The sequence below is a fragment of the Orcinus orca genome, chromosome 18 (assembly GCF_937001465.1).
Source record: "Orcinus orca chromosome 18, mOrcOrc1.1, whole genome shotgun sequence".
NCBI lineage: Eukaryota > Metazoa > Chordata > Mammalia > Artiodactyla > Delphinidae > Orcinus > Orcinus orca.
The window spans coordinates 8,455,441-8,599,619 of record NC_064576.1 but is presented as its reverse complement, the minus strand read 5'-3'; the positions used below and the strand labels follow the sequence as shown (position 1 = coordinate 8,599,619).

Sequence of the window (144,179 nt, the reverse complement as noted above, 5' to 3'; positions counted from 1 at the left end):
GTCCCCTGCATCGGCAGGCGGACTCGCAACCACTGCGCCACCAGGGAAGCCCTATGTTGGTATTTTTTGTATCATGTTTAAGGAATTCTTCCCTACCTCTCTGTCCTAAAAAGATTTCTTATATTCTAAAACTTTTCATACTTGAGTATTTAATTTTGTGAAAGGTATAAAGTAATAATCCAATTTCAGTTTTTCTTTAGATAACCAAGTGTCCAACACAATTTATTAATAGTCAGTTCTTTCCCCAGCAATTCAGAATGCCTGCACAATTATAAAGAAATTTGCATATATACCTTTTCTCATTAGGCCATTTGCCTATGCCTGACCATAATTACATGATACTGATTACCATGGCTTTACAGAAAGTCTTCCAATTTTGTAGAGTAAGCTTCTCTATCTTATTCCTCTTTAGAGGTATTTTAAGTATCCTTGGACCTATGAACTTGAATCTAAATTTTAGAATCAGTTTGTCACCATTCTCAACAAATCCCATTGGGATTATTATTGAAATTTTATTGGATTCTACCTCCATCAATATCTTTATGACAGTAAGTCTTTCCCTCCATGAATGTGAATTATCTTTCCATTTATTTAGTTCTTATCTAGTGTCTCCCAATACAGTTTAACAAATTTGTCCATACAGACCATGCATTAATTGCGTTAGATTTATGCCAATGTACTTTACATTTTTATTGCTTTAAAAATGACCTCTATATTTTGTTTTTAATTAACCTTTCAATTTGGAGATAATTGTACATTCACATGAAGTGAGAAGAAATAATACAGAGAAATATTGTATATGCTTCATCTAGTGTCTCCTAATGGTCACATCTTGAATAGCTATCTTTTTTTTTTTGGCCGCACGGCTTGCGTGATCCCCCATCAGGGATCGAACCCATGCCCCCTTCCGGGGAAGTGCAGAGTCCTAACCATTGGACTGCCAGGGAAGTCCCTTGCATAACTGTTGTATAATAATACAACCAGGAAACTGATGTTGATAAAATCCATGCATCTTATTCAAATTTTGCAAATTTTACATGTGTGTGTATTTAATTCTAAAAAATTTTATCACATGTGTAGATTCACGTGACCACTATCATATTCAAGACAGAACAATTCCACCACCACAGGAACCCCTCGTGCTATCCTTTAGCTGCCACCACTGCCTCCTTCCTACCCACTCTCCAACCCCTCTCTAACCCCTGGCAACAACTAATCTGCTCTCTACAACGTTGCTGTGTCAAAAACGTTACCTGAATGGAATCATATACTATGTAAGCTTCAGGGATTGGTTATTTGAGTCAACACAGTTTCCTTGAGAGCCATCCAAGTTGTTGCACACATCAATAGTTTCCTCCTTTTCATTGCTGAGAAGTGTTCCATGGTATGAATATACATATATTCAACCATTCACCCACTGAAGGACATTTTAGTTGTTCCCAGGGTGGGGCTATTATGAATAAAGGTTTCATTTCTCTGGAGTAATGCCCAAGAGTGCAATTGTTAGGTTTTATTGTAAGCGCACGTATGGCCTTATAAGAAATAGTCAAACTGTTGTCCATAGTATGTCTGCACTACTTTACATTGTGTTTGTGAGATTAACCGAACTTGATCATGTTGTATTCTCATATTCATATGTTACTGGTCATTTTGGATAACCTCTTATTGATTTTTTAAAAAATTTTTACCCTTCATTTTGTTAAACAAATTCCAAATTGATTTTTTTTTTCCAAATTGATATTTATATTCTGTCTCTGATGATGCCAAAATCCAAAATGTTGGAGTCCTAACCTAATTTTTGTTGTTTCTGCTGAATTTCATTCATGGTGATTTATTTCCTGGTGTGTTTGATTTTTTTTTTTTATTAGGGGCTCATATTTAGTTGATCTTAATCTGTGGGGAAACTGGAGGCCATACTTGAGGATGATTTCCCTCCAGAAGGTTTGCATTTGTCTCTGCTGGGAGTCAGAGGTACAACCTGCCTGGGATGCTTTTAGCTCCTTTCCAGTGTCCCAAGTTTAATTTAGGACTCAAATTCCATTCCCCCAAGTTGCACTTATTTCACACCTTGGTCTCCCAATTAAAAGTAGGTATTGATAGGATGAAGTAAGCAGGGAGACAGCAGAGTGGAACCAAGTGCTGAGTGGCTTGGGATCATGGCATGGCACCAACAAAGGAGGGAGACCCAGTTGCAGTCTCTCAAAATGCACATTGAGCCCTGCATAGGAAGAGGCAGAATAAAAAAATAAGTATGAGGATTCAGTGTAAAAAGGCTTCTGTAAGACCCAACTTGGGAATGAAAGGTTTTCAGAGGCAAACTAGTACCTTCTTTCAAATTTTACCTAAGACCAACCCTGGAAAAAGCCCTTTTTGGCAACTTTCAGATATTTGGAAGTCTTCTTTCCAATCTTACTAAGAGTATTAAAATAATGAGACCTCATTTTGCTAGAATCCCAGCCCAACTAAACTGAGTCATGTCAGTTAAACAGCTACTTCAGGTAGTGAAGCTGTAAGTAATGTTCCCTGAGACCAGTGTGAACTAGAGCAGTCTCCATTTATGGGGTTTGTAGCCCAACTTTTCCATGAGGCCACAGTCACTTATCCTGAGCTAGGGGATATTTCCATGCACATAGAGTTAGCCAAACCTGGATACTATATTAAGTGGCCTATTTCCATGTCTAACATTCCTTTTTGTTGCATAAGGATTCTGAAACATAAACAAAAATGTAAACTCTTGGTTATATATCCCTCACCAAGCGGCAGAAGCCTGGGTCTACCAGTGTTTAAATGTTTCTATTTTGAATATTTTCAAACATACATAAAAATAGAACAATATCATAAACTCCCATAGACCCACCACTCAGAGTTAAAATTTTATCAAGATTTCTGTCATACTTAGTTTACCCCTTTTGAGGTTCTCTTGTTTGTTGTGTTTTGTTGTTTTTTTGAAATGGGTTGTTGTTTTTGTTTTAGCTAAAAACTTTTAAAGTTACAGATGCGATATTTCAACACTAAATCATGCAATATTTATTACTAATATTATGAGTCAATAAAATTATCTCCCATAAGTACAATACCATTATTGTACCTAAAAACTTTAACACCATGCAGGCTGCATAGTAAGGATTTTTCATAATTTTTTCAACCTGTCCTCTATAGAGGATCATTTGGGCTATTTCTGGTCTTTTGCTTTTATAAGTAATTATCAGAACTTTCATGACTAAATAATTCCTAAAAGAACACAGAAGTTTAACTTTGCTTTGAGGCTCCTCCTTCGAATATATGCTTGTTTTACACATCCAAGTCCCCCTGTATGTAACCTGCTCTGGATTTTGGCAGGAAGAGTAAATACGTTTATTGAGAGTATTTCTTGAAATGCGCTAATGTGTTTTGGTTTCGTTGGGTGAAGGTGACTGAAGTCAATGTCAGACAGACAAATGTGGCCAAAAAAAACCATGTACTTTACAAATAGAAAGCAAACCCAGCCTCTGGTCATCCTAAAAGAAAACGTAGTTTGGATTGCTTCCCACTGATTTTTAAAAGAACAAATCTTGGAATGTTCTCAATTTCCTTACAATCTAACATTTATTGGCTTCCATTTCCGTGAGTTCTTTTTAATCAAATGAATCTTTTGAATATCTGAGTCAGTGTGAGGTCAAGTGGCAAATTTTTATATTCACCGTTCGTTCAGTGAAATGGAACTTCTAAAAGACAGTCAGTAAATCACTCTGTCATTTGAAAAGTGAGCTAGAAGAAAGATAATGGGAGTGGTAAGGAAGATTATAAAATGCCAAATATATTCATTGCAATTCATTCATGAAACAGAAGAGAACCAATTTCAATCTTTGAAGCATAATTCCAATATAACCTTTCTTTTCTTTCACTCGAGGAGCTCAGAGAACCAACCTCAGCTCAAATGTCTCTAAATATAGAAAATCAGTTTAACTTGGGAATATCGGCTTGTAAAATGCTAGCAGCCTTTTTTAAGGCTTCTGAAGTCCCAGTTTTCACATGTACACTCCATGTCTAGTATGAAAGGTGAATATCATCGACTCTCATTTACCCAGGGCAGGGCCTTCTTGCTCTCCCTGCCCTGCCCTCTAACAGAATCCATCAGAGAGCAGAACAGCTTGTGGAAAAACCCAGGCCCTGGAGTTGGGCAGAGCGGCATTCCAGCCCTTGCTTTGAAACTTACTGGCTGCATGACTACGGATAATTTATTTACCTTCTCAATATTACTTGTGCCACTATATAAATCTGGATTATAATACCTGCCTTCTAAGGTGTGGGGAGAACTGAATTGAGTGGTTCTCAAACTTCACTGTAATTTAGCATCACCTGGGAAGCTTTTAAAAACCAAGATGCTCAAGCCTCATCCTAGACCAATAAAATCAGAATCTCTGGGGGACACCCAGGTATCACTATTCTTTGTTAAGCTCCCCCAGTGACTCCATTGTGCAATCAAGTTCAATAACCCTATTGCTCTGGTATATATAAATATCTAGTATACTACCTGTCCCTCAGCAGACTTTGCATGTGGTGACTATGACTATTATGTCCTATCAAATTTCAAAACGCCTTCTTTCTTTACATTTTCTCATCTGGGATGTCTCCAGACTGTTAAAGTGGGTAAAATTTGATATTAGAGCTTCCTTGCTCTCACCATCATCCTGTTTTTCCCTTTGAGATTTCCCTTTCCTTTCTTATCACCCATTGACTCCTTTAATAAAATAGCCATCTAGGGAACAATATTCAATATCCTGTGATAAACCATAATGGAAAAGAATATGAAAAAGAATGTATGTATATGTATAACTGAGTCACTTTGCTGTACAGTAGAAATTAACACAACATTGTACATCAACTATACTTCAATAAAATAATTTTTTTAAGGCAAAATAAAAATAGCCATCTAATACCCCCAAAATTAAACATGCCAAGAGAGGATAGAAAGTTAATCTCTCCAAGTAGAATTTCTTACAGCCTGGCCTCAAAAAGTGAGATGGAGATCAAGGGGTCATCTTGGTGATATCTCAATAATAATCCTTGTCACCACTTACTGTACTAGGATAAGCATGGGGTTAAAATTTATGATTCACCATTTCCAGCTCTATTCAGTGACACAGTATGGCTGTTTCAGTTCCTTTTTCATACGATTCCATATTTTTATTCCAGTTCTTCTTTGTGCAGTGCAGTAAAAATTGTCGTGGTTAATTTCACATCGCCATTGTCATGGGCACCATGGCACGTGGCCAAACCAACACTGCAAGCATCTGACTTGAGACACATCCATTCCCAGGGCTGCCAGACTGTGATTTGTTTGCTTTTAACTGAAATGAAAATATAAGTTAATTAAGATGAGATGATAAGTGATGAGTCTGTCCTTAGTCAGGGAATTATTGCTTCAAGAAAACAAGCTGTAGTATTGCTGCATGCATGAACCAACTCGTTTTTATACTGACGTGCTTTATAAATGTGTGTCAACCATCCTCAGTAGACTTCTCACACAAAGATGAATAATTTTCTGCAAGGCTTATTAAATCAAGGCGATGATTGAAAATTGACAGATGAAAACTTGAACCTCCCAAGTAAGCCAAACATTTGAACTGAGCAATATGAAATTTCAATCTCTGCCTCTTTAACATGTACAAAGTCTTCTATCAGTTTTTAGCTCAGACTAATAACACGAATCAATGAAAAAGTTTCATTCTTGTTGAGCCATCTCCAAGTCCATGAAGATAAGGTTTTGAGGGAAGGTGTAGAGCAGCACTTAGTTTCCATTGTTCTGTGTTTGCTGTTCAACTGCTTCAAAGAGTAGTCGACATGTACACACTGCTATATTTAAAATATATAACCAACAAGGACCTGCTGTAGAGCACAGGGAACTCTGCTCAATATTCTGTAATAGCCTAAATGGGAAAAGAATTTGAAAAAGAATAGATACATGTATATGTATAACTGAATCACTCTGCTATGCACCTGAAACTAACACAACATTGTTAATCAACTATACTCCAATATAAAATAAAAATTAAATTAAAAAAACATTAAAGTTGCAAAATATCTAAAAAAAAAAAAGTAGTCGACATTCATATCAACCATTTCACAGCTCAGCTCCCTGCAGTAAGTGGATATAAGAGGAAACCAAATTTTAACTCAGTGTCTAAGTACCTTTGTTTTGATTGCCTCCTCTTTACTCCATAGGTGAGGGAGGGAATGTCACCCAACGATTTCAACCCAACTTGCAACACCCAAACTGTACAGGTGGGACTGGCAGTAGTTTATTAGTCACATATACTCCCAGCCCAAAAGAAAAGGACACCGTGCCATGCAGGGCCACCCTGGGGGTGCGCTCTGGAACAGGGTGATCAACTAGAGGCTGGGAGAGGCAGGTTTTGTAGTAACAAGAGGGTGGGTGACCCCTGGTTCCAGGGGGAGGATGAGATTGGCTTGTTTCAATAATTCTGGGGGCTGTCAGAAACCTGCTCCTGAGGGAGAAACAAGCCCCGTGCCTGGCTCCCGCAAGGAGTGAAGTTGTTTGGCTGGGGGACCCCATCCGGGGGAGCAGAGTAGGGAAACTTGCAGTTCTGCCACTCAAGGTCCTCCCAGTTTTCCCCACATGTCAAGCGCACAATACTGAGCTTTAACTTAAGGTCATATTCCAGGACCTTATACATTGAGGGCTGTCCAGTCACTTGATGGGATGATGAGAGGGCGAGGTGACCAGTGGTTGGCATGCTCAACGGGCACTTCCTTGTTTAACTGTGTATCTTTCCTATCAAGTTGGAAACGTCCTGTGGACAAGGGCTGTGTCTCTCTCGCTTCCCACTGTCATCCCAGCTCCGCACAGAGCACAGTACATCCATTCATTAGTTGATTAATGTCTTCATCAGCTCTCAAAGATCCTCTGCACTTCACCATTTTATAAATCTGATTCGAGGGCGCAAGTTCAGCTTCATGTTGACAGAAAGAAAACATATTAACTTCACCACCTTGTCATCTTCAATTTTGCAGCATTGCCTAATCCTATCCTACTTCATAGAGCTTCCGGGAAAACAAATACTAAGTTTCAATCTCTTAATATTGTTTTTTGACATGCCTGTTGAGACTCTAAGGGCTACGAAAGTATAACCTCGGCAGAAACAGAGAACAAAAAGAGCCAGTCTCTAGCCAGCGAAAGTGAGAGTGATTGTGTTGGCTGATATATGCCCAGAATCCTTTCCTTCAGTGCTCACTGCGGATGTCAGGAGTGGTACACTCCTTTGTGCTGCTCTCTTCAATGTGTATAATTCTGGAAAATGAGTCAGCCTGTTTGCTTCCCCCTTACTCCCTCTTTAAAATTCAAAGGCAAGGCCCAGTCCCAAATACTGTTTCTTAAATGTTGACTCAAGAACAAAATATACTGAGAGACCATTGTTTAAAGTGAATCTAGCAAGAGCTGTCCAGAAAAGAAGTAAAGTAATGGACACCAGTATCCAGATGGCTTTTCTGGTGAATCAATTGGATTAAATCCTATCTAGTATCCACAAGCTTCCTTCTCATATATTGTAATTTTTCACTATTTTGGCTGATACAATTTCAATTAACAAAGTACACATGACACAGCAGCCACTTGAAAGTGATATCAGTGAGAAGAAAATGATCTGTAATGAACTGTTTCAACCGAGATTAGAAAATATTTCACTCTTCACAATTTTCCCCCTACTAATTAATCCTTAGTGGAAAGAATTCTGAAGCCTTGAATCTCCATTTTATAAGCTATCTGGGCTTGGAGATCACAATCTCTCCAAGCTTCAATTTCCTCATCTGTGTAAAGTGGGGACAATAATACTTGTCTTGCCAAGTCATCTTGCAAAATAAATGAGATAGCACCCCTGAAAACACTTTGCAAAGTACAGAATGTTATGTACAAATGTAAGATACTATCAGACCAAAAGTTCTTTGGTATTTTCATTTTATGCTTTTTTCCCCCTGAATCCTCCAGTTATTTTTTCTGTCAATAAGTGAAATAAAAACTAAAATGTTGCTATTACTACTGAAGCTGATCTCTGTAATTTCACTACTCCTACATGGGCAGCCCAAGTGCAATCTCAAACTCCAAACCCAGACTCCAAACAGAACTCGTCTATGGAATAATGGTTAGAAGCTTGGTCTCCAGACCCAAGTGCCTGGATTAGATTCTTGTTCTGCTGCCTCCTTGCTGTGTAGCCTAGAGCACATCTTTTAATCTCTCTGAGCTCCGCTCCCTTTACCACAATATTGGAATCATAATGGCTTCTCCTTCATAGTTCTGATGAGCATTAAATGGATTCACATATGTTGTGTATCTAGACAGTGCCAGACATGAGGTAAGCCCTCAGTAGATCTGGTTGTTATTAGCTGTATTACCTCCAGACTCTTTCTATCTGCTTCTCCCCCGACCTGGTGCCCTACTATCCAGCAGCTTTCCTGTTTCCTTGGGGACCCGAGGGCTAGAGCCTCCTACGCTGCCATCTTTCTGATATCATTCCTCATTCCTCGATTTCTAATCCATTTTCTCTTCCGTCTCCTCTTTCTTCTTTTCTTTCTTTTTTCTTTTTTTAATCCCCTCTTCTCTAATCAGTGTCACCTGGCCCCAAGTACTTTTCAATCTAACAATGCTTTGTAAAGATACTCAGATACTTTGGGTGCACAAAAATATTGCTAGTCAAGGTTAAATGGTATTTAGAATTGATATGAAATGAAGGTAGTCAAACTTAAAAGAAAATTAAACTCTTCCAGGGTAGTCTCTTAATATTAGGAATCAATATTTAGAAAAACAGCATCTATTACTGAATGCTTAGCTAGATTTGGAAAGAAACTCTTAGTTTCTTTATGGTTTAATCCAGAGATGTCTCTGTATAACCAGAATACTCAGTAAGTAGTACATGAATAATGACACTAAAGCCAGGGCCAGCTATGTAATCTGCCAGGTCCAATGCGCATTGGAAACGCAGAGTTCCAGCTGAATGAGGGAATCAATCTTCCCTTCCCACTAGGTCCTCTGCCCCAACCCACAGCCGACCACCGACCCTCAGGGACTGCAGCCTCCTCCCAGGACACACTCAGTGCCTTCGTGGGCACTGGGCAGTACCTGGAAGGGGAGGGACCAGAGCACCCACTGCTGCTCCCCTCCCAGACTCCTCATGCGCGTGCGGACACTGTCCACCCAGGTGCCCACATCCAGGCCCCCAGCCAGGGAGAAGGCGATGGCAAAACGGGGGCTTCCTCCCAACCAAGCCGTCCTGTCAGTTGCTGCCTCGACTGAGAGTGAGCAGGGGCGGCCCAGGCACCAGGTAGCCAAGAACCCATCCCAGGAAGGGGGAAGGAGGTGAGACAGGCAGAACCACGTGGGAGCCAATCTCGAAGCCCCCAGCACATGCTCCCTTCAGAACACAGGTTCAAAGATAAAAGTATTAAGAATTTCAAGACAGCAACTACCGAGCATTATACCCCAAGCACAGAGCTTTTCTGAGTGAGTTCAGTGCAACCGCACTTGTCACTGCCGAGGCAATGTAGTTAAACGTCAACTGAAAAGGAAAATAAGTATATTATCCATCAAAGCTAAGGTTCTCACTACTCAGCCATAAAAGAAAGAATGAAAGGAGGCCATTTGAAGCAACATGGATGGACCTAGAGATTATCATAGTAAGTGAAGTAAATCAGACAGAGAAGGACAAATATCACATGATATCACTTATACGGGGAATCTAAAATATGATACAAACTGACTTATTTACAAAACAGAAACAGACTCACAGACATAGAAAACAAACTTACAGTTTCTACAGGGGAAAGAGCGGGGTGGGGATAAATGAGGAGTTTGGGATTAGCATATACAAACTACTACATATAAAATAGATACACAACAAGGACCTACTGTATAGCACAGGGAACTATATTCAAACCATAGTGGAAAAGAATATGAAAAAGACTATATAAAAGAAATGTATAAAAGGAACTGAATCACTTTGCTGTACACCTGAAACTAACACAACATTGTAAATCAACTATACTTCAATAAAAAATTAAAATTAAAATTTTTAAAAAGTTAAGATTCTATTTCTATTCTTATCAGTCATTAACTAGTGTTTACTCAGTACGTACTGAGCCTTGTATTGGAATTAACTAGGACTGCTGCATTTTAGAAAGATGGAATCCAGGTACATACTTAATTGCATGAAACAACCTTTCTCGAATAATATTGGATTATTAGGATACTGATGATGCGAAAAAGGAGGAAGAAGATGAGGTGGGAGAAGAAGGAAGCGAAAGAGGGAGGGAGGAGAGAAAAGTGGAACAAGGTGGGAAGATCAAACAGAGCTCATGTTTTTAGTAAATCCCAACAGTTCCTACTAATGTCTTCTTGCTGATAAAAAAAAATCGTATGTCAATTAGGCATGATTAGACAGAATTCAGACAGAATAATGTCAATTGTTTATGTCATTAGTCACATAACTAGTTTAACTTGCTCTGAGTTTTCCTATTGTAAAGCAAATATAACACAATTTACTGAAAGCATTTTACCAGGCTTTAAGAACACCACGAGCTATTACTTTTGTTTCCTAGGCATGTATTTATGCAATTTTACTTCCACAGTGTGTTTAGCTCGTTTTTTAAAAAAATACTTAACAATGATGTTTCTGCAAATGTTCTTATTTACAGGTTGAGCTGTAGTTATAAAAACTCATTCTGTTTGCATCTGACTTTCAGAATTTGTAGAATGACATTTATATTAGCTACCCCCCAAAATGAGTTATGTTTTACTGTTGCTATTACTATTATTGGTTCTAAGCAAGACAGAAAATCAAAGTTAATCTAAAGAAGTTACAAAGATTTTTTTAAAAAATTTTATTGGAGTATAATGTTGTGTTAGTTTCAGGTGAACAGCAAAGTGAATCAGTTATACATATACATGTATCCACTCTTTTTTAGACTCTTTTCCCATATAGGTCATTACAGAGTATTGAGTAGAGTCCCCTGTGCTATACAGTAGGTCCTTATGAGTTATCTATTTTATATAGAGTAGTGTGTATTTTTAAGGATGTCCATTTTATGTGTTACTTGTAATGATCTTCTTGAATACTATTAAAGTACCAGTCCAGTAGTCTGCTCTGCCTTTCCAGTTTTGATATTAATTTATGACATATAAACACATTATTAAGAGACTTTTTTCCTTACCCTACAAAGAACCGTGACTGTTGGGTATATGGGATGAGCTCTGATGACTGTTTATTGAGTGCCTACCATGAGCTGTATATCTTCTAAATATCATGTAATAATATGACACTCACAAGAGCCATTTGATGTAAATGCTACTCATCCCCACATTTTCTTGTTTAACAGATGAAAAAACTGAGGTTCAGGTAGATTAAGCAATTTGACCAAGGATGAAACAATCCCTAAGTGGATTGAATCCATTCCTGAATGTCTCCAAAACTGTTGCTATTTCCTATCTGCAAGGCTGCCTTCCTTCTCATGGTGGATAACTTTATATTTCATCCTGTGAGACAGTTGTCAAATTTTTAGTGTGAAAAGAGGTGTGGTACACATTTAATAAGCTTCAGCGTTTTCCAAAATAAGCTTCCTAACATCCCTGATTACATATGCATAAGTTTTGACGTTCTTTCATTGAGCTTGAATTTAGGAGCTCTAATAATCAGTACCCTCAACTCAAAAACAACGGTAGTTTAAGCCTTTGAAGTCTCTGACGTTGGTTCTACTTGAGTCACAGTGGGGTAGGGTGGAGGGGGTGTTGGTCTAGGTTCTTCGTAGCCATCTGAGGGGCTGGGACCCTGAAGAGGGGAAGCTTGCCTGGCAATTGAGAGTGTCCTGCTTTATGAAGAAGGATCGGAAAAAGACGGGTGGTGCCGCTTCCACTGTTATCCACCAACAGGACAGTTGGATCTTTTCCCCTTGTTCCATAAGTGCCTGGGAGTGAGTCTTCAGATCTATCGGAGCATGGGAGCCAGTTAAAAGAGAACCAGAACGGGTGGTTTCTGATTCCCTTAGCTAACATAGGAGCCATCCAGAAGAGTTGAAGTTTCTTCATGTATAAAATAAATAATTTGGACTATGATGCCTTTAATTTTCTCTAGTCTAGCGTACGGTGCCTAATACAGCACCCAACAATACACTAGGAATTAGAATTTTGAGCAAGTAAATGTCTGAGATTTTCAATGTTTTGAAACGGAGAAATTTTACTTCCCTACGACTGTTTTTAAATGTTAGAAATGATCAGTATGTTCTACAAATATCTACTCTCCTAAAAAGCTCAGGGAAAAAAATTCTTTTCAGAAAAATCACTTGTATAGTTTATGTATTAAGAAAATCTATTTCGAGGACAAAATTGCCAGTCTTCCATTCCTGGCAACGTGAATGACAGAACCAGATAAACTGCACATACACTCTGACAAATGTTTCAGAGATCTATCACTGTATTATTTAATACAGTTAAACAACAAGGAATCTACCAGGAAATTGTGCAGTCAAAGCTATGAAATGTGTGGATGCAAACCCAGTCAGCTTTAGAGGAAATCTTGAGCTATGAAACTCCAAGTCTTGATCTATGAAACATCAACCACACACCATGAATACACAGAGGTACCATAACTGCCAGAAGACAGAGGATGAAAACATCCAACAGGATTTTTTCATTGTATAAGTGTTTATTACAACACAGATTTTAGGGAAAGACACTTTGTTTTTTAGCAGGAAAAACACGTTTTTCTTAATTATAATAATTCCTGTTAGCATTGTCTGGTAGGTCTCAAGGCATTTAAATACACTCTGTCAGTGTAAAGACTATATAAGCTGTTTTAAATATTTTTTTAATATAGTAATTAACCATCTTTTTTGAATCACAGATCCTTTGAGGGAGGTGATGAAAGCTCTGGATCAAATTTTCAGGAAAATAAGCCAGTTGTGCCCCAAATTGCAGGTGATCCGTGGACCTCCGGTTAACAATCGTGTAGCTGCAAATATCCAGGAGCTACTCAGATCCTTAAATATATGGATATTTACTATATATTATTTCACATAGTATAATATAATATATATTTATCTTCTGCAACAGAATAGTTTGAGGCTATTTTGCAAAGGGCATCACATTATATAATAATTTATTACAAAATTAAAATTACAGGAAATAAAAATGATTTAAACTTTATTATCTAACTAGCAGGGTTTCACTGATCTCTGATGGATAATGCAATAATGTAATAAAAACCAGTAAACCAAGAGAAAAACATTTTCATAATGAGCAAATCTAGAATATATTAGGATTTGAGGAAACTTCTTTTCATGGAGCATAATATATCAAATTACCATGAAACAAGAGAATATAAAAACTTTTTTAAAATTCAGTTTGCTTACTTTAGCAAAAATGACTTCAGGATGGTCACTAGTTTTCCACCCTTTGCTTGACGGTGACATTTGTCTAATTTTAGGGGCAAGGAACCAGTTTTTCGTTCGTTCACTTTGTCAAAAACATCCTGTTCTCTCCCACGAAAATATGGACCGTCCAGTCTCAAGACTCGCTTTGAAACCCGACCTTTACCTTGGTGCCATGTGCTGCTGCAGAAGAGCAAGAAGTCCCGCCGAGAAGAAGAAGCTGAGAGAGGAGGACCACATATCTGGCATGCTTGGGGGTGCAAACACAGGTTCTTCAAGGAGCTGCTTTATCTGCTTCATCTTTCTGTCTTTCCCCCATGACAACTCCATGGTGACTCATTCAGCAAGGAGGCTGACTGAAGACACACGCACACGCACACACACACACACACACAAGGTTCCAGAACTTCAGCCTTGCACACAATGCACACTGTGTATAATGGTCTACAGAAGCCAGTGCTTTTTCCTGCAAAGAGCAGCTGCTCCATGTTTTTGCAGGGAAATGATATTCTTTTCTTGTTCCTTTTTCCCCTGTAAGTTAGAAGCAAACACTTGCCACCTGGACTCTTTCTGGTCTTCAGCTTCTGTCTGATGCTAAAGCAAGCCTGGTAGGTCAATGGGTAAAAAAATATGCTTCTAAGACCCAGACTAAAAATAAGAGTTAGGCTTGTTCATGTTTTACTCATATTACTGAAACAAACCACATTACAGCTTTACAATTTCAGGACCAGCCTTTCAAAATCAGGGAGGACAGCCAATCGAATCGCCTAATCCTGGGTGCATATTTCTTCCTTTGAATTCTTCCAGTAATTGTACATATAGCACTTTAAGGTGCCCTATAACATCAGCGTGTTTGTAGCTGTGTGACTGATTAACCAGATTATATAACGCCTCTCTGATCATTGTACACATCCTTTCCTTCCTCATACATCCAAGGTCCTTAGGAATGTGTCCATCCTTTTGTTGAAATGAGCGTCAAATATGTGATTTGCTTTTAAATCTATTTACAAACAGCATGTAGATCATAGACTCTTTAATTTCTCAAGCTGGTTGAGCGGAATTCTTTATGGTGAGTAAATGAAAGGTCACATAAGACACTCAGCGTAGTGCGTGCAGGTACCCTGCAGGGCCTTGATCAGTTGCTATTTTGGTTGTTACAGTCTATTCATCAAGCTCAGCAATTTGTAAGTTATAGGAGTTCAATGAGCATTTGGCTGGATAGATGAGTCAATGATTGAAGAGAGAGTTATCTCAGCCCTGCAAACAGATCCTTTGAAAATAATTGCCTGGCATCAATAAATTAATTAAGGTTTGCCTGAGAGTTTTCCATACACATTAATATTAGAACAGAGGAAGATTTTATGGACTATACACTCCACTCTAGCGAGGTTTAAAAGTTCACACTAGTCCTGGGACTTCCCTGGTGGCTCAGTGCTTGGGAGTCGCCTGCCAATTCAGGGAACATGGGTTTGAGCCTTGTTCCAGTAAAGACACAACGCAGCCAAAAATAAATACATTAATTAATTTTAAAAAAAAAGTTCACACTAGTCCTGATAGCTATGTGTCTTCTATTAATCCAGACCAAGACCTACTCTTTAAAAATCATTGATTAATATGATAGATGACTCAATAGGAAATGTGATCAATGGAAACTTCACTCCGGATTCTCAAGGGACCATAAGAAGCTCATTCACTAAAGGTGAGGTGACCCTAGACCCTAGTACACTATTTTCTCCAACTGATGAGAACCTGATTTTTAACACAAAAATACATAATATGCCTATGTCTGCATTCATTTAAGTGCAAGAATAAGGAAATATAGAACATATTAAGTATATATTGCTTACATTATAAGGAAAGTTAAGTATAAGAATAAGGAAATATATGCAACCTGGGTTGATGTAGGTCGTGACTAGAGACCAAGCAGTTGATTGGGAAGATGTTGAAAACTTAATTGCTGTTATAAATAAATATTGTTAGTTTTATACTTCATTTGAGAAGGGCAAGCTTTTACCTCACCTCAGGTATTAGAATAATATTGAGTGGGCTTTGATGTCTAGAGAAAAAGATGTTTTCATTTCACTACCATGTGAAATTATAGGTTATTTTCCTTTATTCCCTGATCTATTTATTCGATCGATATTTACTGAGTACCTACTAGTTGATGGGAGGGTAGCTTGTAACCAGCCCCTTATATGTGTGGTTCTTATGTGCTGTGATTATTGAATTGGCAAGATCTTGTTATACCATGGGGGCAGAAAGATGAGCAGTACGTAAAAGGTAAAATTTCCCAGGAAACAGGAAGACATTCATTTTGAGAAAAGGGATCTTTCTGAGCCCAGAAATCAGAAACAAACAGGAGGTTTTAGTTGGGCAGAATTCAGTATAAAATACTATGCCTGGAAGACTAGAAAGGTCCCTTGGCCTGAATGTGCCACAAATCAATACAAAGGGAGAATCTACTTTCTTTCAGCAAATTCGTTGGTCCTGGTTCTACATAAGGATTCAGGATAAATGTTAGGGTCCCGTGTTGTTTATATGTCTGTCTCCTTGGAGACCTCAGCTTATCACTAGCAATCATCAGTTAGTAGGCAATGAGAGGAGACAATGTCTTGCATACAATTTGACCAGTTATATTTGGAATGCTGCTGGAACTCAGAGGAAAAGTAAGTGATACATTGGGTTATGTCGGGATGTCATTACTGAGATGGGATTTGAAGACTGAGCAGAAGAAAGTAAAGACATGCTAGGAAGCAGGAACAGCGTCAGTAAAGGTACAGAGGTGTAAAAATATTTGTTTTATTCGGGGACCGATAGTGAGCAGACTGATGTGGCTAGGAAACAAGGAGAAGAAGTAATAGATTAGCAAAACCATTGTTAATGCCTTTAATAGTGGAAAAACACCTTCCTTAAAACAGAAGTTTTAGATGTGGGACCTTGAACAAGCACCCTAACCATTTACGACCTCAGCATCCTCAACTACAACAGAAACAAAGGAAGGTAGATAATCTCCAAGACTATTCTCAATGTGAAACACTCAATGATTTAGGAGACAATCAAGTGAAAAATGTACCTTAATACAGTGCAGATATTTATTCAACAAGTTTTTGTTATGTCATAAACCACACAGCACAGTGGGGAGAAAAGAAATGAAACCAACACCGAGAATTTTTAGGGCAGTGAAAATGTTCTGTATGATTCTATAATGATGGATACAGGTCATTCATTACACATTTGTCCGAACCCATAGAAGGTACAACACCAAGAGTGAACCCCAGTGTAAACTATGGACTTTCAGGGGATAATCACGTGTTAGTGTAGGTTCATCAGTGTTCTTTGAGGGGCCAATGGAAGGAAGCGCCTATTGTGCCATTTTGCTGATGTCACCCTGTCCAGAGCCCTGCATGGGCCCTTCTCAGGGTCCTTCTACAGCAACTAACATTTGAGTGCCCTTGCTTCTGGAATGGGGCCTATGAAACTGCCTTTTAAGCAAATATCTCAATTTACTCTGAGGCAAATAGCCTGTGAGCCACACGGTGCAAAACATTTCAAACACAAAGCCTTCAAGCCAGACATGTCCCTTCATTTTTGTGTATTTCCTTTTTTGATAGTACAATAATTCCTGCATTAAAGAGGAACACTGAATAACAAAACTACCCCTTATCTAAGATACATTAGGACATCCTGTCTTCAGCCCAAGTCTGAGTCCTCTATCATTAACTGTGATTGCTAAAGCAGAGCGGCCTCAATTAACCGAGAACATGCCAAAGCTATTATCAATACTAGATTGCTAAAATTGTTAACATCATTGGGAAGAGGAAAGAGAAATAAACGGGCCTTTTCAAGCAAAGAATTAATAAGGGGGAATGGCATCACTTGCCAGGAAAATAAAAGCTATTCCTTATGTCAAAAGAGGCTTCACAAAGAGGCCTGAAGCCAAAGCTTGCCAGCGACAATTAGATATCAGCAATTCTACCATTATCCAGTTAGCAATAGGGTAAGTTCTCAAAAATGTGTTCCCCAGGCCAATAGCACTAGCATCATCTAGGACCCTGTTAAAAAAAAAAAAAAGGTAACTTCTTGGACCCCTCCCAGCCCCACTGAGCGAGAAATCCTGGGGATTAAGCCCAGCAATCTGCACGGTAAGAGCCTTCTGACAAACACAATGAGTGCTGGTGAGATTGTGGAGAAATTGGAACCCTTGTGCACTAACAGTGGCAATATAAAATGGTGCAGCCACTATGGAAAACCGTGTGGAGTTCACTCAAAAAGTTAAAAGTATAGCTACCATGTGATCCAGCAATCCCACGTCTGGGTATATATCCAGAAATAGTGGAATCAGGATCTCGAAAAGTTATCAGCACTCCCACGTTCACTGCAGTATTCTGCATAACAGCTGAGATGTGGAAACAACCTAAATGTCCATGGACAGATGAATGGATAAAGAAAACGTGGCATATGCATATAATGGACCACTATTTAGTCTTTAAAAAGAAGGAAATCTCACAATATGCAACACCATGAATGAACCTTGCGGGCACAATGCTAAGTGAAATAAGCCAGTGACAGAAGGACAAATACTGAATGATTCCACTCACGTGAGGGATCTAAAGTAACCAAAGCCAAAGAAGCAGAGAACAGAATGGTGGTTTCCAGGGGGTTGCTGGGAGAGGGGAAAATGGTGAATTACTAATAAATAGGCATAAATTTTCAGTTAAGCAAAACGTGTAAGCCCTAGAGATCTGTTGTACAACATTGTACAACCTATAGTCAACAATGTATTGAATTGTGCTCTTAAAATTTTGTTGAGATTAGATCTCATGTTAAGTGTTCTTACTAATACAAAATAAAAATCCCCTGGTGATTCAGATACAGGCTAAACTTTGAGAACCCCTAGTGTAGAGAGAAGTCAGGAGCCAGCTATTTCGCTATCATGCTATGACTGAGAGTAAAACAAACAAACAAAAAACAAAGCTAAACCCAAGTAGTTACAGGAAAGGATGTAAAAAGCACTAAGAAAATAAATAAATAAATAAAAACTCCAACACAAATCAGATTTACATCAAGGAATCTGGCTGTTTTCAGAGAGCTGAATCAGATGTTTAACATTTTATAACATCCTACACCTACCTCTGGTCTGTGTCTTCCTCCCACTGGAAAAATCTTTCAGTTCAATTTAATTAGCATGACAGTTTACAAAGTGGGTTCATACACATTATCTCATTTGATCCTCATACTAATCCATGCACTAGGCAGGGATTATTCCCATTTTATAAGTGAGACAACTGAAACAAGTTAAGAGATTTCCATGAAATCACACAACTTTTAATCAGCAGAGCCAGAACCTGAATTCCAGACTTTGTCTCATTCCCTAATCCATGCTGCCTTTCTGTCGACTCAACTTACCTACATTCAGGAAATTCCTCCTAAAGGATTTGGTACAGAATTTCTCAACCTTGACACAATGGACATCTGGGGCTGGTGAGTTCTGGGGTGCTGTTTGCTGGGGATGGGGGCTGTCCCGTGCATTGGAAGATGTTGAGCCGCATCCCTGACCTCTAACCACTAGATGGCAGTAGCACTCTTCCCCCAAGTTGTGGAGGGTAAAAATCACTCCTGTTGAGAACACTTGATTTAGTTTAACTAAGCCTCCATCAGAATCAGCTGAGAGCTTCTTGAACTTCAGATGGCTGAGCCCCACCCCCTGAGCTTCTGATTCAGTACGCCTGGTGCAAGACCCGAGGATTTGCATCTCTAACAGTTCCCAGGTGATGCCGATGCTGCCGATTCACGGACCACACTTCGAAAACCACCTGTCTGAACCATTTGTGAGGTCAAAAAGTATATCCCTAAAAAAGATGTTTGCTTTTTTAAATATTTCGTTACAAAACAATGAATAATCAAAACAAGCAAAGATTGCGTTGATCCACAGCCAGCAGTTCTATATACAACATCTTCCTGTACACCCACAAGAGGTTTCCATGATTAATACATGGCCCTTGAATATTATTTAAACAAAAAGTACTCTGATGCTACTGACTGGAAAATCCCTCATACTTCTTACTTCCTACATCTCTATATGAAATTTTAAAATTTATTAGATCTTCAAATCCCTCTTGTGACACAGGAAAGACAGCACTCTAGCTTATTTTTGCCTACAACAGTACTAGAGTTAGCAGGCCAGATCAAGAGATGAAATGAATAATTCTCTCTCAGAATTATGGGAAGGATCATATTTTATAATGAATTTAAAGTGCTCTCTGTGTGTGAGAGAGAGAGAAATTCTGTAGTCCTGGGTGTAGAACTTTTGATAGACGTTATTCAGAAGATAAAGCAAATCTGTTTCTGAGGATAAAAGATTCTTTCACATTGCTTCCTGGATTTTAAGGAACTATTAATATGTCTCATTCAAGATGTCAAAATCTACCCTTTTAGTTTCCTTTAAAAGTAGATTTCATAATTATTTTAAGGAGTTTTTATTTAATAACTCAGATTTATCTTTAGAAATTTGAATCTTAAAGATTTTTAAGAAAGTTTTAAGAGAATAAGTTGGCTTTTATTCAAAAATTTTAGAGTTTTCTAATGATAAGGAAATTGCCCATCGTAAATACTCCTGAAACAGTAGGAAGGCCAGGGAAGGGGAATTATCCCCTATTATGTGCATTTCATGGCCAGTCTACACAGGCAGACCTCAACTCTGTCCAGCAAGTTGGTTTTCAAGGAGTGCTGAGGCAGCTAAAGGTTTGAAAAGAAAACATTTCTCTAAGTCCTTGATGGTTAAAATATAGTCCATCGACCAGGAGCATCAGCATCCCCTGGGAACTTGTTAGCAATGCAGAGTATCAGGCCCCACCCCAGACCCACTGAATCAGAAGCTGCATTTTAACAAGATCCCCAGGGGGACTCACATGCATTAAAATCCGAGAAGCACTGCCTAGCAAAAGCTGGCAATTCTTGAAAATAGAGTTATTAAATGGGGGAAAAAAAAAAGAAATCTTGGAGGTTAGAAAAGGCCAGAATCGAATCCTTTTATAAAGGAGAGAAAACCAGACCTATTCCAGAAGCTCACAAATGTTTAGCTTTAAGCTATATTAGCACTGTTTTATTGAAGATGCAAAACTTCTCTGAATTTTTAGAAACTAAATAATTAATATGGGGGGGTGTCTGTAAATAAAAGAATTTTTCTTTTCATATGTACTCTTTTTAATTAAAAAATATAAAGGCTATAGCTAAGATTCATGGAGAATATCATAGTTAACAGAATTTTTTAATTGGAGTATAGTTGACTTATATTAGTTTCAGGTATACAGCATATGATTCTATATTTTTATAGATATTCCATATAAAATTATTATTATTTTCTATATTCCCCATGCTGTACATTACATCGTTATATCTTATTTATTTTATACCTAGTAGTTTATACCTCTTAATCCCCTTCCCCTATCTTGCCCCTCCTCCCACCCTCTCCTCACTGGTAACCACTAGTTTGTACTCTTCATCTGTGAGTCTGTTTCTGTTTTGTCATATTCATTCATTTCTTTTACTTTTTATATTCCACGTATAAGTGAAAACATACAGTATTTGTCTTTCTCTGTCTGACTTATTTCACTAAGCATAATACCTTCCAGGTCCATCCATCTTGTTGCAAATGGCAAAATTTCATTATTTTTATGGCTGAATAATATTCCATTGTGTGTGTATATATATATATATATATATATACCACATCTTCTTTATCCATTTATCCATATATATACCACATCTTCTTTATCCATTCTTCTTTATTCATTCATAATATTCCATTGTATATATACATACCACATCTTCTTTATCCATTCATGTGGTATATATATATATACCACATCTTCTTTATCCATCCATCTTGTAAATGGAAAAATTTCATTATTTTTATGGCTGAATATTTTTCCATTGTATATATATATATATATATATACCACATCTTCTTTATCCATTCATGTATTGATGGACACCCAGGTTGCTTGGTGCTTGTAAACAGTGCTGCTATGCATGTATCTTCTTGAATTAGTATTTTTGTTTTCTTCAGATGTATACCCAAGGAGTGGAATTGCTGGGTCGTATGGTAGTTCTATTTTTAATTTTTTGAGGAACCTCCATACTGTTCTCCATAGTGGCTGTATCAATTTACATTCCCACCAACAGTCTATGAGGGTTCCCTTTTCTCCATATCCTTGTCAGCACTCGCTATTTGTTGTCTTTTTGACAATAGCCATTCTGACACGTGTGAGGTGATGCCTCGTGGTTCTGATTTACGCTTCCCTGATGGTTAGTGATGTTGAGCATCTTTTCATGTGCCTGTTGGGCATCTGTATGTCTTCTTTGGAAAGATTCCTGTTCAGGTCCTCTGCCCATTTTTTAATTGTGTTGTTTGGTTTTTTGATATTGAGTTGTGTGAGTTCTTTATATATTTTGGATATTAACCCCTTATCAGACATATCATTCACAAATATCTTCTCCCATTCTGTAGGTTGTCTTTTTGTTTTGTTGATGGTTTCCTTCATTGTGCAAAGCTTTTAAGTTTGATTAAGCCCCATTTGTTTATTTTTGCTTTTGTTTCTCTTGCCTGAGGAGATAGATCCAAAAAAATACTACTAAAGGGCTTCCCTGGTGGCACAGTGGTTGGGAGTCTGCCTGCCGATGCAGGGGACACGGGTTCGTGCCCCGGTCGGGGAAGATCCTACATGCCGTGGAGTGGCTGGGCCCGTGAGCCATGGCCGCTGAGCCTGCGCGTCCGGAGCCTGTGCTCCGCAGCGGGAGAGGCCACAGCAGTGAGAGGCCCGCGTACCGCAAAAAAATAAAAAATAAAATAAAAATAAAAAATAAAAAATAAATACTACTAAGACCAATGTCAAAGAGTGTACTACCTATGTTTCCTTCTAGGAATTTTATGGTTTCCAGTCTTACCTTTAGGTGTTTGTTAACAGAGTTCTTAAGAGCTGACGATTTTGAACAAAATTTGCTTTAGAATTTGAGTCTAGGTGATTTTTTGGTTAAATTTGTCTGAACTGAACAGCTAACTGACTGGATTCATTCAAATAGGCACACTGGCCATGTAATTTTTATTTCCTTGTTAAAATATTGTTTCACAGTTTTCTTTCCTTCCTCTTTACTTTAAAAGTGATATTCAGTAGATCAATCACCTATACATAGATTTTGAAACATTTTGAAGTTATTATGAGAATAATTGATGAAGAAACAGTTGCTTATTTCTTCCACCTTAATAGAGAAAAAAAGTGATTTTGTGTAATGTGACTAGAAATTCTTTCGCTGTAATGGTGCTAATTGAAATACAAAAAATACATTTCTGTTGCATATCTTCCTTTTGAAAGCTAACTTGACATTTTAAAACTAAGCATTAACATTTTAACAGCCAATAATCATGTAATTATAGCCTGTATATTTTTAAATGATTGAAAGGGTAATGGCCCAGGACAAATGTCTTATAATTAATTGAATGTTTTATGTGAAAACTAGTAAAATGACTCAAGGCTAAAGCAGTGAAAATTTGCAAAATTATTTCTTTGCAATAAACTCACTGTATATTCCCCAGTATAACTAGGATATACAGGCACAATGGGTAATTCAATCAAATGCGAACTTTCCAAAATAAGAAGTGTGTTTTCATGGTGGTCTTCAATGGTCTGCACTAAAGGAAGTGCTTCAAGCGCCAGCCCCCCAGCTCTTCCCTTGAGTACTCCTCCCTCCCACCAGGCTGGGGCCTGGTTCATACAGACCTGAGCCTCAAACCACTTTGAAGAGCCAAAGAGATTCCTGAACCCCTGATGTTAGGAGGCTCCCGATAACGGCACGATGACCAGTCTCACAACCATTATTTCCACTCAGGAGTTCGACAGCTCCTTTTTCTCCTGAAATGTCTATTGTAGGATTCTCCCCTTATCCCTCAGCTGTTGACCAATTGCTTTCATTATGACTATCATTTAGTCATAGGAAGTGAATCTAATCCTCTGAAACTTATCCATCAGGAAAGGAAACCTAAGACAATTATCCAGGACTTCCCTGGTGGCGCAGTGGTTAAGAATCTGCCTGCCAATGCAGGGGACATGGGTTCGATCCCTGGTCTGGGAAGATCCCACATGCCGTGGAGCAACTAAGCCCGTGCACCACAACTACTGAGCCTGCGCTCTAGAGCCCACGAACCACGACTACTGAGCCCACATGCCACAACTACTAAAGCCCGCGCTCCTAGAGCCCGTGCTCCGCAACTACAGAAGCCACTGCAATGAGAAGCCCGCGCACCGTAATGAAGAGTAGCCCCTGCTCACCGCAGCTAGAGAAAGCCCACACACAGAAACAAAGACCTAACACAGCCAAAAATAAATAAATTAATTAATTTTTTAAAAAAAGACAATTGTCTAGGTGATTCAAACAAACAAATGCTTCAGCTGTATCTTCCTAATAGGAAAAAAAAAACAAAAAAAAACCCAGACTTGGTAATTATTTGATAACAAAATAAAGGAAAATATCTGGGCATTGCAATACCCAAGGTGGATTTTATCTTAAATTAGCCATTTGTGCTGTGTTCAACCTAAACAAATATTTAATCTACATCTCCCCGTAACAGCTTGAATATACTCAGACTCCACTGTCTGAATACTGGAGAGAAACGTGTTTCTGTCTTAAACCATGCACACACTTCCCTTGCTTGCCTACTTCCCAATGGGGTTGTAGATGGACTGAGTGAGGCATTTCCTGCCATCAGTCTCCTTTCCAACACAGAAATTCAGCAAGGAGGAGCCAGCCACATCCCTCGCACTAAAGTAACCTGGAAATCCTGGTACTGTTTAACATGTAAATATTTCAGAGATAACCATGGACATTTTTAAAAGGAAAACTGAGTTAGGAAAAATATGTAATGCCTTCCTTTATTTTGCTTCCTCAATACCATGTGTCATTGTAACCTAGCAGGACCCTTTGGGGCCTTCCCAGGACAGGCCTTCCCCCATATCCTCTGCTTTAGCTCCTCTCTGAAGTACCTAGATAATAGTATCTGATGCACATTTCCTGAGTTGTTTTACAGATGTGAAAAGCCCCCAACAAATGGAAGATGTTAACTACTTGATGACCATGAACACATAGCCCCAGGTCTCCTCCAGTCTAAAGACTGATAATGGTAAGCCCCGTGACACCACCCTGTTACCTCACCATCAGCCAATCAGAGAATTGTGCACGAGATGATCACTTACCCTGAGACCCTCCACTCCCTCACCTGGCTTTTAAAAATGCTTTGCTAAAACCCTTCGGGGAGCTTGGAGCTTTTTGGGGCATGAGACACTTGTCTCCTTGCATGGCCCTGCAATAAACCTTTCTCTGCTCCAAGTTCCCACATTTCAGTTTCTTCGGCCTCACTGTGCGTCGGGCACGTGAACTTGAGCTAACAAACTGTGTTCATGATGGTGGGCATAAAAGTGAGTCAGGTACAGCCTTTGTCTTCAAATATTGCATGCTCCAGTAGGAAAGACAGACAAGAACATCACCAATCATTGTAGATGTTGACGAGAACTATACATAAAAATGTCCCGAGAGATTTAAGAGTAGAGTTCAAGGCCCCTAAAATGCAGGGGTGGTTGAGGGGAGTTAGATTTGTGTAGAGAAGTTGGGAAAGATCTGGGAGACCAGTGGTGTGAGATAGAAACTGTGTAATTAACCGTGAGGCTTTCACAGTAGTGATTACAAAGGGATGTCGCTCATGTACTGACATGGCTAATGCATATTTTAAGAAGGGAAAGTACTCAGTACTCATAAAGTGATTAAAGACAGCCTTAAACCTGAGGGGTGTTTAAACATGTTAATTTTACCCTTTTAATATTTAAAGCCCGAGTCAGCTTTGTTATGTGTTAAGCTTCTGTGTTTATGAATCTCCCAAGGAAGTTTCTATTAAACGCCTTATTTTTGAAATAGCAGATATGCTCCTGTGTTTACATCTCTCAGCCTCTCAAGAGCTCGCTCCCTTTACATATCGTTTCTCTACATTTCTCGGTTCCATGAGGTTAATAATAATGAGTCAATGTGAAATCTTCACAAAACACTTTAAATTGCCCTAGAAATGAAATTCTCAATTATTGTGATTAAATAAGCCCCCTGTGGAAAAATAGAGAATATTTTGGGGCTGCTAACAAATTTAGGCAAAACAATATCTCAAAATATGGTTTTCTTTTACATCTCTTCAATTCCTGTTAATATTGCCTGGCATTTTAACGCTATTCTTCTGAGTGAGATACAGCCACCTCCTTTGTCTCTTTTTATAATAAACAGGGCAACAAAGACCATAACAGCCTTAGGATATAGTCCAAAGAGAGAAAGCCTTGGGGTAGAGGCAATATTGGACCAGAAGCAACAGGAGGAACAATTCTGGACATATTCACACAGTAGAAAACCAAAGCTTGCCGTGAGAGCTTTGTGAGAGAATAAATCCTATTGACATTCTAACGGACCTATAGTGATATATATATACAAATATGGATATACTCTCTCTCTATAGGAATACCTAGATAACTATATATACATTTGTATACTTACATACATAATATACATTTATACAGCTACTATATATAATACCTGTATATATATCTTTATGTATACAAAGTATTTATGTATTATATATCTTATATATGTATATATTATGTATACATATACACACATACATGTATAATACACAATATATACACATTATATATATAGTATATATATGTGCATATCTATGTTTAGTATATGTAGGCATATACATTATATATAGTATATATGTGAGTATAAGTATATGTTTATTTTAAATAAATATATATATAAACGTGTCACCAGTTGCACAGAGGAAATTTTACAGATTTGTAACTTAAACAGTGAGGTTCTTTCATGCAACAGCTATCAAAGCTTTGTGACTACAGTAGTAAGATGTTGTCTCAGTAAGCTCTAAGGTATTTTTAAATCACCTTCTCACATGAAACTTTCTACAGTATATCTTGACCCAAAGAATCTATTTAAAGTTTTGGAAAATACAGCTGTCTTTTTCCATTAAAAAAAAAAAACTTGACTATTAAAATTTTGATTTCAGAAGTTGTATGCTTAGCCACTTGTAAATGTCTAAGTAGAATATTTCCTTTTTGACACGTAGAGGATAACCTGAGAAAGGCTTGAAGCAGTTTCCAGAGGCATTCAATATGAAAAAAAATAATTAACTCTATGATGATCATTGTTGCCTGGCCAGCAGTGATTCCGCCATCCTTCCTCTCTAACAGGTCCCCAAAGAAACTCCTGTGCCCCTCCTTCCCTGGGCAGCCAGGAGCCGGGTCATCTTTGTGAGGCTATTATTCAGCAGAACACAAAAGGACAATCAAGATAAAGAAAAGAAAGATCACAAACCATAAAGGAACCTGGGTAAGACACTTACTACAAATAAACATGCCTGTACTGGTGACTTGGTGGCAGTCAAGGCCTGAAGAAAGTGTGATATATTATGTTAGTTGCAAGAACATGCCCAGAAGCTCAACAATTACAGAAGCAGAATTAATGTGCTTGTTTCTAGTTGCTGCATCCATCAGAGACACCTACATTAAAGGCTAGGATAGGAACTGTAGCTGGACATCAAATTCCCACACCCCATCCTTCCCACCAAGCCACCAGCCCTCTGCCCAGATGGGCCTAGAAACCAGCCACCCCTGGTGCTTCCCAGGCCTGCATGTCTGAGGCATGAAAGGGGAGGGAAGCCAGGGGAGGGTGAGAAGTTGAGCCTCTGTGCACCCCTATTTCCTGGGAAGCCTATTTCCCCTGGGGATCACAGAGGGCCTTGTGGGTCATTCTAACCAGTGAGGGTTTTATGCATAATGCACTGGGAGCCCCTGGAGGGTATAAGCAGAGGAGTGATGTGATCTGACTTATGGTTAACCTTCAACTGGAGAGGGAGGAGGACAGAGCATGAACAGCCAGGAGAAGCCTCCCCCACGCGGTCTCTGCCCTGTGTCACTCTTCTGTGCTTCAGCCCCTTCCTCCCCCATCTCTCTCCGGACCAATGCGACGGTCCTCAAGGTCCAGGTGGCAGATCTCTTCCAACTCTGGTGAGTATCCCGTGTTCCCCGAGGTTTGCCTCACCCACAGACCAAACTCTCCTGTCCCCAGTCTCCTGCTAACGAAGGCTATGAGCTCCATGTCCTATTTCATTAAATCCTAACCTTCCCCTTTGTCATAGAAGGTTGTTTCCAGTCTAAGCTGAAGCCTCATTGCCCCGCGCTCTCTCTCGGAGCGCCACACCTCTGCCCCACTGAATTCTAAGTGTACCAGGCCTTTTCGGGATTATGTTTCTTTATCTTTTCATCTGTTACATAGAAAGATAATCACAGTCTCATATCTTGTTGAAAGGACTCCAAAATGGCAAGATCCCTATGGGGGAAATTTTTTTTTTTTTTTGGCTGCGTTGGGTCTTCGCTGGTGCACGCAGGCTTTCTCTAGTTGCAGCGAGCAGGGGCTACTCTTTGTTGCGGTGCACGGGCTTGACATTGTTGCAGAGCACGGGTTTCTCTTGTTGCAGAGCACGGGCTCTAGGAGCATGGGCTTCAGTAGTTGTGGCACGCGGGCTCAGTAGTCGTGGCACACAGTCTCAGTAGTTGTGGCTCACGGGCTCTAGAGCACAAGCTCAGTAGCTGTGGCGCACGGGCTTAGTTGCTCCGTGGCATGTGAGATCTTCCCGGACCAGGACTCGAACCCATGTCCTCTGCATTGGCAGGCGGATTCTTTTTTTTTTTTTTTTTTTTTTGCGCGAGTAAGTAATGTTTTATTTGTGGCAGAGATGGTGGATTGTCAAGCACAATCTTTTTTTTTTTACATCTTTATTGGAGTATAATTGGTTTACAATGGTGTGTTAGTTTCTGCTTTATAACAAAGTGAATCAGTTATACATATACATATGTTCCCATATCTCTTCCCTCTTGCGTCTCCCTCCCTCCCACCCTCCCTATCCCACCCCTCTAGGTGGTCACAAAGCACCAAGCTGATCTCCCTGTGCTATGCGGCTGCTTCCCACTAGCTATCTATTTTACATTTGATAGTGTATATGTGTCCATGCCACTCTCTCGCTTTGTCACAGCTTACCCTTCCCCCTCCCCGTATCCTCAAGTCCATTCTCTAGTAGGTCTGTGTCTTTATTCCTGTCTTACCCCTAGGTTCTTCATGACATTTATTTTTTCTTAAATTCCACATATATGTGTTAGCATACGGTATTTGTCTTTCTCTTTCTGACTTACTTCACTCTGTATGACAGACTCTAGGTCTATCCACCTCATTACAAATAGCTGAATTTCATTTCTTTTTATGGCTGAGTAATATTCCATTGTATATATGTGCCACATCTTCTTTATCCATTCATCCAATGATGGACACTTAGGTTGTTTCCATCTCTGGGCTATTGTAAATAGAGCTGCAATGAACATTTTGGTACATGACTCTTTTTGAATTATGGTTTTCTCAGGGTATATGCCCAGTAGTGGGATTGCTGGATCATATGGTAGTTCTATTTGTAGTTTTTTAAGGAACCTCCATACTGTTCTCCATAGTGGCTGTACCAATTCACATTCCCACCAGCAGTGCAAGAGTGTTCCCTTTTCTCCACACCCTCTCCAGCATTTATTGTTTGTAGATTTTTTGATGATGGCCATTCTGACTGGTGTGAGGTGATATCTCATTGTAGTTTTGATTTGCATTTCTCTAATGATTAATGATGTTGAGCATTCTTTCATGTGTTTGTTGGCAGTCTGTATATCTTCTTGGGAGAAATGTCTCTTTAGGTCTTCTGCCCATTTTTGGATTGGGTTGTTTGTTTTTTTGTTATTGAGCTGCATGAGCTGCTTATAAATTTTGGAGATGAATCCTTTGTCAGTTGCTTCATTTGCAAATATTTTCTCCCATTCTGAGGGTTGTCTTTTGGTCTTCTTTATGGTTTCCTTTGCTGTGCAAAAGCTTTTAAGTTTCATTAGGTCCCATTTGTTTATTTTTGTTTTTATTTCCATTTCTCTAGGAGGTGGGTCAAAAAGGATCTTGCTGTGATTTATGTCATAGAGTGTTGGCAGGCGGATTCTTAACCACTGCGCCACCAGGGAAGTCCCAGAAATTTTTGTTTTTAACCCAGCAATCCTATGAATAGTAATTCATACCTTACACACATACAAAATAACATATGTACAAGATTACTCAACACTGCGTGTTTTGTGATAACAAAAGATCAGAAGCAACCCAAGTGTTCCTCATTAGAGGATTGTTTAAAACACAAGTTCTCTACAAGGGGTGATTTATTTTTGGCTGTCACAACTGGGGAGGACTCCTAGCATCTAGTGGGTCAAAGTCAGGGGTGCTTGCTAAGCATTCTACACTGCAAAGGACAACATCCACAACCAAAAATTATCCTGCCCCAAATGTCCCTAATGCCAAGGGTGAGAAATCCTGAGTTAAACAAGCATACATATAATGAATATTATGCAGCCATTTAAATAAGAATAGGATAAAAACACTGTCTATGTACATACAGATATAAAAAGACCTTCAGAGTACATAAAGTAGAAATAGCAAGGTAAGGATGGTTTATATGCTAACTTCTGTATAAGAAAAGAAAAATAAGAAAATACATAATATGTGTATTTGCCTGTGTCTGCATGAAGAAGCACTAAAAGGACACGGGATTAATTAATGAAGATGATTACCAACTGAGGATTGATTGCACTTGGAGGGGGGATGTTTACAGTCATAAGTAGGAGCAGCAATTCTCAATGTACATCTCAGTATCTCACTTTAATTGGGAACCATGTGTCTCTATTACCTACTCAAGAAAAGCACAAAGACTTAGGACACAAAGATAAAAAAAGACATGTGAGGTCCTTGAGAATGAAGGGGTTGTATCTTATTTATCTTTGTGTTCTAATTATCTAGCATTATGCCTTTTCTAAAATGGACACAGCCATTAAAAGAATTTAATTCAGTTCAAGCCAATGGCTTTCACATCATTAAGTGCCTACATAAATACATTCATAAGTACAGGGCTAATTACAAAATAAATGATATTGTAACTTGTAGCCTTTGACCTCATGGAGGTTACAGTCAGCTATGAAAACAAACACATAAAACAATTAAAGAACAATAATCCAATTCTTTGGGTTACTTAATGGGGAAAAAAGAATTTTTCACTATAGATTTTCAGAAAAATGAAAATGAGTTAAATAAAGCTGAAAGTCAATTTATCAACTGCTTCTTCATTGAACATGCAAATTTGTCCTCTGTTCATTTACAAAGACATCTGACTTTGATTCATAGGTTTATTATTTTAGTTAATGGACTGAGGCAGAAATTAAAACAATGACATCATAACAAACTAAAATGGAAAAAAAAAACCCAAATAAGCCGACACTGATTCACTTGAAATTTAACATCATCTAGTCTGGGAAAATGTCATAAAGAGCTGAGGGATTGCTGCCCCCAAGAGGTTAATCAAAAAACTCCAAAATAAAAAGGATGACATTTAATTTCAAGAGCCAAGCAGCTGAGAAAGGAAGACATAGGACGGAGCCTTTTAAAAAATATTTATGTATTTATTTATTTGGCTGTGCTGAGTCTTAGTTGCAGCACGCGGGATTCTTTGATGGCATGAGGGATCTAGTTCCCTGACCACGGATTGAACCCGGGTTCCCTGCATTGGGAGCTTGGAGTCTTGACCACTGGACCACCAGGGAAGTCCCAGAGCCTTATTTTATAAGGGAGTGAGACCCAAGCCCACTGATTCTGGAAGATTAAAGAAAGAGAAAGTTATCTGGAGCTTCTAAGCGTGGAGAAGGGTTTGGAGCAAAGGAAAGAGAGTGAGTACCTGCTCATGGCATCCAATGAACATTAGGGGCAACTTCTCTGGGGAGTCTTCTCAACTTGTGAGTTTTTTCTTTTGTCACTTCTGCCCATATTTCTCCGTAGATGCTAGTGATTAATAACCGTGACACATTCCCAAAGGGCTCTGTGCTTATTTCAGTTATCTAAGAAAAGCTGTGAGGTTTTGTCTTACTCAGCAGTAGGCCAGAGGAGGGTAACCCCTATCAGAATTAACTCTTTCATGCAGCGGAAGTGAAAGCCTGCAGACAAAATCTCTACACCACTTTAAGAAGAGTTTAAGAACTCTTCTTAAAGTAACAGGCAGAAGAAAGGGAGCCTGGGGCCCAAAGGTGCGCGCTAGGTGTCTAATCTGGCAAAAGACCATGAGAAACTTTGCATCTCTTTCATGACCTTAAGCATCTACCTCAGCAGAAATCCTACCAAGCCAAGGAGAACTTGGCTGGTTTCCAGTAACCTAGAGTTTTAAATTCCCAAATTCTGCTGCCTCAACTGGGAAGGATATATTCGAAGTAAACTAAATCATAATTCATATGCAAACATTTATCTACGGCTGTACATTTTAGGTTAAGTAAACATATGGGAGGTACTGCTTCTCTGAAAAAAAATATTTAACTTCAAATTACCAACTTAGAGAAATTTATGAAAAAGCAGATTAACCCAGTAGAAAGGCTTTGGACTTTGAGGTCAAAGAGATAGCGAATTTCAGTTATGATTCTGCCCCATATTACCTGTCAGTTCACTTCTTTGAACCTCAGCTTCCTCGTCTATAAAATATAGATAATTCTTACCTTGCAGCATTGCTGGAGGGTTGAGAAATGACATATATTTTTCATAATATATGGCTAAAGAAGATGTGGTACATACATACAAAGGAATATTATTCAGCCATAAAAAAGAATCAAATAATGCCATCTGCAGCAACATGGATGGACCTAGAGATTATCACATGAAGTGAAGTAAGCTAGACAGAGAAAGACAAATATCATATAGTATAACTTATGTGTGGAATCTAAAAAAAATTGATACAAATGAACTTATACACAAAACAGAAACAGACTCACAGACATAGAAAACAAACTTATGGTTACCAAAGGGGAAAGTGGGCGAGGGGAGGGATAAATTAGGAGTTTGGGATTAACATATACACACTACTATATATAAAATAGATAACCAACAAGGACCTACAGCATAGCACAGGGAACTATACTCAATATTTTATAATAACCTATAAGGGAAAAGAATCTGAAAAACTATATATATATATATATTTGAGATTAACAGAAAACAGATGGGTGCTTATGAGGAGGGGGCACAGATGGGCTCCAACAAGCCTGGAAGCGAAGGTAAATTGATTTTAGGACAGATGTACGGGTGGTAACGACGGAGCCAAGACAGTCAGAAGCAACAGCTGAGGACTCTCTAGGGAAAAAGCCCAAAATGAGTTTAAGAAAAAATCAGAACGTTTAAAGGGGTACCTTAAGAACTCACTGGTCCTAACACGGTTATTTGATCCGAACTTCATCTTCATCTGACGGACAGTACCGACAAAGAATACAGCATTGGATGTGTTCTTATACTTAAATTAGTAAATTATCTTTGCCTTGTTGCATGAAGGATTTCACAGTGGTGATAATGCAGGTATCCATGCCAAACAGACATGATGTCTTAAGCTCCATCTTTCTGAGCCTCATAAAGATATGTAATGTATCTTACATAGTTATTTATGGAAATGTCTAACATAGTATTAGACTTACACCTGGCCTTCAATAAATGTTCTTTGTTTTTTGGTTTACAGTAGAAGTTCAGATTATGAATAAAAAGTTAAAATCAGAATGAAAGAAATTTTAATTTAGAAAAGTCTTTGAATACCAGGGGGAAGTTGAATACAGATGTGGAAACCATTGGGTTGTAGTGGACACAATGATACACCATCAAGATCCCACTTCAGTGAAGAACTGGGGCCCAGCTGCTGGCAGTGATGTCACAGGCAGCCTACACATGTCAGCTCTTCAGGAGCAGTCAGCACCGTAGGTGAATGGTCAAAGTCAGGGAGGATGCACAGGAAACCAGAAAGAATAGGTATAGAGGAAGGGTAGTGACCAAAAAGACCCATAGCCTCTGACCACAGCTACTTCGGACAACAATGAGTTTGTGAGATAATGGGATCCGATGGGGTTTCCTTCGGACTTTTGACTGCCTGCCCCCAAAATCCAAATTACCCAGCCCTCTCTGACAGTAAAATCCAAAAGACTTTGGACTTGATACTGGAGAGAGCTAAAGGACAGCCCTTCTCTAGGGGCTGACACCATGAGATGTAAAACTCAAGAATTCAGCATCCGTGTGTCCCACTAAGTGAAGGAAGTGTATGAAATGAGAGACTGAAGCCAACATACTGAGTAAAGCAGGGTCAAGAACTGGAAGGAGGCCCCAGGTGGCATGTGTGTCCCTGGTTCCAGTGGGTCCTCAGGCTCTGCTGCATCTTTTCTTTTCCAGAGTTGTGTATGGGCCTGAAGCTCTCAACTAACCAGTAGAAAACCATTGCATGTTTACCCTAACACATTTCCTAAGTAACCCAGAATCCTGTTGTGCACACCTCCATAAACAGAGGCATATCCTGGGGTATCTCCCATGGTTGTAACACCCGCAGGGTGGCTGAGGAAATCAGGAATGGTCAAAGGCACTGCCCACTGCAAAGGCTGTTTGTGCCCTAGCGCAGCCACACCAGCCAAGGTAACCTTCCTCTGCCGGCTTCTTCCCACAGACCCCAGCCGCTGCTTCCCCTCTTCCTGACACACTCTCCTTCCCCTACCGAAATCATCTGCTTCTGGGCCTGGTTACTGCTGCAAATGGTCCCCACATCTCAACTCTAATAAGTGTGACACTCATCCCGATATTGAGGGAACATAGCTTCTCAAAAGGGGGAAATCATAACTGCCCCAAATCTGGCAGAAATACCAGAAGTGCGTGGAATCACCCACCACACTATGAAATGTAAGTCACAGTTCTATGTCAATGAGTATTTTCTCATGATAGCAAACAAACAAAAATAGAGGACTCTCAGAGCTGTCCTGGAGACATTCCATGGTCAAGATATTCATTATTCCGACACAATTATTTTAGCCACCATTTACACCTACAATGTCACCAGTTACCAGCTCATGGGCACATGGAATAGCCCTCATCTAGCACGAAACTCCAGCATTGCTACTGCAGATACCAATTAGGAGTGAATTCTCATCTATCACTAAAGCATCAAAACATGACCTGTCAATGTTCCCTTATCACAACAGGGTTACACATGCTAACTAAATGAGGGAATTAGTTACTTTATGAATACATGAAGAGCTTGGATTACCTTCCATTGTTTAGAAGTAAACTTTCAGCTTATTGTCAAAAACGAGCTATAAAAATCCTCCTTTTGGGTTCAACTTTGTTAGCTTATTTTTGGCTTATGGTAGAAGGTGATTTTTCTGCTAAACTAATGTACCCATGTGTCCTCATGATTTCTATCTCAGCGGTAAATTTTTTCAGATGTTTAGGTAAAACACTCTCCTCTCTGATCATTTCGCATTTTAATTAAAACAATGACTATTTTTAGCTAGCAAAAACACATCCTCGGGCTTCCCTGGTGACGCAGTGGTTGGGAGTCCGCCTGCCGATGCAGGGGACACGGGTTTGTGCCCCGGTCCGGGAAGATCCCACATGCCGTGGAGCGGCTGGGCCTGTGAGCCATGGCCGCTGAGCCTGCGCTTCCGGAGCCTGTGCTCCGCAATGGGAGAGGCCACAACAGTGAGAGGCCTGCATAACGCAAAAAAAAAGAAAAAAAAAAGAAAAAAAACCCACATCCTCACCTTTGTATTTAAAGTCCCTGGATCCTCCAGAAATAGATTGTAAATGTGAAATACTTTACTAAAAAAAGAGAAGTAAGAAGCGTCTAGTTTTGGAGTGTACATGTTCCAATAAACTGATTTAATGCCAAAGTGAAGACATTTTTAGCATGCTCTCCCAGCTGAATCCAAACAGACACCTTCCCATTTGAGGGGGTGGCACAGGGAATCGTCTGAGCAGTCGTCGCGTATGTATGCTCAACAGAATTCATCATAAGCAATGGGAAACTGCATTCTGGTAGGGAATTTACGATATTAGATTGTTTCCTTAGGGAGATTCATACTTAGAAATACAGGGCTGGCTTGTTTTCTCAAAATTTCCATTTCTCCAGTCGGAATGGTGGGCTGCAAAGACGGCATCCATAATGCCAGTCCTAGAAACCATTAATCCTAAATATCTATGAAGCACCTATTGTGCGCAAGACACTTTGCTCAGAAAACCTAAGAGGCTATTATATCAAAGACTTCTTGCAAGTCACCCAGCTCTTAAGGCAGTGCCTGGCTTTGCCTAGCAGCCAGGAAGAGTCTGGCACCACCACCCCAGGTTGGGGGCCTGCCTCAATCCTCAACTAAGGAGGTTGTATATCCTGGGGAATTCACTGAGATGTCAAATTTGGGGGAGAGGGAGGGCAGTCCCTCAGCGATGAAGGGCAGTAGAAGACGGAAAAGACACAGGAACTGTGGATGACAGTCTACAAAGGAGCATGTGCCAAAGCTCCACATGCAAGTTTCACTGCAGGGTCACCCTTCTGTGGTTCCAGGATGGTTCGTCCAGCTGTTCCTGACACTGAGCGCCTCCCCTCTGCTCAGGCGTGTGGGTACCACACGGCAGCGTTCTCATGATGGCTGGCCTCCCATCTAGGTCAGTCATCCCCATCACCAAACTTGTGAAATACTAAAATGAAAAGAGAGTTGCTCTGTCTCCTGCTTTCATGACTTCTCCCCCATCTCTCAGCCCCTAACTCTCACCTATATACCTGCTTTACAAGCGTCGGAGTGTCTTATTTTCAAAAGGAATAAAGTCCGTGTAAATAACACTTTTCCAGCCTATTTGCTGTATCAGAAAAAAGCACCTCCTCCAATCTGCACTCCCATTGAGCCTTGGAGCTAATTTCGCCAGAAATATTACCCATTCCTTTTTCTTTGACAGTCGTGCAAGGGAATCATTATACACATGGCATATATATTTTTCAGTCTAAAGATATAAGCAGTCTTCATAGTAGGGAACGGTTACTGTAGAGGCATGGCTGCCTCTATTCCATGATACTCAACCACTGAGTCTGTTGAGATGGTGTATTGAAAGCCCTTTCTAAACTGAACATTTTATTTGATTTGCATTTCCAGGGGGCTTTTCAGTGCCAAATCTGTGAAGTATCTGTCGACTGGCAGAATAAATACAATGGGAGTAGTGACTTTTGAGGAAATTGTAAACAGGTTAATATAGAAATTAAATTAAGGCAAACCCCATGGCTGGCTGTGAAGTGGAATTAGAGTGCAGGCATAGATAGCAAAACTGACATTCTTCTGCTGCTGTCTTTGGCTGATAACAGGGAAAGGATGCTAAAAGAGACCTGCTGGAGACAGGATTGGAGGGAGTGGGCGGAAGACAAGCTGGCTTTGCTACAGCCAGAGCTGGAGACCAGGACATGACAGCCAGAGGTGGAGATGGAAACCAACCAACAGAATCCACGATGTTTTGGGGGGTGAGGGTGCCCTGGGAGGACTCAGCAAAGAGCCATAGATGGGATGGTTCACTTTACCAGCAAAAAAATTGTGGATCATATAAATATTCATGAGAAATCGTGAAGAAAATATTGGCAGAGGCAATATTTGAGGATAACAATGCAAGATAGGGAAACCAGATTTTCAGTTACAGAAAAGGATTCCACGTTAGTCACATGGAGCATTTCTAACAGCAAGTCAGAGTCACATGGAAGCCAAGGGACTAGCTCAAACCCTAAATCCCTTTTTAGGATAAAATTTATAGAGTGATTTTACTTGAAGCTGAAATGCAATTATATTAAATATAGCTCTTTGTTTTACAGTAAGCTAGGGCTTAGCACCAAATCTCTGCTCCTGTAGAAATGATTTATCTAACTGAATGAATTAAATGGTAGTTCTCAGTTTCAAAACGTAGAGTTTATGGGTTTTCAAAAGGTCAGAGAGGCCATATTGAGGTCAAAAGCCTAAACCTATTACCCCTCACTTTCCCCTCACTCTTAGTTGATGATGCTATGCTGTATATCATCTGCTCTGGTGATGCTTTCCAGAGACTTCCAAAGAAAGATCTCTTTAAGTCTATTAATTCACTTTTAATAGCTACGTGAAGTCAGTTCATTGAAAACAGTTAAAGGAGGGTAAATAAGGAACTTGCTTTTCTTTCTTTTAATTGACATATAACATTGTGTAACTTTAAGGTGTACAACGTGTTGATTTGAGACACTTAAATCTTGCAAAATGATTACTACCTTAGCTTTGGCTAACATCTTTATCATGTCACATAATTACTGTTTTGTTTTGGTGGTGAGAACACTTAAAATGTTCTCTCTCAGCAACTTTCAAGTATGTACTATATGGTATTATTAACTATAATCTATTATAATCAATATTATAAAATATATATTTACTATTATCAACTCATTTTTCTTAAATAAAAATGTCTTGGCTAACTTGAGCATCTGGGAAGCTATCAATTGAGAGCAATAAAGATTGATCAACCTTAACGCCTACAGACTTGGAAATACTTTAGTGTAGGAGTTGAAGAATATGGCTAACTAATGAGCTCACAAGCCCAAATATAACTGGTGAACCAGAGACGTCTACAGGCTCTTCCTTGTTGGGAACACTGCTCAGCTCCTAGCTCCTTAAGGGAAATCAATATTTATGATCCACCATATCTGGTCTGTCAGGTCGATTTTTAGTTGTGGTGATTGATGGTCCAGATAACATGAATAGGTTTTACAAGTGAATATATAAATACATCTGTGAGATTTAAGGGCTTTGCTTGCCATCAGATTTAGAGAGGGAATAAAAGGAAATCATCAGATCAAATTCTCAATACTCACATATCAATTCAAGACTAAGTTTTGGGTTGTTGGCTGCAAAAGTGATCAACAGGCACTTCGTCCGCTTTATTTTGTGTTGAGAAGCTCGGCAACTTCAGAAACCAAAACAAAAGAAGCCAGTTAACCTTTTTAGGTGCCCATTTTTATCTTAGAAAAGACCCCTGTATTATTTTCCATGACTGAGAATTAGGAGTATATGTCTTTTGCTTAAAAGTATCACTGTATGGGGACTTCCCTGGCTGTCCAGTGGTTAAGACTTCGCTTTCCAATGCAGGGGGTACGGGTTCAATCCCTGGTAGGGGAGCTAAGAGCTCACATGCCTCATGGCCAAAAAACAAAACAGAAAACAGAAGCAATATTGTAACAAATTCAATAAAGACTTTAAAAATGGTCCACATCAAAAAAAAATCTTTAAAAAGTATCACTGTAAGACAAGAATTTCATGCATCTGGATATCCATTTAGTAAGATGTTAGTGGCCTTGGCTGTAAGAAGGTTTTGCTTTAAGCACATTCTGAAAGGTTGAATAAGTGAGAATAAATAGTGCACCCATAGTCATTCAATTTGGGACATTTAGGTGGGAGATTCTCAGCCTGACAGTCTTAACATAAGTTGTCCTGATCATGCATGTGGTTTGTCTCAAGTTAATTCTTGCTACTTACAAAGTGCCCCTTTTGTGGTAATCAGGGGCCGTTTGAAAGGTGCGGGTTTTCTTATCTTGACACTGGATCCAAGTGGCTAGTCCTTGAGCTTTATACACAGGAGGGAATTCATGATTTTTCCTATAATGGTGATCCTCACTCGCACCTACAAGCTTCCCTGAGTGAGAAAGTGAACAGTGGAACTGGGGAACTCTCTGTATCCTGGACCCTAATTTAGCAGGAAATTTAGCATCTTTACTACTGACTCTGAATAGTTGTGTTGAATACAAATTGCTGTAATGCATTATTTTTACCAAAATAAAAGAGGGAACAGCTTTTGTGAAAATCTGGGTATGCCTACGGCAGTTGTCTCAAATTTTAACTTCATACTTTAAACGGAAAAAGGTGAGGGGGCGGGGCTTAGGGTCTATCACTTTAGATGAATTCAAATGGCTACATTCAAAGGCTTAGATGAAAGATAAGCAGAAGCCCTTGTAGCCCAAAGACCCACCTTGGACAGCTCCTGATCCACGTATACCCACATTTTTCATTTGACTTTTTCTGCGACGTACACAGTTCCACTGTATCTTTCTAAAAGAGAATGAGTCAATTACAAGCAAAGAACATTGCAAGTTTACATGGTTTGTTTGTTTATATGCTTGGCATAACTTCTTAGTTCTCTCTATTTTTCCTGCATTCCCTATGCTTTTTGTCCTCTAGCACCTAGCAGACCAGCATCTTTAGGGTTGTAGTCTGCTGAGATTGATTTACCACAGTTCACTCACTGGAACAAAATCACAATTTACCGAGCCCCGTGGGATCGTCTGGACAACACACCAGCTTGTAAAGGCAAATTCCAACCAGAAGGCGGCACTATTACAAAGCCAATGCTGAGTGAAAAAAACCTAAATGAATTGCTTTTGATAAAGAACATTTTCCAGGGTTTACACACACACACACACACACACACACACACACACAGAGAGAGATATTGAATGAAATTTTATGTGAATAAAAGAATTGAGAAATTTTTACTCCTGTTAAGAATAATTATAATGGAATTATAATCGTATTTTAAGCTTGTGACCACAGCAGCATACTTTCCTACAATGTGTAGATTTGCAGTTCACTTTCTTCTATAGCCAGTTTTCAGTTGTAAATATTACAACCATTTAATTACTTAGAAACTATTTAAATGTTCAGAAATTGGGAATGTTTCAAAAAATTTTGGTATATCCATTGAACTATATACAAATCATGTTTATAAAATAAGTTTTTAAACTCTGAAAATGAGAACAATATAATGCTAAATGAAAAGTTTGTACATGACATTCTAATCCACAGAAAAAGTCTAATTTTGGCTGTTGGTCTCTATTTCAGAGCAGTGGAATTACAGAGCTTTTAATTATAATCAAAAGTGCAATGAGGTATCACCTCACACCTGTGAGGATGACTACTATAAGAAAAAACACGGTAAGTGTTGGCAAGGATGTGGGGAAATAGAAGCCCTTGTACACTCTTGATGGGAATGTTTGACGATGCAGCTGCTATGGAAGACAGTATGAAGTTCACTCAAAAATTAAAAACAGAACTACCAAATGCTCCAGCAATCCCACTTCTGGATATATACTGGAAGAATCAAAATCAGGATCTTGAAGAGATATCTGCACCCCCATGTTCACTGCAGCATTACTCATAATAGCCAGGATATGGAAACAATCCAAATGTCCATCAACAGATGAATGGATAAAGAAAAGGTAGTACATACATACAATAGAATATTATTCAGCCTTTAAAAAAAGAAGGGAATTACCATTTTCAACAACAGGGATGGAACTGGAAGGGATGCTAAGTGAAGTACATCCCTCAGAAGGACCAACAGTGCCTGAGTTCTCTCATAGGAGGCACTTAAATGTCAAAGGTATAGAAGTAGACAATAGAACGGTGGCTCCCAGGGTGGGGGAGGGGAGGATGTGAGGTGGTGTTGTTCAAGGGGTATAAAGTTACAGTTATACAAGGTGAGTTCCAGACATCTGCTGTACACCAGCAGATATAGTTAACAATAAGGTACTGGTACTTGTAAGTTTGTGAAGAGGGTAGATCTCATGTTAAGTGTTCTTACCCTCCCCCCACCCCACCCTCACACACAAAGTGATATTTATAAGTTGTCCTCCAGTTGTCATTCTTTTGTTAAGGGAAAAAAAAATAGTTCTACGAAATTGGAGATGTATTTATTACAGTTAAAAAAACCCATTAAGTTCTAGAAACAGTAAAATCATATCTGCCCATGTTATGTTTCACCACTAATGGAGTAAATTGTTTGATCTATTTACCTCAAGGAAACAGGTTTATAAGGTCTCTGTACTACATGCCTAAGTTGATTTTTAAAAACGATTTCTTGCAAACTGAATAATCCTTTAAAAAAAAATCAATTTGCCTGCTCTACGGAAGTCTTAACTTTAGATAGTGGGATCCAAATGATATGACCAGCCTCAGCGCATTGAATCGCTGCTGCATCCCAGCCACGATATAATAATAGCAATTACTTACTGCCACTGCGGAAGGTACCTTTTCTCATTTAACTCTGACGAAACCCTCAGACTTGTAGTTGAGGACGCTGAGGCTTTGTTAAAGATTGCGAGGCGAATTAGTGACAGACCCAGTCCCAGAGGCAAGAACCCTTAACTTCTAAGTGCTTTTACTCGCATATTCTCTGCCTCTCTCTCCATCAAGTCAGGATACTCAGGATCATCACCAGTATTAGGCTTTCACTGGAATCCAAAGCCTAACATGTTTTTCTGGCACTCCAAGTTCACGCAGGTGGATGGGACTTAGGAAATCCCACGCAGGTACTGCAAGTAGAAACAGCCACAGTGGCTGGGCAGATCCCGGCCTGTGCCCATCTCGTGGAGAGTCCCACAGTGCTGAGATGCTTCCTACAGTGAAACCACAGAGGGCAGGAACTACCTGGGGACAATTCCTGCATTGTACAATTTAATTCATGTCTGTCCACATAAGTGTGATTTACTGTCACGGAATTCAGTGGGAGTATGTGTTTGCTAACTAATACATATCAGGAATGGGTGAAACAAAATAAGCACCATATGCTCTGTTCTAGGTAAAGCTCTTTTGATTAAGGAAGAGAAAATTCCAAAGCTTATCAAATAAGAATGTTTCATATAAGGATACGGAGGGATCACAAATCAAACCAAAAGCAGCAGCTCGGTGCGCCGGGGCTTGTCTGAGAATAGAGCGGTTCTGGATTAAAGAGGGCTCTCAGTCCCCCAGCAGCGGGCCCCGAGGATCCAGCTTTCAAGAACCTCACTCAAACGCTCCATCACACACTACATGCTCATGGGCTCTTTCATCTGCCTCAGGATAAGAACCACTCCTGGTCCCATCACCTACGGCCAGAAAGGAGGTGGGGTATATCCTTCCTGCCCACTTAGCAGGGACTGGGGGCTGAAGTCCTCCAAGGATAGGAGTGAGACTTCTATAGTTATGCATGGAAATTTGACTTTGTCAGAACTAAAGGAACTGAAGATTTTTAAAAATTTTTTTTATTGGAGTAGAGTTGCTTTACAATGTTGTGTTAGTTTCTACTGTACAGCTGAGTGAATCAGCTATACGTATACGTATATCCCCTCCTTTTTGGATTTCCTTCCCATTTAGGTCACCACAGAACATTGAGTAGTTCCCTGTGCTATACAGCAGGTTCTCATTAGTTATCTATTTTATACATAGTAGTATATATGTCAGTCCCAATCTCCCAATTCATCCCACCCCCCTTGAAGATTTTTATGGCCTGAAACGTTTACATTTTAGAAACAATTGTACTGGCAAGGAAGTACCCATTTCCAATTTCAAAAACAAGAGATTTAAAAACTAACTTACTTGGGACTTCCCTGGTGGCGCAGTGGTTAAGAATCTGCCTGCCAATGCAAGGGACATGGGTTCGAGCCCTCGTCCAGGAAGATCCCACATGCCGTGAAGCAACTAAGCTCGTGTGGCACAACTACTGAGCCTGCGCTCTAGAGCCCGCAAGCCGCAACTAGAGAAAGAAGAAGCCACCGCAATGAGAAGAAGCCCACGCACCGCAATGAAGAGTAGCCCCTGCTCGCCACAACTAGAGAAAGCCCGCATGCAGCAACAAGGACCCAAGGCAGCCAAAAGTAAAAAATAAAACTAACTCACATGTTAAATAAATGATGACACAAGCAAAGGAATAGTATGAAGCTATTAAGAAGAAAGAGAAATAATTCTCTGTACTAATATTCATCAGGAAATAGTGTAAAATGAAAAAAAAACCAAGGTACAGGACAGTGCAGTATGTTACCATTTATATAAAAAAGGAGAGAGGAATCATATATTTTTTCACACACATTTACACATTTATGTATGCATACATACATATGTATACAGAGTCATAGAGTATATGTACACATACATACACACATACATACACACATATTCTTTCTATGCATGCAACATTTCTGCAAAGATACACAATACAAAGAAGTCTAGAGAATTTTACACTCTTCAAGTTGAGATGTTTCTTGGGCATTCCTATTTATCCATGGTAGTAGAAACCATAAGGTTACTCTAGCTTTCTATTATTTTCTTTTCTCACTTATCAGAACCAAAAAAAAAAAAAAATAGAGCCTGAGAGACAATGCAATCAGTAATAACCAAATAGTGTGCATACTTGAAGATTAAATTAGGCTAATACACAAAGGTTGAGAACTTATTCTGTATTAGAAGCCATGTAAGAAGCAATTGGCTATTTCAGAACAATTCTTTACCCAAGGAGGACCTGGTGTAGTTTAACTATTTATCGAGCACTCCTGTGGTAGGTGGTATGTAGTTGGAGGGATAGAACCATCTGAGCTTAGCAGTCATAATCTACCCCTTCTATTTCTTTTTTTTTTAACTTTTTATTTTATATCGGAGTATCGTTGACTAACAACGTTGTGTGAGTTTCAGGTGTACAGCAAAGTGATTCAGTTATACATATACATATATCTATTCTTTTTCAAATTCTTTTCCCATCTGGATTATTACAGAGTACTGAGCAGAGTTCCCTGTGCTATACAGTAGGTCCTTGTTGGTTATCCATTTTAAATATAGCAGTGTGTACCTGTCAATCCCAAACTCCCTAACTGAATGTTCTATTTCCGAACCCTAAGATGTATTTCTAGCTCCCCTGAGACGACCTGGAGTATTTGCCATCCTGTACCTCCCCCTAGGTGGCCATCCAGGAATAGGTGTCCTCACTGTCTGGCTGGGAGTTCATATGGGATGCTGACCTTGGGAGAGAGGAGCACCTCTGTTTGGGGTTTCACATAACCAATCTTTCACTACAGTGAAAACGTCTTGAACGTCAATGAGGTTCTGGTAGTAATTAAGACACTTCAAATATCCCAGTTATTGTTCCCTTGGGCCCACGATAGAACTGCGTTTCTCTTCCCCCTTGAACGTGGCCATGACCCTGGGATTTGCCGTAGCCGGTGGTGTGTGAGCAGAGTGATGGAAGCTTTAAGATCAAGTGCACGTTTCCCCATGTTCTCATTTTCCTGCTGTGGTGACCAGGAACATTCCAGAGACTGCCAGCTCTTCCAGCCTGACTCCAAGATTGGGTGGAACTTGGAGCAGAGCCCGCCGTGGAGCTGGAGTGGAGACGGAGCACGGCTGAAAACCGTCTTTATACCACTGAAATGTGGGCTTTCATGCTGCCACAGCAGAGCCTGGACTGACAGGTGTTCGGCAATCGGTGTTTTACTGAAGATGGCAGTGAACGCAGCTGGGGAAGGCTGCAGAGAGGGGCACGGACTTGCGCCTGTGGCCACCCACGGCTGAGCCCCTCATCTGCTTGTGCTTTGCGTGGAGGGCAGCCTCTCTGCCTAAGCCCCATCCACCACGTTTTTCATGTGTCTGTAAGTCTACCAGCTCCAATGTCCTCTGGAAGCCAATGGATTTGCTATTCTGCCCACTTTCTACGGATTCTGTAGAAGGAAGGGATGGCCTCTGCTCCTAAGGAAAGCTGGTCAGAGCTGTCAGGAAGGAAGAAAGGGCAGCTCTGGTCCCACAGACGAGAGGAAAGCAGTGAGAGACTTCTACTGTGGCTTGGGAGGCACCTATCTTTGCTATGTGAAAAATTCACACTTCTCCTATTTATATAACATTGACTCTATTTCTCGTGAACTGACAACCCTAGCCTTAGTATGCTAAGCGCACATGACCTTTCTCTGCCCTGGGGGATATTTTGAAACTTTTTTAATATTAACTGACCATAAAACGTGCTGTTTTGAAATTGATTCAAATCCCTCCCCCACCCCCCATAGCTACCAAAGAAGTTCCATTAACTCTTTGCGATGCAAACAAGGAAACAGAGGTCCAGAGAGGTTCACTGCCTTGTTTAAAAATGACAAACCAAGAGAACTAGGACTAAAGCTCAGATCTCCGGATTTCTAAAGCCAGCTCTCATCCACCTGCCAGTACCAACTTTTGCAATGGTTAGACATGAATGGCCATCTGACAAGGCCCACCTCACTGGCTCATGACCTTCACTTTTTTATTTTTATTTTTTTTATTGGAGTATAGTTGCTTTACAAAGTTGTGTTAGTTTCTGCTGTACAGCAAAGTGAATCAGCTATACGTATACATATGTCCCCTCTTTTTTGGATTTCCTTCCCATTTAGGTAAAAAATATGGAACACTTCAAGAATTTGTGTGTCATCCTTGCACAGGGGCCGTGCTAACCTTCTCTGTATCATTCCAATTTTAGTTTGTGTGCTGAAGTGAGCACTGGCCTTCACTTTTCTAATTTTTCAGGATTTTCTCCCCACTTCCCTTTGCCCTGAAAGGCAAGGCTGTCCTAAACATTAGGCTCAAGTTTCTGAGTTTACATCCACTCCAGAAATTCTTCACCACACTGTTAGCCCTCTTTTGCCGATGAGTATACTTTTTCATGTGTTGTCCAGTTTTTCTGATTACTGTCAGCAGGAGTCTTGGTCCAAATTGCCTAGTTTATCATTTTATTATTGAAGGTTCAAGGACCTGGAACTGTGTTATAATGCTTAATTTAGTTTGGAGGTAGAAAGAACAGAAAGTGAGAGGATAGCAAGCATAATCTAAAGTATTTAGAATCATGTAAGTCTTAAGGTTAAATGGATATATTATAGATATATATATGTTGGCAAAGTGGCTATTCGGTACAATTAACAAATCTTTTGAATTAAGAGGCATCTTTTGAAAGGCCTTTCTATGTTTATAGAATTTCCCACATTATCAGTCCTGCCTACCCATGCAAGAAGTCAGAAGTTAATCTCCCAGCCTCTTTTACAGCTAAACGCAGGCATGTGATTTAAGCTTTGCTAAATACCTTTGTCCATCTGGCTTTGCATTGGAGAATGTCTAGGAAGCAGGCATATTCGATAGGAATGGTAATAACGGCCTTGGCCTCCAGGGGGAAGCAGTGGTGAAGTTTGAAGCACCTGAATCTCAGTTTGGTGTGAGCTAGTTTAGTCCGGGTCCTCCGACAAGCAAGTGCCAAGACTGGCTTAAAGAAGCAAGGATTCTATCGGGGGAAATGCCTCTGTAAGGTAAAATAGTGAAGGGTCCACCAAAAGCTGGGAGGGCCATCAGGCCGCGAGGCAAGTTAGACCCTGAGAAAAGAAGAGAAAAGCAAAGGGGAGTCTTGGCAAAGCCGGAGGGGAGTCTGCCAGCCCAAATCTGCTGTCACGGAAGTACCTCATCTCCCAGGAACGGCCCGGCCCTAGCGTTCCTACTTCCCTCCATCACCGCCTGGGAGCCGCCACGGGAGGAGTGGCCTCGCTGCTAACGCTGCGCAGGATTTCTACGCCCGGCATCTGGGACACGATGACGCTTTCACAATCTCTGCGCAGTTTCGGATACTTGATTAAAGAATATTCTCTAAATGATACGGTGCCGCAATAGCTACAAAGAAAGTGACTCATGGGAAGCGATACCTTTGCCCACACCTCTGCACTGGCGCGCAGCCTCCCACCCGGCAGGTGACGGGGAAGGGAGGTGGCCCTCGGGAACACCCTGCTCTGCCCTTTCCGCTCCGAACAATGCTGTGTGGGAGGGTGCCTGCGTCCAGCCTGTTACTTTACCCCACATAGGATGCCCCGGTCCGCTGACCCCGTTGTGTCCTGACACCCCTTCCTCCCCCTCCTCCCCATTCCTAAGCCCTAGTTGTATTTATCTGTATCTTCATTGTTTTCTTCTTAAAGCCAATGAACTGTCAAACTGTTTGTCAAGTTGCACAAACGGACTTGGCATTGAGAGCGTTCCCTTAGCTGGCAATGTCATTAAATCCAGAGAGGAGGAGGTGTAAACGCAGAATGTGGAGAATACTGTGGCTTGAAGACAAAGAGTAAACGACTTCTTATTGACTTAAAGTGATTTCGGGGGTTTTATAAAACAGTGGTCTTCAAACTGTGATTTAAAGCCATGGATAATTTCAATATGATCAATTTCCAGAGGCTTACATGTCCTATCTACTCTTTTCCAAACTTATCTGCTTGAAGACGTGCCTGTGATGGGAGGACATATCGCCTCCCCTTCGCACCTGTTTCACAGCTGGGTCTCCAGCTTCCTAGAAAAAGGCATCTTACTATCGTGCATCACCTTCAGGTGAAATAGCTTCTTGGACATCAAATAAAGGGACGATTTGAAAAACTGTCAGCAAAACCTTTCATCAAAGCCCCGAAACATGCCTCTCATGCATCTTTTTAAGAACTGCATTTTCAATAAAAATTTTCTTTTTGTTCTGTAATTTTTATCTTAATCAAATATTTATCAAAGCTTAAGATTTATTTATGTCCTTTTGATCAACTTTCCAGTAATTGAAAGATAATCCAAAAGGAAAATTTTAACACTTTGATCCCAGGAAAAAATTTTAAATTAAATATTAACATACATATTTTTGTTGCAGATAATAATAAATGATCAATAGGACTTTCCATCATAGATGTAAATTACATTAGGATAAAATTCTGTGTAGAATGTTAATAAAATTTCAAGAAGAAATAGTGATGTCAAATATCTGATTTTAAATGGAATAAGTTCAGGTATATAAATAGAATGGCAGATATCAAAGAGTAACATTCAACTGGCTATATTTAAATGAATGATGTAGAGGTTTCATTAAAGAATGTCAATATTTATAAAATGCCAGATATCACATCCTTTATAATTTCTTGAACGTATGATGACAAATTTCAAAAGTTATATTAAAACTATACAAGAGGGTACCTAAGTTTTCTAAAACATTTTTATGGGAGCCGTAAGAAAAAAAAAATTTTTTTTAAAGAACATTGTTATAGGAGTCTAATAAAAAGTCTGCCACTTTGGTTTCACAATGAACAATTCATTCACCATCCATTCACTGGGTGACACTCTGGTCGGAGAGCACAACAGGTGTGGTAGAAAATACTGGGGGCAGACTATGAGAACAGAAATCCAGCTTTTTCACTAACTCCATTTCATAACCCGTGGCAGCCAGTAAACCTGTCTACCTTTGCTCCTCATTTGTAAAATGAAGCAACTGGACTACCGGTTCCTTTGAAACTGGAAGCTATTCCATTCTGTCACTACATGTTCTATTTGGATATCTTCTGTATGTCTTTTCTTTACCATTAATTTTAAGCCCTTTTCTAGAGGTAACATAAACACAGTTGGGAGTAGGAAAGAAAACATTAACTATTCTCCATTTCCTCTCCACTAAAGAGAACATGCTTCTCTAAGATTTATGGAATAGAAGAAATGGACAAGTAATCAATTCAAAGAAATTGCACAGCCATTACAGTAATTTTTGAGATTTAGTGGAGAATCTCCCAATCCTATGGATTGGAAACTGGTGTACATAGAATTTCCCTTTACACCAAGCATTCTTAACCTGGAGTCCATAATAGAATCTGATGGGGTTCAAAAACTTGAGTAGGAAAAAAAAAATACATCCTTACTTCCACTAACCTTTTAATTAAATATTTCCTTCAATTATAGATGTAGGTAATAACCAGAGTGGTATCAGCTGTTACTGTTTGTTACTGTTTCACCAATAAAAATGTTTATCACAGTACGTTACAGGTGTGTCAAAATACTATTTATGCTCTTTACTATTTTGAAATTATGGGAGCTTATTAGATTTGGTGCTAGCTCCTGTTATTTCATGCACAGAAGCATACATATAATTATATGTATAAAACTTGCTATATAATAAAGTTGGTTTTCATATTTTGATAACTATTTCAACATAATTTCCGGAGTAATTCTATATATTAAATTTTATGAGTTTAAAATTGTTCTGAGGTGTCCATAAGCCCAGCCAGATTGCCAAAGGGGTCGCTGGCACATCCACACAAAACACTAAGATTACCCTGGCAAGAACACGGACAGAAAGATCATTAAGGGCCACTAGTGCAGCACGGAGCAATTGATAGTCGCCACTGTTAATCTGAAAAACTGCAAATTTTGGCTCGATAATTGAGTGGAGAACCTTCAGGACCAACCAGAAACATCAATTTAAAGAGAGAGTGACAAAAAAAAAAAAGAATGTTTTTCAGAAATCCCGGAAGCCCAGGGTGAGCAATGAGGATAGGAGGGGCCCACTTCAGCCTGGTATTTGTTACTGGCTACGAGGCCGACTGAACGGCCTACAACCCACTTCCTGTTGATGGCAGCTCTGGCCCATCCACACCCTATACGCCCCCACATCCCCCCCATCAAAGGGACACACTCGAGAAAGGGGAACACAATCCCTACACCACTGAATCAAAGAACTCTCTCTCAAAAATTTTTGTACCGGCATTTCGCCAAAATCCACACTCCTAGGGGTTTAGCGAGCGTGAGTTGGCTCCCTTTCCTCGGGGCAACCGGGGATTCTGCAGCAGCTGACCGAAAAGTTTAGTCCACAACCACAAGTTCGGAAACCATCGCTTGCCAGCGGGAGGTACCTGTTACAACAGACTGGCAGCCCGTTTCCTTTCCCGTTCCCGGAGGAGTGTTTCGGCCCGGGACATGCGGACCCTTTGCTTGGGAGCCGGCCGTCCCCTAAAATTCCCAAACTCGAGTCTCTTTAAGACCCCAGGTTCGAGAACTGATGCCTCCAACAACGCCTCCGACTCCACCTCCTTCTCTGCGGCCCGGGCAACACTCGGGCCCAGCTCCAGAGAGCGGCACCGTTGGCTTACGTAGCAGCGCGCGATTGGCCGCCTCTCCCTGGCGGGCCTGGATTGGCCGGTGGCTGGCCCCGCCCCTCGCCCCCGCCCAGGCCCGCGGCCGCCCGGGTGTCCTCGCGTCGCTCGTCCGCGCGCAACCTGGCAGTTTGCCTCTTCTTCGCCCTCCAGCTTGTGTCCATGGCCACCGCAGCGAACGAGGAGCCCTTCCCTTTCCACGGCCTCCTCCCGAAGAAAGAGACTGGGGCCGCGTCCTTCCTCTGCCGCTACCCGGAGTATGACGGTCGGGGGGTGCTTATCGCCGTCCTGGACACGGGGGTCGACCCCGGGGCTCCGGGCATGCAGGTGCGGCAGCCGCCGAGGGCCCGGGCGCGGGGGCGCGGGCGGCCTGCCACCGGGCCGGGAACGCGGAGGGGACGCGGCGTCGGAGCCTCGCAGGCCGAAGCCCGCTCTGCGGCCGAGGGGGAGCCGCCGGGAGGAGGCGGAGGGCCCGACGGGGGGCGGGGTGCGAGGGGCCGGCGGCCGGGCGCCCCGGCTGGGCCCTGATCCCGGCCCAGACAAAAGCGGCTGGTCGGGGCGCCCGGGGCCGCCGGTCGCTCAGGAAGCCCCTTCCTACCCAGGCGCCTCCAGGCCCGGGCCCTCGGGCTTCTGCCCAGCACACCGCCTTCTTCCGCGGGTGCCTCGTGTCTTGGGCACCAACCGGCGGGTGCCTGTTATTTGCAAAGGAGGATTTTACTGTTTTGTTATTCATGGGAGCGGGGGGTGGGAAGGAAACAGGGAAGGGGCAAATGACCTATCAGAACTTCATTTTTATTGCTGTCGTTCGGGAGGTTTGGTTTGGGGAGGAATAGTTTATCTTGAAACACGAAAGCCGGCTTTCAAGAAGATAACTCGGTCAACTTCCGGAATTGTTTCCTCTGGTAGTTTCATGTATTCTATTTTTAACCCTCTTCCGCAATGTACTTGTTAGGGTCAGTGAAACGCATGGCTTAGTCTTTGATATAAAGAAGAACCCAACTTTGTTTTTGGCGAACTCTTCAGACTGCATTAAATTATCCTTCCGTATTTTTTTTTCAGCCTCAAAATGTAAGACAACATACTTCATGATTTTTTAAAGTTATTTTGTTTCGCCCTAGCCACCTTTGAAATCATTAGATCAAGGTACCATGCCGAAAGGTAATTTTTTAAAATGTGTCTCTCTGTTGAAAGCATTCTCATTAAAGTCTTCAAAGTTTGACTTTTGTAAATTTAGTAGCCTGAGCCTTACACCGAAACCCAGCAATAAACAATTTCACAGTTTCAAGACTCATCTCCCAAATGTCTAACCTAATCCTCCTGTACGCTGATCTCTTCCTTGTATCAGTCTTTCCACTGTATTTCTTAAAACCCTGAAGTTTAATAATTCTCCTCCCCCATGCCTCTCCCTCCTCTGCATCCCTTATTGTGCTCTTGTATAACTGAGGTAGCATTTTGGAAGTTAGGATGTAATGCCGGGGGTGGGGGGGGGGTGGGGAGGGAACCGATCCGGTTCCCAGTCCGGCCGACTCTGTAGAGAATCCCTCTGGGAACGTTGCTCCCTCCTGTTCATTCTTCAGCAGCACTCTGGAGCGCAAGACCCCTCATGGTGGCCCTGCCAGGCAGCTCTGGTGCATCAGAGAGGAGCAGGTGATGCGTTCCCTCCTGGTAGCTCTGGTTGTCCAGTTTTCTTAAGAGCTCCGAAGATGTACAGCAGTGACAGCTATCACCTCATTGAGGCTTCATTACAGTGCAGTAATGGTTTCCATTCTGGTGTGGTGTGTGTTTACTTTTTATAGGGATAAGTGGGAGGAGAACAGCTGGAGTAAGTGGTCACTGGCTCTTTTGTCCAGATAATAAGGGGATGAGAAGAGTTTGGAGGAGTAGTGTCTCAGTAAAAATGCTTTTGTAGAATTTCCCGGACCTGCTTATCAGATAATTCCATTACTCTGTCTATCAAGTAGCAGTAATTCTCATCCCACTGTGTTGCTCTGAAAATTGAGGCGATTAATTACATGTGACTTCTTAAAGTGCTCATGGAAAGTGTTAAACAAACACTGATTTTTTTAAGCAAGGCTATTTAGTAGAGGGAGTTTATGCTGGATCTTGAATCACCATCTCTCTGAAGGATGAGATATTATGATTAGATATTATGTGCATGTAATAATAAATGTTTGAGCAACTACATATTTGAAGTAAAATGAAAACATAACTCTTACCTTCTAACAACTTGAACTCTGAGATATTGACCTAAACATGGCCATCTGAAAGAAGTTCACTAAGGTGGCTTGCAAACATGAGTGAATTTTTAAGGTTTTTTCCCCCCTTTACCTTTAACAAATGTATCTTGTAGATCTGTGTATACATCATTAAGATGAGACGGTGGATAGAAATAAAGTGGAAGGAAAGAGTGAAATGGGAAGAGGAGGTTGAACTGGACATTTGGAAAGACAGGTGGTGTCTGAGTAGGGGACTAGGGGTGCAAGGGAGTTTTCAGGAGCACAGTGGGGAGTCCCATTCTAGTCCCATTCTTCGGTGAAGGCCTTGGGCCCAGTTCTCTTGTGATAGCGTGTAGGCTTCGTTAAATGTAGAGGGTGGCCAGCATGAGAGGAGGAGTAATTAAATAAATGATTAAGTCTTTTCCTCAGCAAATATTCAGGCACCTGCCAGGTCCCTAACATTCTGCGTTAAGAGATGATGTAGTCCTGCAGGTAACTGTTAACAGAAGTTGATCAGGGGACCAGTGAGAGCTGGAGCAATCAGGCTTCGCGGACAAGAGATGGGGCTTGGACTGGACCTGGAAATAAACCCATGGTAGCCAGCGGGTCTCCTGGCTGCCATTGGTCACCCTTCACATGGCCAAAGTTACTTTCCTTAAAAAACAAAACAAAACAACCCATCACACCTTTGCTTAATATAAAACAGAACTATTTGGGCATCCCAGTTGTCTTTGCGATGAAACCCTCAGATTTGAACTTTGCACAGCTCTTTGCCATTCAGCTCCAGCTCTTTGCGTAGCCTCGGTTCTCATCCCACCACTTCTTCTGTCCACATCCACTCCGCCCCACCATTGAAGCACCCCGCCTGTGCTTCCACCAACAGCATTTCACAGCTTTGCTCTCACCCAGATGTTCCAGGTCTTTCCCCAACACATGCTTTTGCATGTGGGGTTTAATCTGCCTGCAGGCCTTCTACAATCACCTGTAAACGCCTACTTAATCCCTTAAGACCAGCTGGGCCTTCACCTGTTACCTTTGGGGTTATCTAGTGATATTAATTCAGCCCCCCACTGTGTATTTATGTGTATGTGCCAACCACTGTGTTAGGACCTGGGGGTTCAAAGAGGAGTAAGGCCCAGTCCCTGGTGACAGTTATTTAGTTTGCTCTCATAGCAATTTTTTCATATCCTATAGCACTTAAAAATTTTTTTTTTTTTGGCTGCACTCAGGCCCTCAGCAATGAAAGCACAGAGTCCTAACCACTGGACTGGCAGGGAATTCCCTAAAATGTTTCATTTTAGTATATCGGCTTATATACCTTTTTCCTGGTTCAGTTAAAATTCCTTGAAAGCATATATCCAAATTCATTTTGTATGAAATGTGCTTGTAACATTTTGTGTTGAATGGAAAAAAATGTATATATGTGATAATGTCCACAATTTCCTCATGGGCAAAAAATAGTTTGGGAAGGAGGAAGTAGTCCTGTAAAAGTCTTTCTAATTTTACCTTCACTAAAATATAATGGAGTACAGTAAGGAAGTTATCATAGGTATGTACTTGGTTACTAATAGTGGGTGCTGTCCATTAATTTAAGTTTTATTACCTCCCTTTCAGTTAGCCTTTCCTGATTCCCCCAAGCTGGCTTTTGTGTTCTTACGTGCTTTCCTAGACACTGTCCTTATCATTATTATTTATCGTCCTATATTGCTGTTCTCTTTTTTTTTAATAAATTTATTTATTTGGCTGTGTTGGGTCTTCGTTGCTGCATGTGGGCTTTCTCTAGTTGCGGCGAGCGGGGGCTACTCTTCCTTGTGGTGCGCGGGCTTCTCATTGCAGTGGCTTCTCTTGTTGTGGAGCACGGGCTCTAGGTACGTGGGCTTCAGTAGTTGCAGCACTTGGGCTCAGTAGTTGCGGCGCACGGGCTTAGTTGCTCCACGGCATGTGGGATCTTCCTGGACCAGGGCTCGAACCTGTGTCGCCTGCTTTGGCAGGCGGATTCTAAACCACTGCGCCACCAGGGAAGTCCTGTTCTCTTTTCTCATTTGTCTTCCCAACTGGATTGTAAGCTTTCTGAAAGCAAAGCCTGTCTTATTCATTCATCATTATGTTCTTAGAATAACAGTCATTTAATAGTGTTTGTTTATGACATACCATTCTTTGCTTAAAGGAGTATTTTCAGTATCTTCCCTGAAATTTCAAGTGGATGCTTATACGTTCACTTTGGCTTGTGCAGGATAGTTTGCGAACCTTCCCCTTTTTGTTCCAATCCTCTACAAACCCTCACCAACTTCACTGTAACTGTTTCAGTGGAGACGCAAAGTAACGTAGATTCTTGATGTTTGGGGAGAATATCTTTGGGCCATTTCTGTTCTGTTCGGCCAGTGGCGCCCAGTAAGCATCTCAGTCTCCCACCCCGTTCCCAGGGCTTATCACCTTAGCTCTCCGCATAGTAACTGTGCCTTCAGGCCCATGGTACCCCTCCCCGTCCTCAAAGATGAGGGATAGAGTTCCAGTGTTAACAGTTCAGTTTCCTGGCCTCCTCCCAGAGCGCCTCTGCAAAATTCTCAGCTGATTTGCCTTTTTAAAACCTGTCCTTCCTAACCCTAAACTCCCTCTTGTATCTTCTTATCTCCAGTGGAGTGGTTCCCTTTACCTAATGGTTGAAGGAAGGAGTAACTGCATGTATGAGAATTTTTAATGAGAGAGAGAGAGAGAGATCCTAGTGAGAAAAGCTTGTGGCAGTTGTAGATGGTAAATAAACCACTAAATCCCGTTAGGCTTTCTTCCTTTGCTCACACTCGTAACGAGGTTTCTAATGAGAGGGATCCGTGTCTGACTTGTTAGTGATCTCTTGTGATTCTCAATCTCAAGTCACCGAAGTTGTTTGGTCATTGAACGAGAAAGCGAAGACAAATGGTTTGTGTTCTTAGGGCTGTGGTGTAGCTTTCAAATTATGTGCTTATTTGGAATACATTTTTAAAATAGATTATTTGCTTATGGTCTTAGTACATGATCTGGCTAGTTTTAACTTTATAGGAGAGTATTAACTTCCTCTTAGTGGCTTCTATTTTTGTTAGATTTTCTTACATTTTTCTTCATTCCTTTATTTTCATTTTATTTTATTCTTAAAGATACTAGCCAGTCCCTTCAAAATCAGTGTCTGATTTGTTTTTTTTTAATAAATTTATTTATATATGTATTTATTTTTGGCTGCATTGGGTCCTCGTTGCTGTGCATGGGCTTTCTCTAATTGTGGCGAGTGCAGGCTGCTCTTCATTGCGGAGCGTGGGCTCTAGGTGCACGGGCTTCAGTAGTTGTGGCACGTGGGCTTCAGTAGTTGTGGCACATGGGCTCAGTAGTTGTGGCACGTGGGCTCAGTAGTTGTGGCTTGCGGGCTCAGTAGTTTTGGCGCATGGGCTTAGTTGCTCTGCGGCATGTGGGATCTTCCCGGACCAGGGCTCGAACCCATGTCCCCTGCATTAGCAGGTGGATTCTTAACCACGTGCCTCCAGGGAAGCCCCTGATTTAAGTTTTATCATAATTTTATCAGGGTTTGGTATGATTTCTGCAGTGATTTTTGTTTAATTATGATTTTGAGCCTTCTCAGTATGTTAGAATACTTATTACTAGTATAGACAGCCCCCCCAGAAATGAACATCCAGCTGATGAATTACCATACATAAAAATAACAGCTGTGCGGCCCCAGACAGAGCTGTCAGCCCCCAGTTGGTCGATGATTGGAGTGAGATCCGGGATCCACCAGCCACCCCCTAGTTTTGCCTTGTCAAAAAAAAACAACGTGTGTTTGTTTCCTCCACATAGTGAATTCCCCCGCCTCCTTTTGGGTGCACCCTAACTGCAGAGCTCTGAGGACACTGCAGTTGGTATTGGGGAGGAGGGCGTGAGACCAGAAAGACTCCTAGTGATGGACACTACACTTCGTCTTAAAGAGGGGGAATTCTCCAGGTGGAAGAGGAATCTGAAGACTGTACTCTTGTCACACTATAGGCATTTTTTTACATTCCTGTTTCTCTCTTGAGGTGGGGGGTCTTCATTTTTCTGTCTTTTTTGTGTCTCCACACCTGATTCCTGCTGGTAACTCAGCATGTATATCTTGAATGCTGCAAATTCTCTTTGCAAAGCTAGCCCAGAAAGAGCCCCAAAATAGTTTTTCCCACAAAGGCAATAAGGATATTCAGTATTACTGTTAGCTGTAGCAGTCAGCATGGCCCAAATGAAAGTCTGGGGCTGGCCAAGAAACCACAGCTGAGGAAAATCAATCTTAATGCTAAGTAATTTGTGTCAGGCCATCCAACAATCCCATATGCCTTGAGGACCTAACAGGCACTGCTAGTTTTGGGGTAGTTTGGTGAATAAAATAGACATAGCCGTTGCCCTTATGGAGCTTATCTTCTGACAGTGCAAACAGGTAGAGTCACAAACAGTAATTACGAATTGAGTTAAGTTCTGTGAAGGAAACAAGGTACAGTGAGAAAGAGTAATCAGGCTTAGGATGACAAGCACGTAAATGAGATCATCAGGGCCTTTCTGAAGGGGGCGGTATTTTACTAGAAAATGGAAAGGTGAGACTGGGATACCTGTGGAACAACTGAAGAAACAGAGAATTCCCAGCAGAAGGACCTGGCACAGAAAGTCACGAGGCAGGAGGAAGGTGGCCGCGTCCAAGGAGTTGAAAAGAGACCAGGTGGTCAGAGGCGGGAGTGACTGGCACCCTGGGCAGGGTCCGCTCCCGATGTCTGTGAGCCCACTGAGGGTGTTCAGTGGAGGACTGCCACAACCCGACTGGCTTTGCTGTTGCTTGTGGAGGGCCTCCTGGGAGCCAGCATTGTGTATGAGCAGGAAGTGGTGGTGGTGGAGAGGTTCAGGACACCAGTAGTGAAGAATCAAGGGAAGGTGGGTCTGAACTGTACTGGAGAGGTAGAAGGAAGAGGACTTCCTGAGAGATTTGCTGTGAGGAGTAAACTAAAGAATCTGAGGACTCTGTAAGTTTCTGGCTTGAGCAGCTGGGTGTGTGTTGGCTTCCTGAGATGGCAAGGCCTGGGGAGAGACAAGTTTGAGTGCTAAGTTTGAACTTGATTTAAGAAGTTTGAATGTTAATGTGACCTCCAATAATGAAATGTTATTGAACATTTTCCCCTTAAAGTTTTGTCCAACCAAAAACTCACTTTCTTCAGACCTTTTCTCAAATGTTAACCTTCTCAGTGATACCTTTCTTGACCAGCCTAATTAGTATTGAAAGCCCCATACCACCTGTCTCTTTTCCCTGCTTGATTTTCTTCCTAGTAGTGATTACCATCTGACGTGTTATATATTTGACTTGTTGATTGAGTCCATGTAACACAGAGTGTGTGAGGTCAGGAATTTTGTGTACTGATCATTGCTGTACTCCCGACACCTAACGGAGTGTGGCCTGTGGTAAGTGCCCAAGAAGTATCTACCTGAACACATGAAACCACTTGAAGGATTCTGTGCTGTTTTCTGTAACTAAATCTTCTCGTTAGTATCTGTCAGGCTTTTGGCTTAAAACTTCAGTTCTCTTTTTAAAATGAATGCAGATTTTATAGGATATTTTAGGTATGGGTACATGTGCATGCACACACACATGTACGGGAGCTGGCATTGCTTTAAGGATAAAAACTAAAATCTATAATTCATATTTTAATTGTCTCTTAATTTTCAGGTTACAACTGATGGAAGACCGAAAATCATTGATATCATTGACACAACAGGAAGTGGTGATGTGAACACTGCTACAGTGGTAGAGCCAAAAGATGGTGAAATTATTGGTCTTTCAGGAAGAGTGCTTAAGGTTGGAGCTTTTATCTTTTTATTGAATTTTTTTCTTTTTTTTTTTTGTACTATCACCTCAAAGCATTTTACGTTTTTACCTTACATTTCATGGTATGGTATTAGTTACCTATTGCCATATAACAGATCACCTCAAAACTTCATGCTTTAAAACAACAAACATTTGTTATTTTACAGTTTCTGTGAGTTGGGAATCTGGATGTGACTTAGCTGGGTGCCTCTGTTCAAGATCTCTCCTGAGCTTGCTAACTGTCGGCCAGGGCTGTGATTTCATCTGAAGGCTCGATGTGGCTGGGGAAGGGGAATTTGTGGTTATTGGCAGGCTTGGTTCCTCAGCACATGGGCCTCTCCATGTGGCTGCTTCACAGCATTCAGCTGCCTTCCCCAGGGCAAGCAGTCAGAGAGAGCCCAGCTGGAGGCTCTGGTCCCTTTATAAAATGATGTTGGAAGTGGTGCCTGTTGCCTCTGCCATGTTCTTTTCATTCAAAGTGAGTCAGTAGATCAGCACACGCTTACAGAGAGGGGATTTTACAAGGGCATGGGTACCAGGTGGTGTGGACCCTTAGGGTCCATCTTAGTGGAAGTTATTGTTTTTGTTGTTTGATAGTGGGCTTGGAATTGGGATTTTTTTTTTTTTTCCAGTATGGCTGCTGAATTCTAAAAATTTTAAGATTTAAGTGGAAAGGTGGGAAAAGTGATGAGAATGTAGTTTTGCCTTCCGCTTTTCCCTCTGGGAACTTGAACTTGAAATATTTAGGCTTTAATATTTGTGGACTTAAATATCTGACCTTGTCTTATTCCATGTACTTGGCAGAAAGGCTGGGGTAAGCTAACATGAAAGATGATTAGGAAACAAACATAAAGCATTTCATGAGATATTAGCTAATGGGTTTGTTAGATGGCAAGAATTTGATTGTGTTTCAGTACTCTTATCTTTTCAAACAATAAGCAGAATTAGTTTGGAAGGTAAATTTGTGGTTATTTAGATATCTAAAGAGCTATATTTAACTTCCCATCTTTTACCATCTATCTGAATCATGTTTAGACCTTGTCTCTCAGATAAGATCGTCACGGCAGTGTATTAGTTTTCTGTGCAGCACAACAAATTAACACAAACGGCAGCTTACCACATACGTTCCTATATTTACTATCTCACAGTTTCTGTGGGTCAGGAGTCTGGGCACGACTTTTTGTGGTCCTCTGCTCAGGGTTTCACAAGACCTCAGTCAGGTGTTGGTTGGGACTGTGGTCTCAACTGAGGCTCAGGGTCATCTTCCAGGTTCACCTTGTTGTTGGGAGAATTCATTCATGACAGCGTGTTTCTTCAAGGCCAGCAGGAGAATCTCTGCGACCTCGGGGGTGACCCCAGTCTCTCTTTTAAAGAGCTTGCCTGATTAGGTCAGGCTCACCAGGGCACTCTCCTTTTGATGAACTCAGTCACCTGATGAGGGACCTTAATTGCATCTGAAAAAGCCCTTCACCTTTGCCATATTACTTCCCATAACATAATCACAGGAATAGTATCTCCTTATGTTCACAGTTCCGCTGCCTGTCACAGGCAGATGGCAGGCATTCATATCCCAGTTTTGCTTCTTTTCCTGCGTGTTGTGGACTGCATGTGTGACCCCTGAATTCGTATGTTGAAGCGCTAACACCCAGTGTGATGGTAGTAGGAGGTGGGACCTTTGGGAGGTGATTAGTGTTAGTTAGATGAGGTCATGAGGGAGGGGCCCTCATGATGGGATTAGCGCCTTGATAAGTGCCCTTCTAAGGGAGAGCTTGCTTTCTCTCTGCTCTGTGAGGACACCATGAGAAAGCCATGCTTGCAGGCCAGGAAGGGCATCTCACCAGAATCCGACCATGCTAGCACCCTGATCTCGTGCTTCAGAACTGTGAGAAAACAAATGTCTGTTATTAAACCACCCAGTCTGTGGTATTTTCTTATGGCGGCCCAAGCTGACAAAGGCACCATGTGCTTTAAAAAGAAATACTGCAGGGAAATGACTTTCTGCACATCTGAATTGCTCTAGTTTTGCCTGTTTTTCCCAAGTCAACTTGTTATTTAGAGTATGTTTCAAAGAGAAACCTGGGATTCCTGTGAGTTACAGTACTCTGGGAAACTAGAGAGCATTCCTAGTAAGTCAGGCAGACAGATTTAGAATCATATAAAGTATCAATAGTATCCTCAAAAATCTATTTTTGAATAGTTGTAGCCCATGCTCTAGATAAACCATCCACAGTTGTAATGTTACTAGTGCTTAAAGGTAGAATTAGTGTATTGTATACATGGCTGTGAAGTAAGATCAGAAAATTGATAGATCGATATTTACATCCTTTCTCAACTTGGTGATATATTTCTTTAGCTGTGCTATTAACTGTTCTCAGCCCATCAGTATAGTGAGTTTTTTTAATTTAATTTTTAATTGTATCCAATATGTCTGCATAGTTTAAAGAACCTTCTACAAGGCTTCTAAAGAAAAGTTCACTCCCCTTTCCATGGATCACCACCAATTCCTGCTCAACCAGGGTTAAGGCTTTGATATATTATCTTCAGAGTTTTAAATGACAAGCTAAAATACTTTTTATTCTAATTTTTACCCCCTAGTTTTAGACTTTATCTGTAGAATTAAAAGTGGAAGAAGAGGGTTTAGCTCTCTGGTCCTTCATTTCTGAGAAATTTTCTTGCATTGTCTCTTGGGTTACTTCCTCCCACTTTTTTGCTGTTCTTTTATCTGGGACTCCTATTAAGCGGACACTGACCTCTTTAGTTGATCCTCCAGTTTTCTTATGTTTTCTACCTTTTCTTCATTGCTTTTGTTTGATTTTTTTCCTTCCTGAGAGAGTTCCAAGATGTTCTCAACATTTTCTTCTAGCTCATGTATTGAATTTTGCCAATTTTTAATTGCAGAAGTCTGTTCATGTTCCCTCAGAGCACATTTCTGTGTCATGTATACAGTGTTTTATCTGTGAGAATATCATTGTCTTGAAAAGTTCTGTCTCATGACTTCTTCTGTTCCTCTTCTTCCTCACCTTCTGCTTCCTCCCGCCCTCCCTCTTTCTCCTGATCTTGCTCTCCTTTCCCTTCACCTCCTCCCGACCTCCTGCTTCCCCGGCCTGTTCTTCCATGTGCTTTGCTTTTGACCTGAGCGCTTTTCCTCGGGTGTCCCCTCACCGCAGCTGTCTCTGATTTAGTGGCACATGAAAGGTGATTGGAAGTTCCCTGCTTATGGAGAGTCTGTGGTGTGGGTCTCACTGTAGGGTCACGATACTATCATGGGAGGCCCCAGGATCTCCGTATATGGTATATTTTTTCCATTGAGATGCCCAGTTACCTCAAAGAGGACCTTCGCCTGTTTGGCCTGGAGTTCGGGGGCAGAGGAGTGAGAGAGGAGCCTGGCCCTCAGCATCTGGGGACCTGAGCCTTGAAAGGCACCCGGGGAGAGTTCTTGCAGACTCTTCACTGTGCCTCGTCTCTCCCATCCTCTCTAGAGAGGATATAGACCTCTCTAGAGAGTTCACATCCCAGCTGTCTCTCATCACCTTCATGCAGGATGTGGGGGTAGGCAGCGGGGGACTAATTGGTCCTCATACCGACTTTCCACCCGTCTTCTTGGTTACAGTTCCCTTCTCCAGCCATACACAGACCATAGTTACACACATGTTCAGTTAATTTTTTTCCAAGCATGTGCAGGTGTTCAGATATTTTGCAGTAGTCATTGAAAAGAATAATGTTGTTAGTCACTGGGATTTTAGCTAGTGGGATCTCTCAGAACTCTTTAGTACAGAGTTTTCAGAAAACAACACAGTAAAGTCTTCAAGTTTCTTTGATTTAACCGTGCTTTAAAATGAGTCAAATACCTGTATTCTACTTCTGCTTCTTCCAAATAGCCTGTAAACTGCTGACGGTTAATGTCTAATTCTTCTGCCAGTTTAAGATCAACGACAGTTAGGTGCTTTGAAGATTCCTGCCGTCTCATTCTCTAAGGATGCTGTTCTAAGCTGTCTTGAGAAACTGGCAGTCCATTACTTATGGCCAGCGGTACTCGTAGGAGCAGGTAGAAGCAAAAGAGTGAATAGAAGGATAACACCTTTCATGGTAAATTGTACAGGCAAGAAGAAAAGTGCATGAAACACACATGTTCAGTTTAATGAGTAATTTAAACAGACGCCATTTTATCCACCCAGATAGGACCGAGAGCGTTGCCAGGCCTCAGAAGCTTTCTGTGTTCTCCAGATCACAGTGCATTTTGACTTTTGTGATAATCTCTTCTTCGCTTTCCTTTACAGTTTTACCACCTCTATGTGGATACATGGAATATATTTGTTAGTTTTGCCTACTGTGACCTTTATATGAATGGCCTCATTTGAGTGTCATTTCATGTCTTCTTTTCCTGGGTGTTTGCAAGATTTATGAGATTCAGCCATGATTCACATGGAGCGATGATGTGTTGAGTTTCATTGCTGTGCCTGTGACATAGTTTGTATGTACCACATTCTGTCCATTCTGCTGGGGGGAACAGTTGAGTTGTTTCCAGTTTGGAGCTGTCACTAACAGTTCTTTAGAGAACATTCTTGCAAACAAATCCTGTGCACACATGTACAGATAGCTCTAGGATGTGTACCTCTAGGAGTGGAATTGCTGAGTCATAGAGATACACCTTTAGTAGGTGACGCCGAACAGCTTTTCCAAGTGTTTGTACTAAAATACATTTCCACCAGCTGTATATAGGAGTTTTAATAGTTGCACTGCTAATAACACTTGGTGTTTTTAGGCGTTTAAAATTTTGCTTATAGGCTGGGAATCTAGCTGTATCACATTGTGGTTTTAATTTGCATTCCTCTAATTACTAATATGATTGAGCACCTTTTCATATGTTGCTTAGACATTTGGATTTCCTCTTTTGTGAAGTGCCTCTTCGAGTTCATTTGCCCTTTGTTTTTTTTTTTTGTTTTTTTTTTTGCGGTACGCGGGCCTCTCACTGTTGTGGCTTCCCCCGTCTTGGAGCACAGGCTCCGGACGCGCAGGCTCAGCGGCCATGGCCCACGGGCACAGCCGCTCCGCGGCATGCGGGATCCTCCCGGACCGGGGCACGAACCCGTGTCCCCTGCATCGGCAGGCGGACTCTCAACCACTGCGCCACCAGGGAAGCCCTGCCCTTTGTTTTTAATACTGAGTTGTTATGATTTGTGGGATTACCTGTCCTTGGGTTACATGTGTTTCGGGTGTCTTCTCCCACTCTGTACTCATATTTTCACTTTCCAGATGATGTCTTTTGATGAGTAGGAGTTCTTAAATTTGATGTAGCTGGATATCAATCTTTTGCCTTTTTGTTTGGGGCTTTTTGTGTCTTAAGAAGTCCTTCCTCCAGCTGACAACCAGTGCAAATCAGTGGCCCTCAGTCTCACAGACAGAGGGAAGCGAACTCCATCACCAGTCAAGTGCCAGATGAGAGTAGGGCCCTGGCCAGCACCTCGGTTGAAGCCAAGTCGAGGATCCAGCTAAGCTGTGCCAGCTTCTGATTGATGGAATGTGTAAGATTGTAAATAGTGTGTTCTCTTAAGTCACAAAGTTTGTCGTATTTATAACACAGCAATAACTAATACACTCAGCAAAGATATAGAAACTGTAAAAACACTCACATGGATATTTTAGAACTGAAACTTACAATGACTGAAATTTTAAGAAAGCATCACTGGGTGGATGTAATAGCAGAATGGAGATGACGGTGGAGTCTGAGTCAGTGGACTTTAAGATCAACCAGTGGAGAATATCCATTCTGAATACTGAAGAGAAAAACACTGAAAAATAGCTAACTTAGCTTTGGGAGCTTGTAGCTCAATAACAAATGGCCACATATTTGCATCATCAGACCCCAAGAAAGAGGAAAAGGAGTGTGCTGCTGGAAAAAAAATATTTGAAAAAATAGTGGCAGAGAATCTCCCAAGTGTGGCAAAGATATAAACCTACCAATTCTAGAAGCTGAGTGAACCCCAGGTAAGATAAACCAAAAGAAATTCATGCCCAGAAACATTCTAATCAGATTGCCAAAAATGAAAGACAAAGAAAAAAAATCTTGAAAATGGCCAGAGAGAAGGGACCCATTGTATAGATGGCAAAGATACTCAAATGACTTTCGCTTTCTCATCAGAAACCCTGGGGGCCAGAAGGATGTGGTACAACATTTTTCCAGTGCAGAAAGAAAAGATCTGTCGATTGCAAATTCTATATCCAGTGAAAATATGTTCGGGGAAAAGGTGAAATAAAGACGTTCCCAGATAAGGTAGATCTAAGAGTATTTATAGCCAGCAGATACACTTTTAAAAAATAGTAAAAAGAGGCTTTTCAGACAGGAAGAAAACATGGAGCAGCAGAAATGAAGGACTAGCAAAAGAAGCAAAATGTCTGAGTAAATATGATGGACTGCTTTGAGTTCTTTAAAATCGTATTTGATAGCAAAAAAAAAATCCTTCCTGTCCCCAAATCATGAAGATATTCTCCCATATTTATTTTCTGAAAACTTTCATCGTTCTTCTTTTCATATTTGTTCTTAGAAGTCACCTGGAATTGATTTAGTGCTTAGTTTGAAATAAGAGTCCTGTATCCTTTTTTCCATCTGAAGACCCACTTGTCCCAACACCATGTATTAAAATTCCATAGTTGCCTCACTAATTTTCAGTGCCTTCTTTTTACTTTGCAACTTTCAAAATGTGGTGACTTTTGGCTTCTAAAGCCTCATTGCCCATTCTTTGTCCTTTGGGTTTTTGGTTTTTTCCTTTTCCTTATTCTAATTTTAGTAGCATTTGGAAGGGAGCACGGTGCTTTCTAAAACTTTACCACATTTAACTTGAAGTCAGTTTTTAAAATCATCAATATTTAGCCTTACATGGTAAAAAAACGGTTAGTCCAGAGACTGTGAATGCCTTGGCCAGGTTTAGCACTGTAGTTAGATGCAGTGATAGCTGAAGGAAAGAGGGTCCATGTGTCCTGGCAGGACCATGAGGCTGACAAGTCTGAAGTACAGTTCTGAGGCAGAAACTCAGATTTTCCTGCGTGGAACGTTAACAACTCATGATGACACTTGTCTCGTGAAGAGAACCTTTAATTCGTTAAGCATCCTCTCTTTAAAGAAGAGTCAGGGGAAATGAGGTGTAATTAGAAATTAAAGAGATTCTGTTTCTCGTTTGAAAATCGGTCTTACCACATTGTGGTTACCACGTAATTAAAACTCTTTTTAAAGAGAGCAGCTTAAAATGGTCAAAATAAGCACTTTGATTCTTTTTTTTTTTTTTTTTTTTTTGGTACGCGAGCCTCTCCCTGTTGTGGCCTCCCGCTATTGTGGCCTCTCGCGTTGCGGAGCACAGGCTCCAGACGCGCAGGCCCAGCGGCCATGGCCCACTGGCCCACGGGCCCAACCGCTCCGCGGCATGTGGGATCTTCCCAGACCGGGGCACGAACCTGTGTCCCCTGCATCGGCAGGCGGACTCTCAATCACTGCGCCACCAGGGAAGCCCCAGCACTTTGATTCTTAAAAGAGACCAAAAGTAACTTCATATTATGAAATACTCAAATATGTAAAATGACATACTCCATAATTGCCTCAGAGTAACGTTAGCTTCACTCTGACTTGGTTAAGGTTAGCTGGCAGAGCCATGATTATACATAATTTCTATTTTCTGATTTTTTTTTTTTAGCTCAATTTTTGTAAGTAACTAGTCTGCCTTTACTTTGAGGAAAATATATAGTCGTGATTTGAGAAGTATCTTGTTCATGGACCCTGCAGAATTTGGTTTCATTTTGATTAAATATAAGTTATGTCTGTTGGATTACTTTTATTGTATTATATACATATTTTAAGTAATTGTGGTTGTCTTAACACCTGATTATTTTGCAGTCATTTAAATTAGTTATTCCATTTAATCCTTTGGCATTTCACAGCTTTTTGTAATCTCTTTGCGCAAAGAAGTTGTCACTAGCATATAGGGTTACAAAGCCACCTGTGTCGTGAGACATCTGTGATGAAGTAGTCTTTGGATTTGCCAGCTAGTGACTACTTACCTTTTTGTTGTTGCAGCGCTTTATTTATTGTTGTGGTTATGTCATGGGCTGTTGCAGGAATGTTAGAGTTAAGAATCTCTATTCTCTAAAGAAAGCTGATAAGCTTTGAATGAAAAGCACTGGTTTGTGTGCCAGCATATTTGAAATTTCACAAACTCCAGACATCCAGTTGATTGAGAAAAGATCGCTGATGAGCATGTGCTTTTTAAAGTCAGTAGATCTTTGAAGTGCTGTGAATGATTGTCTTCCTGTACTTAGTTGTGAGAAAATTTCCTTCAGAGGCTTCCTACCTGGGGAATAATTTGACGAAGAGGGACTTGAGGAAGAGTCGGTTAAAGATCCTGCACAGGGCTTCCCTGGTGGCGCAGTGGTTGAGAGTCTGCCTGCCGATGCAGGGGACACGGGTTTGTGCCCCGGTCCAGGAAGATCCCACGTGCCGCGGAGCGGCTGGGCCTGTGAGCCATGGCCGCTGAGCCTGTGCTCCGCAACGAGAGAGGCTACAACAGTGAGAGGCCCGCGTAATGCGAAAAAAAAAAAAAAAAAAAAGATCCTGCACAAGTAAGAACCACCAGTCAGTCCACCAGCTCTGAGTGGTTGATGGCTCAGCTTCATAATCTGTACGCATTTAAAAGCTGTTTTTAGTGATCATGGGTCCTGTGATGACAAAGAGTATGAAGGGTCCCCGTTGTCTTGATTGACATTTCCAGTTAGTTGATGCTTATGCATCTTATTATTCATGCAAATCGGGAGGTAAAGATTATTTTCTTCCCTTTGCACATGAGGAAGCAGAAGCCCGTAGGTCCCACCTGGTTAGTGGCAGAGTTTGGGCACACTGCCGGGTTTATCTGACTTTAAAATCCATATCCCTTACACCAAGTTTTTGTCTCTGTGATAGAACTAGATTCCAGTTTTCTTTTCAACTTTTCTGTTGTTTGGGCCAGCAATTTAATTTCTTTTTGTTTCTTTGCTTTCTCCGTTTGTAAACTGGGCATACTCTTTACATCATTCTGTTAATTAAAAGCTGGAAGTGTTAGTTTTAAATACTTTGAGATAGTGGGAAAAACTATTGTAAGATGTTATATGTAATTAACATGATTTTATAGAACTTTTTTCTTAAGAACTCAAAGAGCTCTTTTTTTTTTTTTAGTATCTGGGCATATCCCTATAGTATTGTAGAGGAGAGAGAAGTTCTTTTTCTTAATGGGAAATCTAAGGGTGGAGAGGTTCTGTAAGTGGCTTCCCTCCTCCCTGGTTGATGGGCAGTGGAGTGGTGAAGGGGGAGGTGAGGTGTCCTTGATGCTCGGGAATTGAAGGTCTTAGTGGTTTAATGTGATGTTGAAAGCACTTTATAAAGCATTGTGTAAATGAAAGATATTCTCCTTAAACCATCTCATTGATGAAAAAAAAAAGAGCCAGAGAGATATTAAGTGGCAACTTAGAATATTAAAAATGTTGCTCTAACATATGAGCCTGCTCATCCAAGTTGAGCCATTCGAATACCTTTTTCCCCAGTGCTATATTATTAGAATTGGGAAGCATTTAGTGAATGAGAAATTTACTTTTTATTTTTTATAGATTCCTGCGAGCTGGACAAATCCCTCAGGCAGATACCACATTGGCATAAAAAACGGCTATGATTTCTATCCAAAGGCTCTCAAGGAAAGAATACAGGTAACGTGCCATCTAGTATCAGTGACTTCTTTTCTTCCTCAAATTTTATTCATACTGAAGAAAAACATTTCCTAAAATCTCACTAACTTAATTGTTTGGGGGGTCTGGGAGGCTTTCAAATGGTGACTGCTTAAAGCAAGATTCTGTTCAATGGAATGTCACCCATTCATGGTTCTTAATCTTGGATACATGGATAAGTTTAGGGAATCTGTGAGTACCTTGAAATTACATTCAAATTTTGTGTATTTCTGGGAGATGGGATATGCTTTCATTGGATTTTTGAAGGACTTTTTTTAACTTCAGAGAAGTTAAAGACAGTCGATTTAAAGTGGATTGCCCTATTTATTCCCGTTCCTATTGTTTCTATGGTAATTTGTCCCATTTTCTTAGTCTTTACCTAGCTTGCTTGATCCCAGTCATCATTCAGTATTAGGGAAAGAATTACTCAGACCTAAAGCAGCTGAAGGATAGGAAACACAGTCTGTCATTAGAGAGATAAGAACTGTGAATTGAAAGAGAAGGAGCCTGCTTTAAGACAACGTAATAGACCTTTCAGTGACGATGGAAAGGTTTGAAATGTTCATTATCCATCCATCATGGTGGCCATGAGCCACAAGTAGCTATTGAGAACTTGAAATGTGGCTAGTATGATTAAGGAAATGAAATTTTAATTTTATGTAATATTTTAAAATTTAAGTTCTAATAGCAACATGTGGCCAGTGACTGCCGTATTGGACAGTGCTGCTTTAGAGGACTGCTGACACTAGTAGCCCATACAGGTTTCAGCTATAAAACAAGATGTGATCCTGGCAAAGGGGCCTCACAGGTAAGACCTGTGGGCCCTTTTATCTAATCTAGTATTGTGATTTGCTTCTCCAGGGGTCAGTGAACCATAGAAGTTACTCAGTACTTTACATATATAACCTTGACTTATTTGTCAGATTCCAATCATTCTGGAAAAAAAAAATACAAAAAATAAATGCACTTAACTCAACTTTTATTGGATACTATTTTATTTTAAAATTTCAGGCTGAAATGCATAGTATTTTTATGCACTATATTAAATTTAATCAACCGTGTTAAGGTACGAATTAACATACAAATAGAGTGGTTAAATTAAAGCGGATCCCCTATCAAGAGGGTGGGGAAAAAAAACAGGCTAGAGAGGACGGAGATTGAGGAAGCCGGCAGGTCCATCAAAATGCAACTGCAGGCACTCTTACTCCTGTCTTCTGCTTGCTCTTGGCTGAAGGCATTTCCCAATTCTGTAAGGGTTCAAAATAAACGTTTTCTTCAGATGACTGGGATTTCAGTCAGTTACCTGACATGGTATTAGTTATTCTCGGAGAAGGAAAGGATTTAAATTGGGACATATGATGTGTAAAAATACTTTGGTGTTGTGCCTTGGTAAACTTGTTCTCTTAAAACCTAGATGTGGTGAGTTAGCTAATCAGTTTTTTATAACTGATCCATTGCTTTATCAGCTTGATTATAAATGATTTTTTTAACCTTTATAGGAGAATTGTATAGCATCCCAGCTCATAATAACTGTAAATGACTATCTAGGTTTACCTGAATATTTGTCAACCTCATTGGAAAGTCATTTTTCTGTCTTTGCAGAAAGAACGGAAGGAAAAAATGTGGGACCCTGTTCACAGAGTCGCCCTTGCAGAAGCCTGTCGAAAGCAGGAAGAATTCGACGTTGCCAACAATTGCCCTTCCCAAGTTGGTGCTAGTCGCTTTTATTTAAACGTTACCATGTTCTCAGAGAATTAAGAGTTCTTAGAGAATTAATAGACTCTTTTTCACAAGTTTTATGTTGTTTACTTTTACTAATTTTTCTTTGCTTATTTTTCCTGAAGTCAGTTTACATATGTGTCTATCAATTGTTTAAAAGTTCTTAACGAACATAGAATACACACACGTACAAGTGCATAACTCCTCAGTGTATTGTCATGAATTGTCACAAAGTGAGCACCCCATATATGCAGCACCCCAGCCCCTCTCTTGCCTCTTCCTACTCACTACTGCTTCCTCCCCAAAGCAGCCACCATCCTGATTTCCGACACTTATCGAACGACTTTAACCTGTTTTGAATTTTGTAAAATGGAATCATACAGTGTGTGTTCTTCTGTGCGTAGCTGCTTTCGTTCGATGTTTTTTGTGAGATTCCTCCATGTGTGGGGTGTTGCAGTAGTTTATTTTCCTTGCTATATAATTGATGGGCCACGATTTATGTATCCATTCTGCAGATTGGTACTTGCTTTGTTTTCAGTTTTTGGCTATTATGAAAAATCCTAGTGCCTGTCTTTTGATGGGTCATAAAGTGATCGTACTAGTTCCACAGGAAACGTACGAGAGCTCCCATTGTTCAACATCCTTGCCGTTGCACTTTTGTGAATCAGTTTATAAAATGAAAATAATTCTTGGTTTAGTATGAAAATAATGTTTTAGTATGAAATGTTTAGTATGAAATGTTTTAGTATGAAAATAATGAGTGCTAGCTGCAGAAACTTTCGGGCAACACAGGTATGTAAAGTATAGCAAGTGAAAGCCTCTGAAATGCCACTGCCCAGGGATGGTAACAGCAACCTGACATTCGTCCTTCTGAATTTTTCTTTTAATGCATGCATTTCTTTTCTTCTAATGAATTTTTTTATTGAAGTATAGTTGATTTACAATGTTTTAGGTGTACAGCAAAGTGATTCAGTTACACATACATATATATATATTCTTTTTCAGATTCTTTCCCATTATAGATTATTACAAGATATTGAATATAGTTCCCTGTGCTATACAGTAGGTCCTTGTTTATCTATTTAATGTGTAATAGTGTGTATCTGTTAATCCCAAATTCCTAATTTGTCCCTCCTGCCTTCCGCCTTTGGTAACCATAAATTTGTTTTCTGTGTCTGTGTGTCTTTTCTGTTATGTCAGTAAGTTCATTTGTATAATTTTTTTGAATTTCCATATGTAAGTATATCATATGGTATTTGTCTTTCTCTTCCTGATTTACTTCACTTAGTATGATAATCTCTAGGTTCATCCATGTTGCTGCAAATGACATTATTTTGTTCCTTTTTATGGCTGAGTAATATTCCATTGTATATATGTACCACATTTCTTTATGCATTCATCTGTTGATGGACATTTAGGTTGCTTCCTTGTCTTGGCTATTGTAAATAGTGCTGGTATGACCTCTGGGGTGCATGTATCTTTTCGAATTGGAGTTTTCGTCTTTTCCAGGTATATGCCCTGGAGTGGGATTGCTGGATCATATGGTAGCTCTATCTTTAGTTTTTTAAGGAATCTCCATACTGTTTTCCATAGTGGCTGCACCAGTTTACATTCCCACCAACAGTGTAAGAGGGTTCCCTTTTCTCCACACCCTCTCCAGCATTTATTATTTGTAGACTTTTTGATGATGGCCATTCTGACCAGTGAGAGGTGATAACCTCTCAGTAGTTTTGATTTGCATTTCTCTAATAATTAGTGATACTAAGCATCTTTTCACGTGCCTTTTGGCCATCCGTGTGTCTTCTTTGGAGAAATGTCTATTTAGGCTTCTAATGGCATGCATTTCTTAATCAGAAATGCAATTGTATTAGTGGTTCTCAGCCCTAGCTGCATACTAGAGTCACATCAGGAGCTTTAAAAACTGTCAGTGCTTTTGCCCTAGAGAGGAATTAAATCAAAACCTTGCAGGGGAGGCAAGCATTTTTAAAACTCTTCAGGAGCTTTAATTAACATACAGCTTGGGTCAAGGACCACTGCCCTGCACAGATCTACGTACACATTTAACTTTTATTAATCTGTGTACATCATCCTTTTTTAACAGCTGTGTAATCTTCTATTAGATCAAGATTTGTTCTTCAGCCTCCTATTGGAGACGTGAAATGTAGTATTTCAGGTGCTACATATAGACAACGAACTTTATAGAAGAGGGATCTGAATTTAATTATCCTTTTTATATTGTATGCCAGAATTGTTTATATAATTGTCTTTTTCCTTAAGGAGGAGTAAATGTTGAATATATTGGATAAATAAAAATGAAGCACAACTTCAGATTTTGGGAACGTGTGAAACTTAAATTTTTATTCATGAGGACTATTCAGGTGAATGTAGGGCAGTCTAATATAGTATATAGTTTTAAAAAGTGCCTAGGTTGAAGCATATGAATTTCCTGTTTTTGTAGATGAAAGTGGTTGAATAGCAGCTTGTATGTACTTGGTCATGAACATAGTATGTACTTAGCGAATTCTAAAAGAGGTAAACCTCTAAAAGAGGTTCCTGTTATTTATTTGGGTTCTTAAGAAACAAATTTGAAATGGAAATGTTCCTGATATAAAAATCTAAAAGTCGATAGAGAAACTATTTTATAACAATTTTAGCATTACTTTTGGAAATGAATTATACAATTATAGGTATGTGACCAACACCCTTGGCCAAATGATAGCACCACCGTGTAGCACCATGTCTTTCCCAAAGCAGCTGTAGGGAGTGACTGAATATGATAGTGAGTAAAAGAAGTATTTTTTACTGTTTAATATTTTAATTGTTACTGCCACTAAACTGGACTACAAGTTGCACAGATATAAAAAGAAAATTTTCTTACATTTTTCCAGGGTAAAATGACTTTACTATTGGGTCACACTGTGTCTTTGGTGTCTTTGGTTGTATGTTAATATCACCTTTCAAGAGCACAAAATGTGCTAATATTAATGTCTGTTCTAATTGTTTAGGCAAATAAACTAATCAAGGAAGAGCTTCAGAGTCAAGTGGAATTGCTTAACTCTTTTGAGAAAAAATACAGTGATCCTGGTCCTGTATATGACTGCTTGGTGTGGCATGATGGTGAGACCTGGGGGTAAGCCGTGTGTTTCCAGTTCTTCATTTAAAAATCATTTTATCTGCTCTGAAGAACATTAAACCCTCAGAACTGCCCAGAGATTTGGTTTATGTGACATTAATATCTCCAGGCAAAGCTACTTGAGGGCCAAATTGGCTTTTGGGTAGTTTTAGATAAGCCTTTTGAACCTCTTAGTATTTTAGACACGGAAGCTGACCCTTAGCTGTTTTAAAGAATCTTATTTCATTAACCAGATAGTAGTCATTAAACAGATAATATTAGCAGGTTGATGATTGGTGTATGTAGAAATGTTCCTGATTGAAGCTGGGCAGTTTGGAAAGTAAGTGCACGAGGATGTTGCAAAGCATCTACTATAAAAGTTTTAAGGGCAGAGGAGGAAAGTTGTGTAAAGATTTACCAACAGAGACCTAGTAGCTAAGTTGAAGCGAGGCAGCGTGATGCGGGCGGCAGCGTTAGAGCTCAGATCTGAGACGGAATCCTAGCATGTGAGTTTGAATGCTTTATCTGCACCTCTCTAGGCCTATTTCCTCATCTGTTAATTGGGATAATAATCGTACCTCCTTAGAGGGTTTTGTAAATTTGATGTTTCTAGACATAGTAGGTACTGGATAAGGGTAAGCTGTATCTGCTGCTTCTACTACTACTAATAATGATGATTTATACCAAGTTACCTATCACGTACATTTTCTACTTTCTTTCTTAGTGAATCATACACTGAAGTTGTGTTCCTTTATGTCAGCTAGTATGTCTTCTTGAATTACGATCTGTGTAGAAGCAGGAATATGTTCTTAATACAGATATTTGGGCATGTACATATTTCAGGGTCGCCACAGTAAACCAGGGACCCTTCCAGAAATTGTTTTGTAGTTTGAGTCCCTGCTCATATGTAAAGAATTGTTTCCCGAGATGTGGCAAACACAGAACAAGATACGGTGATTTGAATGCTGTCTCTTGTTATTTAGTTTATAATGCACCGACTTAAAAGGGGGCTTTCCTCTCACAGATGTGGGTAATAACTCATCTTTGATAATGGGTATATAAAATTGTCAGTTGAATAGGAAATCTCTACTCCATTTGGGCCTGAAAGTGGTAATAAAATATTTGCATATAACAATATTTCAATCTAGATGATAGTTGATATTCATGTAACTTTTCCATGTATTGTAGTATGTTTTGGTGTGTGTATATGTGCAGGTGTGCACACATTGTGAACAGTTCTTTTCCAAAAGCTTTGCAGAAGCTTTGATCAAGAGTTTGTAATATTAAAAAGTTGTTCAAACGTATGGTTTAGTAAATTTTGGGACATCTACCCCGTGGTATAACACGATACAGTCACTCCCAGTCATAAACCTTCAGTGATTTTTGTCATGGGAGAGGAGGTAAGGTTAAGTGTGAGGAAAATACTAGATACAAAATTCAGTGACATGGAAAATTTACTACAAAACACGCAAAAGGACTTAAGGAAATACTTTAATGTTAGCGGGGATTGGGTAGTGGAGCAGTAGGTGGTTTCAATTAAAGTGTTTCTATAGATGTTGAAAGCACTGCGGACTACGTTGTCCTAAGGGGAATGGCTTGGGGTTAGGATGTCCAGGGGGCCAGTGTATGTTTCCAGAAAGTTTTCTTGGTCTTTAAGGCAATTGACAAAGAAAGTGATAAGTGTAATAGTTTGTCAACAGTATGCTGAGACATCTTGAAGAATTTTTGTGTTGGAAATGAAATTTAATCAAATATTAAGTGAAGTGAAATCTGTGATAACTAGAAAACATTTTAGAAAATGTTAGTATAATCAATGAAAAACACAGCAGAATCATGCTTTCAAGTGCTACTAGAAATAATCTAACTTGTTTTGCACAATACTATATATTGTATGGGACTTTGATTCCCCCACCCCACCTCAGAGTTAGATCCAGAATTTTTTGAAGCGAATCTTAAAGATCTTGAATCACCTTAAGGCAAATCTCGGCACTGTCTGCAGGTGTTCTCATGTCTCATGTCAGAAATGCCAAGCATTTCTGAGGGGAGGTAAAGTGACCTTAAGTGTCTGTTTTGTTTCAAGAATGTCAGGTCTGCCCTCCGCTTGACACAATTCTACTAATTGTTAAACCCCTGTCTCCGCACTTAACCAGGTAACCTAGTATGACTGCACTCAAGTATTTGCCAGGATGCATAGTATCAAGTGCTGTCCCTCAATAGGGAGCAAAACCTGGTCAGAGAAACACTATTTATAGAGGACGACATAAAGAAAAGACAATTGGTTTCTTTTCAGTGGTTTTTGACCTCGTTTCAGTTTTCCTTTGAGAGTTTGATGAAAAGTGTGGATTCTTTTCACACACACGTACTCTAATCCTGTCCACAGGCCTTCTCTGTCTTCTAACAACTGTCCCTTGAGTTAAGCCAAACAGACCTTCAGAAACGTATACCCTTGCACCATGTTCACATTTGCCCTCTGTGGAGTTATTTAGTGAAGTCACTAAGTTCTGTATTTATATTTTGATATGGTGCTTGAATTGTTGAGTCCCTCCATGTAGATGGTGGTTATAAGAAGTGCTGTGAAATGTGTCACAGTATTTGGTGTGAGAATGTTGTTAGAAGATGTTGATGCCTTCTTTCACCATTTGGCAAATAGCTTCTTTGTACCAAGCAGACTCTCTAGAAGCTGCTCCATGGACTCCAGACTCTGGAAGCAAGTACTCCCTGGGAACATCTGAACCTGACTAGGAAGCGTCAAGAGAGATGTCATTGAAGGGTCAGCACAAGTTAGCTGAGCAGAGGGTAGGAAAGGGGGTTGAGGGTAGAGGGGAAAGATCCAGAGAATGATGGAGGAACTGTTAGCCGTTTAGTGTGTGATGGGCTGCGTGAGGGAAAGGGAGGACTGGAGAGTGATTTCCAGCATGGAGGCTGACCAGGTACTTAAATTTTGGCATCAACGGTGCTGCTTTTGGCATCAACGGTGCTAGCAGATGTGGAAGATTTGTTGGCATACGTTTTATCCGCTAACCTCAGCTCTGATTCCATTTGATGTGCTGCTTGTTTTCTCTATGCCTTACTTTCCCCGTAAGTGTTCATTCTCCTGTGTCTTGCTATATTGTACTTATTTTTTTGAAATGCTGTAAATCATTTTAGGCACACATTGGAGTATACATAAAAACAAACCGATGATTTCAGAGATTCTTCTTCCCAAATTCTTTTGTAGTGTGTTAATGAAATGTATGCCTTAGTATTTATAATAATGCCCTCTCTACACTATACTAGTGGGCTTCCATTAATTCATTATAGCGATTGTGATTGATGTACTTAGCTTGTTAAAACACAGTTGTTCTTATTTAGAAAATGAGCAGAAAGGTCTAATAGCCAAACACATAGTGTTGACCCTTAAATGACGTACATTTCATTTATGACTGTTTTAGATTTATTTAGTTTTCATCAGTCTGTCTTCTAAAGTGTTTGGAATATATATTTTAAAAATTTAAAAGTTAATAAAATGAGGAAAGAGCAGACAGGAGGACAACCATAAAACTGTAGAAAATGCTTCTTGTGAAAAACAAACGTTTGCCTAAGGCTGTTATAAATGTGCATCCGAGGCTCCGTGTAGTTCATCTAGCTTCGAGGGCCCACCTATGCTGTTGGATTCATGAAATCAGTTCTAAAAGAATCAGAAGGAAGCAGGGCCTAAACTATGTTGTCAGAATCACCCTAAACTATTCTAAAGGTCGAGGCTAAGCTTTGGTCTGATTCCTTAAGCAGATAGATGGTCTTGTGCCTGGAGTTTCGTGAAGGACAGTTCCTAAAGCTCTGTACATGACTTCATTTAAGGGCTGGTTCCTGTAAGTTATTTTACCTTATCTTTACTGTCTACTCCATGAAACATGCAGTTGCCATGTTTGTTATGGTAAAAGCAGATAGAGTGGTGAGAAGATATCTGAGAAACAGTATTGTGTAATTTTTTAAAAAGTAAGAAAATAAGATAAATTTCATTACCTACTCTTTATTCTCATCTTACAGAGCCTGCATTGCTTCAAATGAAGACGGGGATTTGAGTAAATCTACTGTTTTGAGAAATTACAGAGAGGCCCAGGAATATGGCTCTTTTGGCACAGCTGAGATGTTGAATTACTCCGTTAATATATATGATGATGGAAACCTGCTCTCCATAGTGACGAGTGGAGGTATTCTGCTTCAGCTTTGCTAACTAGAGATAAATTTACAAAGTGGTAAGATGACAAATTCTTCTAGCCAGAAGCAGCCTTATAGAGAAGTTAATCGAATGGTCCCTACTAAAGAACTAGGTCTGGAATAATAGATGTGACTTGATTCCCTGGAAATTCCCTGGCTTTTTTTAAAGCCATAACCATGTAGGCTCCATTCGAGGAGTATAAGCATGGGCCAACCACAAAAAATAGATCAGCATAATTCATCTTATGAACAGTAATTTCACCTCCAAATATTAACCCTTGAAAATTCACCCATGAGTGCAAAGAGTCAGGTAAAAGGATCCTCACTACAGCATTCTATGTAATTTTGAAAAAGTTGTAAACTTTTTAAATGCCCATCAACAAAAGAATAGGTTTTTAAAAAAACTTGTATTATTCATCCTGTGGAATACATTATATAGGAATGAAAATGAATAAATTTACATATTCCTGTATGCATAAATCTCAGATACATAAACTTTACTGAAAAAAATTATGCATGGTAAAACATTTGTGTAAAATTTTTAAACATGCCAAGCAGTACTATATTATGTTTATGCGTGTGTGTGTGTGGAAAAAATATGAAAACATAGGTGGGAAGAATGTGCGTACCAGCTTCAGGGTAAGGGTAGTTGTTACTTCTGGGGAGGGAGAAGGAGAGTGAAGTAGGACAGCCAGCTCTTTCCCTCCCCCTCCCCAAGCTCTGTTGAGGTATAGCTGAAGTACAAGAAACTGCACATATGGATACACACGGTTTGGTAAGTTTTGATATGTGCATACACCCAGGACACCATCACCACAGTCAAAATTACGAACATATTCATCACCCCCAAAAGTTGGCATGTCTTCCTTTATAACCCAGCCCTGTCTCCACGCACATCCTCAGGTAGCCGCTAAACTGCTTTCTGTCCACTCTAGATTACTTTACATTTTCTAGAATTTTATATAAATGGAATTGAAGAAAAAATTTTTTTTGCCTGCCTATTTCAGAATCCATATTGTGACTGTAAACTAGCTTGTTCCTTATTGTTGAGTAGTGTTTCGTCATGTGCATCCACCATGGTTTGTTTATCCATTCATCTGTTGATGCACATTTGGATTGTTTCAACAGTTGCATACAGGTCTTTGTAGAAATATGTTTTTGTTTAATTTGGACCAGTGTCTGAGAGAACTGGTTGGGTGTGGTGGTTGCCTATTTAAGACTCTCGGAGCTCCTCTTCACAGCAGCTGCTCCCTTAGCGCCCCGCAGCAGAGTGTGAGTGCACGGCCCCACCCACGGTTGCCATGTCAGGCTCAGAACTGTAGTAAGAGGCATCTCAGTGTGGCTTTCGTTTGTATTTTCCGGGTGACTAATGGAGTTAAACATCTTTTCATACATATATTTGCCATTTGGTTATTCTCTTTTGGGAAATGCTTTTTCAAGTGTATTACCCATTTTTCTTTTGAACTTGAAAGATTATGTTCTGGATATAAGCTCTTTGTCAGTTACATATGTTGCAAATATTTTCTCGCCTTTGTGACTTACATTTTCACTCTCAGTGAAACGGGTAGGATCCAGGATGGCAGAATAGTGTGTGTAATTCATTTTTTTGTGAATTATCGTTAAGAGACTTAAGATAATAATACACTGTTAGATGTTAACATGAGACTATATTTTTATTCTATGACTTTTATTGTGATTAATAATGTGCAAATTGAATCTAATGGTTAAAACTTGGAGTCTCTGAGGATGTTTTGTCATCTTCTCCCCTTTTTGCCTCTAGGAGCTCACGGAACACACGTAGCCAGTATAGCTGCCGGGCATTTTCCAGAAGAACCTGAACGGAATGGCGTGGCTCCTGGTGCTCAGATTCTTTCCATCAAGATTGGTGATACAAGACTAAGCACAATGGAAACGGGCACGGGCCTTATCAGAGCTGTGAGTATTTGTGAGCTGTTGACTTCGAAGACTAATGATTAATGATCATGGATGTTTTCAGGTTTATAAAGTGCTCTGGCTTTACAAAAAATATTGGAACTGTATTTGGTGTATAGGACTTTGTTTTTAAAAGCAAAAATGCTTAATTCATTTATATATTTTTATTGAAAATTATCAGGATAAAGTTTTTTGGAAACTATGAAAGTATTATTTACATTATACTCTCACTTCTAGTAAATCCCTTAGGAAGTTGTTTTGAGCTACTTTAAAAATTAAAAAGACCTCTTAGCCAGCTTGCTCCATCAGTGTGAGAAGAATTTATTATTCTGCATTTCATTTTAACATATGAATTATATTTTACTTCAGCAAATTTAGACTTTAATAAGAACCATTCCATCCCCCTTCCTCTCCCCAACTCCACTCTGCAAATGCTAGTTTGTTTCTTATTGACTACTTCCTGTACTCTGTGACTCCCTCCTACATTTTTTTAAGTTTATCAACCATATGCCTGAGGATAACTTATAAATTTAGATTTGAATTGGAATACGATTGGTTAAGAAACTATGGGATTCCATGCCTTTATTGTACTGGCTCATCTGTTTCTATAAATGGCTGCCTAAACTGGACTCTTAATCTTTTCAATAGATGATAGAGGTTATAAATCATAAGTGTGATCTTGTCAACTACAGCTATGGAGAAGCAACTCACTGGCCAAATTCTGGGTGAGTGTTCTTTGGCAATTGTCAGCCATAGAAGCTTAGCTGATGAAAAGTATTAAATGCTTTTTAGAACTGGATTGGATATCACAACTGAAAAAGAGCAGACTCGGTGGGTAGATGATAACTGTCTGTCTCTGAGAACCCCGCCCCCATTCCCACAGTCACATCTTTGATGTAGTTTTCCCCTCCTAGCCAGCCAGGTGGACCCGAGGGCCCATCTGTCACTAGAATTCCTCATCCACACGCAGCCTGACCTCTTCCAGGTGTACTTTCCTGACAAAATCTAGACTTGTGGAAGCCCGGCAGATCCTTCAGTGATCCCACAACTCATCTGCCCGGGTCTGTGGAGGTCACACTGATATCATACTTTGTTTAGGACCGCGAATCGGAGATGTTCATCAGCGTCGTCTTTGGTCACACTGCACGTGCCCTTGCACTCCTGGACGGCCATTTTACACCTCCTTTTCTCCTCGGAGCCTTTCAGCGACCTCCCCTTTCATTCCTCAGCTGATGTCCTCACGTCTTTCTTTCCCAGAGAAAACAGAAGCACTCAGAGGGAACCTCCATGCCCTTTCTGTGACCTGTCTGACCCAACCTTCTGCCTTCCCTTGCTCTGTAATGAAAGAAGTGCTAGGATCGAAAGCCACTCAGGCACTTACGATCTGGCTCTCATCTCCTCTTTCCTCAAAGACTGCTCCAGCATCATCCCTCGCCTTTCCTGGGTTGTCATTACTACACAGACATGCTCTAGTACCTGCTAGCTTTAAAATTAACTTACTAAAAAACCTCTTCATTTCACACAGCCTTCACTTACTTTCCCAGCAAAACTTAGTTATTACGTATGTTCACTGTTTTCCATGGACATGTCTCACTGCCCCACCCCATCCATGCCTGTGCCGTCAGGATCTTCCTGCTGCCAAGTCCACTGGCTTAGCCTTGACTTCATGTTGCCTCACCTCTTTGTCCTTCATAGTACTAACTTTGAAATTACCTTATTTAGAGTGTTTACTTATTGATCACCTCTCCCCCACTCCCCCACCACACCACCCCTATACACCCACCATCCACATACACCCACCATCCACATACACCCACCATCCACATTCACCCACCATCCATATACACCCACCATCCCTATACACCCACCATCGCTATACACCCACAATCCCTATACACCCACCATTCCTATACACCCACCATTCCTATACACCACACCATCCACATACACCCACCATCCACGTACACCCACCATCCATGTACACCCACCATCCATATACACCCACCATCCCTATACACCCACCATCCCTATACACCCACCATCCCTATACACCAGACCATCCCTATACACCCACCATCCACATACACCCACCATGCACATACACCCACCATCCACGTACACCCACCATCCACGTACACCCACCATCCACGTACACCCACCATCCATATACACCCACCATCCCTATACACCAGACCATCCCTATACACCCACCATCCACATACACCCACCATCGCTATACACCACACCATCCCTATACACCCACCACCCACATACACCCACCATGCACATACACCCACCATCCACATACACCCACCATCCACATACACCCACCATCCATATACACTCACCATCCCTATACACCCACCACCCACATGCACCCACCATGCACATACACCCACCATCCCTATACACCCACCATCCACATACACCCAGTCTTGTATATCTCAAGATTGTATTTATGTGACATGCTGAAAAAGACACAATGACTGGAATCAAGAATGATGAGTGGTTGCCAGGGCTTAGAAGGGAACATGTAACTACAAATGGACAGATAACACCAGGGAGACTTTTTAATGAGGTGCTAAAATTATTACTGTGTTTATGGTGGTGGTTGCACAGGCTATACATGTGTTAAATCTCGAAGAACTGTACACCAAAAAGAAAGTCAATTTTACTCTATGTTAATATAAAAAATAAAAATTTTAAAAAGTTAAAAAAAAAAAACCTTAATTTTCTCAGATCACTGGTACTAAGTCCCTTGTGGGGCAGGAAAGGAATGTCTCACAAGTACCCTCTCTCTCAGTTGTTTCATCCATGAAGGTAATCTCGCCCCTTCTTCTCTTGCTTCAGTAGCTTGATTACCTCAGTGTATTTCTTTCTCTCCTTTAACATTCCTTCTTTTAAAGTCTTCTTTCCCTAGCATTCTTTCCTTCACATTTATCACTTTGGAGTGTCCTTGGCCCTTTACCTTTTTTATATTGACCCCATTTTCTTCCTTGTGGTCTAACTTTGTCTCCTTTAATTAATACCAGTACATTTTTCTTATTTGCTGTCAAGCTCTAACCAGATTCCTTATATTTTAAATCCTACATTTAAGTTCTTCTTAGTGCCTTATTTCCACTTTCACCTTTGCCACTTGTCACAACTGTGTGTGTGGATTCCCAAGGAGTCATTTCTGAATACTTTAAGTGGTAGATGGAGGTGGACCCCTGTTGTCCCACCACCCAGTCACTGCCCAATGGTTCAGTCTTTGCTCTTGGTCCTTTTGTAGTTTATTTTCCCCACATATATTCAGTTTTGTATCTAGCATTTTCCCCATGTTTAACCTGGGGGCTCCTAACTCCTTCCCTCCACTAAAACCCAACGAGGGTGTATCTCTTGGGATGGCTGTATCGTGTTCCACCAATGGTGGATGTGCCGAAATTTACTTAACCGTGCGTTTGAGCGTAGTTTGGTGTTATAAACACTGTGGGCATAGGAGCTCAGCACTTGTAGTTTGAGGATGTCCTGAGTGATTCTAAAGCACCTCTCCTGATCCATGACCACCATCTTACTTATGCTACTTAGAACCCTTGTTTTGGTTTGTTTTTTCATATACACCATGTTTGAAAATATTTTCACATTATGGTCATATAGTTCTTGAAAAGTGGGACAGTTTTATATGTTCAGCGGAATTGTCTGTCTCTTTCAGGAGAATATGTGAAGTAATTAGTGAAGCTGTGTGGAAGCATAACGTAATTTATGTTTCAAGTGCTGGGAATAACGGCCCCTGCCTTTCTACAGTCGGGTGCCCAGGAGGAACCACATCAAGTGTGATAGGTTAGTTTCCTGTTTTAGAAATAGACTTAGAAACAAGCAGGCAAAAAACCTCAGTTCATCCAATGTTAACTGTATCTCTACTCTATGCAAGACACTGTGAGCCTTAAGTAGATCCTTAGGAAAGTGAAATCTGGTAGGGACTTGCTGATCTAGAATTTCCCCTACAGCAGCCTGGAGTAAGGGGTTTACTGGAAGTACAGATCCAGGGCTGTGGGATTACAAATGTGCAGTTACCTCTGCTTTGAGAATTTGGGCAAGGCTTTCTGCAAGCAGTGTGAGAATGAGGATTTTAATAGGTAGAAATAAGCAAGGGAAGGGCTTTCCAGGCTAAGTAAACAGCATAAATAAAGACACTTGCTTCACTACTTATTTATAGTGTAGGGCAATTTATTTATAGTCGCGTTTCCTCTTTTAATTTCTCTTGGAACATGCAGAAAGATTTAGATGTAGAGGAAGGGAGCTTCATTATTGTGAAAAGCAGTTGAATCACATTTGTTCTATGAATGTGGCTTTTTCCCACTCTTTGGTCTTCAGGATCTGATGCAGTGTTGTTTCGCTGTAATCTAACGGGAAAAAATGCCTGTCAGCAGGAGTTGTAGGAGCGCAAAATTAGTTGCAGTCATAATATGAAAATAATCAAATTAACTTCCATTATAGTACAGTAGCTGCCGCCTTGTGCAAAACCCCCCCTCCACAAAACACGAAACCCAGCCCTGATTTTTTTTACTAAGATCATGAATGAGGAGGATGAATTGAGAGATCCCTTACGTAGTAAATGAGGCCTAAAGTTTTTTGGTTTATTTTTAAATTTGGGATCAAAATAAGGCTTACACCTCTTAACATTTGTGATTGGATGCATGACTATAAAAATTGGTCCCAAACAGTTTTTCTGGCGTATCCATCAGTAACTGAACAGATATGTATATATCATAAGTGTTATTATAGTTGTAAAGATATTATTGATGTTATAGACACAACAAAATTTGGGCATCAAAGCTTAGAAAAGAAACTGGTCCTTTTGAAAATGTTTCTGTTTTGAAATATCAGTGACCTTATGTTTATAGGACGTGTTTTATTTATAGCTTGTAAATTTTAAGCAAGGTGTAGCTTGCTTTATATAATTTGGTTTTGTTTTTTTGCGGGGGCTGCGTCAGGTCTTTGTTGTGGCACCTGGCATCTTCGTTGAGGCATGCACGACCTTTTTCGTTGTGGCGCATGGCTTCTCTCTAGTTGTGCCATGCGGGTTCCAGAGCACGTGGGCTCTGTAGTTTGCGGCACATGGGCTCTAGTTGAGGTGCACAGGCTCAGTAGTTGTAGCACACGGGCTTAGTTGCCCTGCGGCACGTGGATCTTAGTTTCCAGGGATCGAACCCACGTTCCCTGTGTTGCAAGGTGGATTCTTTACCGCTGGACCCCTTTATTGTAATTTGAAACCTTTTGATTCAGTAATTCTGTTAAATCATGTGTTAAGATAACAGTGCCTGCCAGTGTGATACATCCCTTGTGTATTCAGATCTCTAGATATTTTTAAGTACACAAATTAAAATGAAACAGAAAATAGACCTCAAAGGTATCTAATGATCAAAATACACTGCACTGCTACAATGCTCAGTATTTTGTCATTTTTTTATCCCCAGTTTCACTGAAAATTTTATACTAAATTTTACAAAACAATTAGTTTTATGTGGCAGCATCGTTAACCTGAGTCCTCTTAACTCACCTATTTTATCTAGACTTCTGCTCCGAAGATGTGTGTGTTGTAAAGAAGAATGAGGAGCTGGTAGGCTTCGATTCTAAGTCTTGTCTCTGCCAGTCATTTCCTTTAGTAAATTTTTTTAATCTCTCTACGCTCTGCTTCCAAATTTCTAGAATGAAGGAACTGAGTTTGATCTCTATGTTCTGTGATTGCAGAGTCTAACTAGTTTGCATCTGCACATTTATCTAAAAGATTGTATGTAGGGCTTCCCTGGTGGTGCAGTGGTTGAGAGTCCGCCTGCCGACGCAGGGGACAAGAGTTCGTGCCCCAGTCCGGGAAGATCCCACATGCCACGGAGCGGCTAGGCCCATGAGCCATGGCAGCTGAGCCTGCCCATCCAGAGCCTGTGCTCCGCAGCGGGAGAGGCTACAACAGTGAGAGGCCCGCGTACCGCAAAAAATATATATAATACTAAAAGACTGTATGTAGCATGTTATATGCTTGTTATTTACTACAGTCATTTTTGTGGTCATTTAAAAATGAAGACCAATCAACTGATTCCTTATCTTTCTAAAGTTATATTTTTAAAATTTGAAACACATTTCTCTTTTACACATAGATACACTTTTAGATACATTATTATATTTAATCCACATAATAATCCTGGAAGGTATTTTTATATACAAAAGCATACCACCTAGTGTAACATCTGGCATGTAGTAAACTTGCCTTGGTTATTAAATTTTCTTATCTTTCCATTTTGTGAGAAAGAACTGTGGTATCGGGAGAGTAGGCGATTTACTAGGGTCACACAGCCGAGGGAGCAGTGGGTTTAGAATTAGGATCCCTGTCTTGTGTCCTTTTGTTAATGACCAGATCCACTCCACAGGTGTTGGTGCCTACGTTTCTCCTGATATGATGGTTGCCGAGTATTCTCTGAGAGAGAAATTACCTGCAAATCAGTACACGTGGTCTTCTAGAGGCCCCAGGTAGGTTGAGAGTTGTACGTGGGACTATTACAAATATTTTGTTAAACTGCATGGTGGGGAGGGGTAGAGTTTTGGTCATTTTACCGATTCTTTCTATTGGTTTTTGCATTTTCATTTTGATTAACAATCTCATTTTAGGGAAACGGGTAATTAAAGAAATAAGTTACAGTTATTTCATTGTTAGATGTATGACATAACTATTCTGTTATAAATTTTATGCCCATGTCTACAGTCCTTCACTAAGAATATGTAAGGCTTATATAAGGAAAATTTTATTTTTTTATTTCAGTGAAAGTTTTATCTACGTTTTATGGAACCTATTTTTAGAACACTATTTCCAACACCAGAAATGCTTTATGATCAGCCACTTTAACAGACTAGTGGAAAATCAATAGAGAGTAAGGAAGTAGTCAGAATTCATGAGTCTTCCCAGTTATTTGTTCCAGTTACCAGATATCAAGGTTCAGTGCAAACATTGGTAGACAACATAGACAGTGCAAAGAGAAAAGTGGGAATCACCCTAAACCTCATCATCTATCGTATGTATGGGTCAGATTTCGAAGAACATCTTTTTAGTCATTACCGTGTGCATAAGTGGAAGCACACGTGACTCAGGCACTTTTATAACCTACTTTTGTCACTCGGTAATACAGTGAGAACATCTTTACAGGTCAACAGATATTTACCCAATAATATTTGTTTTAGGATAGTCACTAGGAGGGCTGCTACCAACCCGTTACAGGAGTTGTTTGCATTGCTTTCAGTTCTCTGTTAAAATGTGAAACCAAATAGCCCCAATATTCCTAGCCAGGAACAACGATAGTTGTTGAGCTGGTGTTTGGTGACGATGCGATGGTGAACTCTATGGGCTTTAACTCAGCAGACCCTGCTGGCTCGAGTCCAGCATGGCAGCCATTGGTCACATGAGAGTCTGAACTGAGCTGTGCTGCAAGTATGAAATGAACACCAGATTTGCAAACTTGGTACAAAAAAGAATGTAAATTAACTCATTTTTTCCTATCAATTTCATGTTGAAATTATAATATTTTAGATATGTTGGGTTAAATAAAATATGTTACTAAAATTAAGTAAACCATCTTTTTGTTAGCTTTTTTTAAATATGGCTTTTAGAAAACTTTAAATGCCATGTGTGTCCCACATGCTTCTCCTGGACAGCGCTATTTTAGACTTTGTAGACAAGAGGGTGCTTCTGCTTATTACAGACGCGAAAAGTACATTCATCAGGCGTCTGAGCAGCGACCCTCATTTACTGTCCTTCTATAAAACATACTTAATACTGTGGCCTGCCATATGTAAGCCCAGATATGCACACACACAGACATTTTGTCCACTTATGAGGGAAAAAACTGCTGCGTAATAGTGAAATAGCCGTGACTGCGGATAGTTCGTGTGTTGTACTGTAATTTATTTGGCCAGTGGCCTTTCTACAAAGGCCCTGTTTATCCAATGTCCGCCGTCGTAAGCAGACTCTAACTGCTTTCGTTCAGTGCTGATGGGGCCCTTGGAGTGAGCATCAGCGCCCCAGGAGGTGCCATAGCCTCTGTTCCTAACTGGACACTGCGTGGAACTCAGCTCATGAACGGGACGTCTATGTCTTCTCCCAACGCGTGTGGAGGCATTGCCTTGATTCTGTCAGGTAACGACGTTGCTCACCTTACTACCGTTGCTCAATTTCCCAGTGAAGCGACAGTGAGTTGTTGGCTATTCCACGTGTACTTCAGCCACAGTTTCATTACTTTTCTTAATAAGATAGAAGTAACATGATAAAATGGATTTTAAAAGTATCATTTATACTTCATCTTGGTCCTGGTTCTAAAATGCATGGTTTATGTATAAGCTTAGTTAGGTAGGTGTGAAGTATCTAGACAATTTCATGTTCATAGCATAAAATAAAGTCAGATTGTGGCCATGAAAAGTAATTGAATAAATTTCTCTTATTTCAGGCAGATATTTTTAATTCCTGAATTTCTCAGGGTGAGAAAATGTGGTACAACTGGGAATGTCCTGGCCCAAAGTAAAGTTTAAGGTGGAGAATAGTTGATGTGATGATAATGATTTGAATGTATATTCATTCAGCAAGCATATTCATTGGCTGTTAATGACTCTTAAGCATTATTTTAGCTCTGGGGCTAAATTAGTGAACAGAGCATTAAAAATACCTGCCTGTGTGGAGTTGATATTAAAGTTGGAGGAGAAACAGACTGTGAACAAAATAAAAAATGGTTACTGTTACACGTAAGAAGACAGTGAATATCGGCGTGGAGCCAGCGAAGCCGACGGGGCGCTAGGCTGGCGTGCGAGAGGCTGCTGTGGTGTTGGACGGAGGGTGTCGGCCCTGACCAGGGCTCAGCGTCCAGTCAGCCCGGCGGGCCTGAAGACCCCTCCCCTCTGGGGAGCGTCCCTCTGGTCAGATCCCAGGCTCTCCACCCACAGTCCTGGTCCTGTTCAACCTTGCCGAGTATCTCAGGGTCGCTCGCGCCTCTTGTCTGTGGCGCGCTGCTCTCTTTGCCTGGAGCTCCTTTCTGCCGTGTCTTGGCCTGTGTGTTCCCTGTGTCTCCTCTGATAGACACTACTAGGGATACCGACTCACATATCTGTTCTCATGGAGCATCACCCTTTCGTGGATTCTCACACAACGGTCACCTTCTTGATTTGCTCTCAGAGCGCCGTAGCGTTCCCATGTTCGTTTTGCTCAGGGCTTACTCTCGTAAGTGTCTGCGTGTTCAGTTCTGGAGGGGTCAGGAGTGCGCTCTTACTCATCTTGCGCCTCTAACATCAGTCGTTATCAGAAGGTGGACAGCTTGGCGGCCTCCACATCCTTCCCAGAGGACAGTCAGCCCCAGCCTCGCTGCTCCCTGGCATTGCCAGGGAAGCTTCTAATCAGTGGCCATGCCTGGGATCCAGTCTCAAAGGTGCTGATTTAATTGCATCGGGACCTCACATCTTTCTGGCTCCTTCCAGTACCCTTGGTGTTTATAATGTGCACCCGGGTTGAGACCTTGTGCCAGTGACCATGTTGTTTGACCAGCAGTAGTTTAAGGAAGGTGTCATTCGAATGCCTTTTGGTACTTTTTGCTCAGACGTTCACATTCCCAGTGCAGAGCCCGTGTTCATGCCGCTGCCTAGTGGGCACACAGGAATTTTCGTTGAATGAAGTCTTTGCGTTAACACAAGCAGCTTGAGTCAGACTGTTTGTCAGTTTTTTGTTTTTTTTTTTTTTAATAAAAAAAGATTTAAAAGTGAGTGTTGAAACACAAGACGTTAAAACCAGAGGATGTACGCGCTATCCATACTAGTGAGCAGAGAGTGTTTCAAGTAACCAGCTCAACTGATGGACACTACTTTCTTGTTTTCTGTTTTTGGCTTTTAGGTCTGAAAGCTAATAATGTTAACTACACGGTTCATTCAGTCAGAAGAGCTCTCGAAAACACTGCAGTGAAGGCTGACAATATAGAAGTGTTTGCCCAAGGACATGGTATTATTCAGGTATTGTCGTTTGTACGAAAAAAACGGGTTGTAAATCAGCAGGATAATATTTCAGTGATTACTGGATAATACTCCTATTATAATGACGATTGAGTTTTTCTAATTGATTATATGCCAGAGTAGTCTCTGAACTGTAAGCAGAGGGTATGAAAACAAATTTTGTACTTAAGACAGATTGGTGAGGCTAAGGTGGAGAAACATAATGGACATAGGACATGTAGAGGGTGGAGTTCACGGCAGAGCAGCAGAGGGCAGAAGCCGGCCAGTCGTAATGGCATGTGGAGGTTTCCTAGCTTCGTCATTTGGGAGTAAAGAGGGTGGAGTGGAAGGCGAGTCCAGTGGCTAGACCAGTGTTTTGTCCAGTGAGGTAGAATTGCCCTCCTAAATGGGGTTTCCGTGTAGGTCAGAAAGGCGGATGGAGAAACTGACTTTTTGCTTGTACTTTGCTACAATGGAAAAGAAATTGGGGATCTGCAATAAAGTACTTTCTTGACCCAACCGTGTATATCTTACTGTTTGTATTCTCTTAATTAGGTTGATAAAGCCTATGACTACCTCGTTCAGAATACATCATTTGCTAATAAGTTAGGTTTCACTGTTACTGTTGGAAATAACCGTGGCATCTACCTCCGAGATCCTGTTCAGGTGGCTGCACCTTCAGATCACGGTGTTGGCATTGAACCTGTATTTCCAGAAAATACTGGTGAGTAATAACTGGACAGTAAGCTGATGTGCTCACATTTATGCTTTGAATGAATTGTACCACAATAGAGAAAATGCTGTTTAGGCTAATGTTCTAAAGAGAAGACAGGAATTGACAATGTTATTAATTTGTATTTCATAGAGGTGTAGGGGACACTGATGGCAATTAGGGATCCTGATACAATGGCAGTTCAGTTGGCAGTGTGTCTACCAGAAAAACAGTAGCATGGGCCTTTAGGGACCTGGAGCTTTTATTAAATTGTGGATAGTAAAGCATCAAATTCCTTTTCTTTCCCACTTTTACTACTTGGGTGTAAGAGTTTTTGGTTGGAGAGTGGGAAGCAGAAGCAGCCAGGGAGAACCCCAGCCCAACGACTGTGAACAAAATTGTCATCACTGTAAACTTAGGAGTCTTTTCTCTTAGTCAGATTCTGTTAACTGTATGCAGTAATGAAAAATATTCACTAAAATGGTTTGTGTTCAGGTTGTAGCCAGCCATGTTGGGTGAACACATGAACGGATTCCGAGCATCCTAAAATAAATGTGAGGGAGGTTCTGTGGCTCTTTTATGTAAGCTGTGTTTCGGGAGCCTGTGCCTACTGGATTTTACAGCCAACCACATGTATCTGTGGAATTTTCTTGACAGACGACAGAATGTTTTAAAATGGAAGAAAAGGAAAAAATAACTAATCTTTACTTTTTGGTCTTTTTAACACCAGAAAACTCTGAGAAAATATCCCTTCAGCTTCATTTAGCTTTAACTTCGAATTCATCATGGGTTCAGTGTCCCAGCCATTTGGAACTCATGAATCAGTGCAGACACATAAACATACGTGTGGATCCCAGGGGCTTAAGAGAAGGATTGCATTATACGGAGGTATTTATTGGGATATCTTCATTTTTACTTTCTTTAGTCTTTAAAATGAGTAGAAGTCTTTGTGTAGCAGTCCATTTCCCCATCAGTCTGAGTAAGTCAAGGGTTGTCATGGGTGTATTTGTCCAGGCTGTTTGCCATTAATTATGTGGCCTGACATCAGAAAATTGATGCCAACTTGTACTTAGGACCTTTACATTTTAATCTTAGATTAATTTATTCGCTGAGTAGATTCACCCTTTTTTTCTTCTATTTTCTCTTTTTAAAAAAGTCTGTTTATGGATACTGACACTTATTCCTTTTTCAAGGTATGTGGCTATGATATAGCATCGCCTAACGCAGGTCCTCTGTTCAGAGTCCCAATCACTGCAGTTATTGCAGCAAAGTAAGTGCCCAGTTACCGATAGCTTGCTGTTACGTGTAATTATGTAATGGCTGTTTATGGAAATGGGGTGAACTTTTAAAGGATCCGTAGGCCAGAACCAGGTGACTGGGTTTTGGTTCTGTTCCTTGCTTAACGTTCAAGGTGGTGCGTAGTCAGTCACGGTGTTCCTTGTTCACAGTGAGGATAACTGACAGCATGTGTCACCTGCCCTCCTTACACCTGATTCAGAGGCTGTTTTAGCCTTCATCCGGCCTGATGCCTCGGCAGTGTTTGACAGTGACTTTGTCCCCTCCCACCCCCGGCCCAGATTCCCCCCTTATCTCTGGGATTACCATTATCTCCTCGTTCTTCCGCTTTTCCAGTGCCGTTTCCAGACTCTTCCCTTTCCATCTTGTCTTCTGCCCCAGAATGAAGGAACTCAGGACTGATCACACTGCTTGCTGTATAAAGTACCTCAGCGGCACGCCCAAGGATCGTGCTGCTTAAAATAGCAAACAGTGGCCCTTCACAGCCAGTGTTTCCCGCGGCTCCATCACCAAATTACACGTTTCCACGAGCTCACCAATGCTGACCCCCCCAGTTTCCTCAGGACGGGTGCATTTGCACAGCTGATTTCTTTGCTTCAGTTTCCTGTCCCTTAACTTAATGACCAGGTGTGTTCTTGGTCATCTCCGGGTGAAGGGAGCCCCTCCCTGCCGCTTCATGGCACTTTTCACTTGCCTGTGGTACAGACTTTAGCTAGTGTGTTGTCATTTTTAATTCACCACATTTGACTGTGAGCCCACGGAAGACACGGGGACTGCATTTTACGTGACCCCATATGGAACCCATTGTACAGAATGTACGAAACAAATTATTCAGTACATGAAAGGCAAGATGGAGATGAGAGTACTGGAAACAATAGAGAACTCTGAGTTAACAGCTTCTATTGAGTTAGTTGCACAGTAATATTTAATATGCAGTAGGTCTCAGCCCATATGAAACATAGGATGAAATTGAGGAGGTAACAAGTGACATACGTGTGAAAAAATTGCGGAACAGTTAAATTCTCAGCCGCACATTCCCTAGAAGTCCCGTAGGAACTTCAACAAGGTAATGTACAAGATTCAGGAGTGGGCTGAGACCTCATGTGCTTCAGGAAGCTTTCCCTGACCGCTCCTCGTGAACCAGGAACCTTGCATCTTTTCCACTAATGCTTCCTGTCTCCCCAGAGAATATTACGTTCAACGTCCCTGTTGGGTTTTCCATCCCCGCTAGATTGGCTGGGGAAAAGGAAGACATTATATTCATTGTTGTAATTGTAGCACCTAATAGCAGTGCCTCAGGTATAGTAGGCACTCATTAAATGTTTGTCATACTGACTAGAATTTGTCCTTAGTATGTACTTTAGGTTTCTGGGTTGGGTAATTATACATTTGACCTTTATGTTTCACTGATCCCTTACAAAAACGCTATGAAAGTACTTTCTCTTCTTTACTGTGTCATTTATGGCATGGGTGCATTTTGAAGCTACGAAAGAGGTTAAATTTAATATCAGTCTCAACTATAAGGCAGTATCAGTGGCACAAAACATTGCCTTTGATTTTAATATTTTGGACTCACAATAGTCCAGATTCTGGTAACTGGAAAATCCTGTGAATGTTGTAGAATTCCTTTAACCAGAAAAGAGGGAGCTGTGTGTCTGACTTCAGACAAATTATAAAGCAAACAAGTAAAAAGCAGAAAAAGCATCTCCACAGTGTATCTCTAACATGTTGCAAAACTGAGATGACATTGTGCGTACTGTTTTGTTACCAGCTTTTAACTCCCTGTGTTCATTTCTCATGAACTGTTGAAATCTAGAGTACCAGTGGGCTTATAATATAAAGCTTTTTTAATGAGAGTGTCATGTTTAATCATTTATTTTTATTAATTTTCAGAGTAAATGAATCAACCCATTATGACCTAGCCTTGACAGATGTACATTTTAAACCTGGTCAAATTCGGAGGCATTTTATTGAGGTTCCTGAGGGTGCAACGTGGGCTGGTGAGTAAAGTTAATGTCTTGTCTTGCCCATTTACCTTTGTGTGCATTCTATCTCTGCTCTGGTTATGACCATATAAAGTTCATATACCTGCAGTAGACTTTTCTCACAACAGTAATAGGTGTCTGGCACTGTAGATTTGCTGTTAGGTTCAAACCTTTTTAAAGATCTAGTCCTATTTTGCATTGGTTCATATGTCAGTCATCTATCTAGGCCAGGGGTCTCCAACCCCTGGGCTGCGGACCCGTACCGGTCCGGGGCCCGTTAGGAAGCGGGCCGCACAGCAGGAGGTGGGCGGCGGGCGAGCCAGCGGAGCTTCATCTGCCGTCCCCCATCGCCCCCCATCTGCTCGCATCACCGCCTGAACCGTCCATCCCCAACCAACACTCCCCCCCACCCCAAGTCCATGAAGATATTGCCTTCCACGGAACTGGTCCCTGGTGCCAGAATGGTTGGGGACCGCTGATCTAGGCTATCTTAAGATGTTTTAATAGGATTTTAATTTGGTTCAGAATAATGCCTTCTCCGTTCATGATCAGAGTCAGAGTTGCATCGTGGTACAACTCAGGGCTTCCACTCACATAGGCCCAATGGTTGTGTAACATCTAACTCTAATAAAACGTGTGCTAATCATACCAAAGAATAAAGATCTATAGTTAATTCATATTGAACATGATGTCTGTTTACTGGTAAATGTCAGTGATTATAATGCCCTAATTATGATTTGTTTAGGTTGGGTATTGAAAATAATTAGTTCTTTGGTTTTTTTGTGTGTTTGTTTTTTGTTTTTAATAAGAATTGATCAGATCATCCAGAATAGAAGTAGCTCAGAGCATTTAGCAGTCTTTGATTAGATATATACTGTGGGAGGTGGAGGGGGTGGGAGAGATGTTGGTCAAGGGCACAGACTTTGTTATAAAATGGAAAAGTTTGAGGGATCTAATGTCCAGCATGGTGACTATACTTAATAATACTGGGTTGTATACTTGAAATTTGCTAAGACGGTAGATCTTAGATGTTCTCTCCACCAAAAAAATTGGTACCTATATGAAGTGATGTATGTGTTAGCTAACCTTTTTGTGATGATTGTTTCATAACATATACATACTCGTCAAATCATCACGTTGTACACCCTGAACTTGAAAATATTATATGTCAGTTGTTTCTCAATAAAACTGGGGGGGAAAAGGGTCAAAGCAGGGAAAAAAAAGAAATGCAGTACAGATGATTCCTATTTCAAATACTTTGACATATTGTCATAACACTAGATTCTGTATTCTTAGCAAGTGATTAGGTTCCCAGAGCCCTGTGCCCACTTGATCTTGTGAGGCAGAGAATTAAGCCTTGCTTTGGTTCCTTGTCTCAGGGCCAGGTATTCGCGAGATAAGCTGCTGACCTGGCTTCACGGTGATCCTGGCTCATCTCCAGCTCCGCCGCAGAGCACAGCTAAGCATATGTAGTTCTGATAGTCATACTTTCCAGAAGCAAACAGTGCAGATAAACCAAGAGCGAGAGACTAGGAAAAGTTATCAGTGAAGTTGGACAAATGGATACTAATGGGACTTAGGCATGCTAACAAATAGAGGTTTCTAAAATTAAAATCCTCTTTACTAAGAATTGATTGGTTTTTAGCTGAAGCAAGAGGAAAGGTTGAACTTAGTAACAGAGAAAGGAGGGATTTTAAAAATTACCTGATTAGGATAATTGTGTGTCCATCTGTGGACAGCTTGCTGTTTCCTGCTGTTTGCAGCGTAGCAGTTGCTTATTTTAATCCTGATTTATTTATTTTCCATAGCTAAATTTTCTACCCTCTCATCTTTATTAATACTCGGTCAGTTCATTGTTTTTAAAGAAATAGCAGATTTCATTTGAATATACCATTTCATTCTCTTGATATAGTATTTCCCCCTAAGTAGGCATTATGAAAGCCATTTTGTGTCTATTTTAAATCTCGTCAGTTAGAATGTTGCTTCTTCCCTTGTCGTTGTAGAAGTTATGGTGTGCTCCTGTTCTTCTGAGGTGTCTGCCAAGTTTGTTCTTCATGCAGTGCAGCTTGTGAAGCAGAGAGCCTATCGAAGTCATGAGTTCTATAAGTTTTGTTCCCTTCCAGAGAAAGGAATGCTGACTGAATCCTTTCCTGTCTTGGTAAGTGTTAATTAACAGTCTGGAATCCTGAAACAGTTTCCTTTCGTTCTGGGTGTGGACTAAGACTAAGTATTTGAATTTGATTTTATAGTTTGTATTCAGAGCACATTGGGACTGTATATTTTATTAATGCTGAATAATGTGGGAAGATAGGTCGTCTTACTAGGATACTTGCAACCAAGTTGAGGTAAATGTTAATCTCTTAGGAAAGTGCTGGTCTGCCAGATGCTGACGCCTCACAAAGTGGACCCTGGTTGAGATTGTCTCCTCATCGTACAGTAGATTATTTCCATGTTTAAGACTTCTCTACGTGTTTTCTACTTACTTTAGTTATTTTATTAATGCCCTGTTGCTAAGAATCCATGAGGTTAATTTGCTTTGTAGGTGAAACTGCTGCTCCTGCCTACAGATTAGCCTGGCAGCTCTCCAGGCGTATCTGTAGTGTTAGAAATGGTGCCTAGTCCTTCCTTCTAGAAGGTGAACGCATTGATGTTCTTTCTTGAACTTGCTACTCAGTGTTTTCAGATGGCTGCCTCATCTTTCCTGTATCGCTTATGTTTCTGATAACTTTGACTTGTGTCCTTGTATGTGTTATAGAGTAATATGGTTCACTTTAAACTTTCTAATACACTGATTACTAGAAAACTTAATTTAAAACTCAAGTGTTCAAAGAACAGCTTTTGTTTTTACTTTTTTTAATAGGAAGAAACATGTGAGGGACCATAATTTCATTTGGCTTTGGTTGCCAGGCAGCTCTTGAGCCCAGAACTCAGCTGTGGCTATTGAATATGCCTCACAGAGTTGTCATACCCCTTCTCTTATCATTGTTCTTAATTATTTTTCCTTTGGTCCCAAGTTTTTATTCCAGTTTGTTTTCACCATTATTTTATTACATGTACTTCAGAAGCTGCCTCAGACCTCTTAAGACAAGCAGTTTAGGATTATGAGTAAATAACTGTATATTTAAATACCTGCAGTCTGTCTCAGCAACTGTGATTTGTGTAACTTCAAGCATAGCTAATGATAAGTTTCTTTGAATTTTCCTGCTGTACAAATAGAAAAAGTTTGAAAGCATAGAACTGCTTTGAAACACCTATTTATGTTTTGTAATTTATGCATTGATAATTTAATTTCATTTTTCTTTGCAGGGTGGGAAAGCAATTGAGTTTTGTATTGCTCGTTGGTGGGCAAGTCTTAGTGATGTCAATATTGATTATACCATTTCTTTTCATGGGATAGTATGTACTGCTCCTCAGTTAAACATTGTAAGTTCCACATTTCCATCATTTTTAATGTCAGTTATTTGTGTTATTGTGAAATAATTTCAATGGTTGGGTTTACATTTTAATGGGGAGATTATCTATGGTTCTGGAAATAACAATAGTCTTTGTTCATAGGTGCTTATAAACATTGTGTTTGACACATTTAGGTCCAAGTATTGTTTAAAAATGCAGCTTGTTTTCAGTAGAGTTTGAGAAACTAATTTGATAAATATCCTTTGTAGCATGCATCAGAAGGAATCAACCGTTTTGATGTTCAGTCCTCCTTGAAATATGAAGATCTGGCTCCCTGCATAACTTTGAAGAGCTGGGTCCAAACACTGCGGTATCTTCAATGTTTTGGGGCTGCAAATGTTGGGTATCAGTGTGATGGGGGTGGGGGGATGGGCGCCTCTTCACTCTTTGGAAAGGGTCTCTTTTATTTTTAATCATGTGAATGCTGGACGTGAAAATTCAGTTCATGACTTTCCAGCCCAGGGAACATGGTGGGTCTCTGAGAGGCAGCCGCAACAGCAGCTTCTGGCTTTAAGTAACATGTACCTAGAGCCCTTGCTGTGGCACCTGGCAGGACCCATCCCGTGATGAGGGCAGGGCTGTCTGCGGTCAGAGCCTGTCCTTCAGCACTGTGAGGAATTGTCACCTAGTCCCGGGATCTGATTCTGTTGAGACTGTCAGTTGATGGTTGAAAATGTTTTTATCATGAGAAGATTACCTTTGTAATACTGCAAAATTTAACTGTGTGCATTGCTATGGTTCAGTCAGTAAAGAATTATATAAGTTAATGATTAAAATATTACAAAATACATGGAAAAGGACAGCATCTAGGAATGCTCATTTGTCATTTATTGTGATACGTTATAGATTTTGCTGATTATAGTTTTCTCTCATTTCAATGAACTCTTATGCAATTGTCTGATTACAGCCCACTCAGTGCAAAAACAAAACCTTTAGGATCAAGGGATGTTTTGCCAAATAATCGTCAACTTTATGAGATGATCCTGACTTACAACTTTCATCAAGTAAGTGTTTGTGTAACCAAGTATACCCTTACAAAGAACTCTTGTGTTTTATGAATCATAAAATCAGAAATGGAAGGACAGTGTATTCAGAGTGTGTGTGTGTGTGTGTGTGTGTGTGTGTGTGTGTGTGTGAGAGAGAGACATACATGTATATGAAATAGAAACAAGTAATTAACCCTGGTTAATTTAGAATTATTCTTTGGGAAATTATGATATAGAACGATCTAAGTACCATTCAGATCTGAAGTCACAGATTCTAATTTAGTGGTGACCTGGCCTTTGAGCCTTAGTTTTTGTAATCACTGACACCTGCCTATTCTCTGATAACCTGTCCACTGGTTTGATGTCTTGTCAAAGCCAGATGCCTTCTGATTATGGAACCAGGCCTGATTGCTCTCTGTGAAGCAGGTGTTGGCACAGTGAGACATCAGAATAGCTCCTAGGTTGAATGGGTAGTAAAGGTAGTTAAGACGGGCATAAAAATCAGATCGAAGTTTATGGAGGATCAGTAAGATTTTAGTAAAACTCTTACTGAAGCATAATATGAATTACTGTTGGGGAGATAATTGATTTCAGTGGGTTGTCTAATTTCAACTTTATAAAGAAATTTTTAGTTTTATTAAAAAAACCCAGTTAATTAGAGGTCCTGAAGATATAGGTATTGCTTTAGTAATGAATACAATTACCTAGGTTTGTGTTTTTTAAACCTTGTAAGAGAAGTACCTTTTATTAGTCCCGAAATCCTGGATGTGTTCTGCATTTTTGAAATTGGTTACTGCAAGAAAATATTTTTAATACTTTAAATGTAAAAGTCTGATCAATAGCAACATTACAGGTCTACATTAGAAATCATATAAACCACATCAAATAATCATTCTTCCCCCCCCCCCCCACAGCCCAAGAGTGGGGAAGTGACTCCAAGCTGCCCCCTGCTTTGTGAATTATTGTACGAATCAGAATTTGACAGCCAGCTGTGGATTATATTTGACCAGAACAAAAGACAGATGGGTTCCGGCGATGCTTACCCTCATCAGGTATGATTTTTAGAATTAACAGCTGTTTCTTGAGCTGATGAAGCCCGGATTCTTGCTCTGGTAACGTGCCTGCTTTTTAAACACCAGTGTGGTTGTGCGTTTAGTACTTGGACACACGGCTAGCAGCTCAGCTGTCTGTTGCAGGTCGGACCGTGATAGCTTTTCATCCCCATGGTTGGGCTGAATCCGGCTTCGGGGTAAAGGAGGGCCAGGAGGTTGCTCACAGACGCTGGCCAGCAGAGCTTTTTATTTTTAGTACTTCTCCTTCCTACCCAGTGCTTGCTCCTATCTGCACGGTGAAAGCAAATCATCCAGGATATGTGAGCCCCTTGAAGTGATCCCAGGTCTGAACTGGATCCAGAGCACAATGACAGTGCCAAGTGTCTTCAGTTTATTAGAACTTTGAAATATGTTTCTTCTTGGTCAACTGTGTAGTGAGCACTTACTATATGCCAAGCACTGTGCCTGGCACTGTCATTTGGAAGGAAAAAAAATCTTTTAATCATATAATTTATAGAAATCTTATCCCTGATTGAAAGACTGGGACAAAGAAATGAGCTATTTCCTGTAACCTTTATAATTTTATGCTAAATAATAAAAATAATTTACGCAGGGTTTTCAGTTAGTCATTCAAGGAATGGTTTCCTTTTTTTCCTCAAAGCCAGGCCCTGGCACGTCTCCTCAGTACAGACTGGGTTATTGCAGCCATTCCTTTTGTTGCTTTAAAAAATCTCAGAAGAAACTGCTGCTGCAGCATACAGCATTCCGTCCTCTTGAGCAGGTTGCCTGGATGGAGCGTGGCAGATCTGTACTCCTTTGTCCCCATTGGCTCCCTGTTTTTCCCGTCTGCAATAAAGGGGGGTGGCATGGTGGTTATGATCTAAAGGTTACCAGTCATGTGCATACAAACACGTGTGTGTGTCTGTCTTAGATATTACACAGCACCTCAGTTTTGCTTATTCTTGGTGTCATTTTATCCGTGCCCGTGAAGACCCAGGAACTAGAAAATCGTTGCCTTTTCCAGTCTTGAGCGGATGCTGATTCAGCTGGGCGCCTAGGAGTGGCCTGTTGTTGTGGGAGGGCTGAGGGCTGAGGGGTTGGCTGCCTTCAGCTCCCTTATCCTCTGCTCTGGACGTGACCTTGGCCAGCTCACTTTGACATCCAGTCGGGGCGTTGTGTGCGTGTCATGTGTGTGTCGTAACTTGCACTGTACCTCACATACTGTAAGCACTCTGTAAGTGGTAATTCTTAACTGTTTATCCTCTTACTGTAATTTTCGTTCATGTGGCTAAACCTTACTTTTCCCAAATGTTGTTTTTCTTTTATAGTATTCTTTGAAACTGGAGAAAGGAGATTATACAATTCGACTGCAGATTCGGCATGAGCAGATCAGTGATTTGGAACGTCTTAAAGATCTTCCATTTATTGTTTCTCATAGGTTGTCTAATACCTTGAGCTTAGATATTCATGAAAATCATAGTCTTGCACTTCTAGGAAAGAAGAAATCAAGTAACTTGACATTACCACCCAAATATAACCAGCCATTCTTTGTTACTTCCTTACCTGACGACAAGTAAGTGATAACATTGCTTAACACTCACTATCCATCTTATACTCTGTAATCTTTAAATGCTAGTTTATAATATGAGGCTACACTTATACTGTGTTGTCATTTGCCATTTTAGACTAAGGTTATTTCTCCCTTTGGTTTTTGAAATCTTAGCTACGGAAATTATTTCAGAATGCAATTGTTTTGATGTTTTTCCCCCTAATTCACTTTGTGAAACTTTCTTTTTTGTTCCTTTTCTCTCCTCTTTTGAATCTTCTTCTTAGAATACCTAAAGGGGCAGGACCTGGATGCTACCTTGCAGGATCATTAACGTTGTCAAAGACTGAACTCGGAAAGAAAGCTGTAAGTACTAGGTTTTTTTTACACTGAAAGTGCCTGTTCCAAAATTTCCATTTCCTTAAAAATGGAAATTAATTTACATTTCAGAATAAGTAAAAGAGAAGATCTCTCTGGAAAAAGAAATTTAATAGTTTTTTTTTCCCCAAGTTGCTAGTAAAGGTCAATTAATATTTGGTTGTATTTTTATATATTTATTATTCTTTTTCCCAAGCCTAAGTACTTGGGCCTTGAACCTGTTCTGCCTTGCACAGCTAATATACTTGAACTTCCCGTGAAATATGTAGATCCAGATCAAACTTGGCTTAAGTGAATGGGATGTTTTTAAAATTAGAGAATTTATAGAGTTTTAACTAACGTAATATTGTGGATATAGGAATAAATCAGATCTTCTTGGGTGACTTCTAAAAACCAGTCAGGACAATTACTACTAATAAACAGTATTTTTTACTTGTACAGATCTTTCTCTTATTGGAATTTTGTGTAGTTATCTACAAGGTAGTTATTTCTTTTGGCATTAAGGTTTATTTTATAGTTTCAAAATTGTGCTTTTTGTTAAAAACATGTTTCTGGTTGTTATATTTTAGAGATAATTGTTATGGTTTGATAGTACCTGTTTTAGTTTTTCCATCTGTTTTCATTACAAATTTATTGTGAGAATAGTGTTTATATACATCTATCACCCTCTGTCATAATGTCATTTTAGCTCAATGCCAGTAAAAGTTGTCATTCTTATAGTTTTGCATTTCTCTTTAGCATTAGTTCTTACAAAGTAAGTCCACCACCTAACTCTGGAATTTATAAGTGCTGTTATCAAAATGAATAGAGCTCAAACATCTTAACAAGTATTCTCATGTCTTACCACTGTTGAACCAAAGATGGTTTATTAGCTGTCATAGGAGCGTCATCACGTAGGACTTTTGTGCTTAGAACAAGTCGTTTGCCCTGATAGTTCTTGAGTCTCATTTCAGTCTGTACTATTTACTTATATGTACTTTAGTATAAGTTATAAGTACTTCAGTATAATATAGCCTTAGTAGAATGTGAAGTGAATCAGTAGTTACTGGAATTCATAGATGCACTGATTTAAGAAGTCCTGGTCTAGGTCCTTTTAAGTAGGTTTCATTTTCTGCTATGGGAAATATTGCTGCCTCTGCTATGGGGCTTCAACAGTGAGTCTTCTCATCCAGGTAACTTCTGAAGTGTCCACTGCCTGTGATGAGTAAGACAAGAAGAGCATTGTTATTAGAAGTATGCTTTTAGCAATTCAGAGATAGTGCTTCCTGGCTGCATTCTTTAAGAGGCAGTTGTGAAGTTAAGTTATAAACAGGTGGGATTGACTATAGTTATTACTTACCAGGGTAGATTTTCTTGAGAAAACCTAAAGCTACAGAGTTAATTGTAATTCCCAACACATTGTTTATTTCATCGGATCTCAGCCATGGTGCGTTTCTTGCGGTTCTGGCAGCTGCGAAGGTAACTGTTCCTCTTGCCCCTCTCTGACGTTCCCAGATTCCCTCGAACGATGCCGTTTCTGGCGCATGGGCGTGTGTGATCATTGTGACAGCCTTGAAAATCTGACTTTGCGGACCGTCACCTAAATTTAATGTTTTTAGAACTGTTTGGATAACTAATGAATTTTGCTCTACAAACTTTTGAAATAAAAAGCTGAAAAACATTGACCCTTATGAATAACACATTTGAGTGCATTTTTATTAAAAAAAAAAAAAATGAAAGTGGCAGTATTGCTTTCTTTAAAAACCTGCCATTTTGATGACAGACCTGACCCTTCTAAGTACTGTGACCCATACAGGTGGGATGGAAACTGGCAGAAAAATAGACAGAGGTGGTATCTCCATCCTGTGTAGATTACGCATGATTTCTTACAGAATGTTGTTCTAACTCCCAGGGGCAGTCTGCAGCAAAACGACAAGGAAAATTTAAAAAGGTACTGATTGTCAGTTCTTTAAAAAGATGTCTTAAAGCCTTATTTGCATATTAGTTAAACTTCTTTTTCTGTCACTATTATCTTTTTTTAAAAAATCTCTCCCTTAGTTTCCTTTCTTTCAGTTCTGCAGTATAGTGCTTTTAGCTTATCAGTGTTGACAAACTGCTTTCTTAAAGTTTTTTTTCCCTGCCATAAATTGCTTGAAGACCCCTGGTTTATATGTGTATAGAGAAAATTTTAATGCTATTCATTTCTTACTGCAGGTATGACCAAGTAATAATATTTGAACTTTGGCATATCTAAAATCCTATAGAAAGATGAATGATTTTTTTTAGCTATATATGACAAAACAATTATTTTTGAAGTCTAAAGTCATTCTTAAATTGGATGATTTGATTAATAATAAAATATTATTAAAATATTTAAAGTGAAGTTTTTTTCCTGCTCTTGCATCTTTTTTGTTCTGGAAAGGCAGAGATGAAAAGAGCAATGGGTGTAGCAGAAACAGAAATAAGGACTGTGGCCCCAAATTAAAACTTATACTAAGAGCAGGAGCAGGTTTTAAGACCGTAACTAGTAAATGATGTGACCAGCTTCTCTGCAACTTATTTGACAATCTCTGATTGACTGCTGGAGCCAAATTTAGTTTGAAAATCTGTACTTCAGGTCTAGTTTAGAGAAAGGGATACGTATTCGATGAGCTCTCTGGTGAGGACCTGCTGACATCATTCGTCATCGTAGTGATTTCTCTCCTGCGTGCAGCAAGCACTGTAGGGCAAGAATTAGTGTTTTAAGAAGAAACAAAAGAGAATTCAGTGTTTAATTCATAGTGTTGTGAAACTGGGAGCCACCATTTTATAATAGATAAAATGTCTTTATTAAAATGACCTCTAAAATTCTATATGATTATGTAGTGGTAAAGACTTTGTTCAAACAAAATACACCACTGGGGGTTATCTTCCCAGGTAAAGGAATGTCGGCTTCTCTGTAGGCCGTATTTCTCAACTGAGCGTCTTTACCCATTTGAAGGCCATGTAAATTCATTTAATGGAATTTAACCAGCATTACAACAAAAACAGAAAATGTCAGTTCATCAGACTCATAAAACTGTAATTTCATTTTATGCACACATTATCTTTGATTCATTTTGAAAATAGCCTGAAAGCCGCTGCTTCAGAGAATGAGGAGCCCACTAGAAAGAAGGTGCGCGTCCCAAAGGCAGAGCTGGGGGTTCTCTTTCTGTTGTACTGTTTGGTGGATCTTCTGGAGTTTTGGTGCCTTTTGTTTGTATTAGATTATTTGAGATAGGAAACTATCAAATGAATAGGAACGTTATTGTTAATCGACGGTTAGTGAAGCTTCTAGAGCTGGGCATCTGGAGTCACTTCCTCCCATTTCTCCCCATCTTCAGTGTAAGTGCACGTGAAGCTCTTGTTTTAAAAATAATCATTATTATATATAGTTTTATAGTCACATTACAAAATATATAATTTATTGCCTGAACAAAATACCAACTTTGTATACATAATCCTCAATGGATTTGTCCTCTGGGTTTCAGTGACTTTTGAGTTGAATGTGTATGTTACCCTTTTTAAAGTTCATTGTAATATGAAAGAATATAGTTATTTTTAACATAAATAGCACTCAAATATGACATTAATTTTTTAAATAGCTATTTTAGTTCGTGTAAATGAATTAAAAATTTGAATTTATACTTTTTAATCATTTAAGAGCTAAGGGTATTATGTTTTGAACCGAAATTTAAATGGTGGTTTGTTAAATAGTTACTGGTTTGGCAGATAGATTTCATTTTCTAAATATCGTTCAATTCAATTCAAACACTGTTGAAATACTTTGTAATAATGGAGTGATTTTTTTCTTAAAAAATATGCTTACTGTTAAGTGTCTGCTATAGAGAGCTTATATCGTAGTATTTCTGCTCTGAAGATTCTTCTTTGACTGTCTTTTAAAATCATAATCAAGATTTCTTATGATTTAATGGTACAAAATCATTTCTGTTAAATGGACCCTATGCTAAGCCCTTGAGAAGCTGAGTTGTAAAAATACTTACTGACAAAAAGAACAGATGACCATGATAAAATAACTGAAAAATAGGGCTTCCCTGGTGGCGCAGTGGTTGAGAGTCCACCTGCCAATGCAGGGGACACGGGTTCGTGCCCCAGTCCGGGAAGATCCCACATGCCGCAGAGCGGCTGGGCCCGTGAGCCATGGCCGCTGGGCCTGCGCGTCCAGAGCCTGTGCTCCGCAGCGGGAGAGGCCACAACAGTGAGAGTCCCGCGTATCGCAAAAATAAATGAATGAATGAACGAATGAATGAAAAATAACTTCATTTCTCTTTTGGTTGGAGACTAAAACAACCATGTCCATAATATTTAGTAATAAGAAGTAGCTCTTGTCCTGAAATATTTTATAGGATAATACTGGCCTTTATAATTACTAATTTGGTACAGATTTACTATATAAAATGCTGATTACAAAATCTTGGTTCCCCCCCACCCCAAGGCCATTCATCATTAACTTTCCCAGTCTCTTTTGCATTTTTAGTGACAGTTTATGGTTGCTATTATATATGGTTTCTCTCTATTTGCAGATCTTTGTTAGAGTTCATTGTTAATCATCGATTAAGTTTAATGGATTGTTCATTTTAAATTCAATTCTGTTTTCTCTCTTTACTAAAACATCTTAGCAAATGCCTTACCTCTGAGCCTCAGAGGAAGAATTGCCTCACAACAGAGAGACCTCGCCTCCTGAGGTTTGTCCCTCTCCCTGCTCAGGCGAGGAGGAGGGGACAGCAGGGGGGTGCACACACTGAATGCAGGTGCAGGCACATTCCAGCACACTGGGCGGTACAGGAGCCTGACTGCAAAGGGAGTAGGGCCCTATTAACAGTAAATGTTGGAGGCCACTTGCACCTTTAATTCTTAGGTGTGTTGTCTCTGCTAAACAGATGACACTGAAGTGGGCTGTTACTGTGAGAACTTGGTGGTCAGTTACCCACTCAAATGTTGCAGACCCTTTTAACTTGGCTTAAGCTCAGGGCAGTGTCCACCTAGCAGAGTAAACCTGGAGAAGGAGCGTAGGATGGGTGGCAGGGACTGGAAGGAAGCCTGCCCATGGGAGGGCTGTTTCCCCTTCCCAGGCTCACACTTCACTGAAGACCTTTGCTTGCAGACTTGCTCCCGGACCTCAAGGGAGAGTGGTGCTGAAATAGCTAAAAATGGCTTTCTGTGGTTCTCGTCCATCAGTGGTCTTCTGCGCTTTAAATGGGTTGTACTGAAATGGTGGTTACTATTTCATTAGAGCTCCTGCAACAGTAGCTGCTTATATTTACTGTTATATCCCCAAATAAAGTTTAATTGTGAAAATTGTTAAAATGGACATATTTATGTAGTATTTACACCTCAGGGGAAGATGGGGCCAGTACTTGTTTGTGACTCAACCTGTGCAAAGTTTTTTCTGAAATTACGTGAATAGGGCCTTGACAACTTTGATAGTGTAATTTGTTCCAATTTTAGAAACTTTGTTCATTAAAACAAATATAAGATTTTAGTTTAGCAACGTTTTTAATGTAAACCTAAAGATAGAATTTTAGAAATTGTCTTAATAAATAATGATTTAATTAGGGACACCTGGTATTGTGCCAGGAACGGATCTAGCAACTATAACAGGTGATTTCATTTCCCAGATCCTGCATTACTTTTCACAAGACTCACGTGCTAATAAAATAGACACAAATAGGTGTAGTTACACTTGCTCTCTTTAAAGCAAAACTTCTCAAAAGGACCATCCATACCTGTTTACTTCTCACCTCCCTCTCGGCCTTTACCCTCCGCCCTCCGCCCCCCACCAGCCTCCCCTGCCGCTCTTGCTCTGTCGGCGATCAGCAGCCACTGTGCTGTCAGGTTTGACAGTTACTTCTCCCGCCTGACGCCGCCTTTCAGCTAGCTGTCACTAGCCGCCCACGCTCGATCTTCGTGCTGGCTTTTCCCCGGGGCTGCCGTGACCTCAGACTCTCCCTCCACAGTGGAAAGCTTTGGACCATTCCTGGGCTTGCTCTTTTCCCCCTCCCCTACCCCTGCTGGTCTCATTCAGCCCCTCGTCTTAAATACCACCAGCAACCACCATCGGTCCTGCCTTCCCGGGACATCTCATGTCCCTTTATTGCTTCCTTTTCTATAGCCTGTCCTTTAGTTCCAGGCAGTGTCAGGACACCTGGGTCTGTGTCCCAACTTGTTTTCTCTTTTTCCACTTTGGCCTCTATCATCCATTCTCCACGTAGGTAGTATCAAGAGTTATTTTTAAAAAAAAAAAAAAAAACACCAAAAAACCAAAGTGTTTAAACAAAAAGCAAAAATCCTTAATCATGTCACTGCCTTGCATACAGCTCTTCCTGTGGCACCTAGAATAAAACCTGTATTTTTTTACCCGTACTCTGTCAGCCCTGCTTACTTACTGTGGCCGCTGCCCTTTCTCAGAACCTAACCCTGTGCTTGCTGCACACCCCCTCAGGTTTCTGCAGGTGCTCGTCTTGTCCCCGCACATCTCTTCCTCTCCTCGTTTTGGTTATTCAGGTTCATTGAAGTTTATTCCTTGAGATCACTGAGGCGCCATTAGAGTGTTTCCATGACCACTTTGTGTGCATGGGTCCCCCCTTGCCCACTAGTCACGCTCTATCCCCTTACTCTATTCTGTTGTCTTCGTATCACGTGTCGTTCCTGAAGTTGTTTATTTACCTACACGTTTGTTGGCTGTCTTCCCAGAGGGTGAAAGGCCCTTGTCTGCTTTGTCCCTCACCTCTTTGGAGCTATTACCTTGCACACCGCGGGAGCTCAGTAAGTCCTGTGGACTGAATGAAGAAAGAAATTTCTCTTTAAATTTAATTAGAAAAGCAGATCTTTTCTTTCTTTCTTTAAAATTTAATTATTTTCTCTTCTCAGATGTAAAATGTGAAAGCTCAGTACGTTTTTGTAGTCAGTCTGTCAAGTAAAACTAAGAATACCAAATAACACTTAAATGGAGAAGAGTTTGTTCTTATTTCCTTGTTTTAAAGGACGTATTAGAAGCATTAGCTTTAAAGTTTGGGAGAAAATTACTTTGATCTCAGATTGGAACTTTAGATGTATTTTGGCCCTTAGAATCTGAAATACAGTGTAGTACCGCTCAAGTGCAGCCGATGTTACGTGCTGTTCAGCTATTGAAGATTTTTTTTTCTTTTTTGAAGATTTTTTAATAAGGAATATTAAGCATGTTAATCTAAGACTGTCTCTCCACGTTCATTTTTCACAGGATGTAATACCTGTTCATTACTACCTAATATCTCCACCAACAAAGACTAAGAATGGCAGCAAAGAGAAAGAAAAAGATTCAGAAAAAGAGAAAGATTTAAAAGAAGAGTTTACTGAAGCATTACGAGATCTTAAAATTCAGTGGATGACAAAGTAAGTTTTAAATGAGTTTTAATCCTCTAAGCGTTTACTTTTATTTTCCCAGTTACAACAATATTGTGTGTGTATGCACAGGCTATGTATTCAGAAATGTTAACAGTGGATAGGACTGCAAGTGCTTTTAAATTTTCTTGTAATTATATTTAGTTTTTAATTCTCTTGTGATAAGAATTTTTAAAATTTTAATCCTTATTCTGATCTGCTCTTGGAAGAGAATTTTATTGGAAGGTACAAAAAAGAAAATAAATCACTTTTTGCCCCCTTTCCAAAGATAACCATTGTCCTGTTATTATTAGTTGTCTCTATTTATACATGTAGCAGGTGAGTGATACTGTGTCCTGGTTTTCCAGTTACTATTTGATTACGAGCAAATTTAAAACAAACCTTTTTAAACCTCTGGAAATGATCCTAAGGACATACAGCAAACGGAGAAACACCTATTTAAGAACATCTACAAAAGTTCAGTAAGAAAAGTGAGACTCTGGTATGTGAGCCAAGGTCACTCTCTTCCCACTCCCAGCTCAGTGAAGCGGAGCCTCCTCCAGACTGGCTGCAGCCAGGACCGCAGGCTCCCCGTCCCCTTGGCTTGGAGGACTCTCCTGCTGGGAGGGGCAGGGGGTTGGCACATGTCGGCCGGCACCCCAGCCCTGCGGCCTGCTGCTGAGGCCAAGTTCTGGGTGAATTCCGTTGAGAGGCGGGGGCTCTCTCCTGCTCAGCCCCCGCCGGCGACGCAGAGGGTCTGCCAGGTGGGCACTGCTAAGAACGCAGGCCCCGCCGTGGTTTCCCGCCAGGCGGGGCAAACCGCGGCCTCTGCTCTGCTGCTGTTCCTCCCACCATGGAGCCAGTAAGAACAGATGTAGTTTCTTCAGCTTCCCCAGCTGGGAACGTGGAACATCTGTCTCTTTGTTCATTCAAGACTTCAGATTCTTCCAAAACAGTGTAAATTTTCCTTCTTTGTAGGTCTTAGGCATTTCTAGATCTTTTAATCTTTCTTAACTGTTTTTGAATGTTTTTTTCCCTTCCGTTGATGAATCTAATTATAGCTGGTATGTAGGAAAGCTGTCGATGCTTACTTTCATCTGACCATCTTATTGAACTCATAAATGAAATAATTTCCAGTTTGATTTTTTGTTTTGTTTTGTTTTCTCGGTAGCATATTTATACTGCCTGCAAATAAATACAGTCTTTGTCAGTAATTATATTTCAGATTGGTACCTTAGGTTATTGTCTGGAACTTCAAAACAATGTGAAGTAATAGGAAAGACAGAAATTATTTTCTTTCTAAAAGAACTGAAATAATGACTGTTTCTCTTTCTTACATATGTAGGCTGGATTCTAGTGACATTTATAATGAATTGAAGGAAACATACCCTAATTATCTCCCTCTGTACGTTGCACGACTTCATCAGTTGGATGCTGAAAAGGTTGGGCGTGTTCGATTTTACTCTGAGTCTCTTATTTTGTTTGCAGTATTAGATGAGGTTTGCCTTTGGAATAAGGGGGCAGTCTTTGTCTTCTCTTCTTGCCGACTGAAAACGTGTCGCCTCAGATTGAATGTTCTGTTGAGCTATTTTCATTAAGCTGACTCAGGACTCACGTTTGGTCAGTGGGAGGAGAAGTAGATAGGAAACCCTAAGGGTGGCTTTTCTGACCTTGACCTGAAGAGCCGGGAGCAGAAGGCGGTGGTCGTGGCCTGCTGGAGTCTCAGGCGCCTGCAGCAAAAGCGGAGCTCCTCTGCACTACCTTGGCTAACTTCGTTTCTGATTTCTGAGAATTGGCTGTGTAGCTCCCAGCTGTCCTCAGTGGACCAGCTCTCACTGAGAGTCCTGGCTGTAGAAAGTGCTTGTGGCCATAACCAATCAAGAGTCACCAAGGGTTGAGTGTGAGCCCGCAGGCCCTGTGAGGAGCTGGACTGCTGAGGACGCCAGGACAGCCCGGGGCCCATAGTGAGACTCTGTTGCTTCTGTTCCTGTTTACTCTCATTTCGGAGGTTTCAGTAATAAATTAGAATTTGTCTCATCAGCTGGTGCTTTTTTTACTTCTGTTTTCATGTGCTGTGGGACTGGGGTAACATAGCTGATCACATTTCTGAACTTTTAAGTTACCCAAGGAAAGAGCTGCCTCTGTAGAAAACAGTTTATATTTCTGTGAACTTCGTTATCTTGCTTATTACTCCATTCAGCGCCAGTGGGGGGTGTAGGGTAGGTATTTTCCCGTCTGAGCTCAGGTTTTCTAGAGATGCTGACCGTTGTAAAGGTCACACCAGGAGCTAGTGCGGAGCCCCTGGGCTGCACAGCCTACCTGGTCCCGCACCACGGGAGTCCTAACTCTCACGGGCATGACCGACAGAAGTGAAATGCGTCAGGAGGCTCATGGATACATCCATTTTTTTCTTATTTCTTCTTTTTTTTTCTTCCTCAGGAACGAATGAAAAGGCTTAATGAAATTGTCGAAGCTGCAAATGCTGTTATTTCTCATATAGATCAAACGGCCCTAGCAGTTTATATTGCGATGAAGACTGACCCCAGGCCCGATGCAGCTATTATAAAAAAGTACCTAACCAGTAAATACTCTTTCTTGCATCTCATTTCTTAGTTACTTTTTTTAATTATTGAAAATATCCTTCTTTTCTGGTATTTTTTATATCCTTATCATTGGAGTTACCGATTTGGGGATACTCCATCCTTAAATACCTTATAGTAATTTTCTCCAGTCGTTTAAGATTAAACAAAAGAAAAGTCGTTTGCTTCCTCTACCATCAGGTGCTGTCATGGTGGAGAGATTTGAGTGGCTGTGATCAAGCAGTCCAGCCATTTGGGGGATATGTGTGCACTGGACACATAGAGAAGGAAGCACAGAGCACCCTGTAAAATTAATTTTTCAAGTGTTGATTGACCAATAGCATGACAGGCTCCAAATTTAGTTTATATGCTTATTAGTAAAGTGATAAGAAATCACATTGGGTTAAAGCCATTATCTGGCAACTTCAGTTTATGAAACTGGGTTTACAGTACTACTTGAGAACAAGGGTGGGGGGATTATACTTTAGCCTTAGGAAACTGTAACGTGATGTGTACAACAGACGCGTAGCTGGGTTTATGCGTTTGTAAGGCTCCATCCGTGCGAGAGTGTGGTTTCCGCTTGCTGGTGTGACGGTCCGGCGGCTTTCCCGTTCACCCTTCCACGAACTCCTACCATCATCTCCTGATAACACTCCCACACTCCCAGTACCAGTCTCCCCTCTGTCACTTTGGTTTATTTCCAACCCTGGGGGTCCTTAACTTACAAGGGTAGAAGTTTCCTCCTCTTAGCGTTATTGTAACTAATAATAAACTGAAACCATGCAGGCTGCCTGAAAATATGGTAGTTTCCCTTAAAGATTCCATCTGCTTCAGTCAGAATTTTTTTTATATACATACAAAACGCTTGATTTTAAACTGCTAGAACTCTTGACCTTGCATCGTTTATACTGATATTACAGGTCTTAACGAATCTTACAAGCAGCAGTGTTCAAGCGGAATAAAATTTGTTCAAAATAGGTTCTTGGCCATTGTCAGCACCCTTTCACACTTTCCAAAGGAACCTTCTCGAAACATTGCTGTTTTATTGTTGCTAATAATAATAGTGGATGGTGCAGCCACCATTTATGAAATGCCAGTTATATACAAATGCCAGTTATATGCATTATGAAATGCCAGTTATATATATTATGAAATGCCAGTTATATACAAAGGATTAAATGGGGCATGGATTTCTCATTTCCAGCTGCTTTCGCTTAAGTCACTCGTTTCAAAAATTGCAAGATGGCCATTTTGTAATCTTAAAAATACTGACTTTTTGTAGGGGATCTAAGTTTTAATTAAACTGCAGTTTACTTAGTCCACTAAAGTATCTAATTGAAGTTACTTCCTAAAATGTAGCTATTACCTTCTTGATCAGTCCCTAACTAACTTTGATTCAGAGAGATTTATTGACCAAGCACTGTATGTAGCACCACTGAGAGGGATGTAAAAAAAAAATGAACAAGACACTCTCTACTCTTAGAAAACATACAGCCTAATACAGAAGATGATAATTGCTAGATGGAATGTGATTAACAGTTATAATAGAGGGGCTTCTCTGGTGGCGCAGTGGTTGAGAGTTCGCCTGCCGCTGCAGGGGACACGGGTTCGTGCCCCGGTCCGGGAAGATCCCACATGCCGCAGAGCGGCTGCACCCGTGAGCCACGGCCACTGAGCCTGCGCGTCTGGAGCCTGTGCTCCGCAATGGGAGAGGCCACAGCAGTGAGAGGCCCGCGTACTGCAAAAAAAACAAAACAAAACAAAACAAAACAGTTATAATAAGTATTTTAAACTGTGAAAGACGATGGGAAGGAGAGCAGGGAAACCATCATGGATTAATAGGTATTTAATCCGAGCAGGTCAGTTCAAAGTTAGAAGAGGGTAGGAAGAGAACATTCCAGATACGTGGAATTTAGGTTATTGGATCAGAATGCGGAAATAGAAAGGGGTCTTAAAGGTGATTCAATCCAGGTCTGGCGAGTCCAGCACACCTGTCACCCCAGCTCGCCCTCCAAGCTCTGCATCCTGCAGCCCTCCTCTGGGCGGCCAGGACAGTCAGTCGGGATGCCATAGGTGAGTGGATATCCAGACCTGCCCTGCCTGCCCAGTTGTGTTCCACGGCCCCCGTTCTCCCTCACAACGTGGGGATAACGCTTGACTGCTGAGGCTGCTGTAGAGCATGAGTGAAGTACTGCCGAGACATTTCAGGCGCCGCCTGGCATCTAAGAGGTGGTAGGGTAAGGAGGGACTCAGTAAATGAAAGCCTGTCCATCCTTCTGTTCTGAAGTCCACAGTGACCAAGCACTTCAAGTCCCCAGAAACGCTTCCCAGGAAAGAGAGTGAGAGTTGGCTCTTTTAAACTTTGAAACTCTTTGCTCATAAACTCTTGGGCATCTTTTAGGCATAATTTCATCTGCATTGCAAATGTATTAAGGTGGGTAACTTAGGTTGTAGCAGGTTATTGGCATTGTGTTGGGGTTTTTTTTCCTCTTCTTCTTATTTTAATTGTCTTTTGTACAAATTGTTGATTTTACAGTCCCAGCGGATTTCATAGGCGGCACGTTTCACTCTGGGTCCTTCAGAATCATGCTTACCGGTAGACAGTTTGTTCATCCCATATCTGAGTGCCTCCTGGTCATCTTCTCAGCACTTGTAATCCTCGTCTTTAGACGTATCTGACAGGAGTTGGGCAGGATGCGTCAAATAAGCATTCGAGGGGCCGGTACTGTCCCAGGAGTGTAGGCTGTTACTGTATTTCATTCAGCAGCAATTTACTGAGTGTCTGTTCCGTGCCAGGCATTGTTCTGGGCATTGGAACACATCAGAAACAAAGCTGCCTGCCTGGAGCAAGGCAGGTGGCCCTGGCGATTAAGAGCAGGGGTTCCAGGACCAGCCGCAGAGCTCGGAGTCCTGGATCTGCCGCTCCCTAATTGTGGGACCTTGAACAGATCGCCTGATCTCTCTGTGCCTCGATTTCCTCCTTTGCAAAATAGAGGCAACTGATGGTCTCTTGCTCATAGAGTTATTTTGAGTATAAATGAGTTAATGTGTTAAAATGCTAGAGTAAGCCTTGTATTCCTTTGCTCTGTGTATGCGTGATAGTTCACGACTGCACAAGTATGTAACGACTGACATAAGAAGTTGAAACACTTAGAAGATACTGTTCTAAGAGTTTCTTAGCTGACAGAATTGACCCAACAGTCTTTCCCCTCTGTTGTGCATGGCATGCTGTTTCAACCGATTACAGCGATCCTAACTCATTTAATCTGTGTGCGGAACACAGGGGCTCGTGTGTTGCGCAATGCAGATGTCTCTCCATGGCTACACCACATTCCTGCATTGTGAATCTTAGGCAGAGAAGGCATGAGGTTAATTTCGGGTGAGGCTGTGCTTTTAAAGATGCTCTCCTGATCTGTGGAATGTGTTGGTTTGGCACACAGTGACATGGACAAGCAGAAGTCGACGCTCGTAGACGCCCTGTGTAGGAAAGGCTGTGCCCTGGCCGACCACCTTCTCCAGACCCGGGAGGAGGACGGGGCTGCATCAGGAGACCTGGAAGGGAGAGAGGAGGAGGGAGAGAGCGCCCTGGATTCTCTGACGGAAACTTTCTGGGAAGCTACAAAATGGACTGATCTTTTCGACAGTAAGGTACCCTTTCTCCTTCTTGTTTCGCTGCAGTTCTTGGGGGTGCATCCCAGATCCCTTGTGCCCAGCGGGCCCGGCCAGAGAGGACGAGGATAAATGGAACGAGGCTGAGCTGGGCTCCGAAGAAGATGAGGTGCTTAGCGAGGCCTCCCTGGTCTTCCCGGCTTTGAAACGACTTGACCGTTGTTTGGTCTGTCCGCACAGTGGCTGGTGGACCACGCTAGCTGGGGAAACAGTTGGAGAGCGTGTGTGGCGGGCTTTTGGTTAAGCCATTTATGTATCAGCTAAAATTAAGGGCGTCTGAAAGCTGTCTTCGTACCTTCCCACACCTGTCCCTGTGCTCATTTGTCAGGGATGGAGATGGCGGTATTCTGGTTAGTTTAGATATTTGTTATTTCTCTCCAAACTCTTTAACTTCTAAATAACTGTCATCTTGATTTGTACCTGATCAATTTTTAAAGCCCAGTGTAGAAAAAGTAACATTGATGAGCTTTATGGGTTTAGATTATAAAAACATGTAAAATGCCTTCTAGCTCTCTACTATAATTCTTAACAGTAGAGATCATATAGCTACAGGTATTTGCCAGTCTTCCTTTCTTCTGGACATAAAGGAAGAAAAAAGGAAATGTAATCAGTGGAATTCTTCTTCCAGCACAAACTGTGGCGGTTTTTTAGGAGACAGGTGCTTGTTTTCAAGATTAACTATGGTGATCGGTAGTAAAGACTTCTGAAGTAGGAGAAAATTCTTCCTATCTGCTTCAGGTTGTTCCACCTCAGTTCAGTAGTGCTTTTATAGAAGGAACTCAGTAATGTTCCAGAAACTGAAGGAAGCAACACCAGAGGTTAAGAATTTGGATCTGAAATCAGGCCCCTGGAGCTTGGATTCTGCCCCTGCCGCTTTGACCTGTGTGACTGTAGGCGGGTGACCGAATGCTCATGTGGGACTGTGGTGCTGCGTACCATGGGATTTTATGAATGAGTATCACGTACCTGGAAGGACGTCAGCAATACTTGCTGTTACTACTAACAAAGTTATCTCGTGTCTGCTGTGTGCCAGACACTGCGCTCGCTGCTGGGAAGAAGATGAATAAGAGCCTGGTCCGGCATCAAGTCGATAGACACTTGATGAGCATCACAGTAAAGCTGTTATAAAGAATTCTGTTCTTGCCGCAGCGCTCTTATGTTAGGGGTGTGCATTATATCACCTGTCTGTTTACTGTGTCTGTAGCAACAGTTGTTGAGCCCTTTCCTTGTCTCTAGAATACAGGTAAGTGTGACAGGATTCCTTTCTTTGAGGACATGCTGCACATTCTAAAAGTGGAGACTAAAGATATAAACAAATGCTTACGAGTATTTTTGACAAATGCAGTAATTAAAGGTAGAAAACTTGTACAAAAGGAAGCAGTTGAAAGTAAGAACATGTTTATATAATATGACACTTCATTTGTTTACTTTTATCCTCTTTCGCAATTTTGGTAATTTATAGTGACTCTGTAGTTTTGTACGTCTAACTTGCAATTTTGTCATCACTTATGTTAGCTCTGCTTTCTTTTGCATAGAGGTATTTTGGTATGGATTCCAACAGCTAGTGATTTATCATAATAGCTTTCTTTCCCCAAATAGATTATCTGTTCTGTGGGATACCCAGCTCTTTTAAAGATGTTAATTGTTGTTTTAAAAAGTTGTTAAAATTTACTTGATGTAACATGTTCATTTGAAAAGCTACACTTCTGTTAAAGCCTCAATTCTTTCATTATTTTTCTTCTTTATTATTTTTTCTTTGATTTTTATTTATTTACTTTTGGCTGCGTTGGGTCTTTGTTGCTGCACGCGGGCTTTCTCTAGTTGCGGCGAGCGGGGGCCACTCTTCGTTGCGGTGTGCAGGCTTCTCGTTGCAGTGGCTTCTCTCGTTGCGGAGCACGGGCTCTAGGTGCACAGGCTTCAGTAGTTGTGGCACCCAGGCTCAGTAGTTGTGGCGCACGGGCTTAGTTGCTCCGCAGCATGTGGGATCTTCCCGGACCAGGGATCGAACCCGTGTCCCCTGCATCGGCAGGTGGATTCTTAACCACTGCGCCACCAGGGAAGTCCAGTTCTTTCATTATTAAAGCAATATGCCTTAAATTGTAAATATTTTGTAGATGAGCTGTATCTTGTTTTACGTTGTAGGTTTTGACATTTGCATACAAGCATGCCTTCGTAAATAAAATGTATGGGAGAGGCCTTAAATTTGCAACTAAACTTGTGGAAGAAAAACCAACAAAAGAAAACTGGAAAAATTGTATTCAAGTAAGTGATATTAAAATTGCCACTGTTGGGTATCATTTCAATATTGTAGAGTGACAAGATAGTTAGAAAGCCTTAACGGTAGTGATAAAACAGTACCAACTTTATCGTGACTAATTATTAGTCTAGTTAACATAATGTGAACTATAAAATAAATGCATGAAATGTAGTCAGTAAGCTGTTTAAATTTTTAAAACATTTTTCACTCCTGTCCAGAAAACCTATATTTTTAGCTTCTAGTGTTTTCAACATAGGCAAAATGCATTGCATATTTTGTGTAGTTAGAAGACAGGTTTCCTTTATGAAGGAAGCAGATGATTTCTTTTAAATACGTGTTGGCTCAGTTCTAAAACGGTTGAACTTCTAGAGTTTATGTTTGATTTTATTCTTCATTTGACACGATAGGCCATTTTTTATTTTACCACGTATTATATGCAGGGAAGTTCTGTGGTTGAGCTCTCTGCAAAAATTAAGTGTCAACTGTAAGAACTCACTGAACCCCAAGAAATTGTTTCAGCCTAGCCTTGCCTTTGTACACGTATAGTTGGTTTATGCTTAAAGGGTATATGGAGGTTGGGGTACGCTGGTCCTGCCAAAGGCGGCCGAGGGTCTGGTCTTCATATTGAAGGTATTCTTTGGACGTAAAACTCACCTGTAGGTTCCTGGGGCAATTTCTGGTAATTAGAGTAAACTATAGGTTATCTTTACTCTCAGACCTTTTCTGTCAGTTCAAATTGTAAGACATTTCAAATTCACTTCTTCAGATCTTTGAGGAGGCTGAGAGAGCTCTTTCTGGAACTTAATGTCTTCTCATCACGTAGGCTGTGAACTGAGCTCTTAACATTTGTGAAGCCCGCGATCCACCCAGATGCTCACACCAGGGGATGTTTCATAACTTGTCTCCCCTCCACTCTGCTCGCCTGCTGTCTGTTCTCCACACAGCAGCCGGAAAAGATGGCTTTAGACCCCTCCTGGTGAAGCTCCGTCACATTTAGAGTAAAATCCAAACTCCTCCCCGTGGCCTGTAAGGCCCGTGTGGTCCGGCCCCTGCCAGCGGCCTCTCCAGCTGCATCTCATATCACACTCCCGCGTCCTCACTCTGCTTCTGCCGTCCCAGCCTCCTCTCTGCTTGGCTGACACAGCGCACCCTTTCCCTCTCGAGGACCCAGCTCTTCCAGCTGCATGGAGAGCTCTTCCCCAGATTTTCACAGAGTAGGTTTCTTCTTGTCACTCAGATTTCAGCTTAAGTGTCACCTCAGAGATCCCTTTCTTGACCATCTCACTTCCCAGTTTGTATTATAGCAAGTTTTATTTTTACTATATACCTGATACATTTCTTATTATTTACTTATTTATTATCTGTTCATTAGCTTGCTGACTTTCTGTTTGGCTTTCCTGCATAGAACTTAAGTTTCCTGAAAGTGGGAAGTGAGTTCAGTGCTTTTTCCTAATGCCTAGAACAGTGTTTGACTACCGTAGGCACTCAGGAAGAGTGAGGGAAAGGAAACTAGGGTGGTCGGAAGGAAAGGAGCCAGTCATGTCAAGTCGATGGGAAGCCAGGAGGACAGAGGGAGGGAAGGCAGGAGGGTTGGCAGGGGTGATGATAATCGCCAGGATAGGCGGGTCGGGCGGAAGGAAGGTTGTGGGTGAGTTGATGGAAGGAAAGTTCTACCTGCTGCTGCTTTATTACGACTAAATATTTAATACAGAATTTACCCTAAATGCTGAGCCTGAAACATCTGTTCTTTAATAATTGTGTGTGTTTTATTACAGCTGATGAAGCTGCTTGGATGGACCCATTGTGCGTCTTTTACCGAAAACTGGCTCCCCATCATGTATCCTCCTGATTACTCTGTATTCTAAAATAGGAACCAAGACTTTAAATTTTAAAAAAGTTTTATAGTGAATGGATATAAAAACAAATTTGTGGCATTTTTAGTCTAATGCATGTTTTCATCTGCTATCAAATACTGATTATTAAAATGATGTGTATTTATCAGAGAATTTGCTGGCGTGTGGCTTAATACATGTAAATCTAGACCTCTGACATCATGGTGTTTTCTTAATGCCTCACATTGCTGGCAGCGGGCTGTGCCCTGGCTGCCAGCACCAAGGACTTTCAGTTGGGTTGCAGCTGTTACATGCATGAGAGGTTTTGAACAGTAACTTTTAACTGCAAACCTATAAAATTCTATTTTTTATTTTATAAATGAACAGGGTTTTAACATGCGCGACTTTAATTTTTTTCAATTGTATGAAGGCCTTAAAAAAGCTACATTAAGCGTAGCTAAAATTATTTATTAGACTAAAAAGTAACAGAACTTCATTTCCAGATTTTTTTTTTTTTTTTGGCAAACGTTTACATTCAATTAAGGGGAGAAAATAAAACCGGCACAAATAAATTTGTGGCAAACGCTGGAGCGTAACTGCTTCAATCAGTCTTCATCTTGGAGTTATTTCAGGCCAATCATTTTTAACATCTTCTTGACATGCAGAGCATCAGAATGAACTAATAATACATGTATAAGTGCCAGACAGCTTAAATCTGTATCAGGTATTGTAAAGATACATATATGGTATGTTTATTAAAGTTGAAATAATGTAAACACGTGAATAAATGTGCAAACCCAAGATCGCAGTACACCATATGCACTCTCATACCTTAATTTTTTTATAAATAATAAAAGTGAATATTGAAGGTTCTTAAAGTTGGTCTTAATTTTTCATAAATAAAATTTGGGGTTAGAACAGAAATAAATAATACATTAAATCCATAGACAAAAAATTCAACATGAAATAATTCATAATGTTTCTTATAGGCTTGCAATTATTTGAATATATTTCCGAATCTTATTATGTGATTAACTTTTGTGTAGGTTTAATTTTTTATTTTTATCTCTCTGGCTACTATACTTCTTTCATCCTTCCTCCATAAAATGAGCACACGTAGACAATATTAAAAGGCCTCTACTGTCTTATAGCAAATATGTTTGTGTGTGTATGGTTTTTAAATCTTCCCTTAGAATTTACTACTGTAAAAGGCCTACCAGAGATCTGGTCTTAGTCATTCGTGACTGTTTTTTGAGTAATTGGCTCCTTTATCTGATGAAGACGTTAGACCCTTTATGAAAAAGTACACATATGCACGCAGACGTTTTGCACAGTTTCTGAGCCATCTAGAGTCTAAAGTGCACCCATGAACAACTGCATGCATGTTCTCTGACAAACACATGCTTTCACCTACGCATGGACAGGTTCAATCCAGTCAGGGAATTGAGATGCTCAGAAGGGGTAGGGTGGCTCCCCAGGGTCGTGCTGCTGGCTGGCTGTTAATTAGAGAACGTGTTTTACCACCGGGTTTGGCATCTCTGTAAGTACTACCTGCAGCACAGAGCCTCAGGGTCAGCCAGGGGTGAGCGCTTGGGTCCTCCCCAGGTCCTCCCCGAGGATGCATTCAGCCCCGCGATGTGCGTGGCTGGTACCCAGGAGTATGACAGCTTTCTGAGCCCCTCTGGACATTTCCCAGCCTTTCCCTTTAGGCTTTTTAATTAGTCCCAACGGTTAGCCATCATCTAAGGCAGCCGCAAAATTGTACAGTTGCCTGTAATCCTCTAGACAAACCCCTGGGGAAAGGCTTCTCGGCCTGCGAGAGATCTGAGTCCAGTCAAAGACGGCCTTGCACGTGGTGTTTTCTGGGGAACAGTCTCCAGGGATTGCCAGGCTGCTGGTTTTCAAGGCTGCCGTGGAGCGGGAGATGGCATGGGGACAGGGCCATTGAAAACGTCACAAAGCACACTGCTGTCTTAGCTGAGGTTCAGCCGTTTTGAGTGAACATGCTTCAGATTGCTACATGCCTTTGGTTAAAATTGCTACATGCTTGTGAGAATTTTTGTCAGTTTTCTCATGACTTTAACGGAGGAGAGAATTTTCGGAGGTGCTTTTTCACTGACAAAAACTTTTACCAGTTTCACTGAAATGACACCTTTTTTTAGAACATGCCTTTTAGTATCCAATTTTAGTGTAATTTTAAGGTTAGAAACTTCCTAGTAATAGATTGATTTTGAAGTACTACCTTCTGAGTTATGTCAAGATACAGTAAATTCTGGTATCCTTCAAATACCAGAAAATCACCATTGTTGCATTTCCCTAATTTCTCACTTTATTCTTCAGGGTTTGGTCTTTTCGCTGTATTTTTTAATGTGGAAGGAGAAGTTAAGTTCATGGTGGGTTTTGGATGTACTCACAGTCCTGACTGGTAGTGAGAAGCAGTAGAGTGAGGTACATGTCTGCAGGGGGAGGTGGTGAATAACAGCTCTTTTTAATAGGACGTGCAGTACATCGTGAAAGTTCACAGGCAATTTTTTTTTTTTTTTAATCTATGAGCCACATCCGGCTCTCTGTTGTAACAAGGACTTTTCTATCCGTAATTACTACTTCTCTCTTTCAGTGGGGTGTAAGTCTTTCTCAGATAATGAAATTTTAGAATGAAGATTATTAAGTTTGCTGTGGAAATTAGAGATACAGCCACACACTGGCAAAGTCTGCTTTGAACTGTGATTCCTAGAAAGGTTGGTCCATGAGTGGTACCCGTGGTGAGTGATGCCGGGATCTGGGGCAGTGACGCCAAGCTGCCTTGTCAGCCCTGCTTTCAGGCTAGATTATTCTGTGCCTCCATGCCGACACATACGTTCCAGGAGAAGCCATCCCCGGCAAAACTATGACGTTTCTGTGAGATTGATACAGGAGACAAAATGGTTCTTTATTTCTTTATTTTTATATTATAAAGTGGATTCTTTTTTTTTCTTTAACTTTTTATTATATACTGGAGTAGAGTTGATTACCAGTGTTGTGATAGTTTCAGGTGGACAGCAAAGTGATTCAGTTATACATGTATCTGTTCTTTTTCAAATTCTTTTAAAAGTCGGGACAGTTTTCCTAATTCAGGTAATGATGACCAATGTCTGCACCACACCACTGAAAACAACAGAAAGAGCTGGATAAAATAACTTAACTTCTGAAGGAAGCATTAGAGCTGGTGCAGAGTGTGTGGTCAGCACTAGTTCTGGGCCCCTGAGGTGACATCCGTTTTCTCATTCCAGCACTGTTTCTGTATTTTTCAGTTTTAATCAGTGTAAAGCCTAGAACTTGTTTTCCATTACTCGTTATCCTCTCCCTTTGCTACAGTTAAAATCTGTACAAAGTAGACTCTTCCGATTAAGATACACGGACCCTGTCAAGCTTATTTTCAAAAAGCAAGTGACAAAAGTATATTGACAGGTTTAAAACCATGCTTTCCAGCAGAAAGAACGAGGGGAAATCCACTTGTTTGTTAATTTATTTGTGTAAAATTTATTTAACACTTAATTGAGACTCTCAGAAGCCAACAGAGCTACTTTCATGTTTTCATGTTGGTTGTGTGTATTTAGATGAAGCAGATGATCCTAAACTGCTTGCTTTGGAGAGTTGCTGTAATATTATGTTTATTCTAGTTATACAAGTTGTTTCCGTGCACTACCTTTGCAATCTTATAAAATTTCTAACACTGTTCAAAAGGCACACTCATGTTTCGAAAGGTATCTTGTTTAATTTAGTCCCATTTTAGCACTCCTTTAAAAAGTTTGATTGATGACTCTTGAAATTCAGCCAAGAGTGTTGTGTCAAAAACCTGCTTGAATTTATCTAAAAATTCATAATCGGTGCTGAATCTGAACTTGTTTGCCCAAAGCAACACCGTTCCCGGCTGGCAGAGGTACGCCATGGTGGCAAGCAGCTTGTCCAGGAAGTAATGGTGGTAGACCACGTCAGAAGCCAGCAAGTAATCATAGTAACATGTGGACTTGGGGAAGTTCTGTTCCAGGCCCTCTCCCCACACCAGCTCTTTCACTTCGGGCAGATGTGCTGTATGGTTTCGTGTGTTCCTTAAAAGATTGTATTGAAGGTTCCCTAGGACGTCAGGCAAATCCGTTGCTGTGACTTGAGCTCCTAAGAGAGAAAGAGGAAACTTGTACGAATTACCTGGAACATTCGGGCAGCCACAGGGTACACATACTCTCAGGGAGAAATCGAACTGGGCTTCTCACCTTGGCCCTGGACCAGGGCCCTTCTCACCTATGTCCATATGGGCTGGATAATTCTGCTGGGGGACCCTGCCCTGTGCCCTGTAAGATGTTTAGCAGGGTTCCTGGTCTCCATCCACAAGATGCAAGTAGCACCTCCCCACCCAAACCCCAAGTTGTGCTGATCAAAAATGTCCCCCGACACTGCCAAATGTCCTTCATGGGGCAAAAATCACCTTTGGTGAAGAACCATTGAAATAGAATAACGTTCCCGTCTTTTAAGAAACTAAGTTAAACGGCAGTGCGGTTTTGAGAGATTTCAGAATAATTAACTAAACATACCAAGATTCTTAGCGTTTGGTTACTGTCATCATTTATAATGTTTTTCCTTCCCAAACTGTCTTTATCTGAAGATTTTGGTTTTCTCTTACGTGAGGTGTCAGCACCTAGTTTTCTTTCCTAAGGGATGATCTAATTTGAATGACTCTCCCCCCTACTAAATGCATTAAGTTAATTTTTAGGCATTTTAATGCTAGTGATAAAGGCTCACAAAATTATAATTCCAGATTGGTTTTGATAGAAGAAGATCTGTAATAGTGTAGGCTGAAGTAGGCCAGACATACCCGCCTCTTGCCCAGCTCCCAGGACTCACAACTGGCATTTTGGGTATAAATCTGTCTTCACCTTGGATTCACTCACTTATTTTTTGTTTTTTTCCAAAACATCAGTTGTTAATAGTTGCACTGAAAAGCAGGGGACAGCATAACAGAGCTGTTTACAACAGGAATTCAAGAGTCACACCTTCAGAATTTCAACTTTCTCACGTGGTAATAATCAATGGATTGGACGAGTTAGCCTCTAAGGCACAGTTATCTTATCTCCGGATAACAGCAGTCATTCTAGCCTGGACGTCTGGGTAGATTCAGTGAGTGCGATCACGGCCAAGCACCTAAACCACAGCCCGTCACACAGTAGTAAGTGGTTATTATCACTGTTGTCACCGTAACCATCTTTTGAAACAAGGCCGAGAATAGACAGACAAACCTAGAATACTGGCCACGATGGAAACGAGGCCTGGTCCAGCACCGATTTCGAGCATCTTAGCTCCTTGGAGACCGAGTTCCTCTGCGTGTTCCTCCAAATACTGGCACAAAGCCATGGCCTGAAAAACATTCACAGTTGTCACCTGGACACTGGAAACCGAGGACCCTGTTCCCCACCGCAAGTTAAATACTCAAAGACATGTTAAAGAGTTTCAGCTTACTGGGGGCTCACAAGAATCAAAATATACGTGCAACGGCGTGTTTTGACCTCTGGAATATGAACGCTGTAACATGCATCAGAGGAACTAGAGACACAGACTTGTGAAAGCGCCTGTACCAGAAGACCCTTGACCAGCCTCCAGGAACAGGAAGGTCAGCTCAGCTCTTCCAGAACCAGGAGACAAGGGGCCGCAGGGCAGCAAGCCCTTGCTTACGTCGTGTCGGGCCTCCACCTGCTGTAAGACTTGCGCTGTAAGCTGCTCCATCCCCTCCCTGCTGACTCCACCAGCGTTCAGGTTGCTCTGGACTTTGCCTGCTGCACTGAACAACTGCGTAGGAATTTTTCTCTTAAAGCAGTTCATCTAAGAAACGCTCGACTGGCTGGGCAGTGCTTCCCAAACCCTAGCGCACATGCAGGTCACCTGGGGCCTGGTGAAAGACGCCCTGGCCACGTGTGGTAGGGCTGATGGAGCTCAAGGCTGCATTTCTAACAAGCCACCAGCTAATGCCAGTGCCGCTGGCCCACACTTTGGGGGGGTAGCAGCAAGGAGGTTACATCCTTTACACAGTAAAAAAAAAAAAAAAGAAAATTTAGATCGATTTCTGTACAGAAAATCAAGGTCCCTTCCCATGTGAGCCAATGGGCGTCGGCTGGTGATGTCGCGGACTAGAGGGACTGGGGAGAGTTACTAGGCGTGAGGGCATTACCGGAGTTGGGAATGCGAACCCTGCAACCCTGCGCTGAAAAGGCAACGTGAACGCTCTCGTTTGCACACACCTTTAGCCCTTGTCTTCGTGCAGGTGCTCTGGGCTCGCTGTGACTCACTTTCTGTCTGGGGCCCAGGCTGGAGTAGGGGGCGGCCTGGATCGTATGAGACAGCCGCGCTCACGATGGCCTGCGCCAGGGTTGGTGGCAGCTCCGAGCCCGTGGGTCCCTCCCTTTCCTCCCCAGCTCCTCTCAAGGGACTCGGGGGCCAGGGACGGGGGTGGGGGGAGGACGGAAACCAATTCCCAATGGCACTGTAGGGAGGTAAGGGGTGTCAAGGGGCCCTGGGCGCTGGAGGATGAGTGAGAGGGGGACAGGCGGGACGGCACGGGTGCGGGGTGGCACTGGCATCCAGCCCGTGGCAAGGAGCTCCAGAGCTGGGGACGGCAGTTTTGAGGAAAGGCCTTCTTCGGTTCTTGAGGAGAAAGGAGCATTATTCACTGTGTGGGATTTCAGGATTTGGAAGAGTGTCACCCAGAGCCACCACGACGTGTGTTCTGAGGAGTTCCTGAAGGGGTGGCTGTAGGCGTCCTTCCTGAAGGGCCCTGCCCTGTGACAGGCTGGCCCGGTGGATGCCATCTGGGGACGGATCTTCTCTCGGGAACAGCTACATCTTTCAGCAGACACTCCCCCGCTTCTTAGTCCTATTAGCAAACTCCGAAAAGTCATCTCTCACAGCTGCTCTTGAAGTCGCACAAGGAAAGGGTGCTTCCCCACACGATACGGATCCTTCTGCCGCCTTCAGGAAACTGAGGTCCCGAGAAGGGCCAGGGTTTGGTGCATGAAAGGCTGAGGCCTTATTAAGAATAAAACAGTCCAGTGGACAAATCATCTTCTTCCACTCCTGATTTCTGATCACCCAGCTCTGGGTGTCTGTTTGCCAAATACAGTAGGAAGCTGTGGAGAGGCGCTTGCTGGTTTCAAACTTGTTAAGCCAAAGAAAAACATTCAGCTGAAGGAAATCATACTTACATTAAGCATAACGGGTAAAAACCGAGCTTCCTTGGCTGGGGTCAGTGAGGGGGCAGCTCTGAGAGCCTGGAGCCCTTGGCTGTCCCTCCCCTGCCCCCCCGCTCCATCTCCCCCATCACTGGTACCCAGACTGCAAAGGGCGCTCCAAGGAACCTCTGATCACAGCCATGCAGCGGGCCAGCAGGTCTGCGTCACCCGGGAGTGAGTCAGAAATGCAGCCCCAGTCCACCTCCCCCAGCCTGACCTCCTGAATCAGAGTCTGCATTTAACAGGAACCCAGGAGGATTCCCATCTAAGCTAACAGTGGGGCATTTAACAAGAACCCAGGAGGATTCCCATCTAAGCTAACAGCGGGGCAGTTCTGATCTGGAGCCCCTCCAAGCACAGGCTGAGAACCTCTGCAGTGGAAAGAACGAAGGCGCTGGCCTCCGAGGTCCATCGTCCCAGCCTGGTTCTGCACTGCGCCGCGCCAGGGGAAACAGTGCACTCAGCCAGAACGTAGCAGGTTTTCTGGCTCTGAATTCTGTGTTTTCCCCCATTTCAGCTCCATCCTCTGGGGACTGTTGCAGGGAGAGCATGAGATGAAGCACCACTTCCTAAGCGTTTCCACTGGACTGGCCGCACTGTAGAAGGCGAGTGAATACCCGAAGGTCTGTGGGAGAGGCCCAAAGGTGGCCACTAGAAGATCTAAACTCTAAAGACTTTTCTTCTGATTTTTTAACAATTCATATGAATTTTTCATCCTACTTCCCAATATCCTCAAGTTTATGTTAATGTGAGAAAATAATGTTTCAAGAAACATAGCATAGAGGAAAATCGTTGTTGTTAGGAAAGATGCCGTGTTTCTGCAGCATCTAGGTACACCAGCAACACCCCTGGGGGGGCATCCTTGGACCCTCAATTTGAGAAGCACAGAATGTTAGGGCACGTGGCAAGTCGTCCAAGGCACCACAGTTGTACAAATTTGCTGTTCTCATCCCCAGAATCCCCGACGCCCCAATGTGACAGCTCCCTCACCCCTGGCCACACCACCGCTCCGTAACTCTCGATCGATTCTTGAATGACAATCCTCTTGCCTGCAAACCAATAGTACTCCTGGGTGTAGCTGGCGTAATTCATAGGCACAAATTTCTGGAGGCTTTGAAGCGATGGTTCTATCTTGTTAGAATCTGTGGGACAGAAAATTAAATCAGTTTCATTATTTGTTGATCCAGTGCAAATCTACACTCGGTACAGTTAGTCAGACGGGAAGAGACTGAGCAATCTTCCAGAAACAGAGGGGGGAATGCCATCAGTGAGACAGTGGCTGCAAACTAGCCCAAACTGAATGATATGGGGTGACAGGGACATAACATTTCTATGGGACATTTTTATCATACGACGAAATGCCAAAGGATGCCCTGGGCCCTTCCCTCGATCTAGGAGCAGACAGTGCGGTGTCGATCCATCCCTCCCTCTGTTTTGGTGAGAGGAGGAAGCTAGGCCACCGCACAGAATGGCACGAATGAGCCATCTGCATAAGGAGGACCGAGGCAAGCGTGGACCTGACTATTTTTGGGTCTTGAAGTGATGTAACATTCCCACATGTTGGCTGGAACATGTTCCTTAAGTCCTTCTACAACTGCTTCTCAAAAGGTGCAGGTCACCCAAAGACGAGCCAGCTCCGCAGTCCTGGGGGAGGTTGTCAGATGAGCTCCAGCTATTAAATTACTCTTCCTTAAATACTCCTTTACGCTCATGACCACTCAAGCAGCTCTCAGATGTCATATAAAATGAGAGGAAAAGAGCACCTGATCGGGGCTGACATCATGGAAGCCCAGAATGTCAAAGGTTTCGCAGGGGGTTTCAGCATAAAAAGAACAGCGAGTAATAAGGTCAGAATGGGGACCCTGAGCACACGGAGGGGTCGTGCGCAGAAGACGGGGGGCTGCTGGTACCCTCGGGGAGAGGCGTTGGCAGCGAGGAGTCTGTGGGGGAACTTGCATGAGACCAGCCTTTGCTGCCTGAGCTCTGCCTGCGGATGTGTAACCAGGGATGGACTAGTGGAAAGGAGCATTCAGTGAACATCTGAAGGTCTCTGACCAGAAATATGCACTCAAGGAGGCAGGTGAGGGTGAGTGCAGGGTGAGTGCAGGGTGAGGGGTAGGGGGACTTTGAAGAAGCCTAATCAGGGGTCCACCCCTCAGAGTTCAGGTTTCACTGATCTCCACCCGCACTGGACGGTTCTGTGCCACGGCTCTGCAAACGCTTTGCAACAGGGTCACAGCCAGAAGAGTCCAGAAATGTGGAGTGAACACTTAGAAACATTTACAACAACTTGACCATATCTGTTGAATCTGATTACGAAAAACCAAAGCTTGTATTGTGTATGTCTTTGTACTTCTTTTCATGTTGTTCCTCCAGAAATTCATTTGTGTTGCATTTTACAAAAAAGTATCCAAGTGGTCTTTGACCACAGTGTGGGCCAAATGACCAGTTTGTAAGTTAGCACAGTGACGCCTGCAGCTCTCAGCCGTGGGTTCTGGTCTCCTGGAAGGAGAATTCTCTGTCCTGACCACAAAAGCGAGCCTCCAGAAACCCAGGACTTCCTTGAGCTTGCAAGAACCTGCTGATGAATAGTGGCCAAGTCCTGAGATGTCATCCTTCCCTGTCATGTGCCCCAGGAGAGGCTGTGGGGAGAGGAGAGGACCTTTGGTCCTCACCCACCTCTTATAAGGGGAAACAACCAACATCTAAAACCATGAACCTGAAATTTATCACTCAACAAAGGGGACCCAGCTTCTCCCATAGGCTGACAGGCTGACTCTGAGTTCTGTTTCAGAGAAAATAAGAAGGTAGAGGAACAGACCATCTTGTGCCCAGAAACTTTAACAACCAGCCTGGGGGCGGTGAGGAAGCACTGACGTGCAGGATTTGGCCATCACCATGGTGACAGCGCTCCCACAGTGGCCATCCCTGGGAAAGGGGTGAAGCAGCTCAGCACCACAAGCATTTCTACCACACGGATACGACACCCCTCAACAGCCTCAAGGGCACAGGTCATCGTAAAATGTAGGAAAAGAATTCCTGATGAGACGTGAGTATTTATTACCTAAGTTTTTTCATATACCTTTACCTTTTACATAATCCATTTCATTGTACGTTTGTATGACTTAAATTTTAACAATGGCCATGTTTAACAATCAGCTCGCAAAATTCCTGAAATGCAGGAGCTGGTACAGGCCATCTGGAATGAGGAGTGGGTACCGGGCTGTCCTCCTTACCTCTGAGCCTCTCATCACTGGAGCAGCCAGACCGTCAGGGACCCAGGCCACCTCCTGCCAGCTTCCGTCCCCTCGATATCACCCAGACCGTTCCTTCCTCCCTTCCTCCCACAAATAACCACAAATAAAGGCTAACTTTTCTCTCAAGACTGTAGGAAAAGTATATGTGCTGATTTTAAGTGGCTCATCCTTTCACAAGATGACAGATCGTAAGCTGATGGTTGTACTCTCTGGATCGACATTGTAAAGAAACATGGGCATATAAATGTCCTCCATAAGACCATTTTTCCACGCTACAAAGATAAAAAATTTATGTTGATTGCACATGATTTTCAATTCTTGTATCTATGCTCGTCTGACAGTTTTAGAGACATCAGATTTTCAAGATAGGCAGAGTTGCATTTTTATGTAAACAGTTTAGGAAAAATGAATTACCATCCTGGTTTAACAGAGTTGGAACATAATTTTCCACTGTTGACTGTTAACGTTTTGAACGTTACATCTTGGCTCTTATGACATCATTTATTATGTCTGTTGTTTATTTACTACTGATTCCCTGCCCAGAAAAGCAACACTAAAGGGTTCTGTTGTCATAATGGGAAAGTACACTTGACTTTACACTGATCCACTGAAGGACGCAGCTGCTAGGAATACATTTTGGCGAAAAGCAGGAAGGAATCTAGATTTCATTTCTCTTTTAAAAGTTCTTGTTACAAAAATCTAACCCTCTTAGATTTGGATAAAACAAAGTTTTGGTCTTTGATAGGTAAATAATAAAAACATAGGGATTACCTTTAGTGTCATGCTTCTGCTTGCATAAAGGCATTTTCCTACTAAGCATCATGATAAGAAAAAGATGTAGGGTTAAAAGGAAATGGATATTCTTGTGCCTGGGGTTCACTGCAAAACGCCATGCCCAGGAAAAGATGGGAGAAGATGTGGAGCTGAGGAAGGAGGTTACCTCCCGGGGGTCCGCTGCTGCCGTCTGTCTGTAGACCCTCCTCATCCGGGGGTCTCGGTGCCTCGTCCACGGACTGGGGCTGCTGCCCTGAGCGCAGACACGCATCCATCCCAGAGCCGCCAGGGAGGAGAGAGCTGGCCTGGACTGAGCGCTCCTCCGGGTCTGAATCGCCCAGAGCCTCTGCAAGGTGCAGCTTATCGCCTTAGCATCTGCTGAGCTGGAAAGAACACCTGCATTTCAGCTTAGTTTCCCGGGGCGGGGGCGGGGTGGGGAGAACAGCCGCCCTGGGCGCTGCCATCCTGGTTTTGCAGAGCAGAGTGGAAGGAAACCCTGACACATCATCACCCCACCTTTCCATCGCCTGGAGAAATGCAAAAGCAGAGCCACTGTAGCCAGACAGGTGCTGCCTTGCTGCAGTCTAAGGTGTATTTCTAAGAGCTTTTGGAACTGAATCTCCATGAAGAAGGTCTGATCCAGATGTACATATCTTTAAGGGTACCTTGTGGATCCAGGGTTAATGACATCACGGATTTGTCCCCAATGCGGGGCTGCTCCCTTCTCATCTGAGGCTTTAGCGCAAGACAGTAGAAAGCGCTGGGGGCTGAGAGCTGGGAGGCTGGTCGGCTGCCCCCTCTTCCTCTTGGCAACTCACTTAATCCCCTCCACACCATTTCCTCCTCAGCAAAAAAGGGAAGGATGAGATCTACCTAGCCCCTAGGGCTGTGGGCAAGAAACGGGAGAGCAAAAGTGATTAGTGCAGCTCAGGAAAACTACTGATGAAGAAAACAGGACCTGGCTGTTGGGATCATTGATCAGCTTCCAAACAAGAACACGTGACATCGCTGCGCGACTTGGCGTGTTTTTGCCAAGCACCGTTCTTGTGCTTTTAGTGAATTGATTCATCTAATCCTCACAACAAACCCTATGAAGTGGATGCTATTATTATGCCTCTTCTCAGATGAGAGAAATTCAAGCACAGAGAGATTCAAAAGCAGTCCAGGAGCACGCAGCCGGCCAGTGGCAGGGCCAGGAGTCAAACCCAGGAGGTCCAGCTGCAGGATCTATGTTCTTGACCATGAGGTGGGACACGGCTTGAGCTGCCTTGCTTCAGCGGTGGGTTTTCTGGCTGAGTTTGCCCTGAAATGACTCATAATGCTTAGTTGTCACAGTGACGTTTTCTAGTCTTTTTTTTTTACAAAATGTAAATCGTTTTCCTAATTTGTTTTTATATACCAGAGTTGCCCCATCATATTGTTTTGGCCAGCTGGGGACAGCAACCAGCCACACCATTACTAACTATTCCACACCTGGAGGGGTCATGTGCCTCTCACATTAATGTGCAACAGCATTTCAAATCAGTGAAAAGTAATTTAGCATTTTCACTGGCTCTAGAATCAAACAATCAAATATTTACCCCAATTCTTCAACTCAAGGAGTTTTTTTTCTCTTGCAGATACTTACTTGCTCCTTCTCTTCAACGTGCCCCCGACTCCATAAGTGAACTGTTCCCCTAAAAGACAGCTGACTGGTTGTTGGTGAGTACCCAGAGCATCTTCAGGGAGGAAGTCTCAGCGCTGTGGTGAAGGGCCCTGCATTTGAATGCTGGCTCTGCCATGTGCTAATTTTGTTGAAAATGTAGATAATGGTGATTCTGACCTCACATGACGGTCGTAGGAATTAAGTGAGATAACCTGTGCAAAGCCTCTTGCGCAAACAGTATTAACTTATTCTCATCTTCAAAGCCAGAGAGTAGTCAGGCAAGACAACACTCTTTACAGGACACCCACCCAGCACCATGGGACTCTGTGCATTAAATTTAGACACTTCTTCATTTTGCATGCAAGAAAAGGAGACCTGTTTTCACTCCAATAACAGGTAGTATTTTTCCTTGTGAAATGAAATGACTCCCCTCCCCCATCATTATAGTTGACGTGAGACATTAATTTTTTTCCCCAAAAAGCAACCTAGAAAATAACTACAGTAATCTACCTAGTGTTCATTATTAGCTCAACACATCATATGATCTATATCATATGTTAGTATTTAATGAAGAATTGGGAAGTTCTGAAAAGGACTCCTTGTTAGTACCCTCAAAATAATTTCGAACGGTTAGTTTAAACATATCTTTACCTTATGCAGCAGAAGAGATTTGAGATTTCTGTGCAGACTTTAATCCCCAATGTTTTATATAGGTCTGCACCTGAGAGGATTAGCATTTTATGAACAAAAGCCAGCCAGTGGAAGTCCAAGTTATTTAGGGTAGCATTACCCACCAGTACCCATGCACATTACTTTGCTAGAATTACTCTCTCTCTTTCTCTCTATCCCTTTCTCAGTTCTCAGTTTTCTGTCTTACACACACACACACACACACACACACACACACACACACACTTCTTTCAACATGAAATGGAATCACTCTCAAAAGATCCAGAAATCGTTCCAGCAGAATAGAGGCTGTCCTCTGTGGTATCCAGTGGCTGTGATGTGGTTTGAAATGTAGACTTACGTTTCATTTTAAAAAGGAGTGGGCGGGTGCACAGGTGGGGTTTTGTACAAACCTGGAAGCTGGGTGCTTATCAGCCCAACTCCTGTGGCTGAAGGGAGGGGCACGACTGACGTGGCCTCTGTCCTGGACCCTGATTCCAGCAGCCAGAAATAACATTAAGACTCTGCTGAGAGGAGGACGAGAGAACATCTATCCACAAGAAGGGATGTGTGTCAAAGGCTTAAAGTTGCGTAAGGGGTAAAGTTAGTTGGGGCAACAGTGAACAGGAAATCAGAAAACTCTTCCCAGAAAAAAGCCAGCCATTGTCATTAATTTCATTGAATAAGGAGCAGTTAAAAAGGAAGGAGGAAAATCATGTGCTCATTTGGGAAGACTGGAAACCCTTAAAATAGAATATAGGGCATGTAAATTAAAGGCTTAGGCAAATGAGAATTGAATAATCCTTCACATTTATGAGGGACTACGCTTACCCAGTGAGCTGAGTGAGCGACTTAGCTTGAGTAGATATGAGCCTATTTTTATTTATTTCTTTACTCATCTTTGGAAATCTCTTCTCTGCTGTCACTTTTGTTCTTTAGTCCATTTCTTTTAACTCCGGATCTTCATCTGGACACGCTGTGGTCCCATGACTATCCTCGTTCTCACTCCCTTAAATGAAGGGAGGTGACCTGCAGTCTTTTCCAAGCCTGTCATTCAAATACTTTCTTATTCCCCAGATGGTCCAGTCCTGTGACTGACCCTGCTCTCCTGTGACTTATTTCCACCAGGTGTCTTCATCCCTTTAAGAAACAGCAAAAAGATGGTCATCATTACAATTTAATAAATAACTCAAAAACTGATCGCAATTTATACGAATATATATATATATATACACACACACACACACACACACACACACACACACACACACACACACGTTTATTCTACATGCCTTAAAATGAAGAAAAGAACCAAGGAGAAAAATGTTCTGAATCTCCTTTAATCCCACTACCTGGGGAAGGAAACTGAACCAACATTTTTGGGTGTCAACATCTGGGCTTTTTTGTATAAACCTTATCAAAACTATTTGGCTGAAAATGAAACTGGATAGAAATATGTATCTCTCTTGACCTAGTATGGACTAGTCTATTATTTTAAGAGTTTCTTTTCAATACTTTCTTCAAAAACCATCTTTTCGGTAGCTGCTTTAGGAAACGAATCAGAACTCTACTGCCCGGAGCTGGAATGAGTTAGTCCGAGGTTCCTAAACACTGCGCTGTGGTCAGGGTACCTCACAGTTAACTGCAAGCTTTAAAGTACATAGACTCTGGGCTCTTGGAAGTTCTTTTGCAAGATCGAAGAAGGAGTCTAGGACTTTGAACTCCCCGTCTGACAACTGTTCCCGGCGTGTCTATAGCACGGGCACGCAGTAGGTGTCCATCTATAGGGCAGGGGACGTGTGGGTTGTTTTCCCATAGTTGAAGTGCCGGTCCACGAGGAGGGATTAGCCTCCTGCCGGGCTCCGCAGGGCACGCTGATGAAGTAATTTCCCAGGAGGCAGATTTGGGTGCAACAGGAAAGAATTTTGTAACAAGCCGAGCAATGGAACAGTTGGTCTTGGGGAGCCTAGCAGGATGGAAAGTGGGCCAGATTTAGAGTCAGAGGATGCAAGACTGGATAAAGGTTTATGCAGGGTCAAGGAGAAGGCTGCGTACATGCCGCCACTCTGCATATCTCCATCAGTGTGGACTCCGAGGTATCACCGGGCTTTCTTCCAGCTCTCTCACTGGTGGTCCTCAACGAGGGGGAATCCTCCCTCCCTGCAGGGCTGTTTGGCTATTTGGAGACAATCTGGCAATTTTTGCTTGTCACCGCTGGGGGAGGGTGCTATTTGCATCTAGTACAGAGAGGCGGGGATGCTGCCGGACGGACGTTCTACACAGGGCAACCTCCCTCCACTGCCCCCAGCAAAGAACCAGCCCAAAAGTCAGCAGGGCCCAGGCTGAGAACCCCAGTCTAGGCAATGGGTAGGAGTTGGATGCAGGGTAAATTCTAATTGCCATCCTGCAAATACCATCTACCAGCAGGCTGATTCCTGCCGCCTCCGTGTCAGGGTCCTCATCCATAAAATGGGTGGGTTGGCATTCACAGAGTGGCTCAGACACGCCAGGCTCTGAGCCACATCCTCACAGAGATCCAACACTGCAGCCCCTGGCTTTGTCTGGTTTCTCCCAGAACCAGACCCAGAGACAAGGATTTGAGAGAAAATATTTTATTTGGGGAAGTGAAGAAGGGGGAGAATAATCCAGGGCAAGGGAGGCCACCAGCAATGGGTGTTTATGAAGCAAGACCTACCGCAGGGGGTGATAAAAGACTTAATCCCGTGGGGGAAGACTTGGAAATGAGGCAAAATACAGACCTCAGAACTATTCTACTCCAGGTCCAGAGGGTTTCTGGGCTGTCTTTATACCAACACATCGGCACAGATGCAGAGATAGCAGATGGAGCACCCTGATGTGTCCGAGGGATGTGAGATGGTATCATTCCTCTTCCCGTGGTAAGAAGCGAAGTTTTATACATCTGAAAGGATCTGGCACAGCGTCTGGTGTCCTAGAAGGTCAACAGTAATATGTCTTGTATTAAATTGTATGCCATTCAAGTTGTGGGTCGGACAAGCAGGGTTCTTTGGAAGGGCTCTGGGTCATTTCTCTGAATCAAATGGAAAGGCTGAGCATTGGGGCTTCAGAAATAACGGGCCCAGGAGGGCTCTGGTCCCACATATCCCAGCAGCAGCAGGTGTTCATGGCCTTCTCTTTGAACAGTGCTCTGGGGGCCTCACTGCCGTCACCTTCCGCCTTGTGTAACTGTAGGTTCAACATCTGGGGGACGTGACTCTGATTGGTCTTAACTTGGTCATAAGCCCTGCCTCATAGTCAGGGCTGGTCGGGGCGAGAGAAGCATCTGACCACATCACAAGGAGTAGTGCAGGCAACTCCGGGAGGGATGCTGAGCCCATAACAAGCAAGAGTTGTGTGTAGCCCTCTTCCTCTCCCTGCCACCCTATGCGTACACACTTTCTTATTTTCATAAATACAATTTCAAAATGGGGACCCATCCTCTCTACAATGGAACATAATCTTAGTCTCATTGGCTATTGCATCCGGAGAGAATGGAGCCGTTCTTCAAGTTGAAACCTCTAGACAATGGCATTTCTTCACTAGTTCCATGCTTGTCCCTCAATGGGCAGGCATTCACAGGAGACCAGAGACAGTAACTTAATTGTTTCATCACCATTTACCACAGGCCGCTAGTCCCATCCCAGAATATGAACGAGAGGCTCACTGCTTCTCACGTGACCTTCCCCAAAAATTCTACAGTGGAAGGGTTGCTGATCAGACAGATATATGTCCACCATCCTTACTTATAAGGGAGACTACGGTGGTAATTCACTTCCAGGGAGGTGAGGGTCTCAGCGGAAAACTAGAAGTTCCTGAAAAACCCTGGTAACCACTAACATTCCCAAAGTGTGTGATTTTCAGTGTGTTATGCAGAAAATATTTAGTCACAGTGAAGTGCAATTCCAGAATTTCTGGTCCCTCAACTATTTGGTAACACAGTGGCTCAAAGTTCATGATCCGTTCTGTCAAATGATTTAGGGCTGCTGCAATGCCCCCTCATTTGCCAGATTACTCGGGGAGCCCCTGAGGGTGCCAGAGGAAAGGGTTCATTGATGCTGCTATGGGAGAGGTAAAGATTTAGACCAGCTAGCACTGTGGAGGCTCAGACGTGGGAAGCCTGCACAGCAGGACCTTAAAATGGGACTCTTCTTGTCTTAGCTTGACTGAGACATGAAGATGATGGATTACTTGTCTTGTTAAAGAGAGACCACCACGAGACATTTTAAAGTAGGAGTTCAAAACACATTCAGGCAACACTTACATTTTGTCAAGCTTGTGGACATAGAAGAATTTGCTTCTATTTCATTTTAAATGCCCTCTATATAATGACAAACATTACCAGTCAGCATGGAAGAAACAGTGTGAGTGAAATCATCCAGTACATTTGGAAACAGCAAGTGAAGTTATAGCCCTTTCATCTTAAAAAATAGCACATGCCTGGTCCTAAGCATTTGGGTCCGCATTTGCTCCCCATAATTTATCCGCCTTATAAAGTGGCTCTGACAGGAAACCACGATGGACTTACATGCATTTCGAAGAAGGGATTTACTTGGTTGTTTGTTTCTATTTTTAATTTTTTCTCGAGCCAGTTCTTAAAACAGATTTCCCCTCAAACAAATTTCATTGTTGTTTTAGAAGAATCTTTGACTGCAACCGTGTGTAAATCACAATTGGTAATTGCCAGGGTTCATGTCATCAAAAGAGCCAAGAATGCTTTGGAGCTGAGCTATGAGCCTGTGATATTAATCACATGGAGGGACATAATGGTTGGGCAATAGGTTTAGATAAGAAATTCTGACCGAAATGTCTACGAAATAAGGGTCAGTTCGCTAGTAACATTCCTCTTAAGTTAACATTTAATAAACACTAGCTTTCTGATGCTCACCTTCATCCTAGGATAGATGGGACCAAATGAATCTATCAGTATGGAAAAAAAAAAATCCCTTCACAATAATTCAACTTTGAGAATGAGGATGGGCCCTCAGTTCCAGTTTTATTACCCAGGAAGCAGAAATGACTACAGCAAGCCTTCCAGCTCCCCGCCAGACGTGGATGCCTCCGATACCATCTGTTCTTTCCATATTGCCATCAGCTGCTTGGAAATGGCACTTTTTAGAGGGACTGTTTTTAGTGGTAACTAATCATGCTCCCGTTTTAGCAACAGCAGTTGACCTGTGTTCAGAAAGATAATTTTTTCCCAACAGATTTCTCCTAGGAAAGAATGTTTACCTGATGGGACTCTTCTGGGATGGGCCACAGTGGAGAATTCCTTTCATTCTTTCCCCTCATTCTAGGGCAGACTCAATTTGAGAAGCACGGGTTCTCGTCTAGGGCTGTGCTGTCCTGGGTTTGGGGAGATATGCTGAACGATTTCAGTACCAAGCCAGGTGAAAGGAGTGAGAGGGTCGCGGAGGAGCAGAGAGGGACGGGCAGTTCCATGGGAGCCTAGCCCTCCCGATTTCCAACTGTGGGACCCCAGAGAAGTCACATCCCCGGGCTCCCTTTCCTTCCTCTGTTAGGGATGATAACACCTCTTACATACTTACTGCATAGATCCTTATAGGGGTCAAATGAAACAAAGTGTATGAAAGAGCTTTGAAAATTACAAGGCCTGTTCAGCATTATCATTAGTTCTTTCAAGAGGAATTTGGATCCTCTGTCATGTGTACCTCAATAACTTACAAAAGAAAGCAAGTGTTCACTTCTGGTCACGGACTGATGAACATGGTGCAGGCGTTCCTTTCCATTCCCAACACATAAAATACCCAATAAAGTATTTCCAAAGATGCTTTAGAAATGCATATCCAAGCTTGAAAGAAAGGGAAACCCCTAGATGCCGTAAATGAAGGCGGAAATCAAAGCCACAATAATAAGTGAACTAATTTATGCCACCGCAGCGTGGGGTGTATTAGACTTGGGTGCAGGCCTGGCATCCAAAGGCTTTGGGGTTTTGATGCTTTTGGAGGACAGAAGATACGTCCTTGGGCAGACAGGATATGCGATCTGGGTAAATCCAGGTTTGGGGCAGGGCCTGATGTTTATACAACCTGGGGGGAGTGTCCTCTTTAAGGAAAAAAATTTTAATTACAAATACAAAATTTGGTACAAAAGTAATATTTATTTAAAATGAGAAATCACCCAAATTAACACATTTTAAAAGATGTAAAAGAGTATTTTTAAAATAATATGTCAATCATGATTTACTATATATAATGAATATAATTATTATAACTATATAATGCATTATATAATTATAACTATATAATATAATAATTATATATATGGAATCTAAAAAATACAACAAACTAGTGAATGAAACAAGAAAAGGAAGCAGAGTCATAGATATAGAGAACAAACTAGTGGTTACCAGCAGGGAGAGGGAAATACAGGGATAGGAGAAAAAAAAAGGCTTATTATGGGATTATATAAAATCATGTGTGTGAAACTTATGAAAATTGTAAAGCACTATAGAATTTAAAGAATCATTCAATAAAAAAATTTTTTTAAAGAGAAAAATAGAGTACATAAAAATAATACATTAATCATGATTTACTGTATATAATTTATAATTATAACTATATAATACATGATATAATTATAACTATATAATATAATCATTATTATATAATAATATATTAAATACTCTATCAATATATAAACTTCCTACCACACTTTAAGAATATTTCCTAAATTTTTGCCTGCCTACTTTTTGATTACTTTATATGGTAACAATATAATATCATATTTCTTAGAGAAGATAAAACATTAATAAAGTTTTTTTCTTCTGGCATGATTAATTTAAATATATTATAGTTAATGATACTTTGATAAAGTTTCTTTTAGCTTTGTAACCCATTATTGGTAATGTCATGTGAATTTTTAGGTTATCAAATTTGCTTCTTTCATACATGACTTGTAAGATTACAGGGCAATTATGAAGAGACTGGCTGTAAATATTCTTTGAATTGACAACACTTGTTGACCAGATTGTGATCTATGCCCTTGTTTTTTTTTTTTTTTTTGCCACGTTGGGTCTTCGTTTCTGTGCGCGGGCTTCCTCTAGTTGTGGTGAGCGAGGACCACTCTTCATTGCGGTGCGCGGGCCTCTCACTGTCGCGGCCTCTCTTGTTGAGAAGCACAGACTCCAGACACGCAGGCTCAGCAGTTGTGGCTCAACGGGCCCAGTTGCTCCGCGGCATGTGGGATCTTTCCAGACCAGGGCTCGAACCCGTGTCCCCTGCATTGGCAGGCGGACTGTCAACCACTGCGCCACCAGGGAAGCCCTATGCCCTTGTTTTTGTAGTGAATTCTGTGTTTTATTTTTATCTTCTTCAGTGTCAGTATTTCATATCAAACAGTAAGAAGTTTAATCTTTTTTCCCAATGTGTTCATATTACTCCTTCCTTTTTATTAACTGGTAGGATAATTATGCTTAAGTACATGAACTCCAGGCATCTGTGGACTTGAACTTGAAGACGCAGACAGAGGAAAAATTAATGCACTTAAGGGGACATACCTGACGAAGAGAGAAAAGACACGTATCACACATGCGCGCGCGCACACGCACACACTCTCATATGTAGATGGAGAGAGACAGTCAGTAAAAAATTGGAAATGAAGATATTATTAAAGAAAAAACAAAATGGAAGCCCCAGTTTGAAAACTGCCCTCCACCAAATACTCATAGTCACATAACCAAAGTTTAAACTGTCCTGATTTCCCCACTATGCTGACTCTGACCTTCAACAAAACTCCCATTTCAGTGGGTTAGAGGTAACATGAACTGTCATAAACCACCTCATTAGGACTTTTGCCAATGATGACCTTTCTTCCTACAGTTGTTGGCTGGAACTTCAGCAAGAAAACTCAAGTTGAACACAAGATCTCCCCGTGTCCGGGTAACCTTCCAGCATCCTGGCCGGTCAGCCTGGAACAAGCAGGCCTCTGCAGTGTGCTGCCCTAGAAGAGATGTAAGTTTCTGGGGACCCATCACAACAGAAAGCAACAGGCTTCCTTTCTTCTTTGCTCGTTACTAGCAGAGCTGTAGCTGGTGAGAGCTCAGCTTTGACCACTTTTCCTCTCCAAGTCTCCCCACTTGTAGAGAGTTGTTTTCTCGCTTAATAATAGGTTCCTAAGCTGTGACAAAGTGAGAGAGCGGCATAGACATATATACACTACCAAACGTAGAATAGATAGCTAGTGGGAAGCAGCCACATAGCACAGGGAGATCAACTCGGTGCTTTGTGACCACCTAGAGGGGTGGGATAGGGAGGGTGGGAGGGAGATGCAAGAGGGAGGGGATATGTGGATATATGTATACGTATAGCTGATTCACTTTGTTATAAAGCAGAAACTAACACACCATTGTAAAGCAATTATACTCCAATAAAGATGTTAAAAAAAAATAACAATAGGTTCCTATCAAGCAAAGCTCTCTGAACTTTCTCTTGATGATGTAAAGCGACCCCCTGGCCTAAAGAAGCCCAGGGTCAGGCAGCAGAGAGCAGGAAAGCATGATCTGAAGAGCCACACAAGGCGTGTCTCATACACACTCATATACTGGTTGAATTTTCTCCAGTGACTGCCCATTATTGAGCTAACCAGAAAAGAATTCTACCTTCATTGCTGGAAAAAACATCTATTTGTGTAAGTCTTCCCTTTAACAGATTAGAGGAGAAAAACCATATGATGTCCTTAAAAGATACACACACAAAAAAAAGATTTGTTATAAGTCAACATAATTCATGATTTTTTTAAACAAACATAAAAGAAAACTTCATTAACATGATAAATGGTATCCTCTGAGAGCTCTCAGCATGAATTATATTAAATGGAGAAAAATGACAAAGACAGGAAAAAAAAAGGTGTCTGCCCTCACTCTTCATAGTCAGTGCTGTACTGCAGGTCTGGACAGTACAATAAAAACAAGGAAATAAGTCAGAGGTATAATGATTAGAAAGGAAGAAATACATTTCATACCATAGGATTTCCTATATGGAATAGTCAATAGATTCCATCAACAAACTGTTAGAACTAATGAAAGAGTTCAAGTTTGTACAAGATCATGTACAAAAACTATATGATACACAATCACAACATTTTAGAAAGGATAATTTTTAAAATATGCCGTTTGCAACATAACGAAAATTATAAGGAACCAAGGACTAAATCTATTGAAGATGCTCTAAGAAATTGTCTTTTTTCAAGACCTTTCCCTCTAGTTAGTGGAAAGACAGCTCCACATATATACTCTCATTACAGTGGGATAGAGGTAACATGAGCTGTCATAAACCACTTCTTTAGGACATTTGCCAATAATGACACTTTGTCTTTCTATAGTTGTTGACTAGAATTTCAGCAAGAAAACTCAGAAACTTTTGGAGCGTCACCTATTCTCCCTCTCTCTCTCTCTGGTTTCTCTTTCTTGTCTTCACTTATTCGGTTAAAGTGTACTGCACTTTTATTTAGTTATACCAAAATAAATGGAAAGAAAATCCTGAAGCAGGAGATGAATGTAAACTGGGAAAATCTTGCAAAATCACAAAATAATTCTTGGTGCTTCCAGAGACAGAAGAAAGCACTGAAACAGACCCACTCTCTCTGTAGGAGAGTGAAAGTTGACAACCTCTGGAATTAAAGATGACATTTGCTGCCTCTTATTTCTTAGATTCCAAATGGTATTGTCAACTGTAATATGAACTTGATCTCTTTTTAACTGGTATCATGAATACAATCCATTGGCCAAAGAAAAAATAAAAGTGTGTTTGCTGTCAAGAGACTAGTAATGCTACCTGACATGGGTACACGTGCTTTTCAGTTTCCAAAACCTGTTCATAAACATTGTCTCATTTGATGCTCACAGCAATTTTGTGGGATCCACAGAAACAGCATCAACGTGTAGGAGGAAAGTTTCAATTAATCGTCTCTATGAGGGCAGCAGCAAGATTAGAGGACAGTAATGTTTATCAGGGTTAAAAGTAAAATAATGAGTCAAATAAAAATAAACTTCATCCATGAAAGAAATAATTGATAAGGTGGACTTCATTCAAATTAAAAACTTCTGCTCTGCAAAGGACAAATATATGTCAAGAGAACAAGACAGGCCACAGGTTGAGAAAAAATATTTGTAAAAGATATATCTGACAAAGGACTGTTATCCAAAATATACAAAGAACTCTTAAAATTCAACAGTAAGAAAATGAACAACTGATTTAAAAATAGGCCACAGCCCTTAACAGACACCTCACCAAAGAAGATACACAGATGGCTAATAATCATGTGAAGAGATGCTCCATATCATATATCATCAGGGAAATGCCAATTAGAACAACAGTGAGATACCACCATCCACCTGTTAGAATGACCAAATTCCAGAACACTGACAAGGCCAAATTCTGGTGAAGATATGGGGCAACGGGAACCCTCATTCACCTCTGGTGGGAATGCAAAATGGTCCAGCCACTTTGGAAGACAGTTTGGTGGTTTCTTACAAAACTAAACATACTCTTACCATACGATCCAACAACCTTGCTCCTTGGTTTACCCAAAGCGGATAAAAAAGTACGCCCACACAAAAACCTCCATGTGGATGTTGATAGCAGCTTTACCCATAAACTCATAATTGCAAAACTTGGAAGCAAACAAGATGGCCTTCAGTAGATGAATAGATAAACAAATTGTGATCCATCTGGATAATGAAATATTATTCAGCGCTAAAAAAAGAAATGAGCTAAAAAAAGACATAGAGGAATCTTAAATACATATTACTAAGTGGAAGAAACCAATCTGAAAAGTCTATGCACTGTATGATTCCAACTATACAACATTCTGGAAAAGGCAAAACTATAGTAAAAAGATCAGTAGTTGTCAGGGGTTAAGGGAGAGTTAGGGATAAAAACGGGAATTAAGCACATAGGATTTTTAGGGCAGTAAAACTACTGTGTATGATACTATCATGCTGGGTCCACATCATCATACATTTGTCAAAAGTGATAGCATGTGGGCTTCCCTGGTGTTGCAGTGGTTAAGAATCTGCCTGCCAATACAGGGGACACGGGTTCGAGCCCTAGTCCAGGAAGATCCCACATGCTGCGGAGCAACTAAGCCTGTGCGCCACAACTACTGAGCCTGCGCTCTAGAGCTCGCGAGCCACAACTACTGAGCCCACGTGCCTAGAGCTCATGCTCCACAACAAGAGAAGCCACGGCCATGAGAAACCCGCGCACCACAATGAAGAATAGCCCCCGCTCACCGCAACTAGAGAACGTACGCACGCAGCAATGAAGACCCAAAGCAGCCAAAAATAAAATAAATTTTTAAAAAAAGTGATAGGACGTACAACACTAAGAATGAAACTTAGTGTAAACTATGGACTTTAGGTGATGATGATGTATTGGTGCAGGTCCATATATTGTAAGAAAGGTACCACCCTGGTAGAAATGTTGATGGAGGTTGTGCATGTGAGGGAGTGGGGGTGGTATATGGGAACTCTCTGTACTTACTGCTCAGTTTTACTGTGAACTGAAAACTTCTCTAAAAAATAAAGTTATTAATTAAAAAAGTAAATGACAATAAAAAGCCTCAAGATTTAACATTTCAGTTAAGAGATTTTAATCGCGATACAGGATGGGTTCCATTTTAGTGTTCTGCAAGAAGCAAATTTAACAAGTCGATCTTTTTCTAATCCCTTACAGAAAACCCTGAGTAGAAATCAGAATTCAGTCGAGAAGTCAGTGCAAGCTGAAACCCCGAATGGCAGGGCAGCTTAAGTGTTTTACACATGTGTCAAAAGATCAGCTGATTTAGTTAGAGCCTTGGTCCTCTGCCCAGCACAGCAATGACAGTGGCATTATCAGTGGAACCGGTTTGGGATCGTCTTTTCATTCCAGACATATGAATCACTCTAGGTATTGGAATAACAGCACAGTGGCTTCTCCCGAAGGAAAAGATTGCAGGATGCCTCAACACATAGACAATAAGATCGGAAATACTCAGTTGCACATACATGGAAAACAGCGATCTTATCTTGCAGTATCTCTTTGAGAAGCCCAGGATGGGCAGGAGAGAACATGCAAATGTTATTTCACTTAGAAGATGAATGTGATAAAATGCACATTTCATGAATGGTATATGTGTTACCTGTCCCAGAATGTGTTGGTTCTAGTCTGAAATGCATGCTGAGTTATCCCAACCATTTAAAATCTTTAGCATTGCAGATGGTCAGAAAATTGACTGTGACCCAAATGTAGCCTCTCGGTCTCTCTTAACTCTTCTGGCACAATGAGAGCTGTAGGATCACAGATCATTTATAAATGCTTCAACTCCATCAAACTTATTACTCACTTTATTTAGACTATATCTCATTTTAAAATGTTCAGATGTTTCTTATTTAGAGTATACATTTTTCCATTCTCTTGGTTTAATTAATTTATAGGTGAAAATTGAGCTAGACTTTTTACTTTTTTTCAAACAATTGCTTTTCTCTCTGAAATATTCTCTCTTGGATAATTCTTATTGTTTCCTTCAGCACAACACAGGCATCACTGTACCAGGTGGACTTCCAAAACTACT

At 41.2% G+C, this 144,179-nt stretch overlaps 2 protein-coding genes and 1 non-coding gene across 7 annotated transcripts; 1 reads left to right on the top strand and 2 right to left on the bottom strand.

The window, feature by feature from the left end:
- Positions 1–45,613: 45,613 nt before the first annotated feature.
- On the bottom strand, positions 45,614–45,717 carry LOC117202807 (U6 spliceosomal RNA). The gene has a single exon (XR_004485283.1). It is a non-coding gene; the product is annotated as a U6 spliceosomal RNA (small nuclear RNA).
- Positions 45,718–50,207: 4,490 nt separating this feature from the next.
- On the top strand, positions 50,208–118,865 carry TPP2 (tripeptidyl peptidase 2). 5 transcript variants are annotated; one of them, XR_004485248.2, is made up of 30 exons: positions 50,228–50,458; positions 58,049–58,177; positions 67,808–67,903; positions 69,524–69,628; positions 72,646–72,770; positions 76,779–76,942; positions 78,730–78,884; positions 79,530–79,606; positions 82,573–82,700; positions 85,286–85,385; positions 86,894–87,042; positions 88,777–88,892; positions 89,427–89,595; positions 90,314–90,471; positions 90,777–90,853; positions 92,773–92,879; positions 94,868–95,022; positions 96,171–96,287; positions 96,527–96,627; positions 97,225–97,321; positions 98,218–98,355; positions 99,684–99,928; positions 100,189–100,267; positions 102,171–102,209; positions 107,517–107,668; positions 109,002–109,098; positions 110,096–110,226; positions 113,676–113,878; positions 116,047–116,166; positions 117,937–118,865. XR_004485248.2 is itself a non-coding variant. In XM_012534398.3 (30 exons), exons 1-30 carry the CDS (start codon positions 50,294–50,296, stop codon positions 118,024–118,026), a joined length of 3,789 nt encoding a protein of 1,262 aa, XP_012389852.1. In that variant the 5' UTR covers positions 50,230–50,293; the 3' UTR covers positions 118,027–118,865. The 5 variants fall into 5 exon arrangements, 4 of the variants coding, with proteins under 4 accessions (XP_004273668.1, XP_033290971.1, XP_012389852.1 ...); XM_012534398.3 differs by having other exon boundaries at positions 50,230–50,458; positions 113,676–113,883; XM_004273620.2 differs by lacking the exon at positions 102,171–102,209 and having other exon boundaries at positions 50,208–50,458; positions 113,676–113,883.
- A 2,286-nt stretch (positions 118,866–121,151) lies between these two features.
- Positions 121,152–129,957, bottom strand: METTL21C (methyltransferase 21C, AARS1 lysine). The gene is made up of 4 exons (XM_004273619.3): positions 129,444–129,957; positions 126,237–126,388; positions 123,264–123,381; positions 121,152–122,145 (listed from the first exon to the last, which is right to left on the bottom strand). Exons 1-4 carry the CDS (start codon positions 129,550–129,552, stop codon positions 121,751–121,753), a joined length of 774 nt encoding a protein of 257 aa, XP_004273667.1. The 5' UTR covers positions 129,553–129,957; the 3' UTR covers positions 121,152–121,750.
- Between the last annotated feature and the right edge of the window lie 14,222 nt (positions 129,958–144,179).

Bases quoted from the DNA above. Each gene is read 5' to 3' on its own strand.
- TPP2 (XM_012534398.3), top strand. From the start codon at position 50,294: ATGGCCACCGCAGCGAACGAGGAGCCCTTCCCTTTCCACGGCCTCCTC. The intron at 50,459-58,048 runs GTGCGGCAGCCG...CTTAATTTTCAG, and splicing joins CCGGGGCTCCGGGCATGCAG to GTTACAACTGATGGAAGACC. The intron at 110,227-113,675 runs GTACCTAACCAG...TTTGGCACACAG, and splicing joins GATGCAGCTATTATAAAAAA to TGACATGGACAAGCAGAAGT.
- METTL21C (XM_004273619.3), bottom strand. From the start codon at position 129,552: ATGGATGCGTGTCTGCGCTCAGGGCAGCAGCCCCAGTCCGTGGACGAG. The intron at 123,382-126,236 runs GTGAGGGAGCTG...AATGTTTTTCAG, and splicing joins GAGCGGTGGTGTGGCCAGGG to GCCATGGCTTTGTGCCAGTA. The intron at 122,146-123,263 runs GTTTGTCTGTCT...TTTCTCTCTTAG, and splicing joins CATCGTGGCCAGTATTCTAG to GAGCTCAAGTCACAGCAACG.